Below are 121,896 nucleotides of genomic sequence, written 5' to 3'. Positions count from 1 at the left end.
CACAGAAATATTTGTACTTGAATGTTCACAGCAACAGCAGCTTTATTGATAAAAGTCAATACTGTAACTAGGAACAAAATTTTTAAAATTCTACAAATGTGCACCCATGGGTGCATGGGTAATTGTATTCATTTGCTAGAGCTATCGACAAATTACCTAAGACTGGGTGGCTTAAACAACAGACATTTATTTTCTCATGCTTCTGGAGGCTGGAAGTCCCAGATGAAGATGCTGGCAGGGTTGCTTTCCCCTCAGGCCTCTTTCCTCTGTTTGCAGATGGCGGCCCTCTTGCCGCCTCTTCACTTGGTCATCCCTCTGTGCACATGTGCCCCTAGTGTCTGTGTGCGTCCTAATTGCTTCTTGTAAGGCACCCATTAGATTGGGTTAGTGCCCATCCTAATAGCCTCCTTTTAACTTAATTACCTCTTCAAATGCCCTATTTCCCAGTACACTCACTTTCTGACTGGGGCCGGGGTCTCTGTGTGCTACCTTGTACCAAAGAGCTCTCAGGTTTGGAAAGAATAACACTGCTTTGAACCAAGCAGTGTTTCCTGAGAGTGGATTCTCTGACTCTCGTGGACCCCAGGGCTCAGCTACCAGAGTGGGCTTCAACGTGTGAATTTCAGGGGAACACAACTCAGCCCTGTGATGAGAAATACAACCATTTTGAGTTGCTGCCAAGGCATTTTATGGTATGACAACTGGACAACTCTGCTCACACCGAGTCTGGACACTGAGATAAGGATCTAAGCTCAGGACGCCCACCTCAGTTCCCCTTTGCTTATCCCAGGCACTGTTTAAAATGACCACTCAGAGTTGAGCCTGAGAAAAGTCAGTGACCTCCACCCCACCACCTTATGAGTAACAGGTGCCTGCCACCCTGCTCTCTGTCTCCTGCTCGCTTGTGACCTGGGATAGAGGCCTGCCCTTCCCCTGGCTCATTACATCCGCGTTCTGGGATCTGTAATTAATAAACCAGGCTCTGTGACGAGTAGCAGTCACCCTCCTCCTGAGGTGGTTGACTGTTGTTGTTTGAGAAAAGTGTTGGCAAAATTGAAATACTTTCCTTCAGTTGTGTCTTTGCTGTGCCCCATGGGGCTTCTTGGTACCCATTGGTGTGGTGATGGTGCCTTCCTGGGATGGGGCTAAACTGCACCAAGTGAAAAACAGAGATTCGTGGCAAATGGGATCGCTCTTCTTGCTCTGCCCTTGGGCCCTGAATGTCTCCTGCCCATGGATGGTCTGTGGAAGGCAGAAGTATGGTCTTCAGCCCAACCTGGCTTTCCCACCCTCTATCTCCTGGTGTCCACAGGGCTGGGATCCCTGATGCAGCAGACAGTCGCCTGCCTCCTGTGTCTCAAGCAGCTCTCCCCACGGCGGGGAGGCTGTCCTGCTGCAAGCTGTGCACCCCTTGGCACTCTGTGGGGCCACCGGAGTGCTCCATGTTCTCCCCTAGGTGCCTGAGACTGAGCAGTGGTGTAATTCCAGTTCCCAGAGCCCCCATTCAGCCAGTGCTGTGGTGTCTGAGGTAAAGGAACATGCGTTCTCTTGTGGGGGACCACCTCCTAGTCCCACTGTGTGCCAGGGGTGCTGACTGGTGGGTGCACGCTGTTTCCTTTGTCAGGCTGCTCGTGGGCATGAGGAAGCCGAGTGGGCCAAGCCAGGGACACACAGGTAAAATCATTGGCATGCTGTTTGGTAGGCATAAACAGTTTAATTTTGATTATTTGATGAAAATGTGAACTTGTATACAAATAACATGCTGAAACTGAGGATGAAGGAGTTAAAATTTCCTTGGATTAGGATGAATCTGTGCCTTATATCCACAAGGTTAGGTCAGCATCTTGGTGGAGTGAGCTCTTCCCTTAGACTCTCCCCACTAGGATACAATGAAAAGGACATTCATAAACCAACAGAGGACATTCGTACAACACAAAAGACGTCTGAAGAGCCACATAGCCATACGTCTGAAGGTGGAGGTGCTGGACCCCCTGGAGGAAGTGGAAGGAGGTAAGGAGATCTCCTTTCCCTCCCCCAAGAGCAGTGACCCAGGGTGCAGGATGTGGGTGGCTCTGAGAGGAGAGGGGGGAGCAGTGGCCCTCTGCAGAATTACCTTTGTTCTCCAAGTTCCCTTACAGTCCATGGAAAAGCCCTGCACAGAGGTGGCTAAGCTATTGCGGTGGTGTCTTCATCAAGCCAGCACCCCAGGAGAGCAGAAAGCAAGCTCAGAGCAAGAAGCCCCTGAGGTCCTGCAGGAGAAAGAAAGTGCCCCTGCCCTCTGCCTGGCGCTCCAGCTCAGCCGGTTAGGCAGAGCACCCAGGCATATGTTATAAAAGCAGCAGCTGTGAGACAGTGAGCCAGGGTCATGCTGGGCTCAGAATACACAGCTCTTGACCCCCACCCAGTGGCAGCAGGTGGAAGCTGCGACCAAATACTATCATGCAGAGGCACAAATCCACACCATCAGAAAATATGAAAAAATACTTTAATAGTCCAGACCAGAAGGAAAATGACAAGCACCCAGAACTCAATCCTGAAGTCACAGGAATTTATAATCTAAATGACAGAGAATTCAAAATGGCTATCATAAAAAAATCTCAACAAGTTACGAGAAAATCTAAATAGTTCAATGAAATCAGGAAATTCTTTACAAAAGAGATTGGAATTATAAAGAAAAAAAACAATCAGAAATGTTGGAGATGAAAAACACAATAGATGATAAGATAAAGAAACATCTGGACTCTCTGAATAACAGAGCTGATATGATGGAGGAGAGAATTAGCATTCTGAAGGACAGAAATATAGAAATGCTTCAGATGGAGGAGGGGAGAGAACTAAGACTAAAAAGAAATGAAGAAATTCTCTGAGAAATATCCAACTCAATTAGGAAATGCAATATAAGGATTATAGGTATTCAAGAGGGAGAAGAGAAGGAGAATGGAGCAGAAAGCTTGTTCAAAGAAGTAAGAGCTGAGAACTTCCCGAACCTGGGGAAGGAGATGGAAATACAAGTGAAAGAAGTCAATAGAGCTCCTAATTATATCAATGTAAAAAGACTTTCTCCAGGGCATATAGTAGTAAAGTTGACAAAAGTAAATGACAAAGAAAAAATATTAAGGGCAGCAAGGCAGAAGAAAATAACTTACAAAGGAACCCCTATCAGACTTTCCACAGATTTCTCAGCAGAAACCTTACAGGCTAGGAATGCTATATTCCAGATTCTGAAAGACAAAAACTTTCAGCCAAGAATAATATCCAGGGAAATTATCTTTCAGATATGATGGAGAAATAAAAACTTTCCCAGATAAACAAAAGCTAAGGGTGTTCATCGCCACAAGAACCCCCTACAAAAAATGCTCTAGAAGGCCCGCATGCCTGAAAAAAAAAGAAAGGGTTTACAAAGCCTTGAGCAAGGACATAAATAGGTAGACAAAAATCAGAAAATTGCAGCTCTCTATCAGAACAGGTTAGCAAACAATTAAAACATTAAAGGCAAAGGGAAGGAAAACATCAAAAATAAATCTCGTCATTTTAACTACAAACTCAATACAAGGTGGAGTAAGTTGTGACAATAATAACTTAGAAGGGGAAGAGGAAAGGGATGGAATCAGCTTAGACTAAGGACATAAAAGGCTATCAGAAAATGGGCTGTGTCATCTCTGAGATTTTTTATACAAACCTCACAGTAACCACTAAATAAAAAATCAGAACAGAGACACAAATGATAAAGAGAAAACTAAGAAAAGCATCATAGAGAACTACCAAACTGAATTGCTAGTCTGAAAGACAGGAGGAAAAACAAGGGAAAAGAGAAGAACCAGAAAATGAGCAATAAAATGGCAGCATTAACCCCTCATATATCAATAATCACTCTAAATGCAAATAGAGTGAACTCTCCAATCAAAAGACACGGAGTGGGAGGTGGATTAAAAAACAAGACCCAGCAATACACTGCTTACAGGAAACCCACCTCACCTCTAAAGACAAACACAGGCTCAAAGTGAAGGGATGGAAGATGATACTCCAAAAAGCAAATGGCAAGCAAAAGAAAACAGGTATTGCAATACTTATATCACACAAAGTAGACCTGGATACAAAACAGGCAAAGAGAGACAAAGAGGGGCATTATATAATGATCAAAGGGACACTCCACCAAGAAGATATAACACTTACATATGCACCTAACACAGGAGCACGAACGTACATAAAGCAACTACTAACAAACCTAAAAGGAGATATTAAAAACAACACAATAATACTGAGGGAACCTACCCCACTTATATCAATGGATAGATCATCCAGACAGAAAGTCAACAAGGAAATAGTGGATTTATACAAGGTTAACGCCGGAAACAAAATAACCAAAGTTTCTGAGCTCGCCTTGCAGATCAGCAGGAGGACCACTGATAAGAGAGGACCTTGCTGACAGCCCAGCCTGACTAAACATCTTGCAGCACGACTGAGAAGTGAAAATGACTGATTGTAAACTTCAGATGTCAAAGACTAAAAATCCACCGCACCCAACACATAGAACAGACAATCACACCTGTGCGAAAGACCCAGAATTTCAGTCCCCATGGCCTCATGCTCCCCCTCCCCCACCTAAAACCCCAAATAAAACCCTTGCTTGTAGCTTTTCCGGAGTTTGGGATTATAGCGTGAGCTGCCCATTCTCCTAGCTCAGCACCTTGCAAAAAATTCCTACTGTCTTCCACTACAGCCGGTGTCAGAGATTGGCTGGCTGCTCGACGAGTGACAGAACTCACTTCAGGTTGCTCTCAACGCTCGTGCTCCGTAAGCCAGACGAGCCCGCGAGGCAAGCAGGGGAGCCAGAGGCAGTGCAGGCTCCCGGCGACCGAGCGCTCAGGTCAGCGTGCTGCACCGCAGAGCCCACAGCCCTGGCTCTGAACTTTTGCGGCCAAAGGGGACGGTGGGCAGGCTGGCAAGTAGGCCTTTTCTAGCATATCTTGCCCGTACCTTGGAGGCCCGAATTCTCCACCCACCGTCCCCTTTACGGAGTCATTGACATGACTCCCACTGGGGGTGAGCAGTTTCTCTCCTTTGCCCGAGGGTCGGGCAGCCTCGGTGGGGCTGATCGCTGCCCCTTGCCCACCTCCTCTGAGTCCGGGGAGGGTCCTGCGGGACCGGCGTTTGGCGCGCGTTGCAGTGCACTCAGATCCCTCCCGCCTCCGCCCGGAGCAGCTGTTGCCCGCTCCCGTGCGAGCCTTAGCCGGCAGCGCGCGGACACCGGTCTGGGCGCCTGGCTTGGGGGAGTTCCTGAGACGTGATCCTGGAGGGTCTGACGAACAGATGGATGGAAAGTGGGCCCCGCCCGAGGTGTGGGGGGAGGTCCCGGGAGGGGCGGCCTGGGAGGCTCAAGCGTGCTGAGAGCGCCGGCGTTCCAGGCGTCAGGGGACCGCCCCCGCGTTAGTGGCGGCGACGGCCCGTAGGTTCATCCTCGGGGCTCCACCGCGTTCAGACGCGTTCTTCCACTTTTCGTCGTGCGCCAGCGCCGGTCGTTCCGTGTGCGCTCCCTTCCCGTCACCGCCCGTTCGGGCCCCGCCCGAACACTGACCGTGCGCCCCGCCTGGGAACAGCGCCGTCCTCGCCGCTCAGGTGGCCCTGGCCACCACAGGCAAAGAGCTCTCGGACCCGATGGGCCCCGCGCGGCGGGCGAGCTCGCGGATGCGGGCGTGTGCGCGTGAGAACGTTCTGGGCGTGGGCTGTGACCGCAGTGGTGCAGGACCCAGCCCGTGAGGTGCGGGGGTCACCGAGGCCGATCAGCGTCCTGGGCGCCGTGGCGCCGCTCTTGCGCTGGTGAAGATCTCTCCGTGAGACCCCATGTGGGTCCCGGCGACCCACTTGCGTCTCAGGTTTTCTGTGCCCTCTCCGCCCGCCGCCTGGCACCCTCCCGTCCAGCTGTCGAATGGGGCCGCGCCCCGTGCGTGTCGCTTCCTGTGGCCCCTTCTTGTCCGCAAACGCCCAACAGTGACGTTGCTCGTGGAGTGGAACTGTCCCCCGCCACGCTGCACTCGGGCGCACGCGCTCGGGCGCGAGTCAGGTCCTGACCAGCCATCGCGACTGCTGTGGCCGCGCCACCCCCAGGGACGTGTGTTTGTCTGACCAAAGCCGACCTGGCCAGCCTTCCCCAGCTACAGCTTTGGTGACCAGATAACCTCAGGCTGATCGCACGCCCCTCACCCCCCGCCCCGTGTGGCAGCGACGACCTAGTCGAATGTCTACCTCATCAACTCTCAGTGGAAGTCACCGTGCCTACCCAGTGACCACGGGTGATTGGAAATCAGGATTCAATTCTGGAGAGGAAGGCTGAGAACGTTACCACATCCAAGGATGGCAGCGGTATGAAAATTACCCACTCTTGATCTAGAGAGAGAGTCACAAACAATGCAAGCCTGTCGAAGCCCGCCCTCGAAAGGAGTGCGCTTTAGGTCTTTAAACGAGGATCCTTTGGAGAGCAAGTCTGCATCCGGCGGCCGCAGTAACGCAAACTTCAATAACTTTTATACTAAATTGCTGCCGGACCTTCAAGAATGGGTGGGCCGTCCCGCCCATTTCCTCTGGTCGGTGCCTTGGTGCTCTTAGTTGAGTGTCTGGTGGGGGCCTGAGCATTACTGTGAAAATAGTGTTCAAAACACGCCCGCGTCGCCTGGGTACCACAGCTTGGAGTAAGGGAAAGGGGACCGACCACCGTTCTGTCAGGTGGTTTTGGGGACTGAGGACATCATTCAGAGGGACAGCTGAGGGCATTCGAATTGCTGGAGATAAAACTTGGGTGAGCGTGAGATGGACCAGAGCGAAAGCATTTGCCAGGGGTGACTTGTGTCTTCATTAATCAAGAACCAAAGTCAGAGGATGGAAGACGATCAAATACCGTCATAGTTCCGGCCAGAACGGTCTGGACGTGGACAGGGTTGATAGCTCTTTCTCATTGCGTGGGTGGGTGGGGTATGGCCAGTTTTAGTTGGTGAAGCGATTTTGTCTGGTGAATTGTGATAAACGAGACTCCGGCATGCTAACTAGTTAGGTGACTCCCAAGCAGTCTGCATCCCCCAACTTCTTAGGGGGACAGTGGTGGTCAGCCACCTGCGACTGAGCTATAACAGGTCTGAGATGTTCTCAGAGGTGGGGGCTGCGTGTTCGGTACACTGAGTGGCTCAGTGGGTGCCTACTCAATGCCAGCGGTGTAGGAAACCCATTGGTGATGGGAATCGGGGCGTGCAGTTATGCCCTGTGACTGAGGAATTCCCAGTAAGTGAGGGTCATAAGTCCCTGCCCTTTGTCCACACTGCCGTTGCTACTGCGGAGGGAACAGCTTAGTGAGACCGGAGGATGGGCCCATGACCCTCGCGGAGCGCTGAGAAGACAGCAGAACTTCAGAGGGGAGGGAAAAGTCATACAAAGCTTTCCCCTTGGGTGAACCCGCGGGGAAGGGTCATTAGGGAGAGTGACGGCGGCGCCCAGCGAGGACCGCTCCCGGGCGCTCACCCGGCGCAGGCGGGAGAGCAGTGCGGGCCAGCTGCGCAGTCCGGAGGCGGGAACCCGCCGTGACCTCGGCGGTTGGCTGGAGGTGGTGGCGCAGCTGGGGCTCCGTGCTCTCCTCTGCCTGTCACCTGCTACCCGCCTTGGTCCGGTGTCTCTTGTCCAGGCTGGCGTGTCCCAACCTCCTGGGGGGCAGGTCGAGGCTCAGGGGTCCTTGGCGCATCTGCGGCGGCCCCCGCGGAGTCCCCGGGTCAAGCTCACATGGGGCACCCGATGCCCGCCCTGGACGGTTCCCAGGTCGTCGGCTAACCCCCGGATCTCGTCCCGCAAGGCTCTCCCCTCCCTCCCCGCCTCGGGCCCGTTTAACTCTTCACCTCCGTGCCCCCCCGCTTCCCGCCATCGCCCCGCCCTCGGTGCCGAGGGGCCTGGGCTGCGCGTGCCGGGAGGGCCCGCCCGTGGGGTGGCGCGGAAGGCAGCGGGTCTAGGTGGCGGCGGCGCCTGGTAGGCTGGCCCCGTCACTGCTGGCAGCGCCAAGGTTTGTGTCCTTCGGACGGGTTGGCGTTCAGACTATGCCTGTGTGGCCCTTCTAGCCGGTGGCCCCGTGCAGGTACCTGGCATGACACAGTGCAGAGGTTTAAAGACCTTTGGGGGTTGCCCATTCGCCTTGGGTCGGGGCGGTTGGGCCCGCGGAGAATCTGGAGGCCTGACCCTTCTCCCCATCCTCTGTCACCCCAGGCCATGCGCCACGGCCCCCATGGCCGTCGGGAGGGCGTTACCCAGCGGTGCCAGACGCCCCGTCGACAAACGTTCGTGGCTTGGTTTCTCTCTTCCTGGAAGGCCACAGGCATCATTCCCCCCCCCCCCCCCCACACACACACACTCCGCCCCCCGCCCTGGGGACGTGCTGTGCCAGGGAGCTCCCCCTCTGGGGGGACCCGCCAATAAACGCAAACGACTCAGCGGTGCGTTCCTTGGCTGGTTCATCGATGAAGACTGCAAATAGCTACGAGAATCAGTGTGAGTTGCAGGACACACGGGTCATGGACACTTCGCACTTTCGGGCCCGGGTTCATCCCGGGGCTACGTCTGTCTGAGTGCTGCTGGACGATCGATGGCCCCCCTGGGTGTGCTGCCCCCCTGCGGCGAGGGCCGGGGTTCCCTCGCTGGGCCCCGTCCTCCCACCACGGCAGGTGGCAGGCGGCCATCCTGGAGGGGGACTGGCTGCTGGGCCCTCCGGCTTATAAACGCAAACCCGTGTCTCCGCCCCAGCCCAAGCCCCCACCCCTCCCGGACGCCTGCTCCACGGAAGCGGACTTGTAGGAGAGAAGTTACTAACTTTGGTCGGTAGTCTGGTCCCGGGAGTCAGGAGACTTACGGAAAGGTTAGGAGTAAGATGCCAAGTAGCCAGTACATATTCTGAGCACACGTAGTATAACCAAGGAATGTTTTTCTACAGGCCTGGAGCCAGGTCTTGGAAAAGTAGTCACCAAGGAAGATAGCGCCCCGTCTCCCGGCCCTAGGGAGTTTAACTTAGGCGCCCGGGTCTACATACACAGGGTACCTAGCTACCTATGTGTCAGATAGGAGAAATTATTTCTTTGGATAAAGGCAAATAGCTACCACAGAGGACCACTCAAATTGCCAGGCACGTTTAGGATAAACTGTAACAAACGGTGCTGTCAAGTCCTCTCACTTGCAGTTATCATTTATTTTGAGAACTTGTATGTAACGGGCTGTATCTGCTTGGCTATATAAAAAGGTGAGATTCCTATTTTTACAGTCTCTTTACTGGATTGTCTGTGATGTGCATCAGATTCTAGTTTTGTGCTAAATTCAATAATAAAGCTGTTTTTTTCCTCTTCTGTGGAGACTTTCTGGTTTGGCAGTGTTTGTTAATTTCCCCAACAGTCAGCAGGTTAACCCTTATCAGATCCAATAAGCGAAATCTAGAATGTGGCAAATCCTAACAGGTAAACGACCTAGTAATTTTAACAAATTATAATAAAAACGAATAGTCATACCTATAGGTTACAGGCTTATTAGACACACCTACTGCAAGTTTATAAGGATACATTTTGCATGCTGACTGCAATGAATATACCTTAAAAACACATTTAAGACAGTTGCATTAAACCTGTGGCAGCTTGGTTAATGTCCTCAGATGTCTACGTCCTCATCCCTGGACTTCGTGAATGTTCTTATATGGCAAGAGAACCTTGCAATGAGATTAAGGATTTTGAGACGAGGTTAGCTTCCATTATCTATGTTTACTGCCCCACAATGTAATCTCAAGTGTCCTTACAAAGAGGCAGGTAGAGGGGGACACAACTACACCAAACTAAGTCAATCTGAGGACTGAAACAAGATGCTGGTTTTGAAGATGGGGCAGCAGTCATGAGGCGAGGGATGCAGCTCTGGACTGGGGAAAAGGCAAGGACAAGGCCTCAACTCTCGAGCCTCTGAAAGACTGTGCCTCTACTGCCACCCTGACATTCTTGTGAGTGACTTTGGATTCCTGACTTCCAGAACAATAAGGGAATAAAATGTGTTCTAAACCACCAAGTTTGTGACAATTTGTCACAGCAGCTATAGAAAATGAATACAACAGATTATTTTGTGTTGATCGATGAAGTTTATGAAAAAGTGCTCACATTCTTAAAACGTATTCTGACTTAAGAATTTAGTGACATCTGGGGAGTCTATGTAAAAAAGCTCAGTAATGTGGGTGGGCAATAGATGAAAGACGACCAACCAAGAAATGAGCAATAATGATGAACAATTGGAGATAGGTTCCATGGGCTTCGAGCACAGGCTTTTCGGTTTTTGTATCTCTTTGAAAATGTCCATTACAAAAGAAAGAATATTTCTAGGATTTAGCACCTTATTTTATAGATTAAAAGGGGATGGATTACAAATCGCATGAAGAAAACTTCTGGTTTCAGAAGTGTAAGTGTGTCTCAAAACTTGTCAAACTGTACTTTAAGTGCCGTTTAAGTCAATTATAGTTGAACAAAGCTTTTTAAAAAGGTAACTATGTTCTGAAATCCCCAAGACTACCCTCAGGTTCATTGAGTCACCAGGAAGACTCACAGAACTTAGGAAAGCTGTTCTTTTATAGCAATGGTGGCAGTTCATTATAGTGAAGGGACACAAATATAGAAATCAAATCAGCAAAGAAAGCACATAGAGACCAGGCGCCAGCTTCCGGTTGTCTCCTCCCAGTGCAGTTACCTAGACAGCGCTTAAGTCTCCCAGCAATGATGTGTGACAACACACGCAAAGTACCGCTAACGAGGGAAATGCAGCCAAGCCTCAGTGTCCAGGTTTTTTGAGTGTCTGTCACGTAAACAAGGAGCACCTCTGTGTCTGACCTTCGTTTTCCCTCTGAAGAAGGTAGAGACTAAGTCACATCATTAAGCATAAACTGTCTGGCATGGGCCAAGGCCCCAGAAGTAAACAAAGACACTTATCAGGCAGAATGTTTCAAGGGCTTAAAGGTTGTCTCCCAGGGGCCAGGCAAATGCTCAACCTTTCTTTGGAGAGGTTAGACATGTGCAGAGGTTAGACATGTCAAGTCTGCTGACTTAATCTTTTACTGCACAGTAATGCTCAAAACTTGTCTCTTCCTAAGTATTTTACTCTTATCTGTCTTCTCCAGTTTATTTATGGCTATCTACCTGCATGATGGAAAGAGAATACAACGGCGCGCTGCTCCACATCTCTTCCCAAATCCACGTTCGGTGACCTCAGGTTCGCAGCTTGAAATTGGCCACAGCTGGAGCATTTACAGGAGGGAAATTGGCAAACACTACAAACAAGGGTTGATTAGTTGTCTTACTAAATCATCTTATTAACTGTCTAGACTAAACTTTAAAGTGTATGTAGCCATTACATTGTAACTAGCACAAATAATTGAGGGAATACTCTTCTGGTATTCAAAAACGTTTATTCCACTCAGCAAAGTCACTGAAGAATGAAGTTTCAACATATTTTTTCCGTTGTCTTCATTATCAATAAAAAGGAAAGTATCAGTCAACACTCATTACAAAAAAAGTCAGCAAATAGTCTGGATATTTTATCAAGGAATATACAGGTGGCAAAAGTAAACATTAAAAACGTTCAACATCATGAATCATTAGGGAAATGCAGTTACAGGAGATACCACTACACATTCTCTAAATAGCTAATATTAAAAAGACCGAGCATACCAAGCACTGGTGAGGCTATGGGGGAACTGAGACTTTCCTCTAGTGTTGGTAGAATGTCAAAGGGTACAACCATTTTAGAAAGTTTGGCCTATTTCTTTAAAAAGCTAAACATTCATCTACCTTTTGACTCGGGCATTACACTCCTAGGTTTTAAAACAAAAAATATGAAGCCACATATTCATATAAGGAATTGTATGTATGTATTCATGGTAAGCCTTTTTGTGAAAGCCAAACTGGAAACGGATCCAAAAACCCCATTTGTCCATTACTAGATGAATGGATAAACAAATAGTGGTATATCCAATCAGAATATTTTTCAAGAATAAAAAAATTCACATTTGCAACTTGGATGATTCTCAAAATAATTATGCACCATAACAGAATGAGCAAAACACATTAAGATTCCAATTATTCTAACTGTATAAGTAAATCAATGGTTTCCTCAGAGTGCAGGGAGAGAGTGGTCACAAGATAAACATGGGAGTGATGGACACATTCACTGACGATTATGATGATAGTTTCATGCGTTTATATATGTTAAGACCTACCAAGCTGTACACTTTAAATATGTTCAGTTTACTGCATGCCAATTTATAAATCAATAAAGTTTGAACAGAAATGATTTCACATAAAAATCTGAAACTCCTCATTTTTGGAGAAGTAGAAATTTGGCAGCCCTAAGTGTTACTCCACACTCTCCCTCCACCTCATGGGAGGGGAGTTCTGCTGCAGTATCAACAAAGACTGGCAAGCAATGAAAGATGTTTCTACTTAAGTTACCCAGGAACTCTGTCTGGGTCATAAAAATCACATACCTGGACTACAGAATTTCCACTCAGTCCTTTTTATTTTTAACTTTGCAGCAATGGCCTTGAGATGAACAATTTGGAGATGCAATGGGAATCCTAAAAGTCTTTTTACATTTATTTGGTCTGGCAGCAATTGTGGCCATAGGATAGAAATAGCCCTGTAGCTCCTGAGAATTTCTGCAAAAAGTTTATCCTCAACAGCCATAAGGAACATTTGTAGCTGCAACTTTGGAACAGGCACATCTCCTCTAGTCTGCTAGTCTCTCTCACTCCCTATTGACTCACCCAGTGTTTCTATACCAAATGCAGTTCCCACCTGATGCCTGGAATCTAAGAATCAGTGACACCACCCTGCCAAATTCTGGACAATATGGCACATGGCTCTTTTGCAGGCCCTAGAGAGCAACTGTTCAACAGTGCTGGGGACATTATGTGACATCCCACATGAAAAAGAGAATCAATTTACACTGCTCAAAAAAGTCCTAGTAGTTCACATTACTGCCCTCTCAGGACCCACAAAAAATTCTGTCATCTGGGTCACATGGATGCCTTAGACAACAATGCAAATTAGGCCAAAACTGGAGTGAAAATCATTCTCTGCCATAATACTATCCCCAGTGGGGCATACAGTTTGGAACACCCACAAAATCTGCTCACCTCCTCATCCTGGTAGAGTCCAATTCTGTTCTCCACCAGTGAATGGAAACTCCAAGAAAGTTGGCTTAAACAAAGCCTTTATTACTGCACAAACCAGAGCAAACTGAGGCAGATAGTCCCCAGACAGGGTGACTTGGAGACCAATAAAATTATGAGCATCACATGAACCCAAACCTTCATAAGCCACCAGCAGAACCCAAATTAGGTCTTCAAAGCTTGTTAGGTCCATGTCCTAGCCAGTTGGAAGAGAATGACGACACCCAAGGGCTCATGTTATTCATGCTTTCCTCCAGGGGATGGGAGAGCGGAGCTCTACCTATCCTGATCACACTGAGGTGACTGACACACAAAGTGTGAATCTGCCACTTGGGAGAGGTAAGATGGCTTCTATCACAGAAACGGCAGCGACATAAATCTGGCAAGGATCCTGGGGAGGTTAGAAAGGGCAACATGGCTCCTTAAAAGCTTCCTACAAACTTGGCAGTCACAGGCCATCTCCACACTATGGCTGTTCAGATGTATCGCATTCAACTTCCAGTTGATGGCTCCCTCATAAAGGCTCTCCAGCATGTTGTATTAAAATAGGGAGACAGCTCATTCCCTGCCATCCCCATCTCATTCTAAGGCCTATTCTCCAGTGTGAACTTTCTGGTGTCGAATGAGGTTAGACCTTCGGCTGAAGACTTTCCCACATTCGCTGCACTCATAAGGTCTATCTGGGTTGTGAAGTTTCTGGTGCTCAATCAGAGCAGACCTTTGACTGAAGACTTTTCCACGTTTGCTGCGCTCATGAGGTCTTTCTCTGGTGTGACTTTTTCGGTGCTGAGTAAGTTGGGTGCTTTGGCTAAAGAATTCTCCACATTCTCTGCACTCATATGGTCTATCTCCAGTGTGAACTCTCCGGTGTTGAGTGAGGCCAAAGCTTTGGCTAAAAAGTTTCCCACATTCAATGCACTTATAAGGCCTTGCTCCAGTGTGAACTCTCTGGTGCTTAATGAGAGTAGAGCTTTGGCTGAAAAGTTTCCCACATTCACTACACTCATATGGCCTCTCGCCAGTGTGAATTCTCTGATGTTTAATGAGACTGGGACTTTGGTTAAAGAATTTCCCACATTCACTGCATTCATAAGGCCTTGTTCCTGTGTGAACCCTCCGGTGTTTAATTAGATTGGAGTTGGAGGTAAAGAATTTTCCACATTCACTGCATTTATAAGGCCGTGACCCAGTGTGAAGTCTCTGATGTTCACTAAGGCTGGAACTTTGGCTAAAGAACTTTCCACATTCACTGCATTCATAAGGCCTTTCTCCAGTGTGAATTCGCTGGTGCCGAACAAGAGTAGGTTTGTTGCTGAAGGCTTTCCCACATTCGCTGCACTCATAAGGCCTTTCTCCAGTATGAACTCTCCGGTGCTGAACAAGTATGTGTTTGTAGCTAAAGGTTTTCCCACATTCACTACACTCATAAGGCCTTTCTCCAGTGTGGATTCTCAGGTGCTGAGCAAGTCTGTATTTGCGGCAGAAGGCTTTCCCACATTCACTGCACTTATAGTGCCTCTGCCCAATGTGAAAGGCCTCTGCACACTCAGTGTCCTTTTGTGGCTTCTCCTGGCTATGAACAACCTGGTGCTGGAGAAGGTTCAAGTTATCAGGGAAGTCCTTCCCAGCCTCCCAGTATATGAGGGGCTTCTTTGACACATGGACGACACAGCTCTTCATACAAGAGGCCCTGACCATGTTCCTCCTGAAGAGTTTCTCTCCACCGAGCCAGTTTCTGTGCCGGTGAAATTTCCCACATGCCCCACACAGTTTCTGCTCAGGGTTTGTTCCCAGGTCCTCAGCTGGATGCAAATCACCGTTCAAGTCCAGGTGACACATCTCCAAGGGAAAGGACCTTTGGGTGGATAGATCTGCCTTTGGAATATTTGTTTGTGACACTTCTATAGAAACACGCTGCTCAGAAGGTACCTCCTCATCCTCCGCTCCATGCCAACAACCTTAAAGCAGAGAAATGCTGCTGAACTTCGTGGAGATTGTGGCAGGAGGAGGCAGCCCCATCACAAATGTATATTTGACATAACGAGGAATAAATCCATGGGACTGTTTTCAGGACAAGGGAGCTGAGGGCAGGTTGAGGAAAGGGCTGCTGTGCAGTACTGGGCCTCTACACAACACAGAACAGGGAGGACTCACCAGGCAAAAGACACAAGGATGGGAGGTAGCGCAGGGAGGAGAGAGACTCTTCTGGGAATGGTTTTCACCAGGGCCTTGACTGCTGGTGACATATGTGTGCTATGTGGAAAGGTATGTCCAGGCCCAGGAAAATCTGTCACTGAGTTGCTGGTGTTCAACGACTATTTTAAGGATACGTATAGACCCTATGACACATTAAGTGTAGGCCAATATTGGAGAACACAGCAGAGGAAGCAGTGGAGAGGACTAATGAGTGGTGGAAAGCAGAGAGGTGAGGGATAATCCTGGGTCACTCCCAAGAGTAGAAATGACAAGCGGGCAAACTGTCAAGAATGGGGAAGAAAGACAGAAATGAGGGATATAGCCAGTGGCCTCAGCACAGGACATGTTCCTGAAGTGACCTGAACCTAGCCGTAATAGCACACCCTCCCCCTGATGCCAACCACCAAGGCCAGGCCCACTCTGAGGCCCTCTTGCTGTGCCTGGAGTCATGCCCACTCTGTCACTGACCCAGGGTTCTCCTCCCAGCTCCAGCAGGACAACAACATGGGACCTAGAAGATGCAAGTCCTAAGGGAAAGATAGGACACGAGTGGTCAGCACCAGCCCAAGGCAATCAACCCCATAATAACCTCAGGAATGAAAAACAATATCACACAAGGAATATCCGAGGAGGGTCTTGCAGAAAGAGCTGGGTGGTGACACAAAGAGTGACCATGTTGGGTCCCTGTAACTCCTGGTACAGTCAGGCCTAGGAAATGGCAGCTAGAAGGGGCAGAACCTGGAGCACAGAGGTGTCTTCCTAGCAGGGAGTGGCCAAGACAAATGGGATCCACTGGACAAACTCCAAGTCTCTTTACCCACAAAAGCTGCAGGACAGCTGGTGCTGGAGCTACTTGTGAAAGGAGGGCACACAACAAAAAGGAGAAAGGCAGAGACCAGCCCAGGACACTGACATAAGGGTCAGGGCCTTACCCAGTGATGCAACAAGTGCGAAGACCTCCAGCATCACATCACGGTACAGACGTCTCTGAGCCTCATCAAGAAGCCTCCATTCCTCCTGGGAAAAGTACACAGCCACATCCTCAAAGGTCACAGAGCCCTGTGAAGGTAGGGACAGTTGTGTCCATAAGCAGCCTCTCTCTCCAGGACTGCATAACTACCCCTAACCCCAACCCACATTTACTCCCTACTCATCATCTTCCCTAGCTCCCCAACTTAGAGGGCAGTAGTACCCAGTATCTCCCCATGCTCCCTTGATCACTGGTTCCAACCATCAGCAACAAGAGGCAGGTAGGCAGATAGATGCCATCTAAGCTCTCAACCTGGTATGCAGGGCCCCATTCCTCTTGCAGGACCATAGCCTATGAGTCCCCAGGATCATGCCTCCCAGACACAACCAAACTTGGGCCTATCCTTCTTAAACTCCTAGTACCAATGTCCTAGGGCAATTAATTCACACTCCTTCCCCACATGCACATCACTCATTGGAACACATCTCCACCACTACCACCACCTGGCCTACAAAACTGGCATTTCTCTGGCCTCCTCACATACCCTTCTGCACACGGCATCCAGAAAGTGCTTGGCACATCCAAAAGGACCCCATTATAGCCTAAACCTCCAATGGCAGCCTCCAGTCCTGCTTGGAAGGCTTATCCACCTGGCCTTGCTCCTGGCTTCAACCTTAGTCACCCAGAACCACATGCAGATCAAAATACTCCTGGTCACAGTCCACTTCTATATCACACATTATATCTCTTCACCTACATCTCAATCTTTGTCCTGTAACATATTCAAAACCCATACTCACTGATACACTCTAGGTAAGCTAATCTGACATTGTGACAGAAACTCCCCAAGTCGCACAAGACCCACCACAAAAACCTGGTGAGCGCATAGAAGGGTGAATAAGCACCAGCCTGACTTCACTACCACCTCACCTCCATTACTGCTTTGCCTCTGCATCCATCTCATGCTCATTCCCCCACAAAAACCTGGCCACCTGCTGGACTTTCCCCTCCCATACCTTCCCACTGATAACCACTACTCTTCCTTGTCCACCACCCTCACTAGTTGCCCAAGCAAGAGACTGTCTACAGCCCCCAGCCTCTCCTCCTTTGTCCCCTAATGGCAATGCCACCAGGACCTGAACATGCCCCTTCCTATTATCAGACCCAGTGTTCCACCCTGGTCCACACACTAGATGCCACACTTTGGATGTCTCCATCCTGAAGCTCTCCCTAGCACTCCAGACCCTCATGTCCAGCAGTCCACTCGTCACCTATACTTGGGAGTCTCTGGAACATCTCAGACTCAACATGGCCAAAACCTAATTCCTAATATTCTCATTAAAAAGCACTCCTACCACTGACTTTCCCATCTCAGCTGATGGCACCTCCATCCTTTCAGATGCTAAGGGAAAAAACCTTGTAGTTACCTGTGACTCCTCCTCCACTTCTCTGTCACTCTCCACATTCAAAAATCTGGTCAGCCCTACTTTAAAAACAAATCTAGAAGCCAAATATTTCTTCCACCTCCACATTTACCACTCTAGTCCAGCCACAACTAATACTCATCTGGATGACTGATGACTGCAGTAGCCTCCTGGATGGTCTCCCTCTCCCCCAGTCTGTTCTGTACTCTGCAGCCAGGAGTAGCCTGTTAACACCCGAGTCGGATGACTTTTCTCCTCTGCTCCAAAAATTCCAGGGCTGCCATCATTCTCAGAACAGAAACTCAACTTCTCAGGCTACCATTCCAAGCCTGACTCCACCATCTCAGTCTCACCAAGCATTTGTACGTACTAATCCCTGTACCTAAGACAATCTTTCACACCTCACTCCAATGGTTGCCAAAAATGGGAATCTCCCCATTTAACCTCTGGCTTGGACCAAGGAACCTGGGCTGAAGGTTTCTCTAGGTTCTCCAGACACCAGAGGAGAGGCGGGAAGAGTGGCAGCAAGAGTTCTAGGACACCTGCACTCACCAGTGCAGGGTCCATAAGTGCTTCTGCTGAAAGCGGAACCTGTGGCAAGAGCAGGGCAACGTTACTTTAATCCCATCAGGTATGCAGACAAAAAAGAAAATCCATGAGTGAAACATTTAATATTTTAGGTGAAGAAAAACGCTGAAAGGAAAAACAAACCATATTAAAAGAAGTTTCAGAGTTATGGAGTTGTACCATAAAGTCATGTGGGTATTTCAAAGAAAGGCTTTCCAGAAGAGGGAAAAACAAGTGCAAAGTCCTGCAAGGTCATGTTTGGTATGTTTGAGTAGCATCTATGAACTTGTGTAGCTGGAGTGCATCAGGCCAGAAGGATAAGGCATGGTGTTGGGGAGGAAATGGTTGTAGAAGGTCATATAACACTATCATAGTCTTAGGCCACATGTATCAAAATTCTCTTCCTGTAGCTTGTTGGTCAGGCATGTGACTCCTTTTCATACTTGCTTTTCAAATTTTACTGTGGTTTTTTAAATAAACTATTGCTTTGTAAAAAATTTTGAATAATTTATGAAAATCTTCAACATTCCAGCTTACTTAATTCATAAGTTAAATCATAAATTTGACCTAAATTCTGACAGATTTGAAATTATTATAACACATTAAATGACAGAATTCAAGAATATGTACTTTCTATACTTATTCATACTTTCTGATGTTCGAATTTTTCCATAAATGTTATTTATACTCTTTTCTGTTTGTTTTGCTACTGTGAATGCTATTTCATACCTTTAATTTTCTATATGTTTTGCTCTCCTGTGGTAGAGAAGTGAACCACCATATACCAACCACACATTCAAAATAAATCTCCAATAAAGGGGTTGTTGCTGGAATCACAGTAAAGATACTTGGCTTCTAGCAGTTTGGGGTAACCAGACTTCATTTCTGTTTCACCTTAAAGAAACAAGCTAGGACCTAACTTCTGTTACAACCTCATTACATAAAAATGGAAATATCTTCTTTAGTTCTAAACATCCTGTTAGGGTTCTGAGGCATTATTACTTTTTATTCTTACAATGCTTATTTTACCAAAATATTTTAATCACCTTCTCTGGCAATACTACCAGAGGAAAGTGATTTAACAGTAAAATAAATGTTACTAGATGAGGATAACCACTTAAAAAAAAAACCTTTGGGGGCCATGCTGCTCATCAAGCCATGCTGTGGTGGTGCTCCATATACTAAGTAGAGGAAGACCGGCACAAATGTTAGCTCAGGGACAATCTTCCTCAAGCAAAAAGAGGAAGATTGGCAACAGATGTTAGCTCAGGGACAATCTTCCTTAGCAAAAAAAGAATGAGGGACAAACAAATAAATTTGTCAAACTGGAGTCAGAAAACCCCTATCATCTGCAAAGATAAAACTCAGACTTTTCAAAATAAAAAGTGCAGGATTAGAGACAACACATTGAAAGTGCTAAAAGACTTAGACTAAAGTAAAAACCTGGGGCTGACCCCATGGTCAAGTAGGTAAGTTCATGCACTCTGCTTCAGCAGCCTGGGGTTCACCAGTTCAGATCATGGGCGTGGACCTGGCACCACTCATCAGGCCATGCTGTGGAGGTGTCCCACACAGAAGAACTAGAAGGACCTACAACTAGATATACAACTACATACTAGGGAGCTTTGGGGAGGGAAAAAAAAAAAAAAACAGAAGTCTGTCAATGGATGTTAGCTCAGGGCCAATCTCCTCACTGAATAAAGAAAAAAAAAAGCAAGTCTTGGTAAATGCTTTAAAAATTTTTTAAAGTTAATGACAAAAAAAAATCAACTCAGAGTACAAAGCTCTTGTGTGTACACAAGAATTCCAGATGGCAAACAACACTTTTTTGAAAATGCAAATTTAATCTTAATGGTAATCAAAAAAATGCAAATTACAACAAAACTGATCAGATTGACAAAACTCAGTAAGGCTAACATCGCCAACTGTAGAATTTAGTAAATATCGTGAACTACTAGTGGGTGCACAGATTGGTAAGATTTTGGAAAACAGTTTGGCATTATAAAGTAAATTTACACCTTTGACTACCTGTGGGGAAAAAATTTCTATCTTTAATATACATGGTCAACAAATGTGTGCTTCTATAAACGAGAAGGCACAGCAGCGACGGCTGCAGCAGCAATGTTTATACATGCGGAAAATACAGGGAAAAACATAAAGGCCTTCATCAGGAGAATAAAGACATTTTATTCCTGTATTCATACAATAGAATACTGCGCAAAAAGTAACTGCATGGACGTGGAAAACATGGGTAAGATCACGATGCACTGTGTAAGTGAAGTAAAACACACCACACTCTGCACCACAAGACTCCGTTCAAGGTTTAAAGAGGCGAAACTACGTGCGTCGAGCATCCCCCACACAGGCGGCGAAAGCACCACGCACAGCGAGGCTCACCTGCGACACCGGCGACGCCGGCGCCGCGGCCCCGCCCGCCCGCCCGCGGGGTCACACGCTCCTCCAGCTCTCAGCCCGGCCGTCGGGGCCGCGCGCTCAGACTCCAGGCTCCGAAGACCAAACGACTAGGGCCAATACAGACAACGTTAAGAGGCGCTCACAGGAGCGAAAGCACGAAACCGTAACCGCCGACGCAGCACAGGAAGCGCGGGCCGGAGGGCGCGGCAGTCACCGGAGCCCGCGCGGCCGCCACCGCCGGCGTCCCTGGGGAGCGCGGCCCGGAGACGCGGGCGAGAGGGCGGGGGCCCAGGCGCCGCCGCTCCCAGCCGGGCCCCGCGACCGGGTCAGCCCGGGGCCGCGCCGCGCCGCGCCGAGCCTGACGCGCCTCCGAGCAGGCAACACGGCGCTCTCCCGGCCCGTGACCCCAGGCAGTCCAGCAACCAGAAGCCTCCGACCGGCGCACAAAAACGAGGTTACAAGACGTCGCCCAAGGACGACACCAGAAGGCCCGCCCAGACGCCCTCCTCTCGCACGGAAACGCCTCTCTCCTGAGCCCTCCGGGGCCCAGGGCTGCCGGCACCCGGCGCAGTGCCTTCCGGGTAATGTAGTTCGCGCAGCGCCGGTGGCGCCGGCAGCCGGGGCGCTCTGAATCTTACGTTACCGTCCCTCCCGCCCGCGCCGCTGTGGGTGTGGGAAGGGCTGTCTGGAGGCTATGAGGACCAGGCGGGGTTTCACTCTTCTTGAAGGGAACGCACCCACATTTCTGGGGACTGCAGTCTGCGGTGATCACGGAAATGCACAGAAACATATTTCAGATGTTCCCCAAAGCTACAAAACGAAATGGGGACACGATAGCATGTTGTTATGCAAACATAAAGTGCATCCCCCCATAGCTGGTGATGAGGACCAAGGCTGTCCCAGGGAGAGAAGCCCAAGGCGTCCTGGCCTATATACCGATCTATCACCCTCCTCCAGGAAGTACATGATGTCCTGACCTGATTTGACCCAATTCATATCCAAGGTTATGCTGTTGGATATGAACCAGGTTCGTTTTTGCCTGTCGCCCAGAAAGGCAAACACTGAAATGATGAGATTTGCAGCAGAGAGTGAGTTTACTCACAGCCACATGAGGAAATGAGAGCATGAGCCTCAAATTCGCTTCCCCGAAAATAGAGACTCAGGGATATTGGGTTGTCCTGTAACTTTGGATAGAAATCATGTCAGATCACATCAGGACGTCCTATGCTTCCCGGAGGATGATATAGATCAGTATGTAGGGTAGGACACCTTGGACTTCTCTCCCTGGGGCAGGGGCAGCCTTGATCCTCATCACTTGTAAAAAGGAAAAAACCTTTAGTTCCCAGCTACTTAATCATCAATAGCTAACTCTGCCAGTTTCAATACAACCACCAATAACCAGACCCCACCTGCACTGATACCATTTCAACGATTTTTTTATATGATCTTTCCTTTGTCTAGTAAGGAAATAACTCACACACCTATGCCTTATAAATTTAGCCCTACCCTCAACACATTGCAGCTCTTCACTGCCCATGGATCCTGTCCTCATGCTATTCTCTGAATAAAAGAGCACTACTGCCAGACCTTGAGAGTCCAAGAAATCTTTCTTTCAACTCCTTGGCTTGCCGAGCCCACATCAGCTGGGATCTAATAAATGTAGTCTTATTACTCATCAAATACATGTAGATTGAAGCTATAGGATAAACTGTATGAGTTTCACTGTGTCAGGTCAGGGTGAAGAGAGCAAAGACTCCAGACAAGGCCATGCTGGGCAAGGCCGAGGAGGGCTGTGGGGCAGTCCTAAGCAGGTGGGCAATGAATGAGCTATGTCTCTGATTTCCTCAGAAAAAATGTAAAGCCAGTGACTGTCTGACTCAGGGACCAACACACTTTTTTTTTTACTCCCTATCCTGGCATGTATTTGATTCTTTTTTAAATGCCAAGACCTATCTGAAAAGAGTGACTTACCACATGCCATTTTCCGCCGGGACAGAAACTCTGTGGTCACAGTCAGAGCATATTTTTGGAAATGGGGTATCTGAACCCTGAGATAAATGATTGGATTACATGATCTCCTTTCCCTGCTGGGAAATGTGAAAATGAATAAAGGGAAACCTCATTTAAAATGGAGTAGGGAACCCCTGAAGGGGGAGCTCTCATGCACTACCACTCTCTGCTGAGATTGCACCAGAAAGCAGCTTACCTTGCATCCCCAAACAGGAAAAAGCTTACTTTAATGAAGATAGGAAGATTTTTCTCCTTGCCCAGCAACAGCCCAGCCAATGAGAAACCACCACACTCAGCCAATGAGACACTGTCACCACCCTGGACCCTCCCTGTCTTCCAATGGATTTTTGTTGGAAACAGCCTCTCCTAACTTCCTCCTTTCCTCTCTAAAAGCAAGCCCCTCTCCTTTGTTCTCCAGACTTGCCTATGGTTCACCATAGTTTGCATGACCTGAATTGCAATTCCTCTACTATTCCTGAATATACTCTTTTTCCTGGTAGAATAACTGGATATTTTGTTTTTACATTTGACAGGAGTAAATATAATTTCACCTGCAGTTGCAGTGATAATGCATGGGGAGTTGAGATAATCTCAGAAAAATATTTGAAATGTTGAAATTACTGAAATCAATGATTATTTAGTTATTCAAGGTTGGTGACCAAAATAGCACTTCACCATGTGAACAAGGTTAGATCTCACTGAAGTTTGAAGGAACGCTGAAGTCTGAGAAGTCAGGGAATGGAGGTGAGCACATGTTTACATGGACACTTGGCTCGCATGAGGTTATGGCTTTCTAAACTGTGCTTATTTATTTAAATCACTTTTTAGTACACTGAGCAATACCAGCTTGAAGGGAGATGTAAAGAGAGTAGATAGCTTTGCCAGAATGCTGAAAACGAACAGGGCATCTGTGGTATCATATTTATTCCCTCCTTACAAATACTCATTAAGTACCTACTGCATTCCAGGTATTATTGTGGCTGCATGGGACATATCAGGATCCAAAGAGTCAAAGACCCCTACCCTCATCAGGTCATCATTCTAGTCAAAGGAGATGGACAGTAAATATTAATGACAACATAGTCAATTAGTAATATTTTTACATATTATGAGTAAAAGTATTTTGTTTTGAATATTTTTACTCATAAACTAAAAGAATACTTTTACTCCTAAAAAAGAGAAAGTGAAGGGTGCTAATAAATGGGGAATTATATTTTTGCAACTAAAAAAATGTCTTCAATAGATTATTAACAGAAGACCTCATTAGTAAGAAGGCATTTGAACAAAATTTGAAGGAGTGAAGGTCTGATCCTTGTGGATATCTTGGGGAATTAGTTCCAGGCAAAGAAAGTCAGAACAAAGACACTAAATTCAGATCATGTTTGTTCCCTTCCAGTAAAGTATGCTTGACCAGGTGAGTGAGGGAGAGAGGAGAAGGAGATGAGCTAGAGGATGTTCTAGGCCAGACACTCAGGCGGGCGGCCATTTTGAAGAGCTCTCATTTTGCTTTAAGTGAGCTGGGGAGCTGTGACAAGGCTTTGAACAGAACGGAACCTGTCTATGTTGTTAATGAATTATTGTGACTGTCGTGCTGAGAACTGTTAGAAGCTGGGAGACCATTTAGAAGACTATTACCAAAATCTAGGTGAGTGGGATGGTGGCTCCGATTGGCGTCAGACTCTTTTTACATTATGTGTATTTTACCACAATAAAAAAATGATTAGCAATAAAAAAGTGCTGTAAGAAATTTTACAACACACAGATACATTGAAGCACTGTTAGGAAAAGTATTCAAACAGAGTAAAACCTAAGGGCCGGCCCCGTGGCTGAGCGGTTAAGTTTGTGTGCTCCGCTTTGACAGCCCAGAGTTTCACTGTTTCAGATCCCGGGGGCAGACATGGCACCACTCATCAGGCCACGCTGAGGCGGTGTCCCACATGCCACAACTAGAAGGACCCACAACTAAAATATACAACTACGTACTGGGGGGACATGGGGAGAAAAAGCAGGAAAAAAAAAGAAAGAAAGAAGATTAGCAACAGTTGTTAGCTCAGGTGCCAATCTTAAAAAAAAAAGAGTAAAATCTAAAAGATGCGTTAGTAGAAGCTTGTGCAGGAGGCAGATGGTTCATAAATTTTTATCGATAACCACCTCACGCATAACTAAACTTTGAGTTCCTTAGCTTACTCCACTTTCCTACTTTCAACTCTTTCGCACAGGGTAGTTGTCAGAACTTAAAAGCACCATTCCTGTTTATAGACAATAAAGTTCTAACACACGACACAGAGCCTCACTTACACTTGGAAAATTTTTGACTATGACAGAATAGCCAAAGGGAGAGCAATAAATTTCCCCAATCCGATATGACATAATTTATAGCTTTCTGTAATTTTTCAGGGGGACACAAACCCTTTCTGATAGGTTCTATCTCCTTTGGAGTTAATCTATTTGCTTCAGTAGAACCCACTAACAAGTTCCTGCCCGTACAGCTATGGTTGGAGGGAAACAGCCCAAGGAGGCTACAGGAATCCATAAAACCTCGGGATTAGTTGCTCTGGCAGTGACAATGGCTACAGGACATACACAAGCCTGTAGGAGTTCTGTACATCTTCAGGCCACACAGTTACTGGGACATTTATGGATGCTCCTTTGGAAGGGGCTCATCCACTCTGCTTTGCCACAGTGTCCCCCACTTCCAGTATTCCAACCAGTTTCAGTACCAAATACGGTTCCCATCCTGGGCCTTATTAAGTCTTACATCCACGGACCTATAACTACATGATTTCTGACTTCAGGACACATGGCTCCCAGGTAGGTCAGGGGAGGGAGATATCCCCCAGCAAGGCCAGGAATATGCGACACTCTTATGAGTAGAAACGACCCAACTCACTCTGGGGCTAAACACTTGTCAAGGCAACTGTTCCATCCTCAAACTGACTGCAGATCTACAAATAATCATTGCTTCGGGGCACAAAATCTGGGAGAGAAGTCCTATAAACTCTCCCAGGAGACCTCATGCAGCAATGCAAATTGAGCCAAATCTGAACCGAGAGCTGTTCTTTATCCTCCTATCTCCTCTAAAACACAAAGAGAAGGCCCAACAAAACCCCTTCACCCTTTTATTCTGGCAGTCTAATTCTGTTCTCACCCGCAGCATACAGTGAATAGAAGCCCAACAGTAAGTGCAGCTTAAACAAGAAGACTTTCATTATCACAAAAGCCAGCGAGGTGAGCCGGGAGTTCCTGCACTGGTTGACCTGGCGGCTGGAAAAATCCACTATAAACATCACGAGACAATAATGCTTCTTAAGAGAAACCTCTGTCAGTTGCCAGCCCAAGCCAGCTGAAGCCCTCTTGTTCAAAGCTGGGTGACGTCCACACCCAAACCAGTCAGGGGGGAGGGAATGAGGCCTTGCCAAAGGGCTCAAATGACTGGTGAATACTCCAGATAAAGTGAGGGGGCACAGCCATCTGCCCTTCCTGACCATTTTATAGACTAAGGTGACACACAGTGTGGCTCCCCTGTGGAGGATAGCTTCTATAATGCCACTGGCAGTGACAGAACTCTGTCAAGGGCCCCACGCAGGTCTGAAAGTGCAAAGCAGTTCACGAAAGCTTCCCACATACCTAGTCTTACTGTGAATCTCCCTAGGGTGGATGTTTGGATAAATGAGGTGTAGTTTCTGGCTGATATCCCCCTCCTAGAAGCTAATCTCCAGAGCTTTGCTTATTTGTCGACAAGGGGACATTGTCCACATTCCTAAGGTCTATCTCCAGTGTGAACTTCCTGGTGCTGAATGAGGACAGGCTAATGGCTGGACTTTCCATCATTCACTGCACTATAGTACCCTTCCCAGTGTGTAGATGTTTTATAAGATTTAAAGGTTCTTTTGATGGTGGTCACAACACAATGCCACTTGAATAGGTGAAAGGCTAGACTCTTTGTAGCTTACACCTAGGAACAGGAGGTCAGGCAGGACCCAACAGGAGGTTGTAGTGAGGGAGAGGGTAATAGCAAGCTGGAGGTGCAGGGGGCAGCTTATGTATGGAAAGCTCAGTTTCCCTAGGGTCCCTGTGGATTGAATAATTCAAATAATTTCTCAGGCACCAGGGCATAGGGGCTGTCTCTAGTTTTCTGGTCCCTGGTCCTGGGGTGGTTAGGACCAGTATGTAGTGGCCCTGAGTGTGAGAGTCCTATAAGGGAGGTGTTTGGGGATGTGGAGTTAATCGGCTACTCCAAAAGGGGAAAGTAACTGGCCTCTTGCCAGGGCTTCAAAACTGAGTTAAGACAGTATTTTTTTTAAAACTACATATCAAAATACTGTGATACTGGCATGACACACACATACTCCAACAGAACAGAATTCAGAGCACAGAAATAAACTCTCACATTTATGGTCAAATGATTTTTGACATGGCTGTAAAGGAGTTCAATAGGGAGAGGACAGTCATTTGAATAAATGACACAGGGAAAACTGGATATCCACATGCAAAAGGAGAAGGTGGACAGCAACTTACACATTATACAAAAATAGACTCAAAATGGGTCGAAGACCTAAACATAAGATCTAAAACTATATAACTCAGAAGAAAACTGGGAGAAATCTTCCTGAAATTGGACTTGGCAATGATTTCCTGGATATAGACCAAACACAAGTAAAAACTGACAAATTGGACTATATCAAGATGAAAAACTTCTGTGCAAAGAAAACAATCAAATGAAAGTGAAAATGCAACATATGGAAAGGGAGAGAATATTTGCAAATCTGATGAGAGTTTATATCCAGAACATATAAGAACTCATACAACTCAAAAATTAAAAAACAAATAACCCAATTAAAAAATGGACTTGAGGGGTCAGCCTGGTGGTGCAGCAATTAAGTTCGCACATTCCACTTTGGCGGCCTGGGGTTTGCCGGTTCAGATCCCGGGTGTGGACATGGCATCGCTCATCAAGCCACACTGTGGCAGGTGTCCCACATATAAAGTAGAGGAAGATGGGCATGGATGTTAGCTCAGGGCCAGTCTTCCTCAGCATAAAGAGGAGGATTGGCAGCAGATGTTAGCTCAGGGCTGATCTTCCTCAAAAAAAAGGAAAAAAAAAAAAGGACTTGAGGGCCAGGCCCAGTGGCCTAGTGGTTAAGTTCACTGTGCTCCACTTTGGTGGCCCAGGTTCGGTTCTCAGTTGCAGACCTACACCAGTCTGTCAGCAGCCCTGCTGTGCAGGTGGCCCACATACTAAAAAATAGAGGAAGACTGGCATGGATGTTAGCTCAGGGTGAATCTTCTTCAGCTAAAAACCCCACAAAGGCTTGAACAGATATTTCTCCAAAATGCATATAAAAATGGACAAAAAAACACATGAAAAGATGCTCAATACCACTAATCACTAGAGAAATGAAAATCAAAACCACAATGAGATACACCCCTAGAATAGCTACTATCAAAAAACCAAAGTGTTAGCAAGGATAAAGAAAAAACGGAAACCTCATGCACAGCTGGTGGAATGTATAATAGTGCCACCATTATGGAAGACAGTGCCTCAAAAAATTAAAAATGGCAGGGCTGGCTCAGAGGCACAGCAGTTAAGTTTGTGTGCTCCACTTCGGCGGTGTTGTGTTCACTGGTTAGCATGCCAGGCGTGAACCTATGCATTGCTTATCAAGCCATGCTGTGGCAGGCATCCCACACATAGAGTAGAGGAAGATGGGAACAGATGTTAGCTCAGGGCCAATCTTCCTCAGCAAAAAGAGGAGGATTGGTGGCAAATGTTAGCTCAGGGCTAATCTTCCTCAAAAGAAAAAAGTTACACATGGCAATACATATGATCCAGCAATTCCACATTTTGGGATATACACAAAAAGAATCGAGAGCAAGCTGTCAAAGAAATACTCGTACACTCATGCCCATAGTAGCACTAAACACAATAGCCAAAAGGTAGAAGCAACCCAAGTGTTCACGGGCAGATGAATGGATAAAGAAAAAGTGGCACAAACATACAAGGAAATATGATTCAGCCTTAAAATGGAAGGAAATTCAGACACAAGCTACAACACGGATAAACCTTGAGGATGTTAGCAATATGAAATAAGGCAGTCACAAAAAGATGAAAACTTTGATTCTTCTGTGAGGGACCTAGAGGAGTCAAATTTATGAAGACACAAAATAGAATGGTGGTTGCAAGGGTTAGGGGGAGAATGTTAAGGAAGTTTTACAAGATGAAGAGAATTATGGCTATCCACTGCACAACGAGAACGGACTTAATATTAGTGAACCGTACACTGAAAACGTTAAGAGGGTACATTTTGTGATGTGTATTTTACCACAATTTTTTTAAAAAAACCAAACCTGTATTACAGTAGTTTCCAGTGCTAAGTTAGAACAGATTTTTGGCTGAAATGTTTCTCCATTTGCCAGGTACTCACAAGTTCTTTCCCTGGTGCTGAATGAGGTAGGAGTTTCGGCTAAAGACCCCCACATTCCCTGCACTCACTCCTAAGGCCTTAGCCAGTGTGAACGCTCCGATGTCGAAGTCAGGAGCTGTACTTAAGGGATTTCAAACATTCTCTGCACTCATGATACCCTTACCCAGCATGAATTCTCTAAAGTTTAATGAGGCTGGATTGTACCGAAATAATTCTCCACGTTAGCTGCACTCATAAGGCTTTCCTCCAGTGTGGGTTTTCTGGTGACCACGGGGTGAGACTTTCTAACAAAGGCCTTGCCACATTTGCTCAACTCAAAGCCCTGGCCTAGTGTAAATTCTCTGGTGTTCAACAAGGAAAGATATTTGTATAAAGAATTCCCCCATTCATGGTGCTCACAAAGCCTGTCTTTGGTGTGGATTTTCTGGTGATGAACCAGGTGAGACTTTTTTTTTAAAAAAGGCCTTCCCACATTTATTGTACCATAAAGACTTCTTCCAATATGAACTCATGTCTAATGAGTGTGGAGCTGTAGCTAAAGATTTTCCCATCTTCACTGCAATCATAATTGCTCTTTTCCAGTGAAATTTCTCTGAAGATGAATGAGGTTGGAGTTGTACCTAATTAATTCCCCACATGTACTGTCCTCACCTTTCTCCGCTGTGAATTCTCTCATGTCTAATGAGGTTGGATTGGTGCCTAATGGACTTGCCACATTTGCCACACTCCTCAGGCTTTTCCCCAGTGTGGATTTTGTGATGCTGAGGGAGGTGGGATTTTCTGATGAAGGCCTTTTCACATTCCTTGCACTCATACAGCCTTTCTCCAGTGTGGATTCTCCGGTGCTCACCAAGTTTATGTTTGAGAATAAATGCTTTCCTACATTCACTACACACATAAGGCAGTGACCCACATTACAGGGATTAAGCAAAAACGTCATGCCACACCAAAGATCGACAAAGCTGTGAGAACTACAGAGCGGTAGCTGAAACTAGTGCTGATGCCTTAAATTTGGATCACATCTCTCAGTCAAGCTGGATCTAATCAAAAGGGGGGAATTATTAAAGAGAAAATCACAGGTCCAAAATGGTATTACCGTGCTAAAGCCCATGATACCAAACTTAGATTTAATACCTAACCTAATTGCAATTTTGACCTTCCTCAGATGTAAAATCTTAATCAGCCAGTCTGGAATTTTCTGGTGAGTTCCAATGAGGTAATCCGTCCAGTGGGCCCCCTCTATACCCGCAGAGGAAAAAGAGGTAATCTGCATGATAAAACCTATACTGTCATCACTGTCGTGGTGTGTGTCCCGTCCCATGTCCCCCGAACACACACACAAAAAGATGTCCTGGCCAAAAATAACCCCTTATTTTCTTTTGCTAATAATTTCTTTGTCCCAACCTCCTTCCTATAAAAACCTCCCACTTCATGTAATTCCTCAGCGTGTCTCTCAGTTTGCTATCTGAGATGCTGCCCAATTCATGAATCATTGAATAACTCCAATTAGATTTTCAAATTCACTCAGTTGATTTTTTTAACAAACCTTACACTTAAATATGGTTAAGATTGTAAAATTTGTTACATATATTTTACTACAACTAAAAAAAACCCTGCATAACAGTACTTCCCAGGGCTAAATCAGAGCAGAGTTTTCTTTGAAAAAAAGTTTGCACTTCTCTTTGGTGTGAACTTCTTGGTGCCTAATGAGATGCGAGTTTTGGCTAAAGCCTCTCCCACAGCTGATGCACTCATAAGGCTTTTCCCCAGTGTGAATTTGCCAATGTTTACTGAGGCTGGAGTAGTATCTAAAGCCTTTCCCACATTCACTGCACTCGTAAGGCTTTTCTCCAGTATGAACTCTCTGATGAATAATGAGTGTGGACCTGTCCATAAAGAATTTTCCACATTCACTACATTCATAAGTTTTTCCTCTGGTGTGAACATTCTGGTGCCAAATGAGGTGGGAGTTTTGGCTAAAGAGTTTCCCACATTCGTTGCACTCATAAGGCCTTTCTCCAGTATGATTTTTCCGATGTCTAATGTGATTTGAGTTGTACCTAGAGAGTTTCCCACATTCATTGCACTCATAAGGCCTTTCTCCAGTATGAGCTTTCTGATGTCTTTCAAGTGTGGAGCTATACCTAAAGGATTGTCCACATTTGCTGCACTCAAAACACCTTCCCCTGGTGTGAACTCTCTGATGAATAATAAGTGTGGAGCTGTCCATAAAACGTTTCCCACATACACTGCACTCACATGACCTTTCTCCAGTGTGAACTCTCTGATATCTTTTGAGTGTGAAGCTGTACCTAAAGAATTTCCCACATTCGCTGTATTTATATGGCTTTTCCCCAGTGTGAATTCTTTGATGTTTACTAAGGCTGGAGTTGTATCTAAAGACTTTCCCACATTCACTGCATTCATAAGGCTTGCCCCCAGTGTGAACTCTCTGATGAATAATGAGCGTGGACCTGTTCATAAAGAATTTTCCACATTCACTACATTCATAAGTTCTTTCTCTGGTGTGAACCTTTTGGTGCTGAATGAGGTGGGAGTTTTGGCTAAAGAGTCTACCTCATATGCTGCACTCATAAGGCCTTTCTCCAATGTGAGTTTTCTGATGTCTCTCAAGCGTGGGGCTGTACCTAAAGAATTTCGCACATTCGCTGCATTTACATGGATTTTCTCCAGTATGAACTCTCTGATCAATAATGAGTGTGGAGCTGTCATTAATGCCTTTTCCACACTGGTTGCACTCATAAGGCACTGGCCTAGTGTGAATTCTCTGGTTTTCAATAAGGCCAGACATTTGTGTAAAGAATCCTCCACGTTCAAGGTGCTCATAAAGCCTTATTTTATTGTGGCTTTTCTGGTGATGAAGCAGGTGGAACCTTATAATAAAGGTCTTCCCACATTTGCTGTAGGCATAAGGCCTTTCTCCAGTGTGGATTTTCTGGTGTTCAATAAGTATATGTTTGTGGCTAAAGGCTTTCCCACATTTGCCACACTTGTAACCATTTTGTCCATGTTCAAAGGTCTCCCTGCCCTCAGTATCCTTGTGTGGCTTCCTCTCACTGTGAGGGAGCGGGGGCTGGAGAAGGCCTGTGCCGGCTGGAAAGTCCTTCCCACCTTCACTGCACGTGAAGGTCTTCTCTGTCAAGTGAACGCTGCAGTTCTTTACAAATGAAGGCCTCCTCTCATCCCCTCTGGGCAGTTTCCTTCTACTCTGCTCCATTTGGTACTGGGAAAGATTTGCCACATATGTGTACATCTCTTGCTTGGGGTGTGTTCCATTGTGCTCAGCCAGGCACAAAATATCTTTCAAGAGTGTGCCACACATCTCACAAGAATGGGCATTCTGGATGGATGGACCTGGCTTTGGAGTCCTGACCTGTGACACTCCTACAGAAACACCTTGCTCTGAAGGTGCCTCTTCATCCTGAGCGCTCCATGCCAACAATATGTAAACAGAGAAATGCCAGTGAAGGTAGCCCCATCAGAAATGTGTCAATATACCCACAAACAGGTCCACAGGATTGCTGACAGATAGGGGACCAGAGGCAGTGAGAGGAAGGCCTGCTGTGTGGAGCTGGGCCTGGGAAGCTGATGACAGGAGACCCCTGACGATGGGGAAGGACACAAGGAAAGGATACAGTGTGGGGAGGAGAGGCAGGGTCTCACTCCTCTGCAAATATCTTTCAACAAGGCCTGCTGGTGGTGACTGGTGAGTACTGAGTAGAAAATTATGTTCAGACACAGGAATGTCTGATTGTGACATAGTAGCTGGTGTTCAGGGACTATTTAAGGATATGCACGGATGTTACAACACCTTAAGTGAAGGTCAAATGTTGAGAGCACTGCAAAGGGAGCAGTGGATGGGAATGGGTAAGAGTCTGGGCTGGAAGTCAGAGTAGAAATATCAATGGGAAAGAAAAGGTAGAAATGAGGTGTGGCGAATGTCCCTGGCATCACACAATAATGGACAGGGGACAGATGCCCAGTGTGACTGGAACCCAGCTCTGACATCTCACCTTTTCCTGGCTCCCATCACTAGGACCATTCTTTTCAGCCTCTCTTGACAGTGCAGAAGTAATGTCCACCATGTCAGGCACTCCTTATGGGTCAAGGTAAGCAACTACCTGGGCCTGGAAGAGGCCAGTCCTAGGGGAAAGACAGGGAAAGGGAGTGGCCAACATATGCCCAGAGTGACCCACCCCATGACATCCTACATTCTAAAATTATAAGAACTTCAGAGGAGGATCTATTAAAAAAACAACCCAGTGGTCCCCACAAGCAGTGACCAGGTCAGTTCCTGAAATTACTGGCACAGGCAGGCCCCAAAGTATGTCAACACGAGGGAGGAGGAAGGCCTGGGACACGGAGATTCCAAGTATCGGGACAGAATCACCCAACCAGGGACAGGCAAGACCACTGCGATCAGACAAAACTTCAAGATTTCAGACTCCTGTCTTGCAAGGCCTCAGAGCAGCAGGGAAGAGGCTGCTTGGGGAAGAGCGGGTACAGTGCACATGGTCCAGCCCTGGCACCAACAATACACACGCCGGGAAACCAGCAAAGGAAGTGGTACCCATGGTCTCACTGCAGCAAAGAATGGAGCCCAGCCCAGGACACTGTAGCGGATGTGAGGGCCTCACCTATGGATGACAAAAGTGCAAAGTTCTCCAGCATCACATGACAGTACAGGCGTCTCTGAGCCTCATCAAGGAGGCCCCACTCCTCCTGGGAGAAATATATGGCCACGTCCTCAAAGACCACACGGCCCTGTCAAAATGGGGACAGTTCAGCCCACGAGCAGCTTCTTGTTTTGTGTTTCCTTCAAGTCTGTACTTGTCTATTTGCCATCCATCACTTTCAGGGCCCAACCAACCGCCAAATTTGTTTCTATCTCCCCTGTGATCCAGAGTCCATTGTCCGAACCACCTCCTTAACCAAGTCTCACACACCAAATCAACATTTCCCTCGCCCTAAATCAGCCCAGGGCCAGGCACCAGACAACTAGGGACAGCCCTTAAGCCGGAAGACCTGGCAGAATTATACAAACTGGACAATCTTAAGCTCTTCACCTTACTCTCTTCATCTTTTCCAAGGAAACCCCAATGAAAACTCTGGCCTAGGTTTCCCCTCACTCCTTCTTCTGCCTCCTGACCAAATCTGGTGCTCTCTAACGTGAACCTGTGTGACATGGCATTCACAGTACACTCAGGAAATACTGGTCTCTCTGTTTGTCACTTACTCATTCACGTCCATAAATTAAAATCCTGTGGGTACAATCATTCATACACTTCTCCTCTCTGGATCTTCAGTCCACACATCCATGCTTTCCTTACCCTCACCCCCAACTTCCCAAGGTGGAAGGATTACCAGGTCCTGGTGGCACCAGTGCCCGTCTCTCCTTATTCCCACTGACCACTGTGTCCAGCACACAGTAAAAAACCATAGGGGATGGGCCAGCAAAGCACCACTTAGCTCTGGATTGGCATGCAAAGCCCCACCTCTCCTGCCAGCCAATTTCCCTTGGGTCCCCAGATCTTGCCTCCCAGACAACAAAACTCAGTCTTATCATTCTCCCTTAAACGCCCAGTGCCAGGGCCTGGGGCCAACCATGCACGTACCTCCTCACAGGCACATCACTTGTTGGACTCATCTTTCTCATGACTTTGACTCCTCTAAGGTAGCAAATGCACCAAAATCCCCAGGCCCACACCATAGGCATTTCTTTGGCCTTCCAACAGGCTAGTCTGCACATGGAACCCAGGCAGTGCATGACAAATTCAACCAGCACCCTAATCTGCCCTAGTCTTCCCCAGAAAGCCAAAGTTCCCAGGACCAGAGAGCACCAAGCCTTCGTTTGAAGTTCTCCTCACATAACCCAGCTTCTTGCTTTAACTCAGCCACAAAAAACCTAGGTGAGGACGTCAAGGTTTGTCGCCTCTCCTACTTCTTCACTGAGCACGCTGCTTCATAAGCAGTCTTGACCGTCTTTCTCCACCTGACCCTCATTCAAAGCCCCAGACTAGCAAGACTTCTAGCTGATCCCATTTTCCCCTTAACTAACCTACCAGCCTGAATGAAACAATCCAGGCAAGGGTCACCACAAAACCTTGCTGAGTCCATAGAGGTGTAATAAGCCCTGCTCTGACCTCAATGACATCTCACTTTCTTTGTGGAGACACCACAGCATCCATCTCATGTCTACTGTCTCCCTCTCATAGGCACCCCCACCAACAACCACTCTGGTTCCTCAGCTATGTTTGTGACGCTCACCACCAACATCCAGGTGCCCAACTGAGACACAGATTTCGCACCCTCCTTCCTCTACCTTGTCCCTAATGGCACTACCACCATAATATAAGATGCCCTTCTGAAATCTGATCCACAGCTTCACTGGGGTCCACACACCAACCACTATATTGTGGCTGTCTCCAACTTGGACACTTCCACTGAACTCCAGATCTGTAGGTCCAACTGAACACATGCACTCGGAATCTCTGGAACATCTGCGACACGGTCAAAACCTGACTCCCTCCGAAAATTCCTTCTACTACTGACTTCCCACATCCTAATCAATAAAACATCCATTCTTCCAAACAAGGCCAAAAACCTTGGGGCCGTCCCTGATTCTCCACTTCCATCGCATCTCCCAGCTCCCTCACTCTCTACATCAGAAAATGTGGGCAGCTCTGTGCAAAACACATCCAAAAGCCAACCCCTCCTCTCACCTGCACAGCCACCAATCTTGTCCAGCCACCACCAGCACTCACCTCCTCTGGGGCAGTAACTTCCTCACAGGTCACCCTCACTCTCACTGCACCCCCATAGTCTATGCTCCACTCTGTAGCCAGAAGGGGTTTGTTAACATAGGGATCAGATCACATCATTCCTCTGCTCCAAACCTTCCCTAGCTCGCACTGTCCTCGGATTAGAGGCCCAGAACCTAAGACTGTCATTCTCGGCCTGATCTCTGCGTGCCCCAACCTCCTGCCCCACTACAGCACTCCCTAGTTCATCAGATGTAACAGGAATTTGCAGTTTCCTAAACATCCTAATTAAGTCTCACCTGCAAGTATTTGAACACTCTGCGTCCTGTGCACAGGATGCATGTCACATCTTCCCTCGTCAGTTGTCAGAAATGGAACTGATTCCTATAACTCAGGACTCAGTTTAGGACCCTGGGCTTTGTGGGACCACAGAGTCTTCAGAACCAAGAGAGGGAGAAGAATAGGTGAAAAGTCTCAGAACATCACCATTCCCTAGACTGGGGTGCCTAAACCATCGTAACTGGGGTGGGTGAGAGCCTGGGATACCCTCTACTCATCTGTGCAGGGCCCATAACCATTTCTGCTACCACCATAGGACCCTGTGGGAAGAGGGAGACATGAGAAATCGGCAACCATGGAAGGATCCTACAAGCTTGGCTGTGCCACCACCCCTGCCTTGCGCTGGAGCAAAGTGATCTCAGCCTGATGGTCAAAACGGAGCTCCTCAGACCTCACCGCTGCCTCTTACTACCTGTGTGACTCTGGAGAAGAACTGAACCTCCCTGAGCCTCTGTGCCCTCATGTGTAAAATGGGAACAAGAATAGTTTCAACTCATGGGGCCAACAGTGATATCAAACATAAGTAAATCACACTATGTATCAGCTGTTACTGTCCACAGAATCAACGATTTTGTGTATGTTTTCAGTACAAATGAAGTGGTAGGGTTTTGAAAATTTGGGTGTGTATTTTTCCCACTTTTTAAGGTCTTAAGAGGATGTGATACACAAAACTTTACATTGTAAGCAAATACAAGTAAATAAATTTCAATTATGAAGTGTCTGGATAAATATAACTAATTCAATATGTTCATTTCTAATTGTCTGCCTATGCGTACATATTTAGAGAGACGTTGGTTCAACAGTGTTTAAATCAATGACTGTTTCATATATGCTTAAGTTAATGAGTCACAGGGAGGCAGTGAGCAGGCAGGTCGGCTACTATCCTTTCAGCAACCAGCCCACCTGCATCATAATCCTCTGAAGGGAGCTTGCAGGTAGCCCTTGACGGCACAGTGGATCGATCATCCGTCTTGCTCTGAGGGCTGGAGGTAAGACAGCAGTGTCCTGATCTGGGACCCAGCTGTTCCACTAACCTGGTTGACCTTTGCTTTGTTCCAGAGGGAGTAGTCTTGAGGGTCTGTTTAGTCTATGGGGGGAGAATCTACACTAATTCACACCTCAATCTCCAACCCAGGTCAGCTCCTTATCCCATCTGGACCTCCCTTTCTACAAACACAGGCCAGAATTCATCCTACACCAGGACTGCTCCTCTCTGAAGGAGTATCAGGGATGCATATGCACCTGTGCACTGCCCTCTAGTCTCAGGCCTCCCCTACCTCACCACAGAGCCCATCTGAAACAACCTGAAGATTCTCCCTTTCTTCAGTCTTTAGGCTGTGACCTGATCCAGGCCACACTTTCTACCCTTTTGAAAGCTCCAGACCAGCCACCTCCTCCTGACTCCAGACTTTTATATCCATCTACCCATGTGATGTCTCCATCTTCCGACATCTCCATCTTGAAACATCTCAGAATCACCAAGTCCAGGGGCCCACCAGGTGGCTGAGTGGTTAAGTTCACTCTGCTTTGGCGGCCCAGGGTTTTGCTGGTTAGGATCCTGGCCACAGACCTAGCACCGCTCATCAAGCCATGCTGAGGCGGCGTCCCACATAGCAGAGGCAGAAAGACCTACATCTAGAATATACAACTATGTACTGGGGGGCTTTGGGGAGAAGGAGGAAAAAAAGACGACAACAACGACGAAGAAGATTGGCAACTGAGCTAACCATCTGTTGCCAATCTTAAAAAAAAAATCACCAAGTCCAAATACAACTCATAATCTTCTCCCTGAATCCCATTCACTACGCTAATGTCCTCATCTCCATTCCTTAAATGTTCAGGTAAAAAAACTTGGGATGGTCTTTCACTCTCTACTTTTGCTCACAGTCATATTTGACGCAGCAAGAAATTCTGTCAACTCTATCTTTATGATCTATCCAAAATCTTATCACATCTCTCCTCTACTGCCACCACTCTGGTCCAGCCCCTACCATAATTCTCTGGGAGTCTGTTGCCGTGTCCACCTCACTGGTCTCCCTGCCTCCATTTCCCATTCACTTTTTAACAACTGTAAACTTCAAATCTGGATCTACCTCTAAATTAAGTTCCTGGACCCAATCCCAATGTGTGCACGGGAGGAGCTGCCAACATACCACCAAGCAATTCTGAGACACCAGCAAAGTGTGCAAGAATTCAACTCACTTCTGACACTGTCTACTGGAGATAGCACCCGATTCCACAGGTTAAGGGTTCAGTCCTACAAGACTGTCCTCTCCCCGACTTCAGGCGCCGGTCACAAGCCCAAGCGGTTACTTGTGCTTCTGACCCACAGCCTAAGGGTGGAGGTTCCAACGACGCCCTTCTTAGCAACCCAATTCAGACGCCAGTCGCAAGCCCAGGTTGTTACCTATACTTTCGACCAACCGGCTAAATATCAACAGTTCTCAAGATCCCCTCCTCAGGTTCGATTAATCTGCCAGAGCCGCTCAAGAACTCAGAGAAACATTCCACCTACTAGAGTACCGGTTTATTATAAAAGAACTGAACTCAAGAAACAGCTAGATGAAGAGATGTGTAGGGCAAAGTCGGGCACAAGGCGTGGAGCTTCCACGCGCTCTCCAGGCTGCCACTCTCCCCAACCTTCCACCCGTTCACCAACAGGGAAGCTCTCCGAAGCCTGTCCTTTGGGTTTTTATGCAAGCCTGCCACCACTGATTCAACCACCGGCCCCTCTTCCCAAATCAGGAAGTGAGGTGGGGGCAACAGAAAGTTCCAACCTTCTAATCACCGGACTTTCCAAAAGGCATTTTTTCTTTATCATTCTATCATGTGTCGGGACTCACAGGCGCCTCTGCGCAGCCGGGAGAACGTCTCTTCTCGAACTTTCCCGCTCCCGTCTCCTTGGTCCTGACTCACAGATTCACGGGCCTGGGACCCGAAAACAGACCAAAGTGCCACCGAACTGCCACCACACAGAGGGCGCCGCCGGAAATACCGCCCCCACCTGCGCGTCAGCTCGTAATCGGCTCCATGCTAAGCTTTCATTGGCTCAGCTCGCCGCCATCGCTTGCCGCGGAGCCTTCTGGGTAATGTAGTTCCCTCCTGCTGCCCACTGCATCTGGGAGCGAAGGTCCTTCCTGGCTTTGTGGATTAAGCCCCAGGGACAATGTGAGAGGCGCTGGGAAATGCAGTTCTCAGAGTCCTAGGATGCTGCGGGGCTTCGCTGGCTGTTAAAGGGGACGTACCTAGATTTCCCTGGAGTGCAGTCTAGGTCAAGTGCCAGAAATAAAGATCTGTTTTCACAGACTGAAGCACGGGAAATTCCCAAAGGCTACACAACTGAATGAACGCACCATACCATAATGACACTTGGCGTCCACTCATAGCTGTCAGCTATCTCATTGCTTGTCAAATACATGTAGACTGAAGTTTTGGAGCCTTTTTTATGACCTTCAGTATGCTTGGTCAGGCACAAGAAAGAAAAGCCCCCAGACAGGGCATGTGGGGGAGTTGGAAGAGGACTATCTTTCCTGCCTGGATAGTCGATGATTGTGTTCCAGTCCAGTAAGCAACACTTTTATTGAGATAATATTTATTACACCATATCTGAGATATTTTCCAAAGTAAATGGAATACAGACAGTAACTACAAAGAATTTTATAAACAAATACTGTAAAACAAGGAACTGTTAAGGGAGAGGCAAACTACCAGGGAAGTATGATTAAGAAAGAGGTATGAAACATAGTTATAATTTCTCTCAGATACACAACAAATAATTTTTATAATCAGTATGTCCCATGCAATATTTTTCTATCTCCGTGTGCATATGCATAGGGAATAAAAAATAATTCAAATTTTACTGGGCCAGATATTATTTACTAAATCTCACAAGGCTACTTTTCAACATTTTTATATCTAATAACCCACTCACGTAATTTCTGCTACTCATCCTCTCAATGGTAAGTTCTGCTTGTTGGGAGGCCTTTGTTCTTATTTTATTTTATTTTTTTAAAGGTTGGCACCTAAGCTAACAACTGCTGCCAATCTTTTTTTTTTTTTTCCTCCTTCTTCTCCCCAAAGCCTCCCAGTACATAGTTGTACATTCTAGTTGTGAGTGTCTCTGGTTGCGCTCTGTGGGACGCCACCTCACTGTGGCCTGATGAGTGGTGCCATGTCCACGCTGAGGATCCAAACTGGCGAAACCCGGGGCCACCAAAGGGAGCACGCGAACTTAACCACTCAGCCATGGAGCCAGCCGGGAGGCCTTTGTTCTTAAGGGAGAAAGCTTCTACCAGACGAAAAATATTATTAAACCTGAAATGGAACATGAGACAGCTATGGTCGACTTGGCTCCTCGTGCCACTTAGGAAAAAAGAGAAATTCTCTGCTGCCTCGGGTGATTCTGATTACTCTTTATTACCAAGAGGAAGTTAAGTTGCTGCTCATGGTGGGAAGCCTGGAGCACTAGGTCTGGAATTGGGGGATTCTCTGGGGAACATGTTAGTAAGCTCATGTCCAAAAATAAACCTGCAGCAACACAATGAAGGCAGGACCCCTTGGAGTGTGAGACCCCCCTGATTTTGAATTTTTGGTTCACCCACCAGATTAAAAAAACAAAAACAAAAAACCTCTGCCAAGCTGAAAGTCGGGCAGAGGCAAAGGGGTAGGATGGGTTATGGAAAATGAATGGAAACTAAACTAATGTTCAACATGTGACCTTAAGAAAACAAGAAATCTCACTACTGTGGATATTTTCTTCCTTGTTTAGGTGTGAGAGACTGACGATACAAATAGACAATGGCCACACGAAATTTAAACTAGAACTCTCACAATCTGCACCAACTTACCCAAATAGCCAACACAATATCTACAGTAACAAGTTTGAGAATTCAGGTTGCTATCTCCAGCAACCACACCAGGAAGCCAAACAATAACCTACGTGACAGTTGGCACAAAACATCCAGGACTTGATTAATAACTGACAGCTTCCCTAATTTTGCCCACATTTCCAATTTAAGGCCAACTGGAGAAAGACAAATATGCACCACTAACCAATCACTTAGGATTCCCACTTCTACCTAACCCCACTGAGCTTCCACATGACGACAGCCTCCAATCAGGGCACACCAGATACCATGACTTTTATCCACTATAAAGCTCTTCCACTTCTCTGCCCACCTTTGAGTCTTATCCAAATGCATGTGATGGTGCCTGACTCCCTTGCTGTAGAGCAAGCTCTGAAGAAATAGGCTTTGCTCATTCTCATTTGAGTATTCTCTTATTTCCGCAGTTATGTACATTTGAAATCCAGTAATGCCACTATTGATCATGTTTCTCATTATGAAGTTTCCATGGACAAACGAATGATATGTTGGATGTGACCACCACAATGTATCATACTTATCAGAGAGCTCCCACTGAGCTGTGATCTTCACTGTTCCTCACTTGTGGACCCCAGATTTCATCCAGGCGCGCTGCCCTCAGGGGTCTCGTGTGCCTTTCTGCTCACAGCTTGCTACGATGTGGTGAGTCATCACCAGGTCTGAACGCTGCTCTATTTACCAACAAAAGTTCCTTGGCTATTTGTTCTCAATTTGATCCCTGGTTTGTTTGTTTGTGGCTCCCATTAGCTTCACATACTGGTTGAAATCAGGTCATTCCTTTCCATTGCTTTTTTGCTGTCTTTTGAAGAACAGTTTTATGCCATGTTGTTTGTCATAAGGAAGAGAATGAGAGGGTAGAACACAGGCATGAGCCCTAGAGACTGTTGTTTACGCCAGCCTCGCAGTCTGTGGGGTCACTACCAGCAAAACTGCAGGAGGTTCCCCTCCCTCCCTTCCTTCCTCTTCTTTTCTCTCTCTCTTTTTTTCTCCATTTTTTGTCCTGAGAACTCAGCACTGATCCCAAGAGAGCATTCTCTAAGGTTTATCACCTGCCAGGGGGCACAGATTGTTGGGTCTGAGTTTGGAGGTGGCCACCCATTAGATTTGGGGGCCCAGGCCCAAGGTACACAAGTATTACCTTTCTACTGACCATTGCCAGCTTTCGTGAGGTCGTCTAAGTCTAAATCCTCTCCTCTTCCAGGTAAAACTCCTGAATCTTATATGCTCTCTCATTACTATCATAATTCTTGTGCCTATATTTCTAAATGGCATAACTACACCAAGAATGATTTGGGCCTCAGTGGCCACTCTGAGGAACATTTCGGTTGAAAAAAAAAAAGTTGGGGCTGGCCCAGTGGCATAAGGGTTAAGTTTGCACACTCCACTTTGGTGGCCTGGGGTTCACGAGTTCAGATCCTGGGCATGGACCTACACACTGCTCATCAAGCCATGCTGTGGCGGCATCCCACATAGAAGAACTAGAAGGACTTACAACTAAGATATACAACCATGTACTGGGGTTTTGGAGAGAAAAAAAGAGGAAGATTGGCAACAGATGTTAGCTCAGGGCCAATCTTCCTCACCAAAAAGCATACCTTGAAAAAAAAAAGTTAATTTCAGAGACATAAAGCTGTGAGAAGAAATATTTCTCAGGTCCAGTGGGCAGCAATTTTTTTTATTGGTGTAACTTCTCAAGTATTGAAGTTCTGAATCAAAAATTGTTTCAGTAAAAGTTTCCTTAGGCAAAGCTAACGAGCAATTAGACAAATGTAAGCCAGAACTAGACTCATTTTCCTGGTAAATCCTCCCTTTCCTTGTCCTCCAGTTGCCTCTTATGTCCAGCTCTCTCTTCCCCCTTATTCTTCTGATCTCTCCCCTTCTGCACCTCCTCCTTCCTCTTCCCTTCATACAGAACCCCTACTTTTTCCAACAAATTTCCTAAAATGCCAATTAATTCCAAAGATCCATGCATCTCATGAGCCAGGAATGCAGGTGTAGTGGAGGAAAAGAAGTCTTTTGTTCACTCTGTTCTCAGGTTCTTGGCTTGGGGCCCTGTACTGATGAAAGACAAATTACCAGGAAAAAAACCCACAGACATCTATGAACATAAGCATCGCAAATACACTCAGGAGCACTCAGTGGTTAGATCATGGGCTTATATCACATCTTAACAAACAAGCAATAAATTTTCAGAGAAGTGACAAGACAATGGAAAGGACTTTGAGTTTCTAGGATGGCAAATTGTGGAAAGGTAAATATACAGGAGAACTACTGGAACATAAGGGCTAGTTAGTAAGTTTGTTATGTAGATTCCTCTGGAGTTGTCTCTGGGCTAATAAGGGTCTCAAGTTGTCAGCAGATTAACTTCTGTCTTTCCTGTAGAGATGGGGGATGCCTTTACATGTTTTTTTTTTCCTGCTTTTAGGCAAACAGAGGAAGGACAGAGAACTTTTCTTGTATCTTCTTCTCTTCAACTACCTTCAGCTCAAAATAATTCTTATATCAAAGTGGCATATTTTAAGATGATGTATTCTGCTACACTGGCAACTGTAGAATTTAAACCTTGGACCTAGGCTGAATTAACAGGTATAACTAAAAATTTTCCTAAACCCAAATAAATCCAGGAAATATTTATAGAGGAATTCACAGTTTTTTAGGGTGCATATGACCCAGAGTTACATGACTTACAGAACTTATATACATGTTGGTGGGAACCTCAGTTGCTAGATCCTGAATGGCAAAAGCTGACTATACTGATCTGGGAAGGTTACTATGGGATCCCTCTTTCCAAAATAGTCCTGAGGTTCAAAAAAGGCCAGAAAATTAATTAAAGTCTCCTAAAAGCTATACCTGAAAGATTTCCAATAAAAATAAATTGAACCAGGGTAGCTACTATCAAAAAATAGAAAACAAGAAGTGTTGGTGATGGGGCTGGCCCCGTGGCCGAGTGGTTAAGTTCGCGCGCTCCGCTGCAAGCGGCCCAGTGTTTCGTTGGTTCGAATCCTGGGCGTGGACATGGCACTGCTCGTCAGACCACGCTGAGGCAGCGTCCCACATGCCACAACTAGAAGGACCCACAATGAAGAATATACAACTATGTACTGGGGGGCTTGGGGAGAAAAAGGAAAAAATAAAAAAAATCTTTAAAAAAATAAAAAAAAAAGAAGTGTTGGTGAGGATGTGGAAAAATTGGAGCCTTGTGCATGTTGGCAGGTGTGTAAAATGGTGCAGCTATTACTGAAAAGAGTAGGTTCCTGAGAAATTTTAAAATAGAATTACATATGATGCAGCAGTTCCACTTCTGGGTATATACCCGTCTCTCCCAAAATTGAAAGCAGGTTAAAAATTGAAGAGGTAGTTCTATACTCATATTCAAAGCAACATTATTCACAATAGCCAAAATGTGGAGGCAACTCAAGTGTCCACCGATGGATGAGTGGAAAATGAGAAGAAAATATGACATATGTTTACAATGGAATATTACTTAGCCTCAACAAGAAAGAAAATTCTTATATACGCTACGACATGGATGAACCTTGAAAACATTATGGCAAGTGAAGTAAGCTTGTCCCAAAAGACAAAAGCTGTATGATTCCATGTAGATGAGGTCCCTAGAATAGTCAAATCTATAGAGACAGAAAGTAGAATAGAATGGTGGTTTCCAAGGACTGAGGGAGGGCCAAATGGGACTTGTTGTTTAATAGGTATAGAGTTTCTGTTTTGCAAGATGAAAACAATTCAGGAGATAGGCTGCACGACAGATCGCTAAACTCTGCCACTTTTGCTCAACCTCTTCTTCAGAAGAAACCCACCAAGTACGTCGTAGGTACTTCAAATAACCCACAGATTCTCCCCATCTCCAAGCCCTCAACCAAAACACTAGGGCTTTGGACTGAACAACATTCCTCCCTGATCTGTGGTAGCAGCCATGCAAAGGAAACAGGAAGAGATGTGTCAAAGGACAAACTGCCAAACAACCTATGAGTAAAAGAAGAAATTACAAGGGAAAAGTTTAAAACATAAATTTTGAACCAGATGAAAATAGAAGTGCTACATATCAAACTTGATAAGACCGAGGGAAAATACGGCTTTAAACAGCTGTATTACAAAAGAAGAAAGATAACCTAGACTTCCAGGTTAAAAAAACAGAAAAATGAAACCAAATAACCCCAAAGCAAGGAGAAGAAAGGAAACAAGATTAGAATAAGATCATTGAAATAGAAAACGAAAAACACTATAAAAACTGGTGGAACAAAAAGTTGGTTCTTTCAAAACATCAATGAAATTAGTAAAACTTTGGGTAGGCTGACAACTAAAATAAGGAAGAAGTCAAGTTAAGGAAATCAGGAATGAAGGGAAGACACGACTACTGATGCTACAGAACTTAAAAGTATTATAAGGGAATATTATGAACAATCTTTATCCCTTGAAATTAGACAACTTAGTTCAAATGCACAAATTCCCAGTAAGACACAAATTATCAAAATGACCAAGTATGTTAGCTGTAGGTTTTATGTGGATACTGTTTATCAAGTTGAGGACCTTCCCCTCTATTTCTAGTTGACTGAGTTTTTACAATTAATGGGTTTTAGATTTTGTCAGATGCTTTTCCCACATCTATTGATATGATCATGTAATATTTCTTCCTTAGCCTGTTGATATGATGAATGACATTGATTTCTGAATGTTGAACCAGCCTTGCACACCTGGGATAAATCCCACTTGGTCATTCTTTTCATACATTGTTGGATTCGATATGCTAATATTTTGTTGACGATTTTTGCATCTATGTCCTGGAGAGATATTGGTCTGTAGTTTTCTCTTTTTGTAATGTCTTTAACTGGTTTTGGTATTAGGGTAATGCTGGCCTCACAGAATGAGTTAGGAAGTATTCCCTCTGTTTCTATCTTCTGAAAGAAACTGTAGAGAATTGACACTTCTGTTGTTATGTAATGCACCTCCTGATTCCGATAACTTTCCTCCCTCTGAAGCCTGCCCTAAGATTAATATAGCTACTCCTGCTTTCTTTTGATGTGTTAGCATGAGATATTTTTCTCCATCTGTTTACTTTTAATTCTACATATGTCTTTATATTTAAAGTGAGCTTCTTGTAGACGACATACAGCTGAGTCTTGTGTTTTGATCCACTCTGACAATCTGTCTTCTGATTGGTGCATTTAGACATTGAAAAAGTGATTGATAGAGTTGGATTAATATCTACCATATTGGTTACTGTTTTCTATTTGTTGCCCTGGTTTTTCCTGTTTTTGTCTTCCACCCTTTCTGCCTTTTCTGGATGTAATTCCTATCTTTGCTCCTCTAGAGGTAAAGTGTTTTCTTCCTCTGACTTGTTTCAGGATTTTTTCTTCATCTTCATCTGTAGTTTAAAAACGATATGGCTAAGTGTAGTTTCTTCTTTTAACATTTTTCCTGGCTAGTGTTCTCTGAGCTGGCCCCCTAGTTAGTGTTTTTGATCTGTCACATTTATTTTTGTTTTTTTCTTAGAATTTCCATCTCTGCTTACATTACATATCTGTTCTTACATGCTGTCTACTTTATCCGTCAGAGCCCATATCATCTGAGTCACAGTTGTTTTAAATTCCTGGTCTTATAATTCCTACATTCTTGCCATATCTGAGTCTGGTTCTGATGCTTGCTCTGTCTCTTCAAATTCTGTTTTTAGCTTTTTAGTATGTGCTGTAATTTTTTCTTAATAGTCTTGTAAAAAGAACCGTTGAAAATAGGCCCTTAATAAGGTGGTAGTACGTCGTGGGAAGAAGGGAAGCATTCTCTATAGTATCATGATTAGGTCTCAATCTTTTAGTGAGCCTTTGTCTCTGGACTGTGAATTTCATGCATTCTTCCCAGTTCCACTACCTCCACCTAGGTGGCACAAGATGGCTAGAGTGGGCTAGAGTTGGTATTTCTCTTCCCCCAGGTCTTTTAGACTCTGATAAAGCCCCAGTTGATTAGGCTCTGGTTAATTAGTTTCTTCTGAGAGCAGACCTTGTTAAGAACAGAATGTTCTGATGTATTTCAAAATGGTTCCTTTCTCCCTCTCCTTGCACACAAAAGTATTTTTCTCTTATATTCTCTGTGAGAAAAGTGTGGGGCACCTAATGACTGGGTCCTCCTGGAGTTTTCATCTCAGACACATCCACAATGAGCTTCCGGCAATTCATCACCTACAGTTTAGGTTTTCCGACCTCAGCACTAGGGTTCTTGGGGAGGATTCAGCTGCTGGGTTTCTATCACCCTGGAATAGAAAATGGAATTTCCTCTGTCTGCTCATACTTTGTTCATTTCTAGGGTCTTTGACTTCTTATTCCTTAATATGAATCTAAAACTTCTATGTCTCACATTATTGAAAACTAGGCACATTTCGATGTTTTAAATATTTCCTCTCCCTCAGATCTCTAAATTTTGACTGTCATGAGCTTTATAAAACAAAGTTTTAAATTTAGACACAAATTTGGATATAATTATCTTAATCCATTTTTTTCCACTAAATATTTTGTGCACGTTGGGATTAAATAATACAACCAGGGGAGAGCAGAATAGGGGATTGTTTCCTAGGTGTCACTCCAAAGCTTGTTCTCTTCCTATTTCCTATTCTATAATGCCTGTTGACGTTTCTAAATTTCAATTTTCTCAAATGAGCCACCTGGTTTGAGAGTTACAATGATAAAAAGATGACCTCAATCAAGAAGAAATTCTACCAGCAGACTGCCTTGGACTTGAACTGTAACTCTTCCTTACGTCTCCAGCCTGCTGGCATACCCTGCAGGTTTTGGATTTGGCAGGCTGTCATAATCACAGCAACTAATTCCTTAAAAAACCTCTCTCTCTCTCCATACACACACACACCCTGATGGTTCTGTTTCTTTAGAGAAGCTAATACACAACAGAAATGAACAGTTAAAAATAGTAAGATGGTAAATTTTATGTATATTTTACCACAATAAAAAAAAGATTAATTGGGGCTGGCCTGGTGGCGTAGAGGTTAAGTTTGCGTACTCTGCTTCAGCAGCCCAGGATTCGCGGGCTTGGGTCCTGGGTGCGGACCTATGCAGTGCTCATCAAGCCATGCTGTGGTCACATCCCACATACAAAAAAACAGAGGAAGATGGGCACAGATGTTAGCTCAGGGCCAATCTTCCTCACCAAAAAAGAAAAAAGAAAAAGATTGATGATTTAAAAAATGCCGTAAGAACTTTCACGACACAAAGACATAGCTTAAAGACACTACTAGAAAAAAAGTGAAATAAGAGAAAAATCTAGAAAGATGCTTCTGTGGAAGCTTGTGTACAAGGCAAATGGTTCAAAATTCTTTATTGATAATGAATTCAAATGAAACTCAACTTAAACTTAAGTTACTCACTTTAAACTTCACTTTCCCACTTTAAACAACTTTTTCTCAAAGTAACTGTCAGAAAGTAAAAGCACCTTTGTTGTTTATAAACAATGCAGTTCTAATACATAACACAGAGTCTTGCTTATTCTTACTCGATGCCATGCTTTTGCACACACAACATGGGTAATACTAAATATATAAATGTGCATTTGTGAAAACAGCCATTCAAGAGTAACTGTGGGGAGCCAGCCCTGATGGCCCAGTGGTTAAAGTTCAGCATGCTCTGCTTTGGTGGCCCAGGTTCAGAACCACACCACTTGTCTGTCAGTAGCCATGCTGTGGCAGTCGCTCACATAAAAGAACTAGGACTTACAACTAGAATATAGAAGTGTGTACTGGGGCTTTGGGGAGGGGAAAAAAAAAAGAGACAGGAATATTGGCAACAGATGTTAGCTCAGAGAAAATCTTTCCCAGCAAAAAAAAAAAAAAAAAAAAGTAACTCTAGGATTCTATTTAAACAAAATTCTAGAAAATGCAAACAACAGTATCTACCTGGGGAGGGCAAGTTGGGTAAGGCTGGGAGAGAGAATACAAAGGGGCCAATGTAAACCATAGAGGCAATGGATATGTTGTGCATACATACATGAAAATATATTTTACACTTTTAACAAATGAAGTTTAACGTATGTTAATACAATAAAGCTGTAAAGAAATAAAGATTCCATATAAAATCTGGATCTCCTCTTTTTCTAGAAATATTGTAACATCTGGCAAAGCTGTACTGACTCCATCAGCACCTTCCCCCATGTCTTAGGTGAGTCAACTCTGATTCCTTCTCAAAACAGAAGGAAAAGCTGAAAACTGCTTCCACATGGGGATATTATGCTAAGTGAAATAAGCCAGTCACAAAAAGAAAAATACTGTATGATTCCACATATATGAAGTATCCAGAGTAGTCACATTGACAGAGACAGAGTGTAAAACATGGTTGTCAGGAGTTGTAGGGAGGGGGTAGGAGGAGCTCTTATTTAATGGGTATAGAGTTTCAATTCTGCAAGATAAAAAGAATTCTACAGATTAGTTGCACAAATATGTGTATTTTTTAACACTACTATTCTGTACAATTAAAATGGTAGAGGGCAAACTTTCTTACATGTATTTTACCACAATTAAAAATGCAAAATAGAAAACTGTATTACAGTAGCTCCCAGGTATAAATTAGAGCAGACATTTGTCTGAAGTCTTTACCCCTTTGCAATACTCTTCCTGATGTGAACTTTTTGGTGCTGAATGATGTGGAAGTTTTGGCTGAACATATGCCCATATTTGCTGCACTCATAAGGTCTTTCTCCATTGTGAAATCTCTGATGTGTAATGGGGCTGGAGTTGCACCTAAAGACTTTTCCACATTCACTGCACTCAGGCCTTCCTCCAGTGTGGACGCCTGAGGTCTAAGGAGTGGGGAGCTGTGCCAAAACTATTTCCCACATTCACTGTACTCCTAAGTTCCTACTCCAATGTGAACTCATAAGGCACTTCTCCAGTGAAATGAGTTTAGAGTGGTACCTAAAGGATTTACTATATTCTCTGCACTCATAAGATCTTTAGCAGTGTGAATTCTTTGCGTAACGAAGTTGGAGTTGTATCTAAAGAATTCCCCCCATTCACAATGCCATGAGCCTGTCTTCATTGTGAATTTTCTGGTGATGAACAAGGTGGGACTTTCTAATGAAGGCCTTCTGACACTTGCTACATTCATAAGGCCTTTCTCCAGTATGGATTTTCTGATGCTCAACAAGTATATGTCTGTGGCTAAAGGCTTTCCCACATTCGCTGCACTCATAAGGCCTCTCTCCAGTGTGATTTCTCCAATGTTTAATGAGATTGGAGTTGTACCGAAAGAATTTCCCACATTCACTGCATTCATAAGGCCTTTCTCCAGTGTGAACTCTCTGATGTCTAATGAGTCTGCAGTGGTACCTAAAGGCTTTCCCACATTCGCTGCATTCATAAGACCTTTCTCCAGTGTGATTTCTCCAATGTTTAATGAGCTTGGACTTGTATATAAAGAATTCCCCACATAAGCTGCACTTATAAGGCCTTTCTACAGTGTGAACTCTTTGATGTCTAATGAGTGTAGAGGTGTACCTGAAGAACTTCCCACATTCACTACACTCATAAGGCCTTTCTCCAGTGTGAACTCTCTGATGTTTAATGAGTGTGGAATTGTACCTAAATAATTTCCCACATTCATGGCACTCATAAGGCCTTTCTCCAGTGTGAACTCTCTGATGTCTAATGAATGTGGAGCTGTACCTAAAAAATTTCCCACATTCTCTGCACTCATAAGGCCTTTCTCCAGTGTGAACTCTCTCATGTCTTATCAGTCTGTAGTTGTACCTAAAGAATTTTCCACATTCTCTGCACTCATAAGACCTGTCTCCATTGTGAATTCTCTGATGTTTCATGAAGTTGGCATTGTACTTAAAGAATTCCCCACATTTGCTGCACTCGTAAGGGCTTAATCTAGTGTGAACTCTCTGGTGACTCATGAGTGTGGAGCTGTATCTAAAGAATTTCCCACATTCACTGCACTTAAAAGGTCTTTCTCCAGTGTGGATTTTCTGGTGTCGAACAAGATGGGACTTTCTAAGGAAGGCCATCCCACATTTGTTGCATTCATAAGGCCTTAATCCAATGTGGATTTTCTCATGGTTAACAAGTATTTGTTTTTGGCTGAAAGCTTTCCCACATTGAGTGCACTTATAATCATTTTGTCCACTTTCAAAGGTCTCCCTGCACTCAGTGTCCCTGTGTGGCTTCCCCCAACTGTGAGGGTTCAGGTGTAGAAGAAAGCCTGTGTCAGCTTCGAAGTTCTTCTCACCTTCACTGCATGTCAAGGTCCTCTCTGTCATGTGAACATTGCTCTTCATCACAAATGAAGCCCTCCCCTCATCCCTTCTGGAAAGTTTGTCTCCAGACTGCTCCTTTTGGTGCTGGTAAAGATTTGCCCCACAAACGTATAGCCCTTGATCAGGGTACATTTCATTGTGCTCAGCCAGGTGCAAAATGTCTTTCCAGAGTGGGCGACACATCTCACAGGGCCGGGCCTTCTGGAAGGATGGACCTGGCTTTGGAGTGCTGACCTGTGACACTCCCACGGAAACACCTTGCTCTGAAGGTGCCTCCTCATCCTGGGCTCCATGCCAACTACCTGTAAGCAGATAAATGCTGGTGAAGTGCACGTTGACTTTGGTTGGAGGAGGCAGCCCCTCAGAAATGTTTGTCAGACACACCCATGAATATGTCCATGGGATTGCTGAGAGGCAATGGGAACTAGAGGCAGTGAGAGGAAGGCCTGCTGTGCAGAGCTGGGCCTGGGAAGCTCCCATAATGGGATAGATCTAATGATAGGTAAGGACTCAAAGAAGAGGTACTGTCTTACTCCATTTGGGATGCTGTAACAAAATACCACAGACTAGGAGGCTTATAAACAACAGAAATTTATTTCTCACAGTTCTGGAGGCTGGAATTCTGAGATCACGGTGCCAGCACAGTTGGGTGAGGGCCTCTTTCAGGTTACAGATTTCTCATTGTGTCCTCACATAGTGGAAGGCCTAGGGAGCTCTGTGGAGTCTCTTTTATAAGGGCACTAATCTCACTCACGAGGGTCCTGCCCTCATGACTAATCACCCCCCAAAAGGCCTCATCTCCTAATACCATCATCTTGGGGCAACACAAACACTCAGACCACTGGAGGTACTATGCAGGGAGGAGAGGCAAGGTCTCCAAGTCACTCCTCTGCAAATAGCTTTCAACAGGGTCACAGCTGCTAGTAACTGGTGAGCACTGTGTAGAAGGTTCCTAGAAATAACTGACTACACCAGAAATGCTGCAGTTCAAGGACTATTTAAGGATATGTGCAGACCTAATGACACAAAGTATAGGTCAAATGTTGGAGAGCCCTGAAAAGGGAGCAATGAAACGAAATGGGTGAGAGGTGAAGTCCACATAGGTGTGGTTGGAGTGTGGCAGAAAAAGGTTTAGAACTCAGAGTAGAAATGAAAATGGGGAAGAAAAGGTAGAAATGAGGTGTGGCCACTGGTCCTGGCATCAAACAACGGTGGACAAAGGGCAGGTTCCCAGCTCCATCGCACTAGGGCCATGTACTTTTGAGTGTCTCCTGCCACTGATGTTGTAATGTCCACCCTATCAAGCACCCAGTGTCCTCCTCTCCATTGCTCAAGGTGAGCAATGATGTGGCACCTGACAAAGGCCAGCACAGGACATCTGACATTCTAAAATTACAAGAACTTCACAGGAGAGACTGTAGAAGAGTGGGTACAGTGCAGAAAGCCCAGCTCCGGCACCAAAAAACCACATGCCAGGAAACCAGGAAAAGAAATAATATTCATGGTCTCATTGTAGGAAGGACAAAGCTGCACCTGGAAAAAGGGAAGAACAGAGCCCAACCCAGGACGCTAGGGTGGGTGCAAGGGCCTTACCTACGGAGGACAAAAGTGCAAAGTTCTCCATCATCACAGCATGGTACAAGAGTCTCTGGGCTTCATCAAGGAGGCCCCACTCATCCTGGGAGAAATATATGGCCACATCCTCAAAGATCACAGGGCCCTGCCAAAATTGGAACAGTTTGGTTCATGAGCAGCTTCTTGTTTTAACTGTGTCTTTGTGGATTCTGTATTTATCTATTTGCCATCCATTAATTACAAGGCTAAACTAACGGCCAAATTTGCTTACATCCCCCTTGCAACCCAGAACCCATGTTCTGAACCAACTCCTTAACTAACCCTTACATACCAAGTCAATACTTCTCCTACCCTAAATCAGCCCAGGGCCATGTACCAGACAACTAGGGACAACCCCATTACCCCAGGTACACTAGAATTATATAAACTAGCCATCCCTAAGCTTTTCATCCTGCTCTTACTGCATTTCCCTTCAAAGTCCCATAACAGCTCTGCCTTAAGGTTTCCCTTCGCTCATGCTTATGCCTCCTCAGCAAACATGGTGCTTCCCCATGTCGCCCCACGTTACATGGTGTGCCCCCGCTTTTCAGGAAATATAAGTAATAAAGACCTTCTTTCAACATCATTGGCTTCTCCATGTCATCACTCACTCACCTCTATAAACTCAAATCCTATGGAGACAATCATCGATATACTTCTCTATCCAGGATCTTCAGTCTTTCCCTCACACATCCACCCCTGCTCATCCTCCCTGACTTCCCAACGTGAAAGACTTACCACGTCCTGGTGGCACCAGCACCTGTTCTCCCCTCATTATCATTGATCACTGTGGCCAGCACACAGCATAAAACACACGGGGGTAGGGGCAGAGAAGCAATATCTAGGCTGTGGGACTGCCATGCAGGGCTCCCCTTCTCTCCTGCCAGCCAATTTCTCTGGAGTCCCCTAGATCCTGACTCTCAGGCAACCAAACTTGGACTCATCCTTGTCCCTTAACTGCCCAGTGCCAGGGCCTGGGGCCAACCATTTGCCCTCCTTCTCACATGCACATCACTTGTTGGACTGTACTTTTCTCCTGACTTTGAGCCCTCCATAGACAGCCCTACAGACAACCCCAGCCCACACCGTAAGCATTTCCTTCACCTCCTAAGAGGCCATTCTGCCCATGGAATCCAAGCAGAGGATGGCAAATGCACCCAGCACCCAATTCAGCCCCAGTCCTGTCCCTGAACGCCAAAGTCCCCTAGTGCCAGGGCCAGCTTCAGGCCCTGCTTTGAAAGTCTCCCCACCAGGCCCTGTTTCTTGCTTCATCCTTAGCCACTCTTCCTGTGTGAGGACCTCACATACTCTTAACCCTCTCCCACTTCTGCCTGGCACAAGGTGTCTCATAAGCAGTCAGAACCTTCCTCTCTCCTCATCTGCAGCCCAGTTACACTGACGTCCCCACCCCTACTCCTACCCTACCCTATGTCTAGCTCCTAGCTGATCCCATTTTCCCCCTCAACATCCATCTCATGTCCACTGTGGCCTTAGAAGACTTCTCGCTGCTATACTCCACCATCACAAACACGTACAGAAACTCTGCTTCCTCATGTGTCTCTGTGATGCCCACCATCATCATCCAGATGTCCAATCAAGAGACCCAGTACTCTGGTTCTTCATTCCCATTCCTTGTCCTCTAATGGCATCATCACCATAAGCTACAGAATGCTGCCTCCTAAATCTGATCCACAGCTTCAGCCTAGTCCACACACAGGCCACCGTGTTGTAGCTGCCTCCAACATAAATCCACCCCCTGAACTCCAGACCTCTGTGTAAAAGTGCCCCTTGGCATCTCTGGATCATTTGTGACATGGACAAAAACGGTCTCTTCATATTCCTTCTGAAAATTCCTCATAATGCTGACTTTCCCCACTTTAGTGGATCAAGCATCCATCCTTCCTAAAAAGGGCAAAAACCTGGGGTCATGCTTGATTCTTCCTTTTATCCCACCACATCTCCCTCACTCTCCACATCATAAAATATGGGCAGCTCTAGTTCAAAACATATCCAGAAACCAACCACTCCTCTACCTCCACAGCCGCCACTCTTGTGTACCTACCACCAACGTTAACCTGGACTGTTACAGGAAATGCCTCCCAGCTCTCCCTGCCTTCACTCACATCCCTAGTCTACCACACTGCAGCCAGAGGGAGCCTGTTAAAATCTGGGCTGTGGCACCTTCCCCTTCTGCTTCAAATCTTCCCTACCTCCTACCACCTCAGATTAGAGGCCCAGAACTTCAGGCTGATACCTATGCACTCCTACCCACTCCCTGCTCCCACCAGATGTAACAGAGACCTGCAGTTCCTAGAACATTCCAGCTGAGTTTCACCTGCAACCATTTGAACATTCTGAATCCCGTGACCAGGATTCTCTCCCACCTCTTACCCCATCAGTTATCAGAAATGGGAACCACTCCGTATAACCTGGGACTAAATATAGGATCCTGGGCCTGGTGAAGGCACATGGTATGGTCTTCAGACTCAAGAGAGGAAGGAGAGAAGTCCCAGGACACTACCATTTCCTGAGGGTATACATATCGGGGTGCTAAAACCAATGGGTGATAACAGGGTGGGTGACAGGTAGGACATACTCCACTCACCTGTGAAGGGTCCAAAATCATTTCTGCCTCTGCCCTGGGACCCTGTAGGAAGAGGGAGGCCATGAGATAAGGGTAACCATAGTGAGATTCTACAAGCTAAGCCAGGCCACCATCCCTGCCTTGTCCTGGAGCAAAGTGATCTCAGTCTGATGGTCTAAGTTCAGTTCCTCAGAAAAGACTGCAGCCTCTTACCAGCTGGATGGCCCTGAAGAAGGACTGAGCCTCCCTGAGCCGCAAGGAAAAGAAAATGCTTATGAGAATAGGAATGCTTTCAACCTTGTAGGGCTTACATTGGTATCAAATATAAAGAATACACACTATGTATCAGCTACTACTGTCCAAAGGATCAATAGTTTTGAATATACTTTCAGTGCAAATGAAGTGTTATGGTTCTGAAATCCAGGGTCTTTATTTTTACCACTTTTTAAGATTTCAGAGTATATCCTATATAAAACTCTGCATTGTGAGCAAATACTTACATGTAAATCAACGTCAAACCAATTACAAAGTTTTGCATAAACTTAACTTACTGAATAGGTTCATTTCTTTTTTTTTTTTTTTTTAAAGATTGGCACCTGAGCTAACAACTGTTGCCAATCTTTTTTTTTTTTCCCTGCTTTATCTCCCCAAATCTCCCTGGTACATAGTTGTATATCTTAGTTGCAGGTCCTTCTAGTTGTGGCATGTGGGATGCTGCCTCAACGTGGCCTGACGAGTGGTGCCATGTCCGCGCCCGGGATCCGAATCAGTGAAACCCTGGGCTGCCGCAGTGGAGCACACGAACTTAACCACTCAGCCACAGGGCCGGCTCCATGAATAGGTTCATTTCTAATTGCCTACCTGTGTGTACAGAGAGATACTGCTTAATGAGTGTTTACATCAATACCTTTTTCATACATTTTCACAATGAGTTGTAGGGAGGGGCTGAGCAGGCAAGTCAGCTACTAGTCCATTCGGCAACCAGGTTGGCCTGCTAAATAATTCTGAAAAGGGAGCTTGTTGGTAGCACTTGCCTGAAGCAGTGGATCATCCCTCTTGCCCTGAGAAGTAAAAGTAAGGCGGGAGTGTCCTGGTTTAGGACACAGTGGCTCCACCAGCCAGGCTGACCTTTCCTTTGTTCCACAGGGAGTGGTCCTGAGGGTCCGCTGAGCCAAAAAGTGGAGAATCTACACCAGCACACACTACAGGCTCCACTGGGGGAAGCTCCTTACCCCATCAAGGTCTCCCTTTCTACAGACACAGGCCAGAATTCCTCCCATGTCAGGTCCGCTCTTTTCTAGAGGGAGCATGAGGGATGCTAACACGCACTCCGTATGACCTGCTCTCCAACTTTCAGCCCTCCTCTCCCTCACCGCAGAGCTCACCAAAAATAACAATCTCATTCTGATTCCCAGGCCATGCTCTGGTCCCGTCCACTGTCCACTCCTTTGACATCTCCAAACGTGCCCCTTTGTCAGCTTCCAGACATTTACGTTCACCTACACATATGATATCTCCCTTCTTTCGTAACATCTCTATCTTGATACATCTCAGATCAACATGTCCAAAGTCCAGCTCATAAACCTCCCCGTGAAACCTGCTGCTTGCGCTGACTTCCCCATCTTTACACTTTCGGGAATTCAGGCAAAGAAACCTGGAGACGATCCCTCAATCCCTACTTTTGCTCACAGGATACGTGAAGCATCAGGAAAACCTGTAGGCTCCACTGTTGAGATCTAACCAAAATCTCATCACGTCTCCCCTCGACCGCAACCACCCTGGTCCAAGCCGATCACAATTCTCCGAGGTCTGTTGCGGGGACCTCACTGGGCTCCATTCGCATCCTGGTTTTACCCGCTTCAACCTCCAGCTCCAGGCGGGCCTCTCCCGACCGCCGCCCCTCACAGCCTCCAGGGCTTCCGGCTGCTCAGGCCCCCACTGAGGGCGGGACTCCTCCTGACCCCCGCTCCCTGCGGACAGGACGCCCCCGGCGGTCCAAAGGCTGCCGACCCCCGAGCTCCCGCAGCCCCGCCCCCACCACAGCCCAGCGGCTCCCACTGCACCACGCCCGCCCCTCCACCCGGGCTCCAGCGCTCGGAGGCGGCATTCGGACCGGGCGAGGCACGGGGAGGCACCACCCACCTCAGGCGACGCCATCGGCGCGGCCTCAGCCACCGACCAGCGGACGGGCGGGACCGGGACCAGGGCCGCCGCGCCCCCACCGGCTCTGTCGGGCCTCACAGCCGCCTCTGCGCAGCGGAGACAACGTCTCCTGTCGCGCTTTTCGGCTCCGTCACCTCGGTACCCACCAGGCGCCTCCGACGCCCTGAAACGACCAAAAACCAAGAACTACCAAGTGCACGAGAAGGAACGCCGGAAGTCCCGCCCTACACGATGCGAACGCACGTAGGCGTCCCTGTCCTAACCTTTCATTGGCTCAGTTGCCGCCGCTCACCGTAGAGGCTTCTGGGTACCGTAGTTTCCTCTACAGACACTTCCGTCGAATCTCAGACCTTAAGTTGCTCCCTACCCTCGGGATAAAAACCAAGTGGCAAGCCCAGGGGTCTTGAGACAGGGAGTTCCAGGCCTCCCCAGAAGGGGCGGGCTTCGCTTGCTCTTAAAGGGAGCGTACCCAGATTTCTTGGAGCTCAGTCTAGACAGTCAACAAAAGGTTAAAGACCTGTTATTTCAGACCCTATCAAGTAAAGCAAGTTACACATCCAAAGGGACCACGCTATTGTAGTGACACTCTGTGACCACTCACAGCCCTCAGCTATCTCATCTCTTTTCAAATACATGTAGATGAAGTCAAGTTAATGAGCTTCTGCGATATGTGGCACAGGAAAGAAAGACTCCAGACACACCCACGGCGGGAAAGATGGAGGAGGGATGGCAGCAGACAGAAACACGGAAAAAGGATGAAGCCGTGCCTCTGGTTCCCAGAAAAACATCTTTCCTGCCCCTGTAGTCGTGATCATGTTTGAACCCAGTGAGCAAAAGATTTCTTCAAATACTATTAGTCCATATATTTTCTTAATCTTTTAAGAATCTGAACCCTATCTGAAAAGAATAGTGACATCACATGCCATCTTCTGCCAGGACAGTGTGTGCTCTTGGGAGCATCTTCTCCCCAAGACAAAGCTGTGAGATCCGATCATCTCATCTCCTTGCGGAGAAGTAACTTATCATGTCACCTAAAACTGAAACAATAGTGTCTTCACAGGGAGTTCAAATTATTGTGAAACCATTTGTGAAATGGAAATTACTGAAAGGAATTAAAAAGGATTATGTAGTTATCCAAAGAAAGCAGAAATACTTCTAGGAAAACATACCTGTGACATAAAAAAGTCAGACCTCAGCGAAGGTTAAACCAGAGATAGTGAAGTCTGAAAAGCCAGAGAATGAAGCTGAGGATGTGGCTGTGCTGAAACCTTGGCCACACTCAGGCTTTTGTCTCCAAAATGTGATTCTTTTTCATACTTGAAAATGTGGCTCGTTAAATGCTTGGTGGGATAGAAACAATATTTTGAAAGACTTGCCAGAAAAATGAAAATGAATAGGGAAGCTGTGCGCTGTCGTTACTGATCTAAGCAATGTTCAAGGAGCACCTTCTGGGTTGGTTTCAGGCGCAAAAGCAGGAGTAGTGGACAACCCAGGAAGGGGGTTGCCAGCTGCCTGCATATAAAGGACTGTTCTGTCGTCTTAGATTCTGTATTGGTCTATTTAGCATTCATTTATCACAAGGCCAAACTAAAAGTCAAAGATGTGTACTTCTCCTTCGTGCAAGTCAGCTTGCACAGGCTTGCAAAACTTATTACAAATACCCCAAGGACAAACTCTAACGTGTTCTGGCTTCCTGCCCTAGGGGATGACCACCTGTGTACTCCCTGGCACTTTAGTCACAAAGGCGTAATCCCAGATTCTCCCCTGCCCCTTCCTTCCTCCATGTGACAAGATTTCATGTGGGCCTCCCTGGTGTGCCCTGCCTCTCATTTGCAGGGTGTGAAGAGTTTAGCTAAGTTACTCCATGGTATCGCTGCCTCGGCATCCATTTTGTTTGGCCTAGCAGCCTGCAGGGACTCTAAACCAACACTCACCCCCCTCACAGAAGCACATGCCCCAGACAGCAGCCCGCAGAGTCACAAGCAAATCTAAGTTCCTGACATGACTTTCCAAAGCCCTTGTGATCAAGTCTTCCCTGCCTCCCAGCACCTGTGTGCCCCATGTCCCCCTGGAGCTTACCAAAACTCTGCTCTTTTCGGTATGAATTGACCAACCTGGACTTATCCCGGGAACCCCAAGGCACTGCACCCACAAACCCTAAGAAAGGCATGTGCCCCAGGTCCTGCCACTCTCTCTCTGCCTGACCCTGCCTTGACCTCCCTGTGTGGCCCCTGGAGGTGTGCCATGTACTTCCTCCACCACCTGTGAGTAATAAACTTCTCCACTTTGACTTCTCTTGTGGTCTTGGTCTGTTGTGGAACTCACCATCTGGCACCCTGTGCTCCACTTCACAAACGTTAATTTAAGAAAGTCATCACACAGCTGTTGAGTGTTGTGTTGAGTAACACAACTTCCCATTCAATGCCCCAGACATCTCCATATTGCCATTCACTCGCCTCTATATGAGGATCTGGGCACAATTCAAGGACATGACCTGTATTTGATGAGTTGGTCCTGCTTCCTATATTGCCTTTGTCAGGATGCCCTCAACAGCCTGTATTCAGCTTTTTACAATACATCACAAAATAGTCAAGTTAGGGTCTTGATTAAATCCTGGCACCTTCCCTAATTTTGGCCACTTCCCACTTAGGACCAACCAGAAAAAGCCAACTATGTACCCCTAACGAATCACACAGGAGTCCCACTTCTACTTCACATGTCAGCATTTCATAATCAGGGCATAGTGGACATCTTACCTTTTTTCCATTATAAAGTATTCCCAATCCTCTGCTTGCCTTTGAGTCTCTGCCAAATGCAGGTGATGGTGAATAAATAGGCTTTATTTATAAAGAGTGGAACAAAACTCATTGAAATAGAAAACAGAGTAAATTTATACCAGAAAAAGCGATGAAACAAAAAGTGTTTCTTTTGAATGGTGAATGAAATTGACAACGTTAGGTAGACTGACCAAAAAACAAGAAAAAAGAGAAATTAAGAAAATCAGGAATGAAGGAGAAATCTGACAACTGACTCTACATAAATTAAAAGTATCATAAGGAGGGGCCAGCCCGGTGGCGCAGCGGTTAAGTGTGCACGTTCCACTTCAGCGCCCTGGGGTTCGCTGGCCCAGATCCTGGGTGCGGACATGGCACCGCTTGGCAAGCCATACTGTGGTAGGCGTCCCACATATAAAGTAGAGGAAGATGGGCATGGATGTTACCTCAGGGTCAGTCTTCCTCAGCAAGAAGAGGAGGATTGGCAGCAGATGTTAGCTCAGGGCTGACCTTCCTCAAAAAAAAAAAAAAAAAAGTATCATAAGGAAATAGTATGAACAACTTATCTACCCAAATTTAAACGAGTTAGATGAAATGCATAAATTCCTTCAAAGACAGAAATTCTTACAATTGACATGAGGCAGAAAATCTATAGAGAACTATACTAAGTAACAGTCATTGAAAATCTTCCTCACAAGGAAATCCCAAGCTCAGAATGCCTTCAGAAGGGAATTCTATCAAACATTTAAAAGAAGAAATGTCACTAATCTTCACAAATTCTGCAAGAAAATAAAAGAGATGGAACATATCCCAACTCATTCTATGAGATCAGAATTCCTCTGATCTCAAAGTCAGACAGAGACAACACATGAAAACTACAGACTAATTAACTCTTATCTATATCTAATGGGCACAGATGTGAGCTCAGGGCCAGTCGTCCTCAGCAAAAAAGAGGAGGATTGGCAACGGATGTTAGCTCAGGGCCACTCGGCCTTAGGGGGCAGGGGAGAATCCATATACAGAACTTACAGTTTACACAAAACTCCACTCAAAATGAATCACAGACCTAAATGTAAAACACAAAACTATGAAATCCCTAGAAGATAACATAGAAGAAAATCTAGGTGACCTTAGGTTTGCTGGTAAATTTTGAGATACAACATCAAAATAAAAATTTATGAAGGAACTGGATAAGCTGGAGTTGATTAAAACCAAAAATATCTTTTCTGCAAAAGACATTGATAAGATGGTCAACATCATATGTCATTAGGGAATTGAGATAAACAAAAAACCAAGTTAAAAAACAATAAGATGCCACTACTTACCTATTCGAATGGCTAAAATTCAAAACACTGACAACATTAAATGCTGACAAGGATGTGGAGCAACAAGGCAGTTTGACAATTTCTTTCAAAACTAAATATACTCTTGTGATACGATGCAGTAATTGTGCTCCTTGACATGTACCCAATGAGTGGAGAAGTGATATCCACACAATACCACCACACAGATGTACAGCAGCTTTATTCATAGTTGTCAAAACTTGGAAGCAACCAAGAGCTCCTTACATAGAAGAATGGATAAACAAATTCTGGTACATTCATACAAGCAATATTATTCAGTGATAAACAGAAATACACTATTAAATCATGAAAAGACATGGAAGAACCTTAATTGCATATTACTAAATGAAAGAAGCCAGTCAGAAAAGGCTATGTAGCAGATGATTCCAACTATATGACAGTCCAGAAAAGGCAAAACTACAGAGATACTAAAAAGATCACTGGTTACAGAGAGAAAAGGCAACCAACTGAATGGGGAGAAAATATTTGCAAACTATATATCTCATACAGGGTAAATCTCCAAAATATACAAAGAACTCCTACAACTCTATAACAAAAAACTAACAACCTGATTTAAAAATGGGCTAAGGCCTTGCATAGACATTTCTCCAACGAAGACATACAAATGGCCAACAGGTATGGGAAAAAATGCTCATTGTCACTAATCATCAGGGAAGTGCAAATCAGAACCATAATTAGATATCACCTCACACCTATCAGGATGACTATTATGAAAAAAGCAAGAGAAGTCTTGGGAAAGATGTGAGAAACTGGAACCCTTGGACACTGTTAGTGGCAAGGCAAAATGGTGCAGCTGCTACGGAAAACAGTATTGAGCTTCCTCAAAAAACTAAAAGTAGAACTACCATAGGATCCAGTATTCCCACCTCTGCGTATTTATCCAGAAGAACTGAAATCAGGACCTGGAAGAGATACTGGCAGTTCCATGTTCACTACAACACTATTCACAATAGCGACGATAGGAAACAACCTAAATGTCCACCAACAGATGAATGAATGATTAAAATGTGATATTTACATATAGTAGAATATTATTCAGCCTTTAAAAAAGGAAATTTTGCAATATGTGACAACACGGATGCACCCTGAAGATATTATGCTAAGTTAAATAAGCCAGACACAGAAAGACAAGTACTATATGATTCCACTCATATGAGGAATCTAAAATAGTCAAATTCAGAAAATCAACGACTGGATTGGTGATTATCAGGGGCTGAGGGGGAGGGGGAAACAAGGAGTTACTAATCAACGGGCACAAAGTTTCAGTTAAGTAGCATGAATAAGCTCTAGAGACCTGCTTCACATCATTGTACCCACAGGGAATAATAATGTATTGCAAATGTAACATTGGTTAGATCTCATGTTAAGTATTCTTACCAAAAAGACAACAACAAAACCCAGTGGTTGCCAGGGGAGAGGAGAAAGGGGAATGTGGGTAAATGGTGGAGCACAGGGGATTATTAAGGCAGTAAAACTATTTTGTATCATACTGGAATAGTGGCAGTATGACGTTATGCATGTGTCAAAACCCATGGAATGATGAACACAGAGAGTGAACTCTAATGTAATATGTGAAATTTAGTTAATAATCATCATTTGGTTCATCAGTTCTAAGAAATGTGTCACACTAAAACAAGATGCCGTATCGGGAAACTTCCAGTGTGAGGATGGTGGTTGTGAAGGGGAATATGGGAACTCTGCACTTTCTGCTGAATTTCTCTGTAAACTCAAACATCTTCAAAATATAAAGCTTGATTTTAAGAATGTTAATCATTCGCCAACTCTATAACCCTGCCATTCTGTTCCCAGGTATTTAACAATGGAAAATAAAACAGACATGATCACTGCAGCCCTAGACCCTCCTGTGAGGTACACATGATTGCTTCCACATCACCTCACACCTGCTTCCCAACGTTTAGTACTTTGAAGGACTTACAGTAATATCCTTACATTTAATTTGCTTTCCTTTAATACTAATGAGTTCCAGCATCCATTCATAGTCTTGATAGCCATCTGCCTTTCCTCTATTGGTGATGATACAATCATACTTTAGTTCATCTGCAGGGCCTTTCACAACATATTCCGAAATAAGAATCTAAATCTTGTTGGTCTAATACTGAGCAGATGTAGACGTATAAACATCTTCTCTCAAGCCTGCAACTCTATCTAAATTCTGACTGTCATGAGTTTTATGGAACAGAAAGCATTAAATTTAGACAATTAATCAATTTTTCATCTAATATGTTACGATATGGAATTAAAAAATACTACCAGAGATTAAAATCTGAGATTGGTTCCCAGATATCTATCTCTTTCTATCTCCTGTATCATACTCCCTGTTGAATTTTCTCAAATCAGTCAACAGGTTGAGTATTTCATGGGATGGTCTTGTGAAAGCCCCTAACTCAAGACATGTCACATGATAGGTAGTCAGTAAAAATCAAATTTTCTCCTGTTTCTTCTGTATCATATTATCTGCCCTTACATTATTTCCTCGTTTTATTCTACCCCCTCATCTTTTAACTCCTGCTGTTTTTTTCATTCTCCTATCCTCTTCTGTAAAGTAAATTGAAAAGAAAAACACTAAAGATCCCATTACCAATGGCAATGATTTCTTGGATATGACAGCAAAAGCATATACAACAAAAGCAAACGTAGATAAATTGGACTACACCAAAAGAAAAAACTTCTGTACATTAAATGACAAAATTAAAGTGAGTTAAAAGGCAACCCAAAGAGTGAGAAAATATTTGCAAATCATGTGTCTGATAAGGGTATAATATCAGACTATACAAGGACGACTAAAGGTGAATAACAAAACAAATAATTCAACTTAAAAATAGGCAAAGGTTCTGAATAGGCATTTCTCCAAAGGTGATACACAAATGGCCAAGAAGCACATAGAAAGATGCTCAACACTACCAACCGTAAGGAAAATGCAAAACTAAATTTCAGTGAGACACCACCTCATACACAATAGCATAGCTATCAAAAAAACAAAAAGCTCTGGCAAGGATTTGGAGAAACTGGAACCCTGTGCACTGTTGGTGGGAATATAAAATGGTACAGCCACTATGGAAAACAGTTCCTCAAAAAAACTAAAAATTGAATTACCATATGAACCAGCAATTTCATTTCTGGGGATATACTTATAACGAACTGAAAGTAGGGTTTCAAAGATATCGCTACACTCATGCTCCTAGTATTATGCACAATAGCCAAATAGTGGAAGCAAACTCCTAAGGCCTTTTCCAGTGAGAAGTCTCCAATGCGGAGGAGCGTAGAGCTGCATCTCAAGAACTTTCCTCAATGGCTAACCTCCTAGGGACGCTCTCCAGTGTGAACTCTAATGTATACCAAGGTTAGAGCTGTCCCTAAAAAAGCGTCCACATTTGCAGCACCCATAAGGCCTTTCTCCAGCAAAACTCTCCTACCTTTAATAGACTGGCATTGCACCTGAGGAATTTCCCACATTCGCTCCACTAATGAGGCCTGTCTCCAGTGTAGATTTTCTAGTACTTAACAAGCTTCTGTTTGAGGACAAAAGTTTTCCCACATTTCACTACACACATAAGGCCTTTCTCCAGTGTGAATTTTCTGATGTTTATTGACGCTGGAGTTAGAGCTATAGGATTTCCCACATTCATTGCACTCATAAGTTGAACAAGTTGAAGCTTTCTAAGAAAGACCTTTCCAAGTGCACTGCAGTGATAAAGCCTTTCTCCAGAGTGGATTTGCTGATGCTCAAGAAGCATACATTTTATGAAGGCCTTCCCACATTCACTGCACTTATAAGGCTTTTCTCCACTCTGCCGCTTAATGAGACTGGAGCTGCATGTAAAGAGGTTCCTGCATTTACTGCACTCATAAAGCCTTTCTCCAGTGTGACTTCTCTGATGTGTAACGAGGTTAGAGATGTACCTAAAGACTGTCCCACATTCTCTACGCTCATAAGGTCTTTCTCCAGCATGAATTCTCTAATGATTAATGACATCAAAATAGTCTGTGAGACTTTCCCACATTTGCTGGAATCATAAGACCATTCTTGACTGTGTATTGTCTGATGCTGATGGAGTATGGACTTTGTAGTGAAGGCCTTCCCACATTCATTGCAGGCATAAGGCCTTGCTCCAGTGCAAACCCTCTTATGATTAATGAGACTGGAGCCGCAGGTAAAGACTTTCCCACATTTTCTCCACTCATAAGGCCGTTCTTGAGTGTGTATTGTCTGATGTTGAAGGAGCTGGAGTCTTATAATGTGGGCCTTCCCACATTCATTACAGTCATAAGGCCTTTCTCCACTGTGAACTCCCTGAGACTGGGGTTGAGCCTAAATAATTTCCCACAATGGCTGCACTTAAAACCCTTTCCCATACTGTGATTTCTCTGAAGTTTAATGAGGTCCTAGTCATGCCTAAAAAAATGTCCCATTTTCGCTGCACTCATAAGGTCCATTTCCAGTGTGGACTTTTTGGTGCTCCACAAGTATATGTCTGCGGCTGAAGGCTGTTCCACACTGAGTGCACCTGTAACCATTTTGTCCACTTTCAAAGGCCTCCTCACACTCGGTGTCCCTGTGTGGCTCCCCTCACTGTGAGGGGCTGGGTGCTAGAGAAGAACTGTGCCAGCTGGGAAGCCTTTCCCACCTTCAGTGCATGTCAAGATCTGCTCTGTCATGTGAACTCCATGGTTTGTGACAAAGGAAGGGCTCCCATTATCCTTTATGGAATGTTTAACTCTAGTCTACTTCTTTGGATGCTGGTGCAGGCTTGTCCCATAAGTGTACAGCCCTTGATCAGAGGATGTTCCATCATGCTTAGCCAGGTGCAAAACCTCTTTCAAGAGTGGGCCACAAGTATCACATGGTGGGCCTTCTGGGTGGCTGGACCCAGATTTGAGGTGCTGACCTGTGACACTCACATGGAAACAGCTTGCTCAAAAGGTGCCTCTTCATCCCCGGCTCCATGCCAACTACCTGTAAGCAGAGAGATGCTGGTGAAGTGCATGCTGACTCTGGTGGCAGGCGGCAGCCCCACTAATGAGTGTCAGTCACATCCATGAATAAGTCCATGGAACTGGTGAATGACAAGGGCTAAAGCCAGTGAGAGGAAGGCTTTCTGTGCAGAGCCAGGCCTGGGAAGCTCACATGATGGGAAGGACACAAGGAAAGGGTACAATGAAGGGAGGAGAGGCAAGGTCCTTAACTCACTCTTCTGCAAATGGCTTTCAACAAGGCCAAGGCTGCTGGTGACTGGTAAGCACTGAGTAGAAGGTGTGTCCAGATCCAGAAATGTCTGTGAACCAAGAGCTGGTGCTCACGGACTATTTAGGGATATGTACAGACCTCTCAACACCTTCAGTGTAGGTCAAATGTTGGAGAGCCCTGCAAAGGAAGCCGTGGAAGAGAACGGCTGAGAGGTGGAGGTCAGAGTTGTGTGTCTGTTGGGGGAGTCAGGGCCTGAAGCTAGGGTAGAAATGATGATGAGGAAGAAAAAGTAGAAGTAAGATGTGGCCAATGATCCTGCATCACACAATGGTGGGCTCAGGAAAGGTTCCCAGCTTGATGTGAACTCAGCTCTGAGTTCTTTCCTAGCTCCAATGCACCAGCCCAGGACGTTTTGAACTTCTCCTGCCATTGTTCTCCTGCAAGTGCACCACCCTATCAGGCACCAGGGAGTGGCCAATACGCACCCAGAGTGACCCACCGCATGACATCCCACATTCTAAAATTACAAGGTCAAAGGAAGGTCTTTAAAAAAACAACCCAGTAGTCCCCAGAAGTAGTGACCATGTTGGTGTCTGAAATTACTGGTCCCAACAGGCTGGCCCCAAGAAAGACTAAGAGGGAGGGAGAAGGCCTGGGAGACAGAGGTTCCAAGCATCGGGACAGAATCACTGGATCAGAGACAAGCTGGTGACATCTCTCAGACAAACTTCAAGATTTTTGACTCCTGAGCCCTGTCTTGCAAGCTCTTCAGCGCAGCAGGGATGGGGGGCGCGGGGAGAGCAGGTACAATGCACACAGTCCAGCCCTGGCACCAATAACACATATGCCAGGAAACCAGGAAACGTAGTGGTACCCGTGGTCTCATGGTGAGAAGGACAGAACTGTCCCAGGAAAAGGAGAAGAATGGAACCCAGCCCAGCAACCAGGGTGAGTGTGAGGGCCTTACCTACAGAGGACAAATGTGCAACAATCTCCAACATCACATGACGGTACAAGCATCCCTGAGGCTCATAAAGGAGGTCCCACTCCTCCTGGGAGAAATAAATGGCCACGTCCTCAAAGACCACACAGCCCTGTCAAAATTGGAACAGTTCAGTCCATGAGCAGCTTCTTGTTCTGTGTTTTCTTGAATTTCTATTTATCTAATTGCCATCCATGAACTACAGAGCCAAGTGCCAAGTCCTGAGGGCCTTCCACTCACTCGCCTCCTCATGTACACATCACACTTTGAACTGTACCACTCCCATGAACCCAGTCCCTTCATTGTTGCAACACTTTCTGGCCACCTGGGACCATACCACAGACATTTCCATGGCCCCTGAACAGGCAACACTGCACATGGAAACTAGGCAATGCACGGCAAATGCAACCAGCATTATTATGCCCCAGGACACCCTTGGCACCTGGAGCAGCCTCTAGCCCTGACTTGAAGGTCTCCCCCCCTGCTCCTGCTTGTGGCTTTAACACAGTCACTCAAACCTCTAGGAGGACCTCATGACCCTTGGCTCTCTCCCACTTCTGCACTGGACATGTTGCCCCATAAGCAGTCAGAACCTTCCTCACTCCACCTGAACATCACTCTAAGACCAATTGCACTGACTCCCAATCACTGTCCGCACCACAGGCCTAGCAAACTCCTAGCTCATCCCATTTCCCCTCAAATTCATCTACTAGCCTGAATTAATCCAGGCCCCACCAAGAATTACCACAAAACTCTGGTGAGTGATTAGAAGGATGATAAGACCCACACTGACATTACTGCCATCTTTACTGCTGCAATAAGATGCCTCAGCATCCACCTTATGACCCACCTCATGACCTCTTGGAGGCCTTGCTTACTCCTCCATCCTCCCTGTCACAGGCACACCACCTGATGACCACTGCACTTCTTCATCTGTCTTTGTGATGTCCACCACCACCACCACGACTGTCGTGCCCAACTTAGAGACCTAGTCCTTGGTCTACTTCAACCAAGGTTCTACTTCAACCATCTCATTGTTGAAACAAGGCAAAAAAAAAACTGGAGCCTCCTTGACTTCCCCCATTCCATCCCACCTCCCAGGCTCACTTACTTGTCACAATATAAAATGTGGTCAGTTATAGTTTTAAAACAGATTCAAAGGCCAAACTCTCGTCCCACCTCCACAGCCACCAATCTTGTCTAGCCCCCACCAACACTCACCTGCACTGTGGTAGGAGCTTCCTCCCAGATCTCCCTGCCTACACCCTCACCCCTACTTCTCTCCTCCACTTGAGCCAGAGACAGCCTACTCAAACTGGACGAGATCACATCACTCCTCTGCTATAAACATTCCCTCACTCGCATCGCCCAGCACATTAGAGGTCCAGAACCTGAGGCTGTCATTCCAGGCCTGATCCCTGGGCCACCCCACCACCCAATGCCAGCTCCATATTCCCAGAAGATACAACAGAGACTTGTAACTTCCTGAACATTCCAGCTCAGTCTCACCTGCAAATACTTGAACAGCTTGGATCCTGTGCCCAGGACTCCCCGTCAAATGTTATCCCAACAGTTGTCAGAAAAGGAAACAGCACCGTACAACCTGAGAGTGAGGTCAGGACCTCTGGCCTGGTGAAATCACATTGTCCTCTCACCCAACAGTGGAAGGATAGGCGAAGAGTCTCAGAACATCAGCGTTCCCTATATGGTGATGTCAAAAACACTGGAGTGATAGTGAGGTGAGCAAAGGCCTGGGACACCCTCTACTCACCTGTGCAGGGTCCATAAACATTTCTGCCACCGACATGGGACCCATAGGAAGAGGGAGGCCATGAGAAATGGGCAACCATAGTAGGATCCTACAGGCTGAGCTGCACCACCTCCTATGCCTGCCCTGGTACAAAGTGATCTCAGGCGGATGGATGGTCTAAGCTTAGCTCCTCAGACCTCACTGCTGCTTCTTACCAGCTGTGTGACTTTGAACAAGGACTGCACCTCCCTGAGCCTCAGTGCCCTCATCTGTAAAATCGGGATAAGAATGGTTTCTACCTTACAGGGTTGATACTGATACCAAGCCTGCATGACAGACACTACAGATCAGCAATTACTGTCCACAGGATTAACAGTTTTGTTTATTATTTCAGTGCAAATGAAGTAATAGGATTTAGAAACTTGGGTATTTTTCCCACTTTTTGATGTTTAAAAAGATGTGATATATATATAAAGCCTTCCAGTGTAAGGAAATACCTAGAAGTAAATTTAAGTCCCTACCAATCATTAAGTGTTTGAATAAGTTTAACTTAATAAATATTTCATCTCTAATTGTCTACCAGTTGTACATACTCAGAGAAATACTGCTTAGCCGGTACTTAATAACAGTTTCACATGCTTTTAACCTATCCAGTTGTAAGGAGGAGCTGAGCACGCAAGTCAAGCTACTAGTCCTTTCAGCAACCGGCCTACCTGCACCACAGTCCTCTGAGGGAGCCTGCAGAGGCCTTGACTGGACTGCGGACCATCGTCTTGCTCTGAAGCCTGGAGGTGAGGCTGCAGTGCCCTCGTCTGGGACCCAGCTGCTCCACCAGCCTGGCTGACCTTTCCCTTTGTGCACAGGGAGCGGCCTGAGGGTTTGCTCAGCCTACAGCCTGGAGAATCGAAACCACCTCACACCTCAGTCTCCATCTCAGGCCAATTCCTCACCCATGTAGACCTTTCTTTCTAGAGACACAGTCCAGAACCCTCCAAGGAAGGCTGTCTCATTTCCGGACGAAGCATCAGGGATGCCCACCTCCCGGTCCCTCGTCCCCCAAGTCTCAGCCCTCCCCTGCCTCAACACAGGGCCCATCTGAAACCACCACCTTCAGACACTCCCTCCTCCATCGGATCCCCAGAACACGCCCTGGTCCAGTCCACACCCTCCACCCTTGCACACCTGCAGCCCAGCCCTCTGCCTGCTCTCCGAACCTTTATGGCCACCTACCCAAGCGACGTCTTCACCTTCTCACAACTCCATCCCAAGACCTCTCAGAATCACCGCGTCCAGAAGGAACCCGTCATCTTCTCTGTGAAGCCCGTTCCCTGCACTCACTTCCCCATCTCTGTTCTTTTCAAGGTTCAGGCAAAAAGAAACTGGGGATGCTTCTCTCCCTACTTTTGCTCACCGCCACACTGCACGCAGCAGAGAATGCTGTGACCCTAAAAGTCGGTCCCAAATCCCATCACATCCCTGCTCTACGCCACGGCTGTGGGCCAGCGCCTCCGTCACCCGCCGGACTCCACTGCCCTGTCCTGCACCCCGTCTGGCCCCCTTAAGCGCCTCTCTGGGCACGTCCCGCCGCTTCTCCTGCGTCACAACTCCCCGCTGCGGGCGGGACTCCTCCTCGCCCCCGCTCCCTGCGGACAAGACGGCCCCCGGCGCCCCCGAGACTGCTGACCCCGGAGCCCCCGCAGCCTCGGCCCGGCCGGCCCTGACGGAGCCCCGTCCGCACCTCAGCCCAGCGGCTCCCACGGCACCGCGCCCGCCCCTCCACCTGGACCCCGAGGCCGCGCCCCTCCACCCGGGCTCCAGCGCTCGGAGGCGGGAGTCGGGCAGGGGAAGGCCCGGGGACGCACCACCCACTCCAGGCGACGCCAGCGGCGCGGCCTCCGCCACCGACCGGCGGACCGGCGGGGCCGGGAGCAGGGCCGCCGCGTCCCCATCGGCTCTGTCGGGCCTCACAGCCGCCTCTGCGCTGCGGGGACAACGTCCCTTCTCGAACTTTCCCATCCCTAAGATCCCAACCCAGGGTTCCGGAGTCCCAGAACGGCTAAAAAGACCCGAAAGCACCTATGCCACCCGACAGCACTACGGCACAGCCGGGAGTGCAGGGCGGACGGGCCGCGCACGCACAGAGCCGGCTGTAGGCGGAGTCCGCGTTGTTGCTGTTGGTCCTCACCGCGCGCTGCCGACCCTTCCGGGGGATGCGGTCCCCACGCCGTTTCCCGCGCTGTCTCAGAAGGTAGCGGGTTCGTGACTCTGGGCACAAAGGCCAAGAGCCACCGTGTCGGGCCCTGGGAAATGGAGTTGCGGGGCTCCTACCTGGTAGGGGCTGCTCCGAGTCTTAAAGGAGTCGTTCCAGATATCCTTGGGGTGCAGTCTAGGACGTCACGGAAATATTTACAGACTTATTCTTACAAATTCTATGAATGGGAGTCTATTTCCAAAGGGTACTCATCCAAAGGGGCACCCAAACCATGTCCGTCGGCGGCCACTCATCCTGGTCAGTTATCTTCTTGTTTGTCAAATACAGGTAGACTGAAGATTTGGAGTCATTTTTATACTCGTCAGTAGCTTCGGTTGGGGACAATAAGAGAAGACTCCAGATATGGCTATGACAGGGAAGGTGGAGGAGAGATGTCAGGAGGCACTGAAATAGGTAGAAATCGTGACGCTGTGCCTCCTTCCTGCTGAAAACGTCTTTCGTTCCTCTTAATCAGTGATAGTGTTCTCAGCTGGCAAACAATATTGTTATTCAGATATTACAGTACATCTGATCTATTTCTCTCTTAAGAATCCGAAAGCTTTCTGAAAAGAACGACTTATCACATGACTTTCCTGCCACGACAGTGTGTCCTATTGTAATAGTGGGACCAAATGTGCAAAAGGGGCATCTGATGCCTGAGATACAGATTTGGGAATCCATAATCTCATCTCCTTGTTGGGAAGTGATATATCATTGCCCCTGTAATCTCTGCAACAGTATCAGCACAGGGAATGGAGATTATGTCTGGAAAACACTTCCAAGATGGAAAGTACTAAACTTATTAATAATTAGTTTTCAAAGATACTAGGTAGAAATAGAGAAAAATATCTGATGGGTAAAAAAAAATGTTAAGATCTCAGTGAAGAGTAAGCGAGAGGCAGTGAAGTTCGAGAAGTCAGAGAATGAAACTGAATGAAAAGCCTGATTTTTGGCCAAAGTCCAAGGATGTGAACTAGTATCAACCAATTATTAGAGATCATTTCGTATTAGTATACATGCCCTGAAAGTGAACCCATCAACAAGGCCTCACCCCAGCAATTAAGCTTCTCAGAGTTGGCAAATGTTTTCTAGTCCCAAGTTTCAAAGATTCAGCCAGTTAGTGATCATGCCAGGGAACAGCCAATCATCAAGTGTCTCTCTTCAGTGACTGGCTTCTGATAGTCAACAGTTCAACAGTAGTGACCAAACAAACACACCTGAAACTCCCGTCGTCTTTAAAACCCCAGCTTCAGAAAGTTAACCTATCCCTGAATGTCAGACTTCCCAAAAGCTCACATAAGAGCAGCACCTGCTTTGAGGAAACTGCTGACAACTATGGCTCTCCCTTCAGGCAAAAAGAGAGTTCACCGTTTTTGCATCAGATTTCAAGTTCAACTGACTGTTAGTTCACAATTTGCAATGCTTTCCCTGGCCAATTCTGTTTATGATTAGTTAGGAGTTCAGACTTGTGAATAACATAAACTGACTCAGACGTAAGCTTGTAAAATGCAAAGGTTTTGATTCTTGTGGAGGTTGATGTTAGCCACTTTTCATGTTTACTGAATAGCAAAGTACCAAAATGCATGTATAAACTTGTGATGAGTTGTCTGAAAAGTCAGCATTATTAGATGAGGAAAAACTCCTTTTAAAGGTCTTTGTGTCGTATGCAATTGTTCACTCAACATTGAAAATGATGGCTAATCAGATATAAACCAGCATATACCGAGTTGAACATAAGAAATGTATGATTTCCTCAACTAATAGCAAAGAAAATGATTAAAATAATATTTTTGAGAGAAATTTGATGAAGATAAAATATAACCATAACAGAAATTCTAATAGCCTTCCACACTGTATATCATCCTTACTCCTCCAGCTCAAAATGCTACTGTTGAGCGTGTCTCATTAAGAAATGGTCACTGGGGGGCTGGCCCAGTGATGTGGTGAAGTTCGTGCACTCCACTTTGGGGGCCCAGGGTTTGCAGGTTTGGATCCTGGGCATGGACCTACACCTGGCTCATCAAGACATGCTTGTGGCAGCATCCCACATACAAACCAGAGGAGAACTGGCACAGAGTTAGCTCAGGGCCAATCTTCCTCACAGAAAAAAAATAATAAAATAGATAACTTCTAAACATTGCTTTAAAAAAAATGTTCAGTGGACAAAGGAACAAAATGGATGTGACTACTGCAGAAGCTATGTTACAATGTAAATGGAATGTAAACCATAACTGCAAGGAGTTTGGTAAGCAAATTCTGCAAAACAAGGAACTTTCAAGGAGAGGCAAACTATTAGAGAAATATAACTAAAGAAAGCATTTAAATACTTAAAATTCATTTCAGATAAACAAGTAATCTTTGTAAATATATCCTATGCAATATTTTTCTTTTGATCTTAGTGTACATACGGATAAGGAATTAGAAATAATCAAATTTAACTTTGCCAAATATTACTTACTAAATCTTATCATCCTATTCTTCCTCATCATTATACCTACTAACCCACTCAAATAATTTTTGCTCCTCATTCTCTGAACTGTAAGTACTGCTGGTTGGGAGGCCTTTGTTCTCAAAGGATGGAAAGCCTCCTCCAGGATATTATTAACAGTGAACTTGAACAAAAGACATCTATTTGGTTGTTTGGGGCTCTTTGTGCTACTTAGGCAAAACCAGATTGCTCTTTGGAAAAATATTCAGGTCCTTTGCCCATTTTTCAATTGGACTTTGTTACTTTTGCTATTAAGTTTTATGAGTTCCTTATATACTTTGGATATTAACCCCTCTTAAGATATATGGTTTGCAAATATTTTCTATCATTCTGTAGGTTGCCGTTTAATTTTGTTGTTTCCTTTGCTGTGCGGGAACTTGTTAGTTTGATGTAGTCCCATTTGTTTCTTTTTGCTTTTGTTGCTTGTGCTTTTGGTGTCAATTCCAAAAAATCATTTCCAAGACTAATGTCATGGAGTCTTCCCCTCGTTTTCTTCGAGTTATACTGTTTCAGGTCTTAGTTTAAGTCTTTAATCCATTTTTGGGTTCATTTCTATATGGTGCAAGATATGGGTCCAATTCCATTCTTTTGCATGTAGGTATCATTTTCCTAACATCATTTATTAAAGGGACTATCCTTTCCCCACTGTATATTCTTGGTGTGACTGTTAAAAATTTACTTGACTTTATATATGGGGGTATTTCTGGCTCTCTCTTCTGTTCCATTGGTCTATGTGTCTGTTTTTATGCCAGTACCAGACTGGGTTTCGTTACTGTAGCTTTGTAATATAGTTTGAAGTCAGGAAGTTTGATGCCTTCAGCTTTGTTCTCCTTACTCAAGATTTAGCTACTCAGGGTCTTTTGTTGTTCCATACAAATTTAGGACTGTTTTTTCTATTTCTGTGAAAAAACGTCATTGGAAAAATTGATAGGGATTGCACTCGTGTAGATCGCTTTGGGTAGAATGGACATTTTAACTACTAATTCTTTCAATCAATGAACATGGGATAGCGTTCCATTTGTGTCTTTGGTTTCTTTCACCAAGGTTTTATACTTTCTACTGCCAGATCTCTCACCTCCTTGGTTAAATTTATTCAAAAGTATTTTATTCTTTTTGTTGCTGTTGTGATTTTTTTGGTTAATGTCTTGTTCAGATAATTTGTTGTTAGTGTATAGAAACACAAAACTAATTTATGTTGATTTTGTATTCTGAACCTTTACAAAATTCGTTTATTAGTTTTAAGGTTTTTTGGTAGTGCCTTTAAAGTTTTCTCTATATAAGATCATGTCAACTGCAAACAGACATCTTTATTTCTTCCTTTCCAATTTGGATGCCTTTTAGTTCTTTTGCTTGCCTAATTGCTCTAAGACTTCCAGTACTATGTTAAATAAAAGTGGAGAGAGTGGGCATCATTGTCTTGTTCCTGATCTTAGAGGAAAGGGTTTCAGCTTTTCACCATTGAGTATGCATTCAACGGTGCATTTGTCATATATGCCTTTTATTATGTTCAGGTATATTCCTTCTATACTTAATTTGTTAAGGATTTTTATCATGAAAGGATGTTGAATTTTGCCAAATGCTTTTTCTGCATCTATTGTAATGAGCACATGATTTTTATCCCTCATTTTGTTAATGTAGAGTATCACATTTATTGTTTTGCATATGTTGAGCAACCCTTGCATCCCAGGGATAAATCCAATTTAATCATAGTATATAATCCTTTTAAGATGCTGTTAAATTTAGTTTGCTACCATTTTGTTGAGGATTTTTGTGTCTATGTTCATCAGTCTCCAAATGTTTAAAGGTAAGAGAGACTTCCGGAAGAAGAATGGGAGTGAGCCGTGAGTTTTGATCAAAAACAGTGAATGCAAGTCTAGAATAATATCCTTAAAGAATGAAGTAACAATAATCTTTTAATTCAAGATCTTTTTTCTATGCAATATATTATTTAAAAGAGAAATTAACACTCATAGTCAAAATGCCCAAAATGAAGACATTATGCTAAGTGGAATAAGCAAGTCACAAAAGGACAAATATTATATGATTACTCTTATATGGGGTTCCTAGACTAGCCAAATTCAGAGAAAGTAGAATCATCGTTTCCAAGGGTCGGGAGGAGTGGAGATGGGGAGATAGTGTTCAATGGGTACAAAAAGAGGTTCAGTTGGAGGGGCTGGCCCCGTGGCCGAGCGGTTGGGTTCGCGCGCTCCGCTGCAGGCGGCCCAGTGTTTCGTTGGTTCGAATCCTGGGTGCGGACATGGCACTGCTCATCAGGCCACGCTGAGGCAGCGTCCCACATGCCACAACTAGAAGGACCCACAACGAAGAATGTACAACTATGTACCGGGGGGCTTTGGGGAGAAAAAGGAAAAAATAAAATCTTTAATTAAAAAAAAAAAAAAAGGTTCAGTTGGAGATGAAAAAGTTCTGGAAATGGATGGTGGTGATGACTGTACAACATCAATGGACTAAACACCACATACAATGGTTAATTTTGTGTTTCTACCTGGCTAGGCTATGGCACCCACATATTTGGTTAGACATTACTCTGGATGTTTCTTTCAGGGTTTTTTTAAGATGAGATTAACATATAAAATCAGCAGACTTCAAGTAAAGCAGATTACCTCCATTATGTGGGTAGGCCTCATCCAATCATTTGAGGGCATTAATAGAAAAGAGGTGATCTACATAAGCAAGAAGGAATTTTTTGCTAGCTTCCTTTGGACTTTCACTGCAATTCTTCCCTGAGTCTCCAGCCTGCCAGGTTACCCTGAAGATTTTGGACTTGCCAAGCCAACACAATCATGTTATCCAATACTTTAAAATAAATAAATCTCTCTATATACGTATGTATAGACACACACACACCAGTTTGGTTCTGTTTCTCTGGATAATTCTGACTAATTACAACAGAACTGAACACTTAACAAGAGATTAAAATAGTACATTTTATATTATGTATATCACTATAAAAAATGATAAACTATTTTAAAAGTTTTAAGAATTTTTATGACCCAAAGGCGTAACATGAAGACACTAAAAAAAGTATTCAAATATGAAGAGAAAATTCTAGAATGATGCTTTGGTGGATATTTGTGTAGAAGGCAGATAGTTCATAAAGTTTTATGGACAATCTCTTCATATGTAACTTAAATTTGAGTGACTTGTCTTATACTTCACTTCCTCACTTTAAAGAACTCTTATGCTCAGAGTTATTGTCCACACTTAAAAGCTCTTTTAGCATTTATACACGATGCAGCTCTAATACATGATGCAGTCTTGCTTATTCTTGGAAAACTAAAACTTGTCTGTTGATGCTGTATTTTTTATTAGAATAGCCAAAGGGAGTGTCCCAATCAAATTCCCCAAATTCCATGAGATAATTTACAGTTTTGTGTAATTATTCACAGCAACACAAATCCTACCTGATAGATTCTATTTCACTTGGACATAAAATAATCTCTGTTTGCTGCCGTAGAACCCATTAACAGGTAAGGTCAGGGGAAATTACACATGAAGACAGGGAAGTGTCAAGAAGAAGAAGAGCAAAGCCAGTGAGAGCTCATCATTCCAATGAGAGGGATATGACTGCCAAGGAGCGGGGCAGGTGCATAAGTATATTAATTGCTCTGTTTTGTGCTTTAACATAAATCCCTTAAAATTTAGTTTAGTCTTACTAAAATACATTCTCATACAAGATTACACATTGGTAAGTAGCTAGACAGGAACTGCACTGAAAAGGGCTCAAGGGATACAGTGTGCAACTGCCTCATGGGGACTCTGGTTTGCTATTTTGCAAAGATTTATGTTTAAGAAAGATGTCAACTTCTTTCCTAGTTGTAAATCCTGGAAGAAATTAGTCAATGAAATGAAAAGGACTACAGAATAGAACATATACATGGAAACAAGGAATATATAGAGAATATGTGCAATTTTATAAAAATGGGACAGTAGTCCTCAAAATGTGGTCGCTCCACAGTAGCAACATCATCAACTGGGAACTTGTTAGAAATATGAATTTTCTGCTCTACCTCTGACTCAATCAGAGCCGTTGGGGGGTACAGCCCAGCAATCTGTGCCTTTCATCAAATTCTGATGGAAGTTAAAGTTTGAGAAGCACAACAAAAGAAAACCAAGAATAATGTGAGGGCACTAGACATAAGAAAAATATTTAAGCTTAATATTTTGGTGCTGACATTTTGGTGGATCTTGAAAATTCTGAATTACCATATGATCCTTATCTCCCAGCAATTCCATTCCTTTGTATATACCAAAAGAAATAAATGCAGGGACTCAAACCAAAGTTCAGAGCAGCATTTCTGACAATAGGCAAAAGGTGGAAACAATTCACATATCCATCAACAGATGAATGCAAAATTAAAATGCTGCACACATACAATGGAATGTTGTTCAGTCTTTAAAAGGAAGGAAAGTCTCACACATATTACAACAGGAATGAACCTTGCAAACATGCATAAATGAGCCAGACACGAAAGGACATTGTATGATTTTCCTTCTATGATGCACCTAGAATAAGAAAATTCACAGAAAGTATAATACAGATTACAAAGGCTGGAGATGGGGTGAGGAATGAGGATTATTTACGGGGTACAGAGTTTCTGCTTGGCATGATGAACAAGTTCTGGAAATGGATAGTGGTGAGGCTCGTACAACATTGTGAATATTTTAAAAAGATGCCAAGTTTTTTCCTAGTTGTAAATCCTAGTTATAATCCTAGCTGTGAATGTACTCAAGGCCACTGAATTGTACACTGGAAAATGGTTAAAAGGGTAAATTTTATGTTATATATATTTTATCACAATAGTAAAAAAAAAAAAAAAAACTATCAAGGTTACTAAAAACAAGGAAACTGTCACAACCAGGAGGAGCCAAAGGAGACATGAGGGCTAAATGTAATGTGGTCTCCTAGAAGGAAGCCCGGAACAGAAACTGGATTTAGGTAAAAACTAAGGAAATGTGAATCAAGCACAGACTTTTGTTATTAATAATTGATCAATACTCATTAATTGCAAGAAATTTACTATACTGGTGTAACATGTTAACAGTAGGGAAAACTGGGTGTGGGATATATGGACACTCCCTGTATTATCTTAGCAGTTTTTCTCTAAATCTAAAACAATCTAAAATTAACTGCTCAAATAATTAGGTAATAAAAAAAGTTAATGAATTTGGACAGTTTGCCAAAAAAAAATTACAGATAACAAATAAGCATGTAAAAAGATACTCAATATTGTTAGTCATTAGAGAAATGCAGATTAAAACCACAAAACCATGACACAGTTATTTAAATTGCTAACCAAAAAAAAAAGACTGGTGGGGCCAGCCCCAGGGCCTAGTGGTTAAGTTCAGCATGCTCCACTTTGGCAGCCCAGGTTCAGTTCCCAGGCGCAGACCTATACCACTCATTGGCAGCCATGCTGTGGCAGCAACCCACATACAAAACAGAGAAAGACGGGCAAAGATGTTAGCTCAAGGTGAATCTTCCTCAAACAAAAAGAGGAAGATTGGCAACAGATGTTAACTCAGGGCCAATCTTCCTCAGTGAAAAAACAAAAAAGACTGGCTATACCTATCACTGGCAAATGGAATTCTGATACACTGCTGGTGGGAGTATAAAATGGTATATTCACAGTGGAAATCAGTTTGGCCAATCCTTAAAAAGTTAAACATTCATCTATGAGCAACATTCCACTCCCAGGTATTTACTTATTTATGAACAGTCACCTAAGTTCTACTTGTAATATGTCAAAAGTGGAAACGATCTAAATGTCCAGTAATAGATGAATGAACACATTGTGGCAATGTACACTCAATGGAATACCACTCAGCAATAAAAAGGAATGAACACAATACAGACAAGTCTCAAAATAGCCATGTTAAGAGTATACTGTAGGAATCCATTTATCTAAAACTAGGATGGAATAGAATGAAAACCAGCCATGCAAGAGTATACTGTAGGATTCCAAGTATACAAAAATCAAGAAAATGCAAACTAGCATATAGTGACATAAATAAAATCAATAGATACCTGGGGATGGAAAGTTGGGAAGGGAGGGGCGGAGAGATCAGAAAAGAGCACAAGGGAACTACTGGGCCAATGGATATGTTCATTATCACGACTTTGGTCATGGTTTCCATGTGCATACATGTATCACAGTATATTATCATCTATACTTTAAATATGTGCAGTTCAATGTATGTCAATCTCTCAATAAAGTTACTTTATAAATACATTCTGTATAAAATTTGGATCTCTCATTCTTCTTGGAATATCAAAAGACTTGCAAAGCTGGACTGACTCCATTATCACACTCTTGCCATGTCTTAGGTGGATCAACTCTGATTCCAGGCAGCAAACTCTGGAAAGCCAGGAAGCTCATGTCCATCTTGCACCAGGAAGGATGGCTAGATTAGAAAAGACCCATCACTAGACTCTAAGATCTCCCTTCCTCAGTCTTGAAGTTCCTGCCTGTGCAGCTATGGTTTAAAGTAAATAACCCAGGGAGGCTACAGGAATCCATAAAACCTTTGGTTTAGTTGCTCTGGCAATGACCTTGGCTACTGGAAATACACAAGTCTATAGTTCTGGAGAATTTCTCTGCACTCTCATCACACATAGCCAGTTACTGACACCTTCAATGGAAGCTGCTTTAGAAGGGGCTCATCAACTCCACTTTACTTCAGTCTCTCCCACTTCCTATTAATCCAATCACTATTTCTGTACAGAATATGGTTACCTCCTGACCCCTGTATGTCTTACAGTTAAGGACATTTTTTTTCTTTCTGACTTTTCTCCCCAAATCCCCCCAGTACATAGTTGTATATTTTAGTTTTGGGTCCTTCCAGTTGTGGCACATGGGATGCTGCCTCAACATGGCCTCATAAGCAGTGCCATGTCCGTGCCCAGAATCCAAAACAGCGAAACCCTGGGCCGCCATAGTGGAGCACACGAACTTAACCACACAGCGACGGGGCTGGCCCCAGTCAAGGACATTCTTGACTTCAGGACACAGGGCTCCTAGGCAGGTCATGGGAGATAGTGATCCCCCAACTATGCTGAGAACTATGGGACATCCCCTGTGTACAAGGGACCCAATTCATGCTGCTGCCAAATGTCCTGAAGATGAGTAAGCCAACTGCCCCATCCTCAACCCGACTCTGGGAAACAAATAATCTTCATATCCCAAGCAAGGAAATTGGTGTAGAAGTCCTTCAGACTTTCCCAGGAGGACCTGTGCAGCAGTGCAAACTGGGCCAAACATGGACTGACGACAGCTATTCTTTATCCTCTTGCTATTCCCTCCTGAAAGCAAATACAGAGGAGAGGTCCCCACAAAAAACATTCACCTTTTCACTCTGGCAGAGCCTAATGCTGATCTCAATCCACAGCACACAGTGAATAAAACCCCCATGAGTAAATGTAGCTTAATCAATAAGAACTTTATGATCACAAAAACCAGCAGTGTGAGGTGGGGAGTCCCAGGTTGGGTGACTTTGAGGCTGGAAAAATCTACCCAAGCATCACAAGATAACCAAATATACTCACGAAGAAGGGAAATCTCCGTATGCTGCCTGCAGAAGCTGGCGGGAGTCCTCTTGTCCAAAGCTGGGTAATGTCCACACCCAAACCAGGCAGCAGGGAGGGACTGAGGCTCCCCAAAAGTCAAATGACTGGTGAACCCTTCAGGTGAAGGGAGAGAGCAGAGCTTTCTGCCTCCTGAGAGCACTTTAAGGTGATACATACACACTGTGGCACCCGGCCATGTGGTAGAGGAGGGAAGGCTTCTGTAATAGACACCAGCAGCGACTTAATTCTAGCAAGGACTACAGGCAGGTCGGAAAGTGCAAGGTATATTATGAAAGCTTCCAATATACTTGGTACTTAACAGAATCTCCCCAGGATGTTTGGATGTATGAGGTTTAATTTCTGGCTGATAACTCCTTCACGAAGACTAATCTCCAGAGCTTTTACTATGATGTTATTATGTAGAACAACGAAAGAGCACATAGCCTGCACTCCTAAGGTCTTTCTCTAGTTTGAAATTACTAGTGCTGTTTGAGGTTAGGCTAAAGGCTGAATAATCCTCAACATTTTCTGCTCATTTGCTCAACATACTACTATTCTGGGTGTGTGGCTGTTTTATTTTTATTTACTTATTTATTTTGCTGAAGAAGATTCACCTTAAGCTAACATCTGTGTTAATTGTCCTCTATTTTGTCTGTGGGTTGCTACCACAGTATGGCCCCTGATAAGTGGTATAGTTCTGCGCCTGGGAACCAAACCTGGGCCACCGAAGGGGAGTGCACCAAACTTAACCACTAGGCCACGGGGCAGGCGCATGTGGATGGCTGCTTTAGCAGATTTAAAGGTTCTTGATGGCAGTACACAACACAAAGACACTTGGATAGATAAAAGGCAGAATTCTGTTACTTAGGGTTTGGAATGAGAAGGGCATTGGGCAGGACTGTATGGCAGGTTGCAGAGGGGGTCATGGTAAGCAACCTGGGGCTGTAGGGGGCACCCTCTGTACTGTAAGTGGCCTGGAGCTAGCTAGGTTCCCCAGGCTCTCTGTGGATTGTCTAATTTGAATAATTTCAGGGGCTCTGGGCCATAGGGGCTGCCCCTAGTTACCCAATATCTGGCTCTGGGCCATAAGGGATGATGTATAGAGGGTGAGTGCCTGATAAGGACAGTGACTGGGGGCATGGACTTAATCAGCTGCTCCAAAAGAGAAAATGACCAGCATCAAGCCAGGGACTCAAAACTCAGTCAAGGGGCCAGCCCTGCAGCCTAGTGGTTAAGTTGGGCACACTCCACTTTGGTGGCCCAGGTTCAGTTCCCAGGTGCAAACTTACACCACTTGATGGTGGCCATGCTGTGGTGATGACCCACATACAAAACAGAGGAAGACTAGCAGAGATGTTAGCTCAGGGTGAATATTCCTCAGCAAAAAAAAACCCCAAAAAACAAAACACAACTGAGTCAAGACAGTACTTTCATTAAATTATACATCAAAACCATGTAGTGCTGGCATAAAGACAAACACTGATCAGTGAAACAGAACAGAGAGCCCAGAAATGAAAGCCAGCATATTCAGTCAAATAACTGACAACAGTGCCAAGACAATTCAATGGGGGTAAAACAGTCTTTTCAACAAATGGTGTAGGTGAAAGTGGATATCCACATTGAAAGGAATGAAGTTGGACCCTTACCTTACACCAAACAAAAACAAACCCAAAGTGGATAATGTACACCCATAAAATTCTTAGACGAAAACAGGGCAAAGGCTTCATGACACTGGATTTTGAAATAATTTCTTGGCCATGACACCAAAAGCACAGGAAACAAAAGCAAAAATAGATAATTGGACTATATCAAAATTACAAACTTCTGTGCATCAAAGGACACAATTTAGAGTGAAAAGGCAACCTCCTGAATGGAAGAAAACATCTGCATATCATACTTGACAATCAGTTAGTATCTAGATTACATAAAGAACTGCTACAAGTCAATAAGAAAATAACCAGATTTAAAAAAAATGGACAAATGTAGACATTTTTACAAAGAATACACACAAATGGCTGAATCTATGATCATTAGTCATTAGAGAAATGTGAAATAAAACCACAGTGAGATCCTACCTCACACTCATAAGGATAAGGATAGCTGAGATTTCAAACAACACAGAAAATAAAGTGATGTTGATGAGGATGTGGAGATACTAGAATTCTTGTGGACCTTTGATGAAAATATAAAATTGTGCAGCCGAGATAGAAAACAGTTCCTCAAAATATTAAAAATGGAATTACCATGTGACTCAGCCATTCCACTTCTGGCTACATACCCAAAAGAATTGAAAACAGGGTCTTGAGGAGATATCTGTGCACTCATTCTCATGGCATTCTTCACAACAGCCAAAATGTGGAAGCAGGGGAAGTGTCTAGCAGTGGATGAATGGATAAAGAAAATGTGGTATAAATATACAATGCAGTATTATTCAGCTTTAAAAAGGAAGGAATACTGAAACATGCTACATGATAGGTGAAATTTGAGGTTATGGTAATTGAAGTAAGCTACTCACAAAAAGACAAACACTGTATGCTGCTTCTTACATGAGGAAGCTAGAGCAGTCCAATTCACAGAGACAGAAAACAGAATGGAGCTTGCCAGGGGCTGGAGGAAGAGAAGAGGCGTCATTGTTTAACGGGTACAGAGTTTCACTTTTACAAGATGAAGAGTTCTGGATATTTGTTGCACAACAATGTGAGTGTACTTAACAGTACTATACACTAAAAAAATACTTAAAATGGCAAAGTTTATGTATGTGTATTTTACAATGAAAACAAATCCAAAAGTACATAGCAGTACTACACAGTGCCAATCAGAGCAGACCTTTGGCTGAAGTCTTTTCCTCATTTGCTGCACTCATAAGTTCTTTCTCTGGTATGAACTTTTTGAAGCCAAACAAGTGAGAGTTTTGGCTAAAGACGCTCCCACATTCATTGCATTCATAAGGCATTTCTCCAGTGTTGCAAATTCAACAAGGTTTAATGAGGCTGGAGTCGTATGTAAAGACATTCCCATACTCACAGTTCTCACAGGGACTCACATCAATGAGAACTCTAGGTGTGCAAGGAGTCTGGATTCATAGCACAAAAACTTCCCACATTAGATGCACTAATAAGGCCTTTCTCTAGTGTGATTTGTCCCATGTCTAATGAGTCTGGAGTTCCAACTAAAGAATTTCCCATATCACTGCACTCATCAGGCCTTGCTCTAGTGTGAATTCTCTGGTGTCTAATGAGTGTGAAGCGGTACCTAAAGAATTTCCCACATTTGCTGCACTCATAAGGCCTTTCTCCAGTGTGAACTCTCTGATGAATAATGAGTGAGGAGCTGTCCATAAAGAATTTCCCACATTCCTTGCACTCATAAGCCCTTTCTCCAGTGTGGATTTTCTGATGCTCAACAAGTTTATGTTTGCGTCTGAAAGCTTTCCCACATTCCTTGCACTCATAAGGCCTTTCTCCAGTGTGGATTTTCTGGTGCTCAACAACTTTGTCTTTGCGGCTAAAAGCTTTCCCACATTCTCTGCACTCATAGGGCTTTTCGCCACTATGGATTTTCTGATGCTCGACAAGTTTATGTTTGCGGGTAAAAGCCTTCCCACATTCACTGCACTTGTAAGGCCTTTCTCCAGTGTGAACTCTCTGATGTCGAGTGAGTGTGGAGTGGTTCCTAAAGAATTTTCCACATTCACTGCAACCATACGGTCTTTCTCCAGTGTGGATTTTCTGGTGACCAGTGAGTTGGGACAGTCTAAGGAAGGCCTTCCCACATTGGCTGCACTCAAAAGGCCTTCTTGGCCTGGTGTGAATTCTCTGGTGGTCACTGAGGCCACATATTTGTTTAAAGAATACTTCACATTCTGGGTGCTCATAAAGCCTGGCTTCAGTGTGGACTTTCTGCTCCTGATCAAGGTGGGACTTTCTAAGGAAGACCATCCTGCATTCTCTGTACTCATAAAGCTTCTCTCCACTGTGGATTTTCTCATGGTCAAGAAGTATCTGTTTATTGCTGAAGGCTTTCCCACACTGAGTACACTTGTAATAATTTTGTCTATTTTCAAAGGCATCTCCACCTAGAGTATCCCTGTGTGGCTTCCCCCAACTGTGAGGGGCTGGGGGATGCAGAAGGACTGTGCCAGCTGGGAAGCCCTTCCCACCTTCGAGGCACGTCAAGGTCCTCTCTGTCATGTGAACATTACTTTTCTTCACAAATAAAGGCCTCCCGTTGTCCCTTCTAGAAAGTTTCTTGCTAATCTGTTGCCTTTGGTGCTGGTACAACTTTGCATCACAAGTGTACAGTCTTTGTTCAGGGTGTGTTCCATTGTGCTCAGCCAGGCACAAAATGTCTTTCAAGAGTGAGCCACATCTTTCACAGGGCTGGACCTTCTGGATGGACAGACTTGGCTTTGGAGTCCTGACCTGTGACACTTCCACAGAAACACCTTGCTCTGAAGTTGCCTCCTCATTCTGGGCTCCATGCCAACAACCTGTAAGCAGATAAATGCTGGTGAAGTGCACATTGACCTTGGTGGAAGGAGGCACCCCCACCAGAAATGTGTCAGACACACCCACAAATAAGTCCATGGGATTGCTGAGAGGTAATGGGAACTAGAGCCAGTGAGAGGAAGGCCTGCTCTGCGGAGCTGGGCCTGGGAAGCTCACATGATGGGAAGGACACAAGGAAAGGGGTACAGTGCAGGGAGGAGAGGCAGGGTTTCCAACTCACTCCTCTGCAAATGGCTTTCAACAAGGTCATGGCTGCTGGTAACTGGTGAGCACTGAATAGGAGATGTGTCCAGACCCAGAAATCACTGATTGCAACACAGTAGCTGATGTCCAAGGACTATTTATTTAAAGATATCGGCAGACCTCACAACACCTTAAGTGTAGGTCACATGTCAAGAGCACCACAAAGGGAGCAGTGGAAGGGAAAGGATGAGAGGTGGAGGCCACAAAAGTTGAGGAGCTGGGGACCCAGGGACTGGAAGATTAGAAATGGCAATGAGAAAGAAAAGATAGACATGAGGTATGACCACTGTCCCTGGCATCATGCAATGGTCGGCACAGGCCTGGTTCCCAGTGTGACTGGAACCCAGCTCTGACGACACACACTTTCCCAGCTTCTAGGGCTATTTCCTGCTGCCACTGATGGGGTAATGTCCACCTGTCAGGCACCCAGGCCCCTCTCCCTTCTTCAAGGTGAGCACCTACATAGGACCTGGAAGAGGCCAACCTAGGTGAAATGCAGGGCAAGGGAGTGGCCAGTATGCCCCCAGAGCAATCCAACACACAACAGCCCACAATCTAAAATCAAAAGAACTTGAGAGGAGAGTCTTGCAGAACCAGTGGTCTCTACAAGTAGTGACCACATTGGTGGCTGAAATTTTTCGCACCAGCACACCCCAAGAGATGTCAGGAAGAAGGGGGAAGGCCTTGGGTTCCATCAATCTGAACAGAGTCACCCAAGCAGGAACAGGCCAGATTTGAGGGATCACTCAGACAAACTTCAAGATTTCTCACTCCTGAGCCCTGTCTTGGAAGGCCTCAGAGCAACAGGGAAGGGTCTGCTTGGGAAGAGCAAGTCCAGTGCACACAGTCCAGCCCTGACACCAACAACACATATGCCAGCAAACCAGGAAAGGAAGTGGTACCCATGGTCTCATTGCAGGAAAGAACAGGACCCAGTCCAGGACACTGGGGTGGGTATGAGGGCCTTACCTAGTGATGATAAAAGTGCAAAGTTCTCCAGCATCACATGACGGTACAGGCTTCTCTGAACCTCATCAAGAAGGCCCCACTCCTCCTGGGAGAAATGTATGGCCACGTCTGTAAAAACCACAAGTCCCTGCCCACATGAGGACAGTTCAATCAATGTGCAGCTTCTCTCTCCAGGATCTTTAGTCTTTCTCCCCACAATTCCATCCCCTCCTCACGCTCTACCCCAACTTCCCAGTGTGGAAGAGATGCCAGGTCTGGTGGCACCGGTGTCTGCTCTCTCCTCATTTCCACTGACCACTGTGTCCAGAACACAGTAAACATGGAGGAGAGCACAGAAAAGTAGAATCTAAACTCTGGGCCTGGAATGAGGGCTCTACCCCTCTTTTTACCAGTATATATCCTCAGGTCCCCCAGAACTTGCCTCCCAGACAAGGAAACTTGAACTCATCTTTCTCCCTTAGGCATCCAGTGCCAGGGCCTGCAGCTAAACATTAACATTCCTCCTCACCTGCACATCATTCTTACACTAAACCTCTCTACATATTTGGGTCCTCCACTTTCGCAACTCGGTTACCGAGACCCGATGGCCCATGCTAAAGGCATTTCTTTCTTTTTTCTTTTTAAAGATTGGCACCTTTGTTAGCATCTGTTGCCAATCTTCTTTTTTCCCCCTTCTTCTTCTCCCCAAAGCTCACCAGTACATAGTTGTATATTCTAGTTGTAGGTCCTTCTGGTTGTGCTATGTGGGATGTCACCTCAACATGGCCTGATGAGCAGTGCCATGGCCACACCCAGGATCCAAACCAGCGAAACCCCAGGCCGCTGAACTGGAGCACACGAACTTAACCACTTGGCCACGGGGCCAGCCCCTAAAGGCATTTCTGTGGCCTCGCAACATGCCACTGTGCACATGGAATACAGGCAGTATTTTGCAAATGGAATCAGCATTCTATTTTGCCCCATCCTGCCCCAGAATGCCCATGTTCCTTATCACAAGAGAGCTCCAGGGTCCCTTTGTGGTTCTCCCCACCTGGCCCTGTCCCCTGTGTCACACTCAGCCCCCCAAACCTAACATGAAGGCTTTATGGACTCCTGGCCCTCCACCCCTTCTTCACTGCACATGCTGTCCTATAAGCAGTCATGAACATTCTCTCTTTACCTGACCCTCACTAAAAGCACAGCTACGCCTAACTCCCCATCCCCAACCCAGACCTAGCAATGCTCCTCGCTGATCCTTTCACACCTCAACTAATCTACCAGCCTGAATGAAATAATCCAAGCTTGACCAAGAGTCACCACAATACATTTCTAAGTCCCAAGACGCCCTGACATGTGGCCTCCTTCATGGAGATGCTTCAACATCTATCTCCTATCTTCAACCACCCTTGAAAGCCTTCCAGACTCCTCTACCCTTATCCCTCATAGGCACACCCCACCACAGCCACTCTGTTTCCTCACCTGTCTTTGTGATGTCCACCAACAACTACCATCCAGGATCCCAACAAGAGATACAAATCAAATCTTAGCCTCCTCCTTCCCCTGCCTGCCATAACCTAACAACATCCCTTCTGAAAACTGATGCACAGCAACACTTTGTTCCACACACTGGCTACTATATTGTGGCTATCGGCAACCTAAATACATCCCCTGGACTCCAGACCTGTGTGTCCAACTGCCGACTGGGCACCTCCACTCGGAGTCTCTGGAACATCTATGACAAAACCTGACTCTTCCTATTCCCTCTGAAAACCCCTCCTATTGCTGACTTCCCCATCTCAACTGAGAGGACATCCATCCTTCCAGAGAAAGCCAAAAACCTTGAGGCCATCCCTGACTCCCCCTTCCATCTCATCTCCCAGCTCCCTCACTCTCCTCGTCCCTAAAGGGGGGCAGCTCTGTTCAGAACATATCCAGAAGGTAACCACTTCTCTACCTCCATAGCCACCACACTTGTCCAGCCACCACCAATGCTCACCCACACCGCCACAGTAACTTCCTCCCAGGTCACTCTGCCTCCACTTTGGCTCCCAGAGAATCTCCTCCATTCTGCAGCTAAACATAGCCTGTTAAAATCCAGGTCAAATCACCTGGCTCCTCTGCTCCAAACCTTCCCTAGCTCCTACTTCCCTCAGATTAGAGGCCCAGAAACTCAGGTTGTAGTTTTAGACCTGACAACTGTGCACCCCTATCCTCCAAACACTCCCCCCGCTCCCGTGTATTCCCACCAGATATCAGACTTTCAGTTCCCTCAACAATCCAGCTATCTCACCTGCAATCATTTGAAAATTCTGGATGCTGTGGACCCTTCCACAGTTTACCCCAATGGCTGTCAGAAATGGGAACTACTCCATAGAATCCAGGACTGAGTTCAAGACCCTGGGCCTTGGAGAGACCACAGGGACTTCAGACCCAAGGGAGGGAATAGGTGAATAATCACAGGACAGCATCACCCTTTATATGGGAGTGGCAAAACCATCGGGGTGATAATTGGGGTGGATGAAGGTCTGACACATCTTCCATTCACCTCTACAGGGTCCATAGGCATTTTTGCAAATGTCATGGGAACCTGCAGGAAGAGGGAGGCCAGGAGAAATGGGTAACCATGGTAATATTCTATAGCCTAAGCTGGACCACCATCCCTGCCTTGCTCTGGAGCAAAATGATCTCAACCTGATGGTGTAAGCTCAGTTTCTTTGACCTCAGTGCCACTACTATCAGTTGTGTGACTTTGCATAAGGACTGAACCTCCCTGAGCCTCAATTCCTTTACTGCAAAATGGGGATAACAATGATTCCCACCATATAGGGCTGATAATAGTATTAAACATAAACAGTACACACTACCCGTCAGCTGTAACTCTCTAAAGGATTAACAATTTTGTATGTTTTCAGTGCAAATGAAGGGAGAGGGTTTTGAAAATCTGGGTTGGCATAACTTCTACTTTTGAAGGTTTTCAGAAAATGGATATATAACATCCACTGTTAGAAAATATTACAGAGAAATTAACATTTCAATCAATTTTTATAAAGTGTTGGCAGATTTAATTTATTGAAGATGTTCATTTCTAACTGCCTACCTATGCGTAAACATTTAGAAGGATGTTGCTTACGCTGTTTTGATCAATAAGTGTTTCATACACTATGAACTTAAGGAGTTGTAGGGAGACTCTGAGCAGGCAGTTCAGCTACACTTTTGTTCAGCAAACAAGCCTGTCTGCTACACAGTCCTCTGGAAGGCACTTGCAGCAGCCCCTTGAGAGTAGTACTACTTCATTCCTCTTGCCCTGAGGTGTGGAGGTGAGACAGCAGTGCCCTTGTCTGAAATCTGTCTGCTCCACAAACCTGACCGTTTTTTGTCCCACAGGGATTGTCCCAGAAGATCAGTTGACCTGCAGGGCTGAGTCTACACCACCTTACACTTCTATCTCCATCCAGGCCACCAACTTATCACATCCAGGCATCCTGTTCCACAGACACAGGCCAGAATACCTCCTGTGCCAGATATGCTCCTTTATAGAGGGAGCATCAGGAATGCTGAAACCCCTATGCCCGACACTCAAAGTCTCAACCCTCCTGACACTAACTAGAGGACCCATGAGAAATAACAACCTTAAGACACTCTCCTTAATCTAATTCCAGGTCATTACCCGGGCCACTCCGAACACTCGACCACGTTGAAAGCTCCATCCCAGGGCCCTTCCAGGGCCTCCACACCTTTACGTCCACAAACTCATGTGATGTCTCCATCTTAGGGCATCTCCATCTTGACACATCTTAGGATCACACGTCCAAAATCCAACTCATGATCTTCCCGGGGAAACGTGCTGCTTGCGCTGACTTCCCCATCTTTACACTTTCGGAAATTCAGGCAAAGAAACCTGGAGACGATCCTTCAATCCCTACTTTTGCTCACAGGATACGTGAAGCATCAGGACAACCTATAGGCTCCACTGTTGAGATCTAACCAAAATCTCATCACGTCTCCCCTCGACCGCAACCACCCTGATCCAAGCCGATCATAAATCTCCGCGGTCTGTTGCGGGGACCTCACTGGGCTCCATTCGCATCCTAGTTTTACCCGCTTCAACCTCCAGCTCCAGGCGGGCCTCTCCCGACCGCCGCCCCTCACAGCCTCCAGGGCTTCCGGCTGCTCAGGCCCCCACTGAGGGCGGGACTCCTCCTGACCCCCGCTCCCTGCGGACAGGACGCCCCCGGCGGTCCAAAGGCTGCCGACCCCCGAGCTCCCGCAGCCCCGCCCCCACCACAGCCCAGCGGCTCCCACTGCACCACGCCCGCCCCTCCGCCCGGACCCCGAGGCCGCGCCCCTCCACCCGGGCTCCAGCGCTCGGAGGCGGCATTCGGACCGGGTGAGGCACGGGGAGGCACCACCCACCTCAGGCGACGCCATCGGCGCGGCCTCAGCCACCGACCAGCGGACGGGCGGAACCGGGACCACGGCCGCCGCGTCCCCACCGGCTCCGTCGGGCCTCACAGCCACCTCTGCGCAGCGGAGACAACGTCTCCTGTCGCGCTTTTCGGCTCCGTCACCTCGGTGCCCACAAAGCGCCTGCGACGCCCTGAACCGGCCAAAAACCCGAGCGCTACCAAGTGCACGAGAAGGAACGCCGGAAGTCCCGCCCTACAGGATGGGAACGCACGTAGGCATCCCACTCCTAACCTTTCACTGGCTCAGTTGCCGCCGCTCACCGTAGAGGCTTCTGGGTATCGTAGTTTCCACTACAGGCACCTCGCTCGAATCTTAGACCTTAAGTTGCTCCCTACCCTCGGGATAAAGACAAAGTGGCAAGCCCAGGGGTCTTGGGACAGGGAGCTCCAGGCTTCCAAAAATGGAGCGGGATTTCGCTTGCTCTTAAAGAGAAAGTACCCAGATTTCTGGGAGAGCAGTCCAGCAAGTCAACGAAAGGTTAGAAACTACTTTCAGAGCCTATGAAGTACAGCAAGTTACACATTCAAAGGGACCACCCTATTGTAGTGACACTGTGACCACTCACAGCCCTCAGCTATCTTGTCTCCTTTCAAGTACACGTAGACTGAAGTCAAGTTAATGAGCTTCTGCGATATGTGGCGCAGAAAAGACTCCAGACACAGCCACGGCGGGAAAGATGGAGGAGGGATGGCAGCAGGCACAGAATCACGGATGAAGCTGTGACTCCAGTTTCCAGAAAAACATCTTTGTGTCCCTGTAGCCGTGACCGTGTTTGAAACCAGTGACCAACACATTTCTTCAAATAATATTTATTACTCCATATGAGATAATTTTCAATCTTTCAAGAATCTGAAACCTATCTGAAAAGAATAGTGACTTATCACACACCATCTTCTGCCAGGACAGTGTGTGCTCTTGGGAGCATGTTGTCCCCAAGACAAAGGTGTGGGATCACATTTTCTCGGTCAAGTTTTAGCAAGAGACAGTTAAGTCTGAAAAGCCAGAGAATGAAGCTGAGGATGTGGCTGTGCTGAAACCTTGGCCACACTCAGGCTTTTGTCTCCAAAATGTGATTCTTTTTCATACTTGAAAATGTGGCTCGTTAAATGCTTGGTGGGATAGAAACAATATTTTGAAAGACTTGCCAGAAAAATGAAAATGAATAGGGAAGCTGTGCGCTGTCGTTACTGATCTAAGCAATGTTCAAGGAGCACCTTCTGGGTTTCAGGCGCAAAAGCAGGAGTAGTGGACAACCCAGGAAGGGGGTTGCCAGCTGCCTGCATATAAAGGACTGTTCTGTTGTCTTAGATTCTGTATTGGTCTATTTAGCATTCATTTATCACAAGGCCAAACTAAAAGTCAAAGATGTGTACTTCTCCTTCGTGCAAGTCAGCTTGCACAGGCTTGCAAAACTTATTACAAATACCCCAAGGACAAACTCTAACGTGTTCTGGCTTCCTGCCCTAGGGGATGACCACCTGTGTACTCCCTGGCACTTTAGTCACAAAGGCGTAATCCCAGATTCTCCCCTGCCCCTTCCTTCCTCCATGTGACAAGATTTCATGTGGGCCTCCCTGGTGTGCCCTGCCTCTCATTTGCAGGGTGTGAAGAGTTTAGCTAAGTTACTCCATGGTATCGCTGCCTCGGCATCCATTTTGTTTGGCCTAGCAGCCTGCAGGGACTCTAAACCAACACTCACCCCCCTCACAGAAGCACATGCCCCAGACAGCAGCCCGCAGAGTCACAAGCAAATCTAAGTTCCTGACATGACTTTCCAAAGCCCTTGTGATCAAGTCTTCCCTGCCTCCCAGCACCTGTGTGCCCCATGTCCCCCTGGAGCTTACCAAAACTCTGCTCTTTTCGGTATGAATTGACCAACCTGGACTTATCCCGGGAACCCCAAGGCACTGCACCCACAAACCCTAAGAAAGGCATGTGCCCCAGGTCCTGCCACTCTCTCTCTGCCTGACCCTGCCTTGACCTCCCTGTGTGGCCCCTGGAGGTGTGCCATGTACTTCCTCCACCACCTGTGAGTAATAAACTTCTCCACTTTGACTTCTCTTGTGGTCTTGGTCTGTTGTGGAACTCACCATCTGGCACCCTGTGCTCCACTTCACAATTGTTAATTTAAGAAAGTCAGAAAGGGGCCAGCCCCGGGGTCAAGTGGTTAAGTTCGCACACTCCACTTCACGGCCCAGGGTTTCGCCAGTTTGGATCCTGTGCGTGGACATGGCACCGCTCATCAAGCCATGCTGAAGCAGCATCCCACATGCCACAACTAGAAGGACCCACAACTAGGGTATACAACTGTGTACTGGGGGGATTTGGGGAGAAAAAGCAGGGAAAAAAATAGTCATAACACAGGGATGTGTTGAGTAACACAACTTCCCGTTCAATGTCCCAGACATCTCCATATTGCCATTCACTCACCTCTATATGAAGATCTGGGCACAATTCAAGGACATGACCTGTATTTAATGAGCTGGTCCTCCTTCCTATATTGCCTTTGTCAGGATGCCCTCCACAGCCTGCATTCAGCTTTTTACAATACATCATAAAATAGTTGACAGGTAGGGACTTAATTAATTCCTAGCATCTTCCCTAATTTTGGCCACTTCCCACTTAGGACCAACCAGAAAAAGCCAACTATGTACTCCTAATGAATCACACAGGAGCCCCACTTCTACTTAGCCCCACTGCTGCTTCACATGCCAGCATTTCATAATCAGGGCATAGTGGACATCTTACCTTTCTTCCATTATAAAGTATTCCCAATCCTCTGCTTGCCTTTGAGTCTCTGCCAAATGCAGGTGATGGTGAATAAATAGGCTTTATTTATAAAGAGTGGAACAAAACTCATTGAAATAGAAAACAGAAAATCTATACCATAAAAAGCGATGAAACAAAAAGTGTTTCTTTTGAACAATCAATGAAATTAATGGTAGGTAGACCGACCAAAAAATAAGAAAAAAGAGAAATTAAGAAAATCAAGAATGAAGAGGACATCTGACTACTGACCCTACAAAAATTAAAAATATTATAAGGCGGGATGGCCAAGTAGAATAGTGGTTAAGTTCACATGCTCCACTTTGGCAGCCCGGGGTTCACTGGTTTGGATCCCAGGTGCAGACCTATACACCACTCATCAAGCTATGCTGTGGTGGCACAGCACATACAAAACAGAGGAAGATTGGCACAGATGTTACCTCAGTGACAATCTTTGTCAAGCAAAAAGAGAAAGATCGGCAACAGATGTTAGCTCAGGGCCAATATTCCTCACCAAAAAAAAAAAAGTATTATGCGGAAATAGTATGAACAACTTATCTACCCAAATTTAAATGAGTTAGATGAAATGTACAAATTCCTTCAAAGGCAGAAATTCTTACAATTGACATAAGAGGGAGAAAATCTACAGAGAACTATACTAAGTAATAGTTATTGAAAATCTTACCACAAGGAAATCCCAAGTCCAAATGTCTTCAGAAGGAAATTCTATCAGATATTTACAAGAAATGTCACTAATCTTCACAAATTCTGCCAGAAAATAAAAGAGAAGGAACATATCTAAACTCATTCTATGAGGTCAGAATTCCTCTGATCTCAAAGTGAGACAGAGACAACACATGAAAACTACAGAGCGATTAACCCTTATCTACATAGATATAACATGTATAAAAAATTACCATAAAACCAATTCTGCGACATACATAAAGGATAATACAGCGTGAGCAAGTGGGATTTGTCTAACCGGGAATGCAAGATTGATTATCATTTGAACATCAATCAATGGAATATATCATATGAGGGAATAAAAGACCAAAACAAAGAAACAAAAGAACTCCACCCCTTGAACATCTCAACAGATGCAAAAACAATTCGGGGAGCCCAGAAATAGATCCACGCAAATACTGTCCACTTATCTTTGACAAAGGAACAAAGGCAGTTGAATGGAGATAGTCCATTCAACAAATGGTGCTAGAATTGAATGGCCCTATCTAAACAAAATGAATCCACACACAGAACTTACACTTTCCACAAAAACGCACTCAAAATGGATCACAGACCTAAATGTAAAACACAAAACTATAAAACTCCTAGAAGACAACATAGGAGAAAGCCTAGATGACATTATGTTTGGTGGTAAATTTTGAGATACAACACCAAAATCACAATTTATGAAGGAAAACTGGCTAAGTTAGAATTGATTAAAATAAAAAATATCTTTTCTGCAAAAGACACTGTTAAGAGAATATGAAAACATGGTCAACATCATATGTCATTAGGCAATCGAGGTAAACAACCAACCAAAATTTAAAAACCAACGAGATACCACTACCCACCCACTGGAAAGGCTAAAATTAAAAATGCTGACAACATTAAATGCTAGCAAGGATGTGGAGCAACAAGAACTCTCATTCATTGCTTGTGGGAAATCACAACAGTATAGCATCCCTGGAAGGCAGTTTGAAAGTCTCTCACAAACCTAAATATACTCTTGCCACGGAATGCAGCAATCATGCTCCTTGACACGTACCCAATGAGTGGAGAAGTGATGTTCACACAATATCGCCACATGAACGTTCAGGAGCTTTATTCACAGTTGTCAAAATTTGGAAGCAACCAAGATGTCCTCACATAGAAGAATGGACAAACAAATTTTGGTACCTTCATACAAGCAATATTATTCAGTGATAAACAGAAATGTGCTATCAAATCATGAAAAGACATGGAGGAACTTTAACTGCATATTACTAAATGAAAGAAGCCAATCAGAAAAGGCTGTTGTGGACGATTCCAACTATATGACAGTCCAGAAAAGGCAAAACTACAGAGATACTAAAAAGATCACTGGTTACAGAAAGAAAAGACAACCAACTGAATGGGGAGAAAATATTTGCAAACTGTACATCTCATACAGGGTAAATCTCCAAAATACACAAAGAACTCCTACAACTCTATAACAAAAAACTAACAACCTGATTTAAAAATGGGCTAAGGCCTTGCATAGTCATTTCTTCAAAGAAGACATACGACCGTCCAACAGGTATGGGAAAAAATGCTCATTGTCACTAATCATCAGAAAAATGCAAATCAGAACCATAATTAGATATCACCTCACACCTATCAGGATGACTATTATCAAAAAAGCAAGAGAAGTCTTGGGAAAGATGTGAGAAACTGTAACCATTGAATACTGTTGGTGGCAAAGCAAAATGGTGCAGCTGCTACGGAAAACAGTATAGAGTTTCCTCAAAAAACTAAAAATGGAACTACCCTAGGATGAAGTATTCCCATCTCTGCGTATTTATCCAGAAGAACTGAAATCAGGACCTGGAAGAGATATTAGCAGTTCCATGCAATATTGAAGATGAGAAAACAACCTAAATGCCCATCAACAGATGAATGGATGATGAAAATGTGACACACACAATAAAATATTATTCAGCCTTTAAGAAAGAAGGAAATTTTGCAATATGTGACAACATGGATGCACCTTGAAGATACTGTGCTAAATAAGCCAGACACAGAAAAACAAGCACTGCATGATTCCACTTATGTGAGGAATCTAAAATAGTCATTCATAAAATCGAAGACTGGAATGGTGGTTACCAGGGACTGGGGGGAGGAGGAAATGAGTTATTAATAAACAGGCACAAAGTTTCAGTTAAGAAACATGAAGAGCCTCTAGAGACCTGCTGTACATCATTGTACCCATAGGCAATAACAATGCATTGTGCAAACCTAACATTGGTTTGATTTCATATTGTGTTCCTACCAAAAAAAAAAAAAAACCCAGTGGTTGCCAGGGGAGAGGACAGAGGAGACAGTGTGTAAACAGGTGGAGCACAGAGGATTATTAAGGCAGTAAAACTATTCCATATGATACCAGAATAGTAGCAATATGGCATTATACATTTGTCAAAACCCATAGAATGATGAACACAGAGAGTGAACCCTATGTAATCCGTGCACTTTAGGTAATAATCATCATCATTTGGCTCATCAGTTGTAAGAAATGTCTCACACTAAAACAAGATGCCGTATCGGCAAACTTCTACTGTGAGGATGGTGGTTGTGAAGGGGAATAGGGGAACTCTATACTTTCTGCGGAATTTCTCTGTAAACTTAAACCTGCTCAAAAAATAAAGTTTAATTTTAAAAATGTTAATTATTCACCAACTCTATGAACCTGCCATTCTGTTCCCAGGTATTTAACAAAGAAAAATAAAACATACATCATCACTGCAGTCCTAGACCCTCCTGTGAGGTACACATGATTGCTTCCACATCACATCACACCTGCTTCCCAAAGTTTAGTAATTAGAAGGACTTGGCATAATACGCTTACATTTAACTTGTTTTTCTTTAATACCAATGAGTCTGAACATAAGTTCATAGCCTTGATAGCCATGTGGTTTTCCTCTACAGATGATGATATGCTCATACTTTGGTTCATTTGCAGGGCCTCTGACAACATATTCTGAAATAAGAATCTACATCTTGTCTAATACTGAGCAAATATAGATATTTTAAATGTTTTCTCTCAATCCTGCAACTCTATCTAAATTGTCATGAGTTTTATGGAAAAGAAAGCATTAAATTTAGATATACTATCAATTATTCACCCAATATATGTTGCACTATGGAATTAAAAACTACTACCAGAGATTAAAATCTGAGATTGGTTCCCAGATCTCTAACACTATTCTCTTTCCATTTCCTATATCATACTCCCTATTGACTTTCCTCAAATGAGCCAACTGGTTTGAGAATTTCATGAGATGTTGCTTGTGAGAGCCCCCAACACAACACATGTCACATAACATGTAGTCATAAAAATCAAATATTCTCCTCTGTTCCTTCTGTATCATATTATCTGCCCTTACTTTATTTCCTTTTTCTTCTATCTCCTCATCTTTCAATTCCTGTTTTTTTTCATTCTTCCATCCTTTCCTCTAAAGAAAAAACAAAAAGAAAAACTAAACACACCATTCCCAATGGCAATGATTTCTTGAATATGACACCAAAAGTACATACAACAAAAGCAAAAACAGATAAATTGGACTATATCAAAAGAAAAATCTTTTGTACATTAAAGGATAAAACCAACAGAGTGAAAGTCAACACACAGAGTGAGAAAATATTTGCAAATCATGGATCTAAGGGGACAACATAAACAAGGACTCCTAAAGGTAAGCAACAAAACAATTTAACTTAAAAATAGGCAACAGATTTGAACAGGCATTTCTCCAAAACTGATACAGAAATGGGAAACAAGAACATAGAAAGATGCTCAACATCACCAACTATGAGGAAAATGCAAATCTAAACCACAATGAGACATCACCACACACACATTAGGATAGCTAGTATCAAAAAAACAAAACTAAGAAGTTTTGGCAAGGATGTGGAGAAAGTGAATCCCTGTGCACTGCTGGTGGGAATATAAAATAGTACAGCTACTATGGAAAACAGTTGCACAAAAATACTAAAAATTCAATTACCACATGAACCAGCAATTCCATTTCTGGGGATGTACTTTTAAAGAACTGAAAGCAGAGTCTCAAAGAGATATTGCTACACTCATATTCGTAGTATTATGCACAATAGCCAAACAGTGGAAGCAAACTCAGTTCTTTTCCATTGTGAAGTCTCCAATGCTTACAAGCGTGGAGCTGCATCTCAAGAACTTTCCACAACAGTTAAACTACCAAGGCATTTCTCCAGGGTGACCTCTCTGATGTATACTGAGGTTTGAGCTGTCCCTAAAAAATTGTTCACACTTGCGGCACCCATAAGGCCTTACTCCAGCAAAACTCCTATCTTTAATGAGACTGGCATTGCCACATTCACTGCACCCATAAGGCTTTTATTTACTGTGGATTTTCTGGTGCTCAACAAGTTTATACTTGAGAATGAAAGCTTTCCCACATTCACAACACACATAAGGCCTTTCTCCAGCGTGAATTTTCCGATGTTTACTGAGACTGGAGTTAAAGCTATAGGATTTCCCACATTCACTGCACTCATAAGGCCTTTCTCCGGTGTGCATTCTCTGGTGATACACAAGTTGAAGCTTTCTAAGAAAGGCCTTTCCACATACACTGCAGTGATAAGGCCTTTCTCCAGAGTGGATTTTCTCATGCTCAAGAAGCATACATTTGAAGAAGAAGGCCTTCCCACATTCACTGCACTTATAAGGCTTTTCTCCACTGTGAACTCTCCGATGTTTAATCAGGTAGTAGTTGCATGTAAAGAATATCCCACATTCCCGACACTCATAAGACTTTTCTGCAGTGTGGGTTTTCTGATGCCTAACAAGTGTAATATTGCTGTGGAAGGCTTTACCACATTCACTGCACTCATAAGGCCGTTCTCCAGTGTGGACTGTCTGATGCTGAAGGAGCTGGAACTTTCTAATGAAGGTCTTCCCACATTCAGTGCATGCATAAGGCTTTTCTCCAGTATGAATTCTGCAATGTGTAACGAGATTGGATTTGTATGTAAAGACTTTGCCACATTCACTGCATCCATAATATCTTTCCCCAGTGTGAATTCTCTGATGGTTAATGAGACTGCAGTTGTCTGTAAAGACTTTTCCACATTCACTGCACTCGTAAGGCATTTCTCCAGTGTGAATTCTCCGATGTTTAATCAGATTGGAGTTGTATTTAAAGACTTTGCCACATTCACTGCACTCATGCCTTTCTCGAGTGTGAATTCTCTGATGTTTAACAAGACTGGAATTGCATGTAAAGACTTTCCCACATTCTCTGCACTCACAAGGCCTTTCTTGAATGTGAATTCTCTGATGTTTAATGAGACTGGAGTTGCATGTAAAGATTTTTCCGCAGTCTCTGCACTCATAAGACCTTCGCCTGGTGTGAATTCTCTGATGTTTAATGAGACTGGAGTTCTCTGTAAAGACTTTCCCACACTCACTACAATCATTAGGCTTATCTCCAGTGTGAATTCTCTGATGTTTAATGAGATTGGAGTTGTATGTAAAGCCTCTTCCGCATTCTCTGCACTCATAAGACCTTTCTCTAGAGTGAATTCTCCGATGATTAATGAGATTGGACTTGTCTGTAAAAACTTTCTTGCATTCTCTGCACTGATGAGGCGTTTTTCCAGTATGAATTATCTGATGTTTAATGAGACTGGAGTTGTATATAAAGACTTTACCACATTCTCTGCACTCAAAAGGCCTTTCTCCAGTGTGAATTATCTGATGTTTAAGGAGACTGGAGTTGTAGATAAAGACTCTCCCACAATCTCTGCACTCATAACGCTTTTCTCTACCGTGAATTATCTGATGTTTAAGGAGACTGGAGTTGTATGTAAAGACTTTCCCGCATTCTCTGCACTCATAAGGCTTTTCTCTACTGTGAATTACCTGATGCTTATTGAGATTGGAGTTGTATGTAAAGACTTTCCCGCATTCTCTGCACTCATAAGGGCGTTCTCTAGTATGAACTGTCCGGTGCCTAATGAGACTGGAATTGCATATAAATACTTTCCCGCATTCACTGCACTCATAAGGCCTTTCTCCAGCATGAATTATCTGATGTTTAATGAGACTGGAGTTGTATATAAAGACTTTCCCACATTCTGGGCACTTAGAAGGCCTTTCCCTAGAGTGAATTCTCTGATGTTTAATGAGTTTGTAGTTGTACCTAAATAATTTCCCACACTGGCTACACTTAAAACCCTTTTCTTTAGTGTGATTTTTCTGCTGTTTACTGAGGTCAGAGTTGTGCCTAAACAATGTTCTACTTTTGCTGCACTCATAAGGTCCATCTGCAGTGTGGACTTTCTGGTGCTTCACAAGTATTTGTTTACGGCTAAAGGCTTTCCCACACTGAGTGCACTTGTAATCATTTTGTCCACTTTCAAAGGGCTCCTCGCGCTCAGTGTCCCTGGGTGGCTTCCCCTCACTGTGAGGGGCTGGGAGCTGGAGAAGGACTGGGCTGGTTGGGAAGCATTTCCCACCTTCAGTGCATGCCAATGTCCTCTCTGTCATGTGAACTCCATTGTCCATGACAAGGGAAATGTTCCTGCTGTCCTTTATGGAAAGTTTATCTCCGGTCTGCTGCTTTGGATGCTGGTGCAGGCTTGTCCCATAAGTGTACTGCCCTTGATCAGGGTGTATCCCATCATGCTCAGCCAGATGCAAAATCTCTTTCAAGAGTGAGCTGCACCTATGACACGGCTGGGTCTTCTGGGTGGATGAACCTGGCTCTGGAGCGCTGACTTGTGACATTCCCACAGAAAAACCTTGCTCAAAAGGTGCCTCTTGATCCTGGGCTCCATGCCAACAACCTGTAAGCAGAGAGATGCTGGTAAACTGCATGTTGACTTTGGTGGCAAGAGGCAACCCCACTAATGAGTGTAAGTCACATCCACAATTAAGTCCATGGGACTGGTGAATGACAACAAGGGCAACAGCCAGTGAGAGGAAGGCTTTCTGTGAAGAGCTGGGCCTGAGAAGCTCACATAACAGGAAGGACACAAGAAAGGGGTAAGGTGCAGGGAGGAGAGGCAGGGTCCCTAGCTCACTCTTCTGCAAGTGGCTTTCAACAAGGCCATGGCTGCTGGTGACTGATGAGCATGGAGCAGATGTGTCCAGATCCAGAAACGTCCGACTGTGACAGTACCTGGTGCTCAAAGACTATTTAGGGATATGTACAGACCTCTCAACACCTTCAGCATAGGTCAAATGTTGGAGAGCCCTGCAAAGGGAGCCGTGGAAGAGAACGGGTGAGAGTGGAGGTCAGAAAGCTGTGTGTCTGTTGGGGGAAAGACAGGACCCAAAGTCAAGAGTATAAATGATGATGGGAAAGAAAACATACAAGTAAGATGTGGACATGATTCGTGGGATCGTGGAATGGTGGGCTCAGGAAGGGCTCCCAGCACGATGTGAACTCAGCTCTCACCTCACAACCTTCCCCAGTTCCCATGCACCAGCCCAGGTTCTTTTAAACTTCTCCTGGCATTGTTCTCTTGCCAAGTGCACCACTGTGTCAGGCACCAGGGAGTGGCCAATGTGCATCCAGAGTGAGCCACCCCATGACATTCCAGATTCTAAAGTTACAAGAACTTCAAAGACGAGTCTTCAAAAAAACAATGCCACGTTCCCCAAAACTAGTGACCACGTTGGTGCCTGGAATTACTGGCACAAGCAGGCCCCAAGAAATGTCAGCAAGAGGGAGGGGAAAGGTCTGGGACACAGAGGTTCCAAGACAGAGTCACCCAACAAGGGACAAGCTGTGGGATCTCTCAGACAAACTTCAAGATTTTTGATTACTGAGCCATGTCTTGCAAGCTCTTCAGAGTAGCAAGGATAGGGGACTTGGGGAGAGTGGAAACAGTGCACCCAATTGAGCCCTGGCACCAGTAACACACTTGCCAACAAACCAGGAAAGGCAGTCGTACCCACGGTCTCATGGTGGGAAGGACTGAGCTGCCCAGGGAAAAGGAGAAGAATAGAGCCCAGCACAGGACACTAGGGTGAGTGTTAGTGCCTTACCTATGGATGAGAAATGTGTAACAATCTCCAGCATCACATGATGGTACAGGCATCTCTGAGGCTCATCAAGGAGGTCCCACTCCTCCTGGGAGAAATAAATGGCCACATCCTCAAAGACCACACAGCCCTGTCAAAATTGGGACAGTTCAGTCCATGAGCAGCTTCCTGTTCTGCGTTTTCTTCAATTTCTATTCATCTAATTGCTATCCATGAACTACAGAGCCATGTGCCACGTCCACAGGGCCCTCCATTCATTCTCCTCCTCATGTACGCATCACACTTTGGACTGTACCCTGTCTCCAGCGCCTCCACAGTTGCAATGTTTTCAGGCCACCTGCTACCACATCACAGACATTTCCATGGCCTCTGAACATGCAACACTGCACATGGAATCTAGGTAGCACACGTCGAGTGAAACCAGCATCCTATTCTGCCCCAGGATGCCCACGTCCCATAGCACCTGGGGCAGCCTCTAGCCCTGACTTGATGGTCTCCCCACCTGGTCCTGCTTGTACTTTAACATAGTCACACAAACCTACAGGAGGACCTCATGATCCTCAGCCCTCTCCCACTTCTGCACTGGACATGTTGCCCCATAAGCAGTCAGAACCTTCCTCTCTCTACCTGAACATCAGTCTAAGCGCAGCTGTACTGACTCCCAAGCACCATCCTCAACACAGGCCTAGCAAACTCCTAGCTCATCCCATTTCCCCTCAAATTCATCTACCAGCCTGAATTAAACCATCCAGACCCCATCAAGAATTACCACAAAACACTGGTCACTCATTAGAGGGGTAATGAGACCCACACTGACCTTACTGCCAACTTTAATCCTGCAATGATGCCTCAGCATCCATCTAGTGACCCTTCTCTTCTTGGAAGCCTTTCGTTTTTTTATATATAATGAGTTAATTGTTCACAACACTGAAATTGCAGCTGTACATTACTACTCGTCCATCACCATATAAGTGCTCCCCTTCACCCTCTGTGCCCAACACCTACGCCCTCTGCCCCCAGTACCCATTGATCTGCTCTCTTTGTCCATGTGTTTATCTTCCCCATATGAGTGAAATCATCTGGTGTTTGTCTTTCCCTTTCTGGCTTATTTTGCTTAGGATAATACCCTCCAGGTCCATCCATGTGGTTGCGAGTGGGACAATTTTCTCTTTATTTATGGGTAAGCAGCATTCCATTCTTTATCCAATTATCAGTCTATGGGCACATGGGTTGCTTCTGCGTCTTGGCTATTGTGAAGAATACTGCAATGAACATCAGGGTAAATCTCTTTCAAGTGTTGATTTCAAGTACTTTGGATAGATACCCAGTAGTGGGATGGCTGGGTCATGTGATATTTCTATTTTTAGTTTTTTGAGAAATCTCCATACTGTTTGCCATAGTGGCTGCAACAGTTTGCATTCCCACCAGCAATGGATGAGGGTCTCTTTCTTCTACAACCGCTCCAAGATTTGTTATTTTTTGTCTTGGTGATTATAGCCATTTTAATGTGTGTAAGGTGATATCTAAATCTAGTTTTGATTTACATTTCCCTGATGATTAGTGATGTTGAGCATCTTTTCATGTGCCTATTGGCCATCTGTACATCTTCTTTGCAGAAATGTTTGTTCATACCCTCTGCTAATCTTTTCATCGGGTTGTTTTTTGGTTGCTCAGTTGTGTGAGTTCTTTATATATTATGGAGATTAACCCCTTGTTGGATATATGATTTGCAAATATTTTCTCCCAATTGGTGGGTTGTCTTTCTGTTTGGATCCTGGTTTCCTCTGCCTTGCAGAAGCTCTTTAGTCTGATGAAATCCCACTTGTTTATTTTTTCTTTTATTTCCCTTGCGGAAAACTTTCTTACTCCCCCACCCTCCCTCTCACACATACCTCACCTCACAACCACTGCACTTCCTCATCTGTATTTCTGACGCCCACCACCACCATCCTGGTGCCCAACTGAGAGATCCAGTCCTTGGCCCTTTCCTTCACCTTCTTTGCTCCCCAATGGCATCACCACCATAACCTGAACAGGCCCACTCACAGATCTGACCCGCAGTTTCATTCCAGTTCACAGTGGATACTATGTCATGGCTGTTTCCAACCTGAACACCTCTGCTGAACACCAGACCTGCGTGTCCAACTGCCAAAGGGACACGTCCACTTAAGAGTCTCTGGAACATCTGGGATGTGGCCAAAATATAACTCTTCATTTTCCTCCTAAAAATTCGTCCTACTGCTCATTTCAACCATCTCATTGATGGAACAGGCATCCTTACAAACAAGGCCAAAAATCTTGGAGCCTCACTGACTCCCCTGCCCTCTTCCATCCCACCTCCCAGGCTTCCTGGCTCACTACATCATAAACTGTGGTTCTAGGTTCAAAACAAATCCAAAGGCCAAACTCTCATCCCACCTCCACAGCCACCAATCTTGTGAAGCTCCCACCAACACTCACCTGCACTGGGGTAGGAGCTTCCTCCCAGATCTCCCTGCCTACACCCTCACCCCTACTTCTCTCCTCCACTTGAGCCAGAGACAGCCTACTCAAATTGGATCAGATCACATCACTCCTCTGCTCCAAACCTTCCCTCATTCCCATCGCCCTGCACATTAGAGGTCCAGAAGCTGAGGCTGTCATTCCAGGCCTGATCCCTGGGCCACCACCACCCAATGCCAGCTCCATATTCCCAGAAGATACAACAGAGACTTGCAGCTTCCTGAACATTCCAGCTCAGTCTCACCTGTAAACATTGAACAGTTTGGATCCTGTGCCCAGGACTCCCCGTCAAATGTTATCCCAACAGTTGTCAGAAAGGGAAACAGCACCGTACAACCTGAGAGTGAGGTCAGGACCTCTGGCCTGGAGAAATCACATTGCCCTCTCACCCAACAGTGGAAGGATAGGCGAAGAGTCTCAGAACATCAGCGTTCCCTATATGGTGATGTCAAAAACACTGGAGTGATAGTGAGGTGAGCAAAGGCCTCTACTCACCTGTGCAGGGTCCATAAACATTTCTGCCACTGACATGGGACCCCATAGGAGGGAGGCCATGAGAAATGGGCAACCATAGTAGGATCCTACAGGCTGAGCTGCACCACCTCCTATGCCTGTCCTGGTACAAAGTGATCTCAGGCAGATGGATGGTCTAACCTTAGCTCTTCAGACCTCAATGCTGCTTCTTACCAGCTGTGTGACTTTGAACAAGGACTGAATCTCCCTTAGCCTCAGTGCCCTCATCTGTAAAATCAGGATAAGAATGGTTTCTACCTTATAGGGTTGATACTGATCCAAGCCTGCATGACAGACACTACAGATCAGCAATTACTGTCCACAGGATTAACAGTTTTGTTTATTATTTCAGTGCAATTGAAGTAACAGGATTTAGAAACTTGGGTATTTTTCCCACTTTTTGATGTTTAAAAAGATGTGATATATATATAAAGCCTTCCAGTGTAAGGAAATACCTAGAAGTAAATTTAAGTCCCTACCAATCATTAAGTGTTTGAATAAGTTTAACTTAATAAATATGTTCATCTCTAATTGTCTACCAATTGTACATACTCAGAGAAATACTGCTTAGCCGGTACTTAATAACAGTTTCACATGCTTTTAACTTATCCAGTTGTAAGGAGGAGCTGAGCATGCAAGTCAAGCTACTAGTCCTTTCAGCAACCGGCCTACCTGCACCACAGTCCTCTGAGGGAGCCTGCAGAGGCCTTGACTGGACTGCGGACCACCATCTTGCTCTGAAGCCTGGAGGAGGGGAGGCTGCAGTGCCCTCGTCTGGGACCCAGCTGCTCCACCAGCCTGGCTGACCTTTCCCTTTGTGCACAGGGAGCGGCCTGAGGGTTTGCTCAGCCTACAGCCTGGAGAATCGAAACCACCTCACACCTCAGTCTCCATCTCAGGCCAATTCCTTACCCATGTAGACCTTTCTTTCTAGAGACACAGGCCAGAACCCTCCAAGGAAGGCTGTCTCATTTCCGGACGAAGCATCAGGGATGCCCACCTCCCGGTCCCTCGTCCCCCAAGTCTCAGCCCTCCCCTGCCTCAACACGGGGCCCATCTGAAACCACCACCTTCAGACACTCCCTCCTCCATCAGACACTCCTCCTCCCAGAACACACCCTGGTCCAGTCCACACCCTCCACCCTTGCACATCTGCAGCCCAGCCTTCTGCCTGCTCTCCGAACCTTTATGGCCACCTACCCAAGCGACGTCTCCACCTTCTCACAACTCCATCCCAAGACCTCTCAGAATCACCGCATCCAGAAGGAACCCGTCATGTTCTCTGTGAAGCCCGCTCCCTGCACTCACTTCCCCATCTCTGTTCTTTTCAAGGTTCAGGCAAAAAGAAACTGGGGATGCTTCTCTCCCTACTTTTGCTCACCGCTACACTATACGAAGCAGAGAATGCTGTGACCCTAAAAGTCGGTCCCAAATCCCATCACATACCTGCTCTATGCCACGGCTCTGGGCCACTGCCTCCCTCACCCCCTGGACTCCACTGCCCTGTCCTCCACCCCATCTGGCCCCTTTAAGCGCCTCTCTCGGCCCGCCCTGCAGCTTCTCCTGAGTCACAACCCCCCCCCCCCCCCCCCCCGCCCGCCACTGCGGGGCGGGACTCCTCCTCCCCCTGGCTCTGTGGGAGGCATTCCCCCACTCTAGTTACCGTTAAAATGTTACAGAGGTTTTCTCCTAAAAGCAATAAATAATAAATAACTGATGAGTAGAAGGGCCGAGGGGTGCAGGGATGCCCCTTGGTGAAGAACGGCCGGTCAACACCCCTAATATTTTCTGAATTCTATGTGTAGGGGAGGAAGACATTTCCTCTTCCCAAATGGGGGTTCGTCTGGCCAGAGAACAAATTAAATTCACATGAGACAGAATAGCAAGAGAAAATTAAACAAAGCTTTAGGAGGAACCGTGGCTCGGGGCTTTTCTTCCCGAAGGAAGAAAGGGCACTGAAGAAGCGGGGTGCACAGAGTGGTTGTATACCCCCAAACAGGGTGTTTCATATGTGATTGAAATGTCCCTCCCACAATAGTCACAAGATTGCCCTGTCAGCACAGTGCTTGATGGACACAGCAGGTAGTGGTCTGCTGTCTCAGAGGGCGTAGCAGGAGGCAAGTCGATTGTCTGGAGCTGGGTGGTCACAGGTGAGCACAGCAATCAGTTCCTAGCCTAAGGAAAGATGCTTAATCTTTAAGAAATGCCAAAGTTGGGAGGGGGAGGGAAGTCAGTTACAGGAGGTTACCAGACAAGCACAATAAAATGCAGATTTTAAGTCCTTGCCTTTGGCATTGATTAAGAGTTTTTAGAGAGAAGGTCATCTCCTTTCTTCTTCCTGGTACAGAGAGGGAGGCACCTTTTACAGAGAGAGATTTACCTTACAAATGTAAAGGTGTCCTAACAAAGGGCAAGTTCCATTCCTCCTTCCCTGTCCCAGTTTATCAAAAGCAATCAGCCTCAAATAATCCTGATGCCAAAGAGACATATCTTGGGGTGGCCAATTTCAGATCCCTACATATGCATGCTTTCTATCAAGGTTATGTCTATACTTATTTCCGTTTTTTATTCTTGAAGATATACAGTTTAGCTTAGCTTTTCAGCCCTTTACTTTACTAACAAAACAATATTTTCTCCGGCAGTGTGCTTAAGGGACTGTTAGCTCTACAATCTAAAAGACAAAGGAATGCTTTCACCCCCTAAAGGGTGCGAAAATGTAAAGATGTTTAACTGCCCGCTGAGAATGCAGATAGCCCTGGGGATAAGATACCCTGGAGTCGCCTTTTGTTCCCATTAATCATCTACACTAATGGCGTAAATGATTGAGGGAGGCAGGGATGGCTCCCCCAGGATGTAAGCAGACGGAATGCTGTCCTGTCCGGAGGCCTGGACCTTCTCTCTTTGGTTTAACTTTACCATGAATTACAACAGATATCTAGGTACCTATCTCTTTTAGCTTAGAGACAACAAACAATAGTTAATTGCGGAGAAGACGACCATTAACCTTATGCTCTATAGAAGAGAATGCTAATAAATATTCTTGTGCTCTTTTTTTACTTCCTTATCTCTCTGAGAATACTTGTAGAGCTATTTCTGTACTAATCCTGAAAAATATAAAAACGACACTTGTGCACAGTAAAGTTGGACTTGCTAACACCAACCCAAGTCTCACGTCCTGTTTATTTTCCCCTCATTTCGCCGACGCCATCTCTCCCGCAGGAACCTAGACTCTGCCGAGGCTGGAGCCCAGCACGGCTCCCTGTGGACAAGGCCCCCACCCCCACCCCCCGCGCACCGCCGCAGGCTGCCGACGCCGGAGCCCCCCGCAGCCTCGGCCCGGCCGGCCCTGACGGAGCCCCGTCCACACTTCAGCCCAGCGGCTCCCACGGCACCGCGCCCGCCCCTCCACCTGGGCTCCAGCGCTCGGAGGCGGGAGTCGGGCCGGGGGAAGCCCGGAGACGCGCCACCCACCTCAGGCGACGCCATCAGCGCGGCCTCCGCCACCAACCAGCGGACGGGCGGGGCCGGGAGCAGGGCCGCCGCGTCCCCACCGGTTCTATCGGGCCTCACAGCCGCCTCCGCATAGCGGGGACAAGGTCTCCTCTCCTACTTTCCATTCCCTTTGGCCCCGAGTCAGGACTCAGACTCCATTACCGGATGAACAAACCCGGTAAAACACAAATGGCCGACACGACACGGAAGCGCCGGAAGTCCCGCCCCCACGGGCTGCGGACGCCTGGAATCGTCCCTCTGCCAAGCTGTCATTGGTTACCACAGTCGACGCTGCACGCCGCACAACTTTCTGGGTAATGTTGTTTCCACGACGGTAGCCGAGCTGTCTCAGAATGTGGGTGGTTCCTCATTTCTTGGATAAAGGGCATTTGGCGACGAGAGGGGCCGTGGGGATGTTGTTCCAGGGCTCCAACCTGGGAGGGAAAGCGCTTGGGGTCAAAGGAGTCATTCCAGATTTCCTTGCGGTGCAGTCTAGGACTTCAGAGAAATGTTTACACACCTGTTTGTTTGCTTGTTTTTTTTGAGAGGTGAGTTTTACTTGACCCAAAGTGAGGATTATAATCTGGGAAGGCTTTTCCCAGAAAGAAAGCGTTTTTGAGATTCATGGTACAAATGGTAGGCAATGAGAAATGAAGATATTCATTAAGTTAAACTTAGGGAAACACGATGATTGGTAGGAACTTTACTGTACATTTGAATTGGAGTTGGAGTCCAGAGGGGAAGCCCTCATGCACTACCACTGGAAGTCAATTACAGGAAGAATTGTCAATTACAGACCTCAACAGGAAGAAATATACATTGCATCCCAGACAGAAATTGACTACCCCAGCAACTCAGTCAATTAGAAACCATCACCGCCTGAACTCGTTTTTCTCTGACGGACTTTTGTTCAAAACAACCACTCCCAATTTCCTTCTTTTTCCCTATAAAATAACGTTCCTCTCTTTTCATTGTTGGACTTGCCTATGGCTTTTCCTATAACTTGCTTGTCCCAAATTGCAGTTCTTTACTGTTCATGAATAAAAACCATTTTGCTGGTAAAATAACTGGCAGTTTTATTTTTTTAGGCTAATGGAAGACTAAGAATAAAGCGCTTATTTTTCGTATTCAGGAAAGAAAAAGAGTGTTCTTTCGCCAAATTCTAGTCATGAACAGAAACCGAAGTTTACTGGAGATAACTTTGGATGACGTCTCATAGTCAACCAGTCAAAAACAGTCTCACCCCAGTAAGAGCGTCTGAAAATTAGCAAATCACTGACAGTCCCAAACTTCTAAAATTCAGCCAGACAGTTTTTCGGCCCTAGTCCTAAAAGGTAGCCAATTAGTGACAACCCCAGGCTCGCGGGCAACAGCCAATCAGCAAGTGCCTCACTTCAATATCCCGGGTTCTGAAAGTCAACGAGTGGGCAGTGGCAACCACAGTGACACGCCTGAAAGTCCCTCAGTCCTTAAACACGCCAATTTCTGAAAGCCCACCAATTCTGGATTACCAGACTTCCCAAAAGCTTAAATGAGAGCAGCTCTGGCTTTCTTTGAGGAGACTGCCTGACAACTAGAACTCTCCCTTGCAGACAAGAAGTTCACTTTTTTCTTTTTTGTATCAGATACCAAGTTCAATTCATTGTTAGTTCACAAGTTTGCACAGCTTTCAATGGGTCAACTTCTATTTACAGTTAGTTATGAGTTTGGACTTGTGAGTAGTATGTGAACTGACATAGACGTGAGATTGAATAGGCAACTTTTCTATTCTTACTGAAGTTTCTATTATCTATTTTTTGTGTATACTGAATACAAAAATGCCAAAAATAAGTGTAAATTTTGTGATGAATTTCCTTAAGAGTGGTTATTTACTAAATGTGGTAAAAATCCTCTTCAAGGTCTTTGTGTGGTATGCAATTGTTCATTCGATATTGAAAGTGATGGACACATATAAATCAACATTACTAACAGTTAAGCACGAGAGATGTATGATTTCCTCAACTAGTATCAAAGCAAGTAAAAAATAATTGTTTAAGAGAAATTCAGAATAAGAAGGTAAAATAATAATAGAAGTTTTAAGGAATTCCCACACTGTATATCATCATTCCTCCTGCTCACGCTACTGTTGAGCATGTGTCCCATTCATCAATATTCAGTGGACTAAAGAACAAGATAAATGGGATGTGTCCACTGTAGAAGCTGTGTTACAATCTAGTATAGTTATCATGGAAGTCCCACTGACATATGGTCTGCACTTCCTGTCACCACAGACCCCAGCCTTCCACCAGGTAGGGCACCCACAGATGTCCCTTGTGTCTTGCTGCTCAGGGCAAGTCAAGTCCTCAAAGAAATGGCCAGATGGGAGGATCCTCTACAGGATTTCAGGTGGCCTTATAACAAGGCTTTTGAAAAGACAAATAAAATTGCTGCCAATTTAATGGAAACTATAGCTCACATGTGTCCCACTCAGATAAATTGGAAAGCAATTCAGAGAGGCACACATACAAAAAAGGGTGAATTAGGGGCTGGCCCAGTGACGTAGTGGTTAAGTTCACACACTCTGCTTCTGTGGCCTGGGGTTCTCAGGTTCAGATCCCAGGTGCAGACCCAAATACTGCATCAAGCTGTGCTGTGGCAGCATCTCACATATAAAATAGATGAAGATTGGCAGGGATGTTAGCTCAGAGACAATCTTTGTCAAGCAAGAAGAGGAAGATTGGCAACAGTTAGCTCAGGGCCAATCTTCCTCACACGCACACAAAAGGATGAATCAGTCCTTGAATTTTGTGATCACTTTGAGAAAATATTCTCCCAGAATTCAGGAATACTTAAATTTCTTGTAGAAACTAGTAGATTATTTAAATCTATGTTTCTGGATGGACAAGCCGATCCAGTTTCCATCCTGGTCAAGAAGCATGACCCTGAGTGAGCTGCCAGGAGTTCCAATGCTCTGGCAGCTACAGCAAATCACCTAGCCAAGACTTTACAGAAGGACAAAGAAAATCGAGCCACCAGGCTCTTGGCACACCAGGAAGAAGCAGCCCAATTGATAGCCTTGCAATTGTCTCAGCAGAGCCAGGTCCCTAGTCCCCCTTCAGATAAGACTTGTTACTTTTGCAAAACGTCAGGACACTTCAAAAAGGATTGTTTAAAATACAAAAAAAAATGGCTTCAGAATAATCCACGGTCTCAGAGGCCAACCACCTGAAAGATCCATTGCCTCAATCTAGAATAGGGCCACTCCAGGGAACAAAAAGGGGCCTATCCCCTCCTGACAGCTGACCAATCTGGTGAAATCAATTTGACTATAGAAGGGCAGCCATTGATGGCTCTGAGTGACACTGGAGCCACTTATTCTGTCCTCAACCCTGACCGATTTGCTAGACCCCTTCGCCAGAGTACACAGACATTTAACATGGTCGGAGAATCAAATCAGGTGCTTACAGTACCTATGTCTCAACCCCTCTGTTTCCAGTTAGGCCCTTTCCAAGGGTGCCAACCTTTCTTGTTTCCCTTCTTCCCAGTTCATCTCCCAGGGCATGACTCCCTTCAGGCCACTCAAGCCCATATCTCTTTCAACTGTAAAGGACATCCCATCCTCCTCACTGTTAGATGAATGTTCTATGTCTTGCTGCTTATACCCATTTGTCCCACGACTGCACCTTTTACAAATAGTCTCATTGACCTGTCCAGCTTTCCCAGTCAACTTTGGGTTTCCTCTTCCACTGATGTAGGCCATATAATCTCTACTGCTCCTATAGCTACAATCCTCGATCCCTCCAAACCTCTCCCAAACATCAAGCAATACCCTTTAAGTCTGACTGCCATGCAAGGAATTAGGCCTATTGTTCAGGATTTTATAAAAAGAGGGCTCATTGCACCCACCACCAGTCCCTGCAATGCACCAATCCTACCTGTTAAAAAATTAATGGTAGAGGATGGCATTCTATTCAAGACTTGCCTGCTACTAGCAGCATTGTGATACCACAACATCTGATAGTCCCTGCTCCCCATACCTTGCTCTCTCATACTCCTGAGATACCGTCTTTTCAGCTATTGATCTCTGTAGCACATTTTTAAGTGTTCCTGTAGCTAAAGCAAGCCAATATCTGTTTGCCTTTACATGGGACAATCACAAGTATACTTGGATTGTCCTTCCTCAGGGGTATACAGAGAGCCCCACCTACTTTTCTCAGGTCTTACATTCAGATCTCCAATCTCTTGTCTTCCCTGGGAGTTCTACTATCCTTCAATCTTTGGATGATCCTTTACTTTGCAGAGATTCCAGATCTCTGCAGATTGGAGGAAACTACCAATACCCAGATCTGCTCAGCTCAACAGGCAGAACTGCATACTCTCACTTGGGCTTGCACTCTGGCGTCCAGTAAAACCCTAACTGTATATACAGATGGTAGGTATGCCTTTAGGATAGCCCATGACTTTGGTATGCTTTAGAAACAACATGGTTTCCTAAATTCTTCCGGGCAACCCATCAAAAACAAACAATATGTTCTTAAGCTTTTTGACTCTATCCTTGGCAAAGGCAATTACCTTGCCAATGTGAAGCCAAACTGGCAGCATCCTCACAGTCCTACCCAGTTCTTTGTGCTCACCGAATGGAAAAAGGAAAAGTTACTTCTCTTTTTGTTTGTTTGTTTGTTTTTTTGGAGGAAGATTAGCCCTCAGCTAACTACTGCCAGTCCTCCTCTTTTTGCTGAGGAAGCCTGGCTCTGAGCTAACATCCGTGCTCATCTTCCTCTAGTTTATACGTGGGACGCCTACCACAGCATGGCTGCCAAGCAGTGCCATGTCCGCACCCGGGATCCGAACCAGCGAACCCCGGGCCGCCGAGAAGCGGAACGTGCGAACTTAACCGCTGCGCCACCGGGCCGGCCGGAAAAGTTACTTCTTTAGACACTTTACCTGAAGCATAGCAGGCCATGTCTTCTAAGGAAAGGGGGAAATGGATGAGGCAAGGCTATCAGATGGCTCCTACGGATAATCTATTTTGGTGGGCGCCAACTCTAAACCAGTCTCCCAGAAAGCATGCAGAGACCACTACTGGATTATGTGCACAATCTAACATGCTGAAATATTGATAAAATGGTCTCTTGGGCCAGAATATTTTTGGAAACTTCCCCCTAAAATAGCACATAAGATATCTCAGAGGTGCACTGTATGTCCCTAGTACAATCCAGGAAAATCACACATAGCAGCAGGACATTCCCCCTTACTTCAAGGCCCTTTTGAAATCTGCCAGCTGGACTTCATTCAACTCCTCCCTTCTATGGGATCCAAATATGTACTATCTACGGTTGGTATGTTCTCATATTGGACTGAGGCTTTCCCTGCTGCCAGGCAACAGCAGAGGCAGTAGCAAAAATTCTATTGGAAAAAATTATTCCCAGTTGAGGGCTCCCCAAAGAATTGCATAGCAATCAGGGAACCCATTTCAGGGGACTCATTGTTAAAAAAATATGTAAGATGGGGCTAGCCCCGTGGCCGAGTGGTTAAGTTCGCGCGCTCCGCTGCAGGCGGCCCAGTGTTTCGTTGGTTCGAATCCTGGGCGCGGACATGGCACTGCTCATCAAACCACGCTGAGGCAGCGTCCCACATGCCACAACTAGAAGGACCCACAACGAAGAATATACAACTATGTACCGGGGGGCTTTGGGGAGAAAAAGGAAAAATAAAATCTTTAAAAAAAAAAAATATGTAAGATCTGGCCAATCTGCCAACATTTCCATTGTGCCTAGTGTTACCCCCAGTCTTCTGGGTTAGTTGAAAGAATGAACAATATTATGAAAGTCCAATCAGCTAAACTCACAACTGCCTTTGATCCAGCCTGGCCTCAGGCCTTGCCCCTGGCTCTTCTTAACCTCAGATCTACTCCCACAGGGAAATATTGTTTGTTCCATTTTGAAATTATCATGCGATGACCTATGAGACTGATTGAGGGCTTATATTCACCCTCCCTCCTGAAAGGGGAGATGATACATTATTGAAATAACCTAATACAAAATATTACTGAAAGAGCTAAATTAGTCAAAGGTTCTTTTTACAGCAAGCTTCTGGGAAATGAAGATCGACAAAACCCACTTGAACCAGGAGACTACTCTACTGGAAAAGGCATCAGCTTAAGGACTCATTATACCCCTGGTGGAAGGGGCCCTACCAGGTACTGTTGACTAATCCTTGTGCCGTCAAATTAGAAGGTGTTAACTCATGCATCCATGTTTCTCATTTAAAAAGGGCACCAGTGAAACCAGGAGCCCACTTGTTTTAACTATACTCAGTTGTCTGTTTGCAAAAGTAGTTAGATAATGCATTACTAAAGCCCACCCTATAGATAACATCTCTGACGCTTGGGTCACTATGGTAACAGGTGGGGTGCTTAAGTTTTTCCAGAACTGAGCGTCCATTCTTTGTCCAGTTCAGGCCACTTGAGACCACCAACTCATCAACTGGGCCTGTGATGTCAAGGAGATGAAAACTCCACCCTCAGATCATGGTAATGCCACCATTTTGTAAACATGCGACCTATGAAGAGCCATGAAGTTTGACTATGCTTGTGCAGCTCAACTACCTCAATTCTCATTACCTCCAATCATCTATTTCCACTTCAGACCACATCATCCTCTTAACCTGTAAATATCCCTAATCTCCATTTTTCAGGGAGGCAGATTTGAGATTGGTTCTCCTACCTCCTCGCTTGGCTGTCTTCTGATTAAATCCTTTCTCTTTGCAAACTCCTCATCTCAGTGATTGGCATAATCATGCAGTGGGTAAAATGAACTGCTTTGGTAACAATTTGGTGAGCTAGCCAGAAGGAAAAGCCGGATGGACACTTTTGCCTGTAGTTCATTGGCCCCTTGCTGGAATGGAGAGCCTCTGGATGTGTCCAGCAGCTGCCTGGGACCACTTGTCTCAGGGACTATTCTGGAATTTTTCCCTGGCTTGGTGCCACTGACTCGGGCGCATAATTTCACTATGCCATAGAGAAACGGTTTCTGGGTTTGGAAGATCTCTTTTCAGTGAGTAACTTTGGTACAATGCCCAGATTCTTTTTTTTTCTCCCCAAATCCCCCTAGTACATAGTTGTATATTGATGCGGGGTCGGTGAGCCGAGGAGTCAAAAGAAAGATTTCTTGGACTCTCAAGATCTGGCAGTACTGCTCTTTTATTTAGAGAATAGTGTGGAATAGCATGGGGACAGGACCCATGGGCAGTCAGAGCTGCTGCTGCTGCCCTGAGTTGAGGGTTAGGGCTAATTTTATAAGGCATGGGTACGTGACTTATTTTAACTAGAAAAAGAAAAGATGATGTAAAAAGTCATTAAATAATTTCAGTGCAGATGGGGTCTGGTTACTGTGCGGTCATATAACTTTAGATATGAATCTGGCTATATAGATCGGCATGTAGGTGAGGATGCCCTGGGCTTCTCTCCCTGGGGCAGCCCTAATTCATACCATAAAAAATCCACCGGGTCATATAGTTTGGCATGTAGGCCAGGTCACCTTGGGCTTCTCTAGCTGGGGCAGCCTTAATCCACATCATATTTTAGTTGTGGGTCCTTCTAGTTGTGGCATGTGGGACACCGCCTCAGCATGGCCTGATGAGCAGTGCCATGTCCACCCCCAGGATCCGAACCAGTGAAACCCTGGGCCGCCAAAGCGGAGTGCACAAACTTACCCACTCGGCCACGGGGCCAGCCCCACAATGCCCAGATTCTTATTTCTTCTTCCTTCTGGTTCGACTTACAAAAAGGAAGCTTTGGTTGGGTTTCATTATGAGGGTCTTGGTTTTGAGGATGCCTAATATTAAGTAATAATTAGGGGATCCACTCACAAAAGTTCTCTTGGCTTGATTTGATTTCAAGATCTGGTTCTAGCTGCAGGATAAATATACTTTCGACTGGCCGTGTCTAAACTCTGAAACAATGGGAAATACCAATTCAATTCCCACCTATATCCCCCCTGGGCTACCTTCTCCAAAATTGGGCAACTTTTAACTATGAGCCCATGAAAAAGGAAAAGATGATATTCTTTTATAACACTGCATGGCTACATACTCTTTAGGCTCTGGAGAAAATGGCCAGATGATGGATCATTCAGTGACTATGGGAAATTTGGTTTGAGTACTCATTGGTTTACTGATCCTTCTCCTCCCAGAGATGGCCACTATTTTTCCTTGTCTTTGTCTTTTGTGTGACTTGTCATAAAAAGGAAAAACCATAGGGCAAGACACAGGCATCTCTATAAGCCTGTTGTCTGGGCTGGTCCTGCAGCAAACTTTGCTGTGGGTTAATATGTGCATGAGGTGAAAAGTTGTTGCTAAGGGGCATCTTGGAAGCCAAAATGGCTGCAATATTGGTGGGCATAGGTCAAGCAGTTAAGACCCATAACGGCACTTGCTACCTCAAGAAGACTCCCATGATAAGTTGGTCACGGAAAAGGGTTAAATGATATAGGTCCCCCACCAACATCAAGAAAATTTCTGTGCAACTAGGTACTTTGTAAAACACACACAATCCCCAACCCTGTGGATCCTCCCTCCTAGATGTTAGTTTAGCTCCGAGAGACTCAAGAGCTGGCTAAAGCTGTTAACCTGCATATAAGATGAGGTTTTTTCTTCTCTCTTGCTCTATGTCTTCAGGGCTTGGCTTTGTGTCCTCTTCGGTCTCCACCATCTGGAGGATGCAATACCCGTGTGCATCTTGGCAGCCAGTCAAATAGGCTGAGGTTCTGAGATGTACTCTTTGTCCAGTTGTATCATCTCTCAGGGGAGTTTGTCACAATGGGTCCCAGCCCATCAGGGGCTTTGTCATCTCAAACTTCTTTGCTTGTTAGTGCACTACTGCCTGTGCAGCAAAGGCCTTTGCTTTCCTAGACTATTTTTGGGAGTGAACTTTCTGGATGTTGTGAAGGCTGCTTCTTTTGCACTCTCTTTTGGGGATGATTCTTGCATCCATGGTTAAGCCATAAAAGGCTTATTGGTTTGAGTCACTATTAAGATCCTTATCATCAATGGCTAGACCATGGACCCTTAAATTGGAAAAATCTTCTAAATTGGAAAGATTTTTAGCAAGTTCTCATAATGACTAGTCTTAAGAACTTAATCAGATTTGGGGTCTCAGCTTCTTCTCATGGTCTTACAGATGCTAATAAAAGCTCCACCCCCCAGGGTAAATTTGTCTAGAGTTAAATTGTGCACTTGGAAAGAGGGCCTTTATTAAACACTTTGTACAGCCTTTTTAAAGGTGTGCTACGTTGTCCTGAAGTTTTAGAACATAAAAACCTTTTGATTCACCTCTTAAGTTAAAAATCTCCCTGATATAAAAAAGCAATTGGAAAAATATAGCTGAACGTGTGTGTCAACCTCTTTTATCATTCAGACTGTAATCCACTTCTTTGAGGAACTGGAAACAACCGTCTTTGTCTTGCAAATCTCTGTAGGGCCAGGGGTATGGCTCTAGAAAGCAATTCAAAGTTCACTTGTCCATCTGCTAATCTCAAAGGCTCCCCTGTTCCTCTCAAAATGCTCACAGATACTGGAAGGTTAGAAACTGATAAAGCAAATATGCCTGGAAACTCCATCTTGGAGAAAATGTGAATGCTTTCTTTCTGCCTGTGTGATGTAGATTTTCTGCTCCCATCTTCTCTAGGACCTGAGAGCCATTCTTTGAAATGCAAATGTTTCTCATCAGAGAGAGAGAGAGAGAGAGAGAGAGAGAGAAACCCCAGCCTTTTAAGCAGGTAAACTTAACCTTTCCAGCTACCAAAATAGAATTTGGCTCCAACTATTTTATAAACTAGTGAGTTTTGCATTGCACCTGATACATAGCAAAGATTTAACAGATGTTATAAGGTGTCTGTCTGTGTCTACCTGTGTGTTCATGTATGTCTCTATATATATGTTGTAAATGTGAGATATTTTTCCACCTCCAGATAGTTTGACCAAAAATAAGAGCTCTATTTAATTGACTTAAAGTAAGCACTTATATAAATTCTTCCTAAGTGGAATAGAAATGAACCCAAATATTTGTCAAGCTAACATGATATAAATTAATCTTTGGTAAATAAAAGCTTCTTTAAATTTGCTGGTTTGATTGAAATAGGTGTCAAATTGTCAACATCAGACATGATGTAGACACACAGCCTTTATTAGTCAAATAAGCTCATGTTATCTCTGTTACAAAATTTGTCAGCAAAGGTAATTACTTATAATAATAAGCTAATTTTGTCTAATGTCTCGTGAAGTTTTTGTGGGTAATCTAAACATAACTGTTGGGGGCAAATGATTTAGATGTAAGTGAGACAAGACTTTATAGATAAACTTATAGCAATAATTATATTTTATGGCATATGTATTTAAAATAACTTCCAAAATCTCTTTGGTAACTTGAAACTTAAGTTTGCTAGGTTTAATTAAGTGATGGAAAATTCACTGAATATCTAGATCATCTCTAAATAAGGTAAAATATTAGACATTAATTACTAAAAATAGGTTTGTCTACTTTTGAATTATTACAGAGAAACTAAAGGATGTTTGGGTCTATTAGTAAGTATGTCTTGTATTTTATTAAAAGATTGTACTATGAATAGCATGTTTCTAGAAGTTATAAGAAGTATATATAAATTTGCCAAGCTACGAATGCTAATGTAAAGAAACAGTTTATAATTGCTTACTTCTTAATTTTCACTAAAAATTAAGGTCTGTAAGGGTTAAGAATTCTAATTAATATATGTCATTAAAGCTACTAAAACATAATAAGGAAAACATCTTTGTATTCAAGGAAAGTAAGATGTATGTTTTCAGTAAAGAAGCATAAAGAATGGAAATATTTTTCTTTGTTTTGTTAAGAAAGATAAATTTGTCCTAAAGTATGTAGGGGAGGAAGACATTTCCTCTTCCCAAATGGGGGTTCGTCTGGCCGGAGAACGAATTAAATTCACATGAGACAGAATAGCAAGAGAAAATTAAACAAAGCTTTAGGAGGAACCATGGCCCGGGGCCTTTCTTCCCGAAGGAAGAAAGGGCACCGAAGAAGTGGGGTGCACAGATTGGTTATATACCCCCAAATAGGGTGTTTCACATGTGATTGAAATGTCCCTCCCACAATAGTCACAAGATTGCCCTGTCAGCACAGTGCTTGATGGACACAGCAGGTAGTGGTCTGCTGTCTCAGAGGGCGTAGCAGGAGGCAAGTCGATTGTCTGGAGCTGGGTGGTCACAGGTGAGCACAGCAATCAGTTCCTAGCCTAAGGAAAGATGCTTAATCCTTAAGAAATGCCAAAGTTGGGAGGGGGAGGGAAGTTAGTTACAGGAGGTTACCAGACAAGCACAATAAAATGCAGATTTAAGTCCTTGCCTTTGGCATTGATTAAGAGTTTTTAGAGAGAAGGTCATCTCCTTTCTTCTTCCTGGTACAGAGAGGGAGGCACC

General features: G+C 45.0%; 5 protein-coding genes and 1 long non-coding RNA gene across 14 annotated transcripts; all 6 read right to left on the bottom strand.

The window, feature by feature from the left end:
• Positions 1-11,429: 11,429 nt before the first annotated feature.
• Positions 11,430-53,172, bottom strand: LOC103553609 (zinc finger protein 548-like). 6 transcript variants are annotated; one of them, XM_070633522.1, is made up of 4 exons: positions 53,081-53,172; positions 18,353-18,391; positions 16,339-16,465; positions 11,430-15,168 (listed from the first exon to the last, which is right to left on the bottom strand). In XM_070633522.1, the coding sequence occupies exons 2-4, from the start codon at positions 18,365-18,367 to the stop codon at positions 13,802-13,804; spliced, it is 1,509 nt and encodes a 502-aa protein (XP_070489623.1). In that variant the 5' UTR covers positions 18,368-18,391; positions 53,081-53,172; the 3' UTR covers positions 11,430-13,801. The 6 variants fall into 6 exon arrangements, with proteins under 6 accessions (XP_070489623.1, XP_070489621.1, XP_070489625.1 ...); XM_070633520.1 differs by lacking the exon at positions 53,081-53,172 and adding an exon at positions 39,182-39,339; XM_070633524.1 differs by lacking the exon at positions 53,081-53,172 and adding an exon at positions 20,765-20,964 and having other exon boundaries at positions 18,183-18,391.
• Positions 29,179-32,682, bottom strand: LOC103553608 (zinc finger protein 17-like). The gene is given in 1 exon segment (XM_008524223.2): positions 29,179-32,682. A coding segment is annotated over 1 exon segment (1,707 nt). The 5' UTR covers positions 32,561-32,682; the 3' UTR covers positions 29,179-30,853.
• On the bottom strand, positions 48,528-71,348 carry LOC103553607 (zinc finger protein 548). 3 transcript variants are annotated; one of them, XM_070633500.1, is made up of 8 exons: positions 71,155-71,348; positions 68,160-68,286; positions 66,907-66,961; positions 60,605-61,132; positions 57,828-58,011; positions 55,707-55,748; positions 53,081-53,207; positions 48,528-51,789 (listed from the first exon to the last, which is right to left on the bottom strand). In XM_070633500.1, exons 4-8 carry the CDS (start codon positions 60,613-60,615, stop codon positions 50,240-50,242), a joined length of 1,914 nt encoding a protein of 637 aa, XP_070489601.1. In that variant the 5' UTR covers positions 60,616-61,132; positions 66,907-66,961; positions 68,160-68,286; positions 71,155-71,348; the 3' UTR covers positions 48,528-50,239. The 3 variants fall into 3 exon arrangements, with proteins under 3 accessions (XP_070489601.1, XP_008522444.1, XP_070489602.1); XM_008524222.2 differs by lacking the exons at positions 60,605-61,132; positions 66,907-66,961; positions 68,160-68,286; positions 71,155-71,348 and adding an exon at positions 58,112-58,338; XM_070633501.1 differs by lacking the exons at positions 57,828-58,011; positions 60,605-61,132; positions 66,907-66,961; positions 68,160-68,286; positions 71,155-71,348 and having other exon boundaries at positions 49,653-49,993; positions 50,244-51,789; positions 55,707-55,911.
• Positions 71,349-83,675: 12,327 nt separating this feature from the next.
• Positions 83,676-84,876, bottom strand: LOC139085540 (uncharacterized). The gene is made up of 2 exons (XR_011543899.1): positions 84,767-84,876; positions 83,676-84,625 (listed from the first exon to the last, which is right to left on the bottom strand). It is a non-coding gene; the product is annotated as an uncharacterized lncRNA (long non-coding RNA).
• A 338-nt stretch (positions 84,877-85,214) lies between these two features.
• LOC103553620 (zinc finger protein 547-like) lies at positions 85,215-92,576 on the bottom strand. The gene is given in 4 exon segments (XM_008524241.2): positions 85,215-85,436; positions 85,439-86,740; positions 87,972-88,098; positions 92,364-92,576. Coding segments are annotated over 4 exon segments (1,518 nt in total). The 5' UTR covers positions 92,379-92,576; the 3' UTR covers positions 85,215-85,362.
• A 6,833-nt stretch (positions 92,577-99,409) lies between these two features.
• On the bottom strand, positions 99,410-110,682 carry LOC103553618 (zinc finger protein 17-like). Of its 2 annotated transcripts, XM_008524239.2 has the most exons (3): positions 110,431-110,682; positions 103,948-104,074; positions 99,410-102,740 (listed from the first exon to the last, which is right to left on the bottom strand). In XM_008524239.2, the coding sequence occupies exons 1-3, from the start codon at positions 110,443-110,445 to the stop codon at positions 100,288-100,290; spliced, it is 2,595 nt and encodes an 864-aa protein (XP_008522461.1). In that variant the 5' UTR covers positions 110,446-110,682; the 3' UTR covers positions 99,410-100,287. The 2 variants fall into 2 exon arrangements, with proteins under 2 accessions (XP_008522461.1, XP_008522462.1); XM_008524240.2 differs by lacking the exon at positions 103,948-104,074 and having other exon boundaries at positions 110,431-110,678.
• Positions 110,683-121,896: the final 11,214 nt, after the last annotated feature.

Source organism: Equus przewalskii, chromosome 9 (genome assembly GCF_037783145.1).
Source record: "Equus przewalskii isolate Varuska chromosome 9, EquPr2, whole genome shotgun sequence".
Lineage (NCBI taxonomy): Eukaryota > Metazoa > Chordata > Mammalia > Perissodactyla > Equidae > Equus > Equus przewalskii.
The sequence above is the reverse complement of the archived record's forward strand: the minus strand, read 5'-3'. Positions and strand labels throughout refer to the sequence as shown.

What these genes read in the sequence shown, in the direction of transcription:
- LOC103553607 (XM_070633501.1), bottom strand. Translation starts at nt 55,769, where the DNA reads ATGGCCTCCCTCTTCCTACAGGGTCCCAGGGCAGAGGCAGAAATGATT. An exon ending in TGCACTTTTGTCCTCCGTAG is followed by an intron (nt 51,790 to 53,080) that starts GTAAGGCCCTTG and finishes ATCTGCTTACAG; the next exon opens with GTAGTTGGCATGGAGCCCAG. An exon ending in GAAGACAGGCTCATGGCATT is followed by an intron (nt 49,994 to 50,243) that starts GTGAATGGGGGG and finishes GGAAGGCCTGAG; the next exon opens with TGCAGTGAATGTGGAAAAGT.
- LOC103553618 (XM_008524239.2), bottom strand. An exon ending in TACACATTTCTCATCCATAG is followed by an intron (nt 102,741 to 103,947) that starts GTAAGGCACTAA and finishes CTCTGCTTACAG; the next exon opens with GTTGTTGGCATGGAGCCCAG.
- LOC103553609 (XM_070633522.1), bottom strand. An exon ending in CGCACTTGTTGCATCACTGG is followed by an intron (nt 15,169 to 16,338) that starts GTAAGGCCCTGA and finishes CTCTGCTTTAAG; the next exon opens with GTTGTTGGCATGGAGCGGAG.